Source organism: Miniopterus natalensis, chromosome 11 (genome assembly GCF_054644295.1).
Source record: "Miniopterus natalensis isolate mMinNat1 chromosome 11, mMinNat1.hap1, whole genome shotgun sequence".
Taxonomy (NCBI): domain Eukaryota; kingdom Metazoa; phylum Chordata; class Mammalia; order Chiroptera; family Miniopteridae; genus Miniopterus; species Miniopterus natalensis.
The window spans coordinates 77,379,366-77,514,875 of NC_142091.1; the positions used below are offsets into that span (position 1 = coordinate 77,379,366).

A 135,510-nucleotide genomic window follows, 5' to 3' on the forward strand; every position below is an offset into this window, starting at 1 on the left:
GAGACGCGTCGGTGTCTTTACTGAAGGAGTTTATTGTTCCAGAACTAAAGTTGCTCACAGTTATCTGACAGGGGTACACGGGCGGGGCTTGTCCGTTTCCGTGACGTCTGCGTGTGTCCAGGTACAAAAGAGGAAGGCTGACAGAGATATTGCTTTCGCGTCCCGCCTGGGCGGCCCCGCCTGTCCCTGTGGCTTTGCTGTAATAGGCGTTTAATTGTTCTTATGGGTGGAACCCCCAGCTGTGGTGGGGCCCGTGTAACAGGAGCGTTAAAATCTATCCTCGGCTGGAGGGCGGGCGGGAGGCGCGGGGGGACACCAGAAGCGACGGGGACCCGTTACAGCGAGGCATGCAATCAGACCTGCCCTCCGGCCCCGGGCCCGGCGCCGGCACCCTCGACACCTCGGGGCCCTGCCGCCCGGAGGGCCGCACCCACGGGGAGAAACACAAGCAGAAGCTGGGGACGGGCAGAGCGAGGCGGCCGCCCCGTCGACCTCTCCAAGGACAGAGAACACCGCAGAGGACGCCGCTGACGCTCTGTCCTTGGCTATGTTTTTTTTTCACTTTTTGTCATTTTAATAAAAAAACCCCGCGGTGCCCCTGCCGTCCTGTGAGGGGGTGGGGCCAGCTCTGGGCCTTCCTCCTACCCTGCTCTCAGACACGGAGCCGAGAGGGTCCCCATCCCGGGCCTGGCAGAGGGGCCCTGGGCGGCGGCACCCACGGGGCTGGAGCTGCCTCTGCCCAGGAGCGGACCGCGCCGTTCTTTAAATATATATATGTGTGTGTGTAGAAAGAACCAAGAGCAAGAACCAAACACAAAACCTAGCCCTGCCCAGCGGCTCCCCTCCCCCACACCCTTTTCCAAAAACAACCAAGAAAAAAAGTTTATAAAAATATCTTGCAGGAATTCTTTAAAGTTTACAGTAGCTTGCCCGGAGTGCACCCACCGGCCTGCCCCCCGCGCCCCAGCGGCTCCGTCCTCAGGGCACCTGGGCCCAGACCCACCCTGCCCGAGACACAGACAGACAGACAGACGGCAGGAAGATGCTGCTGCTGCCTCTTCCCTGAACAGAGAAGTAAAGAAACTCAATAAGTTAAAACAGCAAATAAATAATACTGATCTCTTCAGCCGGCTGCTGCCTCCGGGCCCAGTTCCACCGGGGCCGGGATGGACGCAGGCTGAGAGCACCTGCAGCCGGGGCCAGGAGACCGGGCGCCAGCCAGCAGCAGGGTGGGCGAGTGGAGGTGAGGGTGGGCGGGGGAGGGGCGCTGCAGGGGGAGGGGCCGAGGAGAGGCCAGAGCACCCCAGGTGGCTGCCCACCTCGGGGCCGCTTCGCCCAGCACGGGCCCGCCCTGGAGGCTGCACCTGCCGAGGGCTCTAGTCACTGCAAGTCTGGTTGGCGGGCTGGAGGCGGCTTCCCCTCGGAGCCAGGTCCTCCTCCCGTGGCCATGCGGAGCGGAAACCGGGCAGAGCGCCGCGCAGGCGGGTGGACGGAGGCAGGGCGGTGGGCAGGGCCTCCCGCCGGGCAGCCGCAGCAGCAGGAGAGGAGAGGGCAGGTCCACGCAGCTGCCTTCCGTGGCCCGGTGTCCGGCGCGGAGCCCAGAGGACGGCCTCGTGGAGGTGACATGTTAACTTTTCGGGATAATTCCTGGTATCAGAGCGGAAACAGTGACTTTGTCAGAGACGGGCAGAGAGAGAAACAGCGAGAGAAAGAGAGAGCAGGCACGGGCAGGCCGGCCACAGGCCCCGGCCCGGTGCCCCCTTTCCTTTCCTCCCCGGCTTCGCAACAGTCTAGGTGGACAGGTGGGCATGGCCCCGGGTCCACGCAGGGCAGGCGGCGGGCAGGTGGCGCAGGCGGCCTCGGTGGCCACTGTCAGGGCCGTGCTGTGGGGGGGGGGCTATGTGTCTAAGGCTGCTCGCGGCGGGCGGCGGGTGGCCCCGTCTTGGCCGTGTCCTTGCCCGTTGGGTGCTCGGCGTCCCCTCCAGGGCCAGGGCCAGCGGCCACCGAGTCACCGGGTGGACTGTGGGCACTCCGCTTGGCGGGCGTGCTGGGGGCCGGGGCCGCCTGCCCGGTCTTCTCGTCTGAAAAAAGTTGTTTAATTACGTCAAAGAAGTTACTCAATGGGCTGCCTGGGTACACAGAACAGAAGACAAGAGAAAAGAAGGGGCGAGAGAGAGGAGGGGAGGGAAGGAGAGAGAACAAACGCGTGAACACCAGGGCCTCGCGAGAGAAACCCAAGGAAAGGCAAGACGGGCATGGGGCGGGGACAGGCCACAGCAAGCGGGTGGGCAGGCGGCGGCCAAGGGCCCTCTGTGCCGGGTGGTGGGAAGGGCTGGGGGGTGGGGACCAGAGATGGGACCTCTCGGCCCCTGAGCTGCAGGGCGGGAACCCAGGGCAGGCGGGGAGACCCTGCCTCCCTCCCCAGGCCTGGCCCTGCGGCGCGGCCCTCCCCTCCCCGCGGCCGCACACTGAGCTCAGACCCGTCATGGGGCCTCCCCTCATCTGCCCGTGGCCTCGCTGGCTGGCCGGCCCACTGCATTCAGAGCCATAGAGATGGGCCTGCCGCAGCCCAGGGCTGAGCAGGACCCTGGGAGGGGCGCTGGCTCTCGGCATGAGGCCAGGGGCCTGCTCTGGGTGGGGAGGCTGGAGCCTGCCCCACTCCTCCCCTGGCCAGCCCAGGCCACCCAGTGTGGACACAGCAGACAGACAGATGGACGGATAGGTGGACAGGCATGGAGAGCTTGGGTGTGGGAGGGCGGGGAGCACGCAGCTAGAGTGGGGAGTGTCCTGAGGTCAGGAGGAAGGGGCGGGGACGGGATGACCACCCCGGTGTGGGCCCTGTGCTCACTGTCCAGGTGCACCTTTGCTCTAGTTCCTAAACCTGAGCCCTGCCTGTGCCCAGAGATGTGGCCCCTCCTCTCCCTGCCCAGTACAGTGGGGAGGGGCATGCCCGTGTGGCCGGGGAGCCCACAGGCCGGCACCTTGCCAGTGGACACACGGCCTGAGGCCAGCCTGCTTTGGATGAGAGTCCACTGGGACCCCAGGTCAGAGCCTGCATGTGCGACCCTCACTGGTCTCAGGCACGCTCTGAGCATGGGGTCCCTCTCTGGCCTGCCCTGACCCTAGGGCCTGGCCTGTGGCTGCCCTGGCGGGGGGGTGACCAGGCGCTTCTGGCAGAAGCAGGAGGCTTGGGCGTGCAGGGGCCTACACTGGGTCCCGTGTGTGTGTGTGTGTGTGTGTGTGTGTGTGTGTGTCCCGGCCCCAAGCTACACAGCGACCCCAGGACAGCCCCAGGGCGGCAGGGGCAGCACCCAGCCCAGAGCGAGTTGCAGGTGGGGTGACAGGCTGGAGCCCGGCGATGGGGAGGGGTTCTTACCACACTTGGAAAGTCTCCCCGTCATCATCTCCACACAGTTAGTGGTGTCTGGAGCACAGAACGGAGGGAGAGAGGGGGAGACGCGTGAACAAGCTTCCCACCAGGACCTCAGGGAGCGGAGCCCAGGCTCAGGCAGGGGGCGGAGCCTGGAGGGGTGGAGCTCGGAGGGGCGGAGCATGGAGGGGTGGAGCCTGGAGGGGTGGGGCTCAGGAGGGTGGAGCTCAAAGGGGCGGAGACTGGAGGGGTGGAGTTCAGGAGGGTGGAGCTCGGAGGGGCGGGGCATGGAGGGGTGGAGCCTGGAGGGTGGGGCTCAGGAGGGTGGAGCTCAAAGGGGCGGAGACTGGAGGGGTGGAGTTCAGGAGGGTGGAGCTTGGAGGGGCGGGGGCCTGGAGAGGTGGGGCTCAGGAGAGTGGACCTTGGAGGGGCGGGGCCTGGAGGAGGTGGGGCTCAGAGGGGTGGAGCTCAAAGGGGCGGGGCCTGGAGGGTGGGGCTCAGAGGGGGTGGAGCTCGATGGGGCGGGGCCTGAAGGGGTGGAGCTCAGGAGGGTGGGGCCTGAAGGGGCAGGGTCCGGGTGGGCATTAAGTCAATGCAGGCGTTAAGTGGGTGGGGGCCATCTCCTGGGCAGTAGAGGGTCCTGCAGCAACCAGAGCCTGAGGACAGGATATGGCCCTGGGCCCTGGGCCCCCTCCCTTCCCGCTGTCCTGCCCTGGGTCTGGGACACACACTCTGGAGCTGAGGGGCCCAGGATGCTGGCCATGGTCCACGCTGGCCACCCATGTGTCCTCACCCTGCGGGTCTGCAGTGCCGCTTCCCTGACACTCTCCCACCTGCTATGAGGCCTGGCAGCGTTGGTACTGGCATAAGGCCAGGGTGGGGAGGCAGCAGAGCCAGGGTAGGGGCTCCCTCAGGGCCCTCACTGGGGCCCGTGCTTGGCCTCCCCTCTATGGGCCAGGATGGGGGCCCTGTTGGGGTGGCCACCAGGTGTCTTGGCCTGGTGGGTGAAGGTCCTGCCTTCCAACCACCTCTTACGGTAGCTCTAGGACTGAATCAGCTGGACAAGAGCATCCAGTGTGGGAAGGAGGCTGGGGGATGGGGCCAGGGGATGGGCTAGGGTCCCAGGTTGGGTTCCCCAAGTACAGGACTTGCTGAAGGAGGGCGAGGGAGACAGATGAGGGTCCAGAGAGGGCACCAAGAGTCTCCCGGGACATGGGTTTGGGCAAGCAAGGCCCCTGCTTTGGGTGGCTGCAGGCACAAATGTCCTCTGGTCAGCATGCCAGGCCGTGGTCTTTGCTTCTCTCCCCGGACACACTCTGTCCTTCCCCCGCCTCAGTTTCCCTGTTAGCACTGCTCTGCTCTATATGGAGACCTTAAATCAGGGATGGGGAATGTCTGACCCAAGAAATTATTTGGTCTGGCCCTGCCAAGGCAACTGCAGGCAGGACTCAAAATTCACTAAATCTAGGAGCTTTCTTCATAGCTAATTTTTAAGTTGATAATTTTGTATGGCCCTCGAATGATGTTATAAATATCCAAATGGCCCTTGGCAGAAAAAAGGTTCCCCACCCCTGCCTTAAAGGCTCCAGGGCCAGAGGCACCTGGCCTGCCAGTTCCCTGCCCCCAGCAGCCAAGAGAGGGTCCCACACCTGGGCTAGGGCCAGGGCGCTGGGGGGTCTGCCAGGGGTGTGAGGAGGCACAAGTGAGGGAAGAGGGGAGGGCGGTGAAACACAGACGATGGAATGAGGATGGCAGGGCAGGTGGACACTGGGCCGGCCTGGCCTTTAGGACCCATACAGAGGCACAGAGGTGACCCAGCAAACTGGGAAAGGGCCCACTGAGGCCCCAGCTGGTGGCAGGGAGCTCAGAGAGGCAGGACATGGGCTGGATGCTGTGCTCCCTGGACACCAAGCCTCAGAACGTGCCTCACAGCAACCCCACACCTCACCACCATCCAGACACACACTGCACACCCTCAGAACAGATGGAGACTCCCACGGGTGCCGCCATGGGCTCACCCACACCCACACCGGTGCGGCCCACACCCCACCAGGTACCCTTGGTCTCCCGGGCTCCCAGCGCCTCCAGGCCTGGGAACCCCTTTCCCTGTGTGGCTTCTCTAGGCCCAGCGGGGAAGCCCCTGCTCTGACTGGGGCCTCAGGTGCTCTCTGTCCTGCTCAAGGCCTGACAGTCACAGGCCCAGCACGGGTGCCAGGGTGCTGTTGCGGGGGTCTGGGGGCCAGGGCTCCAGGCAAGACGGTAGTCACCTCTCTCCCACAGCCGTGGCCCGGGGCCAGCCTGCCCTGTGTCCAGCGACTCGACCTGGGCTCTGGGCCTGCACAGCTTGTCCAGGGCGGGGAGCTGGCCGCTGACCGTGTGAGTGGGCACAGGGTGCCCGTCTCAGCACCAGCCTGGCTCTCGCCAGAGGACGTAACTGCAGCCCCCTCCCTGCCCCAGTGGCGGGGCGGGACACCTTACCTGCCAGCGTCAGAGGCTACTCTCGTAGCTGGTGGCCACCTTCTGGCCTTTAAGCCCAGCACCCCAGCTTAGTCCTGGCGCTGGCGGGGAGGGTTCTAGGTGGACAAGAGGGGCCTTTCAGTGTGGTGTGCTGGGCCCTACCTCCCTGGGTGTGCGGGCTGCTGGCCCGCTAGCTGGGAGGCCCTGCTCCCTGGGGGGCGGCACACAGCCGGGGCGGGGCGGGGCGGGGCGGGGCACGGCGGAGGGGCCACGCCCACTCGGTGGCTCCCAGGGCGCCGAGCTGAGCCCCGCCTCACCTGACAAGTGCTGGGCGGAAGGCTGGTCGTGGGTGCTCAGCAGCTGCGTCTGGATGGTCTCCACGACCCTCTTGAATCTGCGGCTGGGGCCTGGGGGAGACAGCGGTTCAGCCCGGGGAGGGCAGGGCGGAGCCTGGCCGGGCGGGGCGGGGCCTGGCCGGGTGGGGTGGGGCCTGGCTGGGTGGAGCGGAGCCTGGCCGGGTGGGGCGGGGCTTGGTCGGGTGGGGCGGGGCCTGGCCGGGGGGCGGGGCCTGGCCAGGACAGGGCGGAGCCTGGCCGGGTGGGGCGGGACCTGGTCGGGTGGGGGCGGAGCCTGGGCAGGGCGGGGCCTGGCCAGGTGGGGCGGGGCCTGGCCGGGTGGGGCGGGGCCTGGCCGGGTGGGGCGGGGCCTGGCCGGGTCGGGAGGAGCCTGGCCAGGTGGGGCGGGGCCTGGCCGGATGGGGTGGGGCCTGGCTGGGTGGGGCGGGGCCTGGCTGGGTGGGGTGGGGCCTGGCTGGCTGGGGCGGGGCCTGGCCAGGGGGGGGGGCCTGGCCAGGACAGGGCGGAGCCTGGCCAGGTGGGGCGGGGCCTGGCCGGATGGGGCGGGGCCTGGCCGGGTCGGGAGGGGCCTGGCCGGGTGGGGTGGGGCCTGGCTGGGTGGGGCGGGGCCTGGCCGGGTGGGGCGGGGCTTGGTCGGGTGGGGCGGAGCCTGACCGGGAGGGGCGGGACCTGGTCGGGTGGGGGCGGAGCCTGGGCAGGGCGGGGCCTGGGCGGGTGGGGCGGGGCCTGGGCTGGGCGGAGCCTGGCCGGGTGGGGCGGGCCTGGCTGGCTGGGGCGGGGCCTGGCCGGGTGGGGCGGGGCCTGGCCGGGTGGGGCGGGCCTGGCTGGCTGGGGCGGGGCCTGGCCGGGTGGGGCGGGGCCTGGCCGGGTGGGGAGGGGCCTGGCCGGGTGGGGCGGGGCCCGGCCGGGTGGGGCGGGGCCGCGGCGGCCGGAGCCCAGCCGGCCCCACGGCTCACCTGACAGGAGCGTGAAGGTGACGGAGTAGATGCCGTGCTCCTTCTGCGCCGCGCCGCCCTCCGTGTAGGTGATGTCCACCTGGAACTTGACCGGCTTCTGGAACACGGCCGGGCCCCCCGTCGCCTTGTACTCGGCCCGGAAGCTGGTCTGGGAGATGACGCTGTGGCTGAGGCTGGGGATCTGCGGGGCAGGGCGGCAGGTGCGCGTGAGCGGGGACCGGCCCCCCTCGAGCCCGTGCCCCCGGGCCCGCGGGCCAGGCCTCCAGCGGCCTCAGTGAATCGGGCGCAGCCAGCCCGCAGCCTGGTGCCGCCGCAGCACCGGGGAGGCGGCCCCCGGGACCGTCCCGAGCCTCGGCACTGCCTCCGGGTCCCACCCAGAGCCCGTCGGCGCCCGGCCCGTCCTGCCCCCAGCGCCCCTTCCATTCCCTCCCGCCCCCACCTGCCAGCCCCCGCGCCCCTGCCCCGCCCACACCCCTGGCTCCTCGGGCCGGACCCCGCCAGGCCAGGGGCCGGGCGGTGTCTGTCCGTTGGTCCAGTGAGCGAGCGGCCGCTCCGTCGGGGGGCTCACCGACAGGAAGGCGTGGACGATGTCGGCTTTGATGGAGCTCAGGGGCTTGTCCTTGATGACCACGAAGATCTGCTCCTCCTTCTCCAGGCTGATGAAGTTCCCGAACCAGGACTTCTTGGCCAGCCTGCGGGTGGGGCAGGGGGCAGCTGTGCCTGAGGACAGGCTGCTCCCTGCAGCTGGGCCTGCCCTGACCCCCCAGCTCTGGGCCCTGACCCCTCGGACCCCCCTCCCCGCCCTCACCCCACCACCCCGCCCCCCGCCTGCCTGGTCCCTGTCTTGCCCCACACCCTGACTCTCCACCCGGCCCTGCCCAGGCCCTGGCTGTATAACCCTGCCACTAACGCCACAGCCCGGGCCTGACACCCTGTCCTCCCCGCTTCCTGGGCCCAGCAACACTCGCTGGAACCCCACCAGAAGGAAAGGAGAACCCACCAGCCCCAGGCTTGCCCACCTGGTCCATCACTGTGACCTGGGGTATTTGCTCTGTGGACATCCCACAGTCTCTTTGAAAAAAGTGGCCCCACCCAGGGCTGGGAGCGGAGCAGGGTGGGGGTGGGGCAAGTCAGGGACCCCCTGCCTAGCTGTGGATGGCTGAGACATGGCGCAGAGGAGGGGCAGCCTCGGCTCTCCCAGGCCACCCTCCGTGTCTCTGTCCTCAAGGCCCTGCTGCCTTGGCCCAAGTCACTCATAGGACTCAGAGATCACTTTAAACTCTAGCAGCCCAGCGGCCAGGCAGGGCTGCAGCCCAGAGCCCCAGGCTGGCAACACCTTCCTGCACGACCCCTGCCCCCACTGTGTCCAGGGCCACCTTGCTCTACTTGGTCATCACGCCAGCCCTGTCACCGTGTCCTGCGTCCAGGCTGCCCCTGAGGTGGAGCTGCGCCCCCGCCCCCCCCCGGACAATGCACACTAGTGTGGGACAGACCCCGCATCCTGCCTCCTGGGTTCACGCTGGTGTGGCCCTCCTTTGGGTGTGGGAGTGGGCTGGAGTTCTGCTTCTGACAGGACGACATGGGGAAGCAGAGGCCACCTCTGAGATCGCGTCAGAAAGGCTGTGACTCCCCCTTGCCAGCCGGCCTCCAGCCTTCTGTTGAAGCAGAATGACTTGTGGGGGGCCCACGTGGGCCAGGATCCTGCCCACAGTGGCTCCTGCTCCTGTGCAGCTGTGAGAGGCCACGGCTCTGTCATCCCTGAAGCCAAGGGCCGAGTAGGCATGACAGGTCCTGACCACGGAGACGAGAGAACGAGCGTGTGCCGTTTTACATGCTACATGTTGAAGCTGCTTGTCACGCAGCCATCGCTGACTGACACTCCCTGGCCGCCTTCTTGCTGCCTCTCTTGCAGCTACAGTGTAGACACATGAGCAGGGCTCTGCCCGTCTGACCGGAAGCCAGTGATGAGAAGCAGTGGCCAGGCCCAGCTTCTGGCCCGTGGTGTTGGCAGGTTGCTCCACAGTGCTCTACGCTGGCCTGAGGCACAGCTGACGGTTTTCCTGGTCGTGTGACATCTTCCCATTTCCTGTCCATTTCCAGAGCCGCTTTTCAGCCACCATGACAATGACCAACCCACCCACCAACAAAGCCCCATCCACCCGGTCAGCCTGGCCCAGGAATCCTGATCCCACGCTGTCACTCAGCACCTCAGCTTCCTTCCCTGCGTCCTGCAAGCTCCTGGCTGTCTGTCGTGTCAGGCGAGTGTGGGCTCCTGGCCCGAGCGCAGCTGGGGCTCTGCCTTCTGCTCCCCAGTGAGGGTAGAAGAATAGCAGTGAGAACTGGCCTTTTGTGCTTGGACATTGGAGGTTTGGCATCTGGTGAAAACAGTCTCATGTCTGAAGGAAGTCTGGGCAAGCCGGGGAGACTAGTGGGGGGGGGGTGGACTCTAGGGGTCCACTTGGCCTGTCTAGTCCATGCTGGGCATTGCTTCATTTTGTGGACGTGGCAGTCAGGAGAGTCTGTATAGAGCAGATCACCCATGGGTGGGCCTCATCCAGTCAGCTGATGGCCTTCAGAGCAAAGGTTTCAAGAGGAGGAATCTTCCAGCAACACAGACAGCTGCCTGAGGTCCCACCTGCCGGCCTGTGACATCTCCCAACCTTGACCTGCAGCCTGCCCACCCCAGTGTCAGGATCACCAGCACCCATGAGCACACACACCCGCAGCTGCACCCTCCCAGTGTCTCCAGGACCCCAACCAATGCAGGGCTCCTGGTGGCCACAAGAGGGACATCTGGGGGCCAGAAGCATGTCCTGTGCAGGAGGAGGCGCTGGGGGGCTAACTGACCCACTTCCTTCCAGGGACTCCTGCACCTGCTCAGTCCCACAGGCCCCAGCAGGGACGGCCCCCCGGGACTCGGTGGGAAGGAGGGGCTACAGGCCATAGGCCACAGTAGACGGCTGTGTGTGGTTTTCTAACTTCCCTGAAAAATCTAGCAGTTACCTGGAAAGCAGGTCTGGGAAAGTTTTTCATAACGGCAGAGACACAACTGAAGGGACATGGCCAGCAGGACTGCAGAGCCCCCAAACCAGCAGCTCAGGGCTTGCCCCCCCACACGTGCCCATGCTCCCACACGCCCACAGCAGGACCACAACTTCTGTCCCTTAGACTGCTGGCCTGACTGCCTTCGCTGCCTGCGTAGCCGAGCCCTACCCTGCATCCACACGGAGTTTCCCGTTCACACCACCACCCATGGACTAGGGAACTGAGGCCACAGGGAGGGTGGGCACTCGGAGGGGCGGGTCTCTCCTGGCCCTTCACCACAGACCCTGAGTGAGGGGCATCTCTGTGTCCAGACTTTTTGCAGGGTGGGGAGTGGCCCTACTTCCCCATCGCCCCCCAGGCCCCTGCATCTTCCTCTCACATCACAGTGATTTGAGGGCTCACTCTGCACCTGGCCTTGGCCAAGCTCCTCCCCCATGCTTGTTCCTGGGGGCTGTTCCTGGCTATCCCACCCTCCTTGGCCAGCACCTTGAGACCCTCCATCCCTACGACCCCGCATGTCTGGCCACCTTCTGGGCTCTGCTTTTCCCAGCTCACCCTCCCCGGTGGAGATCCCTGCTGCAGGCCCCACAGGCCAGTCCTGGAGGCCGCCCCACTCCCGGCACATCCAGGGCACAGGCTGTATCTGGAGAAGTGTGAGGGAGCTGGGCCCCTTGGGTTTCTGCATGTGGAGGTCAGGGCTCAGCGGGTGTGCAGCAGTCCCTCTGAGGGGCGGCTATGGTGGCCCTGTCTCTAGCCAGCACAGGCTCTTCTCCAGGCTGCGGCTTCTGAGCAGAATTGGACTGTCCCTCAAGCGGCTCCCCCACCACCCCAGGCCCTGCTCCCCGCCTGGTGTTCAAAATGCAAGAGGCTCGGTGACGCTCCAGCTGGAGAGGAGGCACCGAGGCAAGAACGAGGGGATGGACCAGCGGCAGCAGGGGCCACCGGGAAGAGAGGACTGGAGGGCCGGGGTGCTCGGCCTGAAGCCCTCCGTGGGCCCCTGGCCTGCCCTGTGGGAGGGTCCCCTTCGGCCTCCCCTGTGCTCCCAGCACCCCAGCACCAGGTGGAGGTTGCCAGCTCCCACCTGACCTCAGGCGGGGCCACTTACTCTGGGGAGGACTCTGGGGTCAGGTTGGACATCTCCTCCGGCGTCGGGACTGTGCGCACAGGAAGGACAGGGAGAGAAGGTGTGGTGACCGCTCTGCCCTCCCCACAGGCCCCTGCACTGTGGGTGCACCGCGGGTGGGTCCTATGGAGCACCCACAAGGGCACAGGTCGGCCCCACCCCCGCCCTGGCCACGGGGAGCTGTCCTGGCCTCTGGTGCTGAAACCAGGCTCCGCCTGCTCTGGCCTCCAGCCAGTCCTGCGGCCTCTCCACAGAGGATGCTGGGCCCCCAAGCTCCTCCCCTCCACACCCAGCACAGGGCAGGCTGCCCTCCACTACCCTGTGGGCTTCCTGACCATAGTGCCCACACCCACCCAGCGGACACCTCTCCTCCTTGGGCCTCAGGAAGCCCATCCTGAGGCGGCCACCGGGCTGAGAGGGGCAAGGGACCCAGGACGGCTCCCATGGCTGTGCCCACCAGGTGTCCAGGTCTGCACCATGTGGGCCCCGGGCACAGGTTGAGCAGGCTGGGGAACACCTAGACATCTGGGGGTGCTGCCCAGGCCTGTGCCAGCCTAGTAGACACGGGCACTGTCCAGCGCTTCTGGTAGGGGGAGCGCAGCCCAGCCCCACCCAGCCCTGCCCATCAAGATGAGCAGTGCCCCCTGGGCCCCGCCTCCTGTTCCTGCAGTCACCCAGCTCACCTTGCAGTTTCCGGCGGTGGAAGCGAGGTGACCCCAGGAAGCTATTCTTGATGGAGTTGAGCCTTGTCCTCCAGGGCACCCCTCCGACGCTGGGGCTGGACGGCGGTGTGGGGTTGGGTGTGCCTGCCGGACTCTCCTTGGGCGTGTGCACGGGCGTCCCCTTGGGGGTGGGGAGGGGACTGCCCCTTGGAGAGGGGTGAGGGGTCACCTGTATGGTGGGGACAGATTTGGTGTTCGGTTCAGTTCCTGTGGGTGGGAGCCGGGTGGGGGCAGGCAGGGGGGCCAGCCCCGGGGTCAGGGCCAGCTGGGGGCCAAGGCCGCCAGGGACAGGATGCCGGGCCTGGGTGCCAGCCGGGAGTGGGTTGGACTTGGTGCCCTGCAGAGGCTTGTCGGTCAGCTTGGCCTTGCTCGGCAAGGTCTGGGTCTTGGGGTTGGGCCGTGGGGCGGCCTGTGGAGGGAGGATGTGTCCGGGCCGAGAGGCGCTCTGACAAGCTTCGGGCTCCGTGGAGGTGGCCGGGGTGCAGGCCACAAAGGGGAGCTCAGGGGGTGGGGGGGGCAGGACAAACTTCCTAACAGGCTACAGGGCAGGCAGCAAGCAGGGAGCAGAGGGTGGGGGCCACCATGTGGGGGTCGCCATGCAGGGTGCATGCATTTGCACACCCCCCCCATGCACACACAGCACCAGGAGGACCCAGGACACAGGCAGGTGGGGGTGGAGCGTTTGCCACGAAAGAAAACAAGTAACACACGAGAAAACACACAAAACAAAACAAAAAACGTGCAGTTAGCGAGAGCAGCCAGAGCCTGCACAGCAGCAGCACCCACGGAGACCCCACAGCAGGTGGGAGCGGGCGAGGGGCCTCTCCCAGGGCTGCCGGCCCCCCTCCCGGGCACCTTCTGCTTGGGAGTCTGGGTAGAGGGGGGTCACTCACCCGAGGGCTGCTGAGTGGGCTGGTGGAGAGGCCTGAGGAGGCGCCGCTGATGGATCTGGACCTGGGGACACAGGTGCAGAGCGGGACTCAGCCGGGACAGGCCCCAGGCTCTGGGCTTCTCTTCCCACCGGTAGAGCGTCCGGGAGTCCTGGATGCCAAGGTCAGTCCTGCTGTCCCACCCCCTCTCCACAGGACCAGGAGAGGCCCGGCAGCCCCTTTGGGGCCCCCATCAGAACTCCAGTGGTGCAGCCTCAGGACTCCTCCCCACCACATGGGAGCCGCCCGCAGCTGAGGCCCAAGGCCCGAGGCCCGAGGCCCGAGGCCCGGGATAGCAGAGGAGCCCCTGCCACGGTCTGCTGAGGGCTCGGGCAGACGGAGGACAAGGGAGGCAGCGGCTTCCTGTGAAGTGAACTCAGCCCCATACCAGGCCCGCTCTCCACACTCAGCTGCCCTGAGCTCAACCTGACCCCCAAGGCTGAGCAGGCCCAGGCCAGGGGCACTAGCCAGCCCCTCGGCACCCACGGCCCACCCACCCGGCCCAGAGCTGCCCACAGCAGGCCAGCCCTCGGCCCTGTCCTCATGCACACCATGAGGACCTGGGCAGGATGAGGCTGAGGTGGGCACTGGCAGGGACCGTGGGCCTTTTCCACCACTGGCCGCACTGGGCTTGCAGGCCTGGCCTAGGCATGGCTGGAGGGGACCGCTGTCCCAATGTGCCTGGCTGAAACAGGCCCACAGCTGCGGCCCTCGGGGCAAACACGGCCTGCAGGGCCTCACCACACCTGCCACCCTTCGAGGAAGAAAACGGGACTGGGGTGCCGACACAGCCCAGGAGAGGACAGGATAACAGAGGACCGCCCTGACACCTGTCCACCCCGGCCGGCATGGCCTGGAGAGCGGTCTCACCTGCCACACCTCGGCCTGGCCCCTGGGCCTTGGGAAGGAGCAGAGCCCATGCTGGCCGGACTCTGGCTCCGGGCCGCTCCACCAGCACCTGTGGGCTGGGGCCCCACGGGCATGGCCGTCCAGCTCCCTCACCTGACACAGGCACAGAGCCGGGGGCTCTGACCCTGACCCAGCCCCCAGCACAGCCTGCCCAGAGTCAGGCCTGGCCCAGAGCTTTCCGATGTGAGAAGGGAGCTGGGGGTGGTCAGTCTACCACCAGCCACAGCAACCGCAGGCCTGCTGACAGCAGCCTTGAGTGAGGCCCAGCGCCCAGGGCCTCCCACGGAGCCAGCACAAGCTTGTCGCTGGGCACAAGGAAGCAGAGAGCAGCAAGGAGAGGGGGGTGGAGCTGTCTGCACCCCTCCTGCCTAGTCAGGTGGCCCCTGGAGACTGAACTGTGGCTGCTCAGACAGAGAACGATGCCCACACCCCAGGAGCCAGGAAGGCAGGGCAGGTGCCCAGAGACTGTGGGGGGACAACAGGGACAGGCCCGACCATACTGCCCTCAGGCAGCGGGCCCTACAGGTGCAGGACAGGTGGCTCAGGAAGGCCGGGCTTGCAGAGACCCCTGTGACTGGCACAACTCCTGCCACCAGCTTGGAATCCTGCAGTGGCCTTGGGACAGCTGAGCCGCCTCTAGCTGCCGCTTCCACTCAGGCCCTAGTGGGCAGCAGGACGGCCCCAGGATCCAGGAGGTAGGGATGGGGGAGGCTAACCAAGGCTACCACCAGCCACAGCAAGGGTGGGCCAGAAGGGGCCTCACGCCTGCAACCCCTCAGGAATCTAGGGCAGGGAGAGCGCAGAGGGTCTCCCAGCCCCTCTCAGGCTGGCCGTCGGCCTCGCCCAGCAGCCCACTCCTCCTGGGCCCCAGCCTGGCCTGACCCAGCCCTTCCCCCGGCTTCTGGAAGGTTCCCTTGCCGAAGGGGAGAGGGCCAGACCCGCCTCAAGCCAGGCCCTGCCACCAGTCGCCTGGGGGGCTGGGGGGCAGGGGCAGTGGGCAGGGTGTATACCTGTCTTCTTTGCTGAATTGGGGGTGGGCTTCAGCGATATCCAGGCTTTTACTGAACATTGCTTTACTACAGCGGGAACAAAGCGAGAAAACACAATTACTGCCACGGCCTGTCTGGCGGCCCGGAGGCCAGACCTCCACACAGCTTCGAGCTGGGCCCAGGGCACGGACCAGGGCCACAGCGTCCCCTGGTGGCCTGCAGGGCACTCACCACCAGCCCCACTGTCAGCACCTCGTGGCCAAAGGAGGAGGCACAGCCCCAGGAGCTGCAGGGCTGGGAGGTGCCAGGAGGAAGGGGCTTTTTGATGAGCATCAAGCTGGGTCACACTGACCCCACCCCAGCACCTTAGCACCCCAGTACCCCAGCACCCCCGTGGCAGCCAGGCCTGGGAAGCAGAGTAGAAGCCAGGGCAGGGTGGCCTCCCATGCCTGGCCCCTGCCCCAGACCCAGGTGGATGGGGTGGGAAGGTGCAGAGTGGCTGGTGCAAGGAGGGTCAGGTCGGCAGGAGGACAGGGGCCAGGCGTGGGGAGCTGGGCTGGGGAGCCGTGCACCCGAAACAAGCAGGGCAGGGTCGGGGCAAGAACACGACCAGCAGGGGACCTTCCCCCTGTTCCTCCCCCCACCCCACCCAGAGCCAGCGGGCAGTGGGCCACGGCTGTCTGGAGACCTGGATAGAGGCTCCAGAGGGCTGAGACCCCAGGCCAGAGGCTGAGCCAGCCTGGTTCCCTGGAGAGGACCCAGGACCACCAAGGGGCTGTGGCCACTGGCCCAGTTTACTCTTTTTTTTTTTTCCCCCAATTTACTCTTGATGGTGGCCCTGCTGTCCTGCAGTTCCCGTTTGCAAGCAAATTCCTTGGGAAGCTTGGTCAGCTGGGACCACCCACGGTGCCCTGGGGCCCCAGACTGCTGAAGCCTCCATCTGGGCAAGAACATTCGGCCTCAACCCAACAGGGCATGCTCAGCGCCAGGTGAGGATTGGCCAATGGCCTCGCCCGGCCAGCCCCAAAACAGCTGTGGCTGTGGGGCCAGGATGCCCCACCTTTCTCCAGTGGAGCTGTTGGGACAGCCCAGACCTGCTCATGGTCCCCCAGAATTCCACTTCCCTGACCATTGTGGGCATAACCATAGGTGACCCAAACACAGGGCCAGTGGTAAAATGGGGGCAGGCCTGCTAGGCTGCCAGCTCTGAACAGAGCTAGGCCATGATCTAGTTACTCCACCTCAGCTCACCATGTTCCAGCTCAGCCCAGCCCAGCCCAGTGCAGTCCAGCCCAGCCCAGCCCAGCTCAGCCCAGTCCAGTCCAGTCCAAATCATCTCAACTCAACTCAGCTCAGCTTAGCCCAGCCCAGCTCATCCAGTCCAGTCAAACACAAAACTCAACTCAACTCAACTCAGGTAAGCCCAGCCCAGCTTAGTCCATTCCAGTCCAACTCAGCTCAGCTCAGCTCAGCCCAGCCCAGCGCAGTCTAGTCCAGTCCAACACAACTCAGTTCAGCTCAGCCCAGACCAGTTCAGTCCAGTCCAGTCCAACCCAACTCAACTCAGTCCAGCTCAGTCCATTCCAGTCCTACTCAATTCAACTCAACTCAGCTCAGCTCACCCCAGCTCAGTCCAGTCCAACTCAACTCAGCTCAGTCCAACTCAGTCCTGTCCAGTCCAACTCAATTCAACTCAGTTCAGCTCAGCTCAGCTCAGCCCAGCTCAGTCCAGTCCAACTCAACTCAGCTCACCCCAGCTCAGTCCAGCTCAGTCCAGTCCAACTCAACTCAGCTCAGTCCAACTCAGTCCTGTCCAGTCCAGCTCAACTCAACTCAATTCAGCTCAGCTCAGCCCAGCTCAGTCCAGTCCAACTCAACTCAGCTCAGCTCAGCCCAACTCAGTCCAGCTCAGTCTGGTCCAACTCAACTCAGCTCAGTCCGACTCAGTCCTGTCCAGTCTAACTCAATTCAACTCAATTCAGCTCAGCTTAGCCCAGCTCAGGCCAGTTCAGTCCAACTCAATTCAACTCAACTCAGCTCAGCTCAGCTCAGCTCAGCCCAGTCCAGTCCAGTCCAGTCCAGTCCAACTCAACTCAGCTCAGCCCAGCTCAGTCCAGTTCAGTCCAACTCAATTCAACTCAACTCGGCTCAGCCCAGCCCAGCCCAGCCCAGCCCAGCTCAGTCCAGTCCAGTCAAACTCAACTCAACCCACCTCAGCTCAGTCCAGTCCAATTCAACTCAACTCAGCTCAGCTCAGCTCTGCCCAGTCCATCCTACCTCACCTAGTCCAGTCCAACTCAACTGAACTCAGCTCAGCCCAGCTCAGTACAGTCCAACTCAACTTAGCTCAACTCAGCCCAGCTCAGTCCAGTTCAACACAACTCAATTCAGCTCAGCCCAGCGCAGTGCAGTGCAGACCAGCTCAGCTTAGCTCAGTCTAGTCCAGCCAAGCTCAGCCCAGCTCAGCTCAGCTCAGCCCAGTCCAGCCCAGCTCAGCCCAGCTCAGCTCAGCTCAGCTCAGCTCAGCTCAGCCCAGCTCAGCTCAGCTCAGCTCAGCTCAGTCCAGCCCAGCTTGGCTCAGCCCAGTCCAGCCCAGCTCAGCTTAGGCCAGTCCAGCCCAATCCAGATCAGCTCAGCTCAGCCCAGTCCAGCCCAGCTCGGCTCAGCCCAGTCCAGCCCAGCTCAGGCCAGTCCTGTCCAGGATGGCCAAACACAGCCCAGGCCAACGAAGCAAAACCCTGCCCAGCTCAGCCCAGCTCAGCGCGTGCAGCACAGTGCGACTGACCCAGCCCCAGGGCCAGGGGGCAGAGATGACTTAGGCCCAGCACAGCCCAGGAGGAGTCAGCCCAACATTGACCAGCCAAGGCACCAGCAGGTAGGGCACTGGGTCCTTCCAGAAGACACATACCTCTGGCTGTGCTGGGCCATCTCAATGGCGCGCCGAGCGGGCACCGGAGAGCCACCATCCGTCACGCTGAGCACCTCCATGGACTTGCGTTCCGGCCGCCGTTTGCCATGCCGGTTCAGCATCGGGGAGTCCACACGCTTCCGGGGAGGGTCTGCGTGCAGACGGGGGTCAGGCCGGCAGCCCGCCGGGCCTGGCAGGGGTGGGGCGGGGCCAGGCCTCCTTGGGATCCTGTACCTATTTCGTTCCTGGGGGGCAGGTCCTCATCCTCGTGGCTGGGGTACCTTTCTTTCCGGTCCAGGAGGAGGAAGTAGATCATCTTCTCCTGGTTCTCCCTGCGGGGGGTGGGGAGCCCGGAGAAGGGTCAGCAAGCACAGGCCCGTCCACCGATGGACGGTGCTCCCGGGGCCACGGCATTCCCCACCCCGCCGCCTGCGGACCCCACGCGGGACGTACTCCTCCGACAGTAGGTCCTGCAGCAGCTTGTTTCGGTCTCGGAAGCAGCCCAGCGAGTGCATGCTGTCCAGCACGTCGGGGTCAATGTCCTCCAGGCTGGGCAGCGAGCGGATCTGCACCTTCCGGGGGATGGGCTGCTCCGGCTCCGGCTCGTTCTTGCCGCCTCTGTGGAGGACAGGGCACCACCAGTGGTCACTGACCTCGAGCCTGAGGGTCCTCCCCCCCAGCCCTTCCTGGGGACCCTGAGTCCTGCTCTCTCCCTGTCCCAGCCCCTGTACACCTCCTGCGTCCTGCTGTGCCCAGTGCAGGCCGGCCGGGAGGCCCTGAGCGCCGGCTGGGGCCGGGGGCAGGCCTGCGCTGGGCTGGGTGCTCCCCCCGCCTTCCCTAGCAGGCACTCCAGGCCGAGCGACAGGCAAAGCAGGCGATGAGTGGGAGGAGAAGCTACTTACATATACCATGTGTGTTTCTGAATGTGCTCTAGCTACAAGAGAGAGAAACAGGAGGTTAGTGTGGAGGGAGCGGGAGCCCGCGTTAGGAGGCCAGAGGGAGCAGGAGCTGGGAGCACCTGGGGAGGGAGGAGCACCGTGGAGGAAGACAGGAGCGCCAGAGAGCGGGAGGGGGCCGGGAAAGGGGGAGAGGGTATGGGAGGGAGGAAGGGGGAGGGTGCAGATGGAGGGAAGGGGGGAGGACATGGGGAGGGGGGGAGGAAAGTGGGGAGGGGCTGCGTTCCCAGAGGCCCCAGGCCAGCCCCCTGACCCTGCCTACCCCAGTGGAAGAGGAAATGCCAGTCTAGAGAAGGGTGATGGTGATGGTGGGGGCTGCAGGAAGGGGCAGGAGGCAGGGGGCCCTGGTGGCTCAGAGAAGGAGGCCTGAGGGAGGAGAGCAGAGGCAGCCCGAGGGCGGACCACCTGCGGGGAGGGGCTGGGGTGCAGGTGAGAGCAGGGGGCTCAGAGACCCACTCTCCACGCGCCTCTCCACCAGCCTGGGGACAGCTGGGTTGGGGAGGTTGGGAGAAGGTGGCCTCTTGGTCACTGGGCCACCCCTGTCCTGGAAAGGCCAGTCCAGGGAGGTCCTGCTGCCCTTGCCCTGGAGACCTAACATCCTGGTACCAGCTAAGCCCTTCATTCAGAAGTGGGACTTCCCTCAGAACCCCCAGACCCCAGTAGTCAGCGGGTCAGGACGAGCTCTGTTCACTGACAAGGCTGGCCCGGAAATTGGGGGGCAGGGACTAGAGTTGGTGGACACTGGCCTCCCAGGCACACCTGCAGGACACAGCCAGCAGGAGGCCCCCATGCACATACCCACCTATCTGTGCACACTTTCACACCTAGGCACATGCTCACACCTGTGCACACACCTGTGCATACACTCTCCTACATATGCACGCACATGCATACACAACTGCACCTGTGCATGGGCACGCACACATTAATAGTTCTCACATGCATGTGCACACATGTATGTGCACAGCTATGAATGCACTCATGCACGTGCACTCACACCTACGCACACATGCAAACACAACTGCATGCACTCTCATGCACACACACGCCTGTGCACACACACGCACGTGTACTCACACACAAACCTATACGTGCACACGTGCACATGCACACACCCAAGCATCCATACACATACCCAAGCGCCGGGCACACACACACACAGCTGTGCAGACACTCACGCACGTGTATCCGCACACCCAGGGCTCCCTGTACCACACTCGCAGGCGCAGGTCTTCCTTCCCAGGGAGGTGGCATGGAGATGGAACCCCTACCGGGGGCCCTGGAGTCTGGGCTGGAAGCGCAGGCCGCGCCCTCTGACCCTCTACCCGCACCTACGCCCGCACGCACCGTGAGGCGCCGCGCCGCGTCCACCTCGATCATGCCGCGCAGCAGGCTCTGGCAGTCGGGCGGGATGAAGTGCGGCATGTGGAACACGCCCCGCTTCACCTTCTCCAGCAGCTGCCGCAGGTTGTCGTCGTCGAAGGGCAGCGCCCCCTGCCGGCCGGGGAGGGGGTCACCGCGGGGCGGGGGACTGGGGGGAGGGGCGGGACAGAGCGGGCGGGACAGAGACGGGGGTGAGGGGCGGGCAGCGGGGCGGCGGGCGGGGCGCGGGCGGAGCGGGGCGCGGGGGGCGGCTCACCACCAGCAACGCGAAGAGGATCACCCCGCAGCTCCACACGTCGGCCTTGCGCCCGTCGTACTTCTCTCCCTGCGGAGGGCGCTGCGGTTGGCTTCGCGGGCAATGCGGGGCCCAGGCGGAGGGTCTGGGGCCCGCGAGGGCGCGGGTGGGAGGAGGCCCCTTGGACAGGGACTGGGGGCGCGTGGCGGTTACTTACCCGGATCACCTCGGGGCAGGCATAGTGGGGGGACCTGAAGGCAAAAGCAGCGTCAGGGCGCAGGACTCGCTGTCCGCCCAGCTGTGCCCTCGGGGCTGCCCCAGGACCCTGGCAGGTGGACGCCGGAAGAGAGGTGCCTCCCCACTGCCCCCCAGCCCGGAGCAGGAGGACGCCGGTACACCAGCCCGCTCCCCAAAAGGGCTGGACCCGCCCGCCTTCCAGGGCCCGGCCGGAATGCCCAGGGGAGCGCCGGACCAGACGGTCACCTGCGGCCCCCTCACTGCACCGCACGTCGGAGCCACCGCCAGGAGCGGGACCAGGGGTCCTGCCTGCAGCCCCGGCTGTGCGGTGCCGGACGGGGGCTTGGGGCTTGCGGCCACCTGGCGGCAGACCCCTCGCTCGGGCCTCCAGGGGCCACGGCGCTGAGCCACCTGCGGGCGTTGCGGAGCCCGCGGCGGCCGGGAGGGGGCGCCCACTCACCCGCAGCTGGTCTCCAGCAGGCTGTCCCCCACCTGCAGCGACGCCATGCCGAAGTCCGCGATGCGGATGTTGTTCTTCTCGTCCAGCAGGAGGTTCTCTGGTTTCAGGTCCCTGTGGCTGGAAGAAAGGCGGCGGCGGCTGCCCGGGTCCCGCCCCAAGCCCCGCCCACACAGCCCCGGCCAATGGCAGCCCGGCCCGGTGACATCGCAGGCAGCCAATCGGAAGTCGCCTGCCTAGGGGCCCGCAGCGTGTCTGCGACGCAGGGGTGGGGACCTTCAGGTCACACCACGTGCTCCCGCGGCCTGGGGGGCTTCCCCCACACCTGCTCTCCCCACGCCTGCTCCCCCACACCTGCTCTCCCCCACCTGCTCTCCCCACACCTGCTCTCCCACACCTGCTCTCCCCACACCTGCTCTCCCACACCTGCTCTCCCACACCTGCTCTCCCACACCTGCTCTCCCACGCCTGCTCTCCCCCACACCTGCTCTCCCACACTTGCTCTCCCCCACACCTGCTCTCCCCACACCTGCTCTCCCACGCCTGCTCTCCCACGCCTGCTCTCCCCCACACCTGCTCTCCCACGCCTGCTCTCCCACGCCTGCTCTCCCACGCCTGCTCTCCCACGCCTGCTCTCCCACACTTGCTCTCCCCCACACCTGCTCTCCCACGCCTGCTCTCCCACGCCTGCTCTCCCACGCCTGCTCTCCCCACGCCTGCTCTCCCACACTTGCTCTCCCCCACACCTGCTCTCCCACGCCTGCTCTCCCACGCCTGCTCTCCCCACACCTGCTCTCCCACACTTGCTCTCCCACGCCTGCTCTCCCCCACACCTGCTCTCCCACACTTGCTCTCCCCCACACCTGCTCTCCCCACGCCTGCTCCCCCACGCCTGCTCCCCCACGCCTGCTCCCCCACGCCTGCTCTCTCCCACACCTGCTCTCCCACACCTGCTCTCCCACACCTGCTCTCCCACACCTGCTCTCCCCCACACCTGCTCTCCCCCACACCTGCTCTCCCACACCTGCTCTCCCCACACCTGCTCTCCCACACCTGCTCTCCCACACTTGCTCTCCCCCACACCTGCTCTCCCACACCTGCTCTCCCCACACCTGCTCTCCCACACCTGCTCTCCCACACCTGCTCTCCCCCACACTTGCTCTCCCCCACACCTGCTCTCCCACACCTGCTCTCCCCACACCTGCTCTCCCACACCTGCTCTCCCACACCTGCTCTCCCACACTTGCTCTCCCCCACACCTGCTCTCCCCACACCTGCTCTCCCCACACCTGCTCTGGGCCGATGCCGACCAGCGCCCTCAGACTGAACGGCCCTGTCCCCAGAACCCCTGAAAAGCCAAGGGAGGAAGCTTCCTGGCGCAAAGGGGCAGGGGCTGTGCTGGGGGGCCCCGGGGTGGGGTCAGGGGGGGTCAGCGCACCAGATGGAGTGGCTGTGGCAGAAGTCCAGTGCAGAGATGATCTGCCGGAAGAACTTGCGGGCCTCCTTGGGGGTCAGCCTCCCCTTCTTGACCAGGTAGTCGAAGAGCTCCCCGCCAGACACATGTTCTAGCACCAGGTATCTGCAGGGACGGGCGGGCGTCAGGTGGCTGCACACGCACCCCTGGCCCACCTGGGGCCACCCTCGGTGTGAGGGGCCCTGCTCGCCGCCCTCCTAGCAGGCCCGCCTCTGGGGCAGCCACTGGGGGAGCCCCCTGGGGCTGGGGCCTGGGAGCAGGGCCACACTCGGCTTCCCGCTGAGGGATCCCTGGGCCCCAAGGCGAGAGGGGCTCCGCAGTTGCTGACCCTCCTGGCGCTGGGGCTTGGACCTCCCAGGCCTCGCCCTGGCCAGCCCAGGCTGGGCTCCCGAAGCCGGGGTACAAATCAGACACGGCCCTCGGGGAGCCCTGGCCGGCAGGGTGGTCTTTGAAACCGGGCAAGGGGCTGGCAGACCAGGGGTGGGGGGCAGGAAGACGTCCGGGTCGGTGGCTGGGGGGACCCTACCCCCCTCTGAAGGTGTTGACTGAGAAGCAGAGCATCGGAGCCAAGCCTCCCCTGTGGAGCCTGAGGGGCTGGTTTCTGGGTTGCGGGTGGGGGGTGGCCCCTGGACACTGAAGCCTGTGAGGCCTCAGGGGAGCTTGGGTGGGGCTGTGCAGACCCCCTGGGAGGTGCTGTGAGCGCTGAGGGTGGCGGGCCTGGGTGGGCTGCAGTGGCTTGGGGAGGGGAAGTGGACCAGAGAGGAGGCAGCAGGACTCGCAGGACGGGCTGGGGAGGGGGAGGGTGTGGGCCTCGGGGACGGGCTGCCTGCAGAGCTGGCCTTGGAGGACTCACGGGGTTAGTGGGGGGTACCCCAGGGCATCAAGGAGAGGAGAGGAGAGAAGGGAGGGGCGGGGGCTGGAGATGCAGGGCTGGGGCACCGGGTGGCGTCCAGGCAGGAGCGGGACAGCCCGAGCACAGCACAGGTCGAAGGGTGCCCTGCAGGCGCCCTAACCTTGGTGGCCCCCGCTTGCTCCTCTGCCTCCAGGCTTCCTTCCTGGGCTGCCTTGGGATTCGGACCCCCTGGGAGGGGGCTGTCCCCAGCACAACTGGACCAGCCGCCTGTCCACCTTCCTCCTAGCCACCGGGCCTTTGCCCGGGCTGTGCCTCCTCCTCGGGATGTTGTCCTGGGTCCTCCCCTGCTCCTGCCCCCCCCCCAAAGTGGCCTCCTCAGGCAAGTGCTCTGCCCCTCGCCCTCGGGAGCCCATCCTCAAAAGTATCTCGACAGAAGCGAGGAGGTGACCGGTGTCCTGCATGTTGTACGTAGAGGTGGACTGTGCCTGCCCCAGCACCTGCCTGCACCCCAAACTCATGGGACATCACCAAGGCCTTGCAAGGCGAGCCGCCGTCAGGCCTGTGGGTGGGTGTGTCCCGTCTGTGCCCTCATCCTGGTTCTGATGTGGCTGAGCTCCTGCGGCTCACCAGTGTCTGGGGCCCCAACACCATGACCAGCCTACTGGCCCCTCAGGCCTGTGGCGACAGTGTCTCCACTGCTCAGGGCCCCCACATGGTGCAGCTCCGCCCCCCCATCCTCAGTTAAACACGGGAGCTGGGCCATTCGTGCCGTGTTGGGACCCTGGCTGGCCCCTGCCCCTTGCCCCCCACCCCCTTCTCCAGGCCGCCCTGTCCCCCATGGTGGCTCAAGCTGATGGCTCTGCAAGTCCTGCGCCTGGTCAAGGTGCAGTGACACCACTGCCCGGGGCTTGTCCTGAGACAACCCCGCTTGGCCCCACTGCCCGACAGGCTGCCCGGCCCCTCCCCAGGCCTCACAGCCCCCACTCTGGCCACCCCAACTCTCCAGGCCCAGCAATACCTACAAATATTTTTTGTTTTCATAAACGTCGTGCAGCTTGAGAACATGAGGGTGTTCGATGAGCTTCAGGATGGCGATCTCTCGCTCCACCTGCCGGGGGGACATCATTGAATCACATGGGGCTCGGCCCCTGGAGACCCCCCACCCATCCACCACCCGAAACGTGCCTGCATGTGGGTAGGACTGAGGGGCACAGACCCCGACCTCACCCTGCCCACCAGGAGCCTCACTGTCGGGGACATAGAGGGTGGTGTCAGTCCAGCCCCTTGGGACACCTCAGTGGGCTCATGGGGCAGGGCCAGTCTAGCAGCAGAGTCTCCACCCTGTGGGACAGACAGGCCTACATGGCATAGCACACAGCCCCACTGGTGACAGGGCCACCTCCAGGTTCCTCACCCAACTGCACCGGGTCCCTGCCAGGCCTTTAGGGAGACGGGCCCCAGTTACACCCATGCCCCCTTGCCCCGGCTCCTGTCTCTCCACTTAGACATCTCAACACCCCAGCCAGAGCCCAGGGCCCAGCCAGGCGCCATCCAAGGCAGGGTCAGAATCCACCTGGTCCCCACCTGCACTGCCCCGCCCACCCAAGAAATGGCCACCTCCCCTCACAACCACCCACCTTGGGTCCTTTGGGGTCCTCAGGTGAACCCACCCAAATCCTCCCCCTTCCCTCAGCAGCCAGAGGGGACCCCACTGACATCACTGGCCTCGCCCACCTGGTTGGCTTCCCTGCAGCCCAGCCTCTGGTCTGCCCGTGGCACTGACCGCAGGGCCCCCTGCCCCGTCTACCCCGCCAGGGCCAGCTCCCACCCCGACTGCCCCGCCCCCCCACTCACCTTCATCAACACGGACTCGCTGAGCTTTTCCCGGTTGACGATTTTGATGGCCACCTTCTGGCATGTGACACAGTGAATCCCCAGCTTCACAAGGCCTGTGGGGAGAGCAGCCTGTCAGACCCACCCCGGGCCATGCCCAGGGCCACACCCAGGGCCTCGAGGACCCACAGTGGCATCCTACCCCCAGGCCAGCACCACCCCAGCCTGCCTCACACCCTTGGCCCTGGAACCCCCACTGAGGGGACACTCCCATAACCACGCTCCTGGCCACACTTCAAGGACCCACAGTCCTGGCCACCCCCTGCCTTGTCATGTGGGCACAGCTGGGTGCCTGCCTCCCCTCCCTGCCCTCCCCCAGGATGTGCCACCACAAGCCTCTCACACCCCCCAGCCCCCTGCCAGCTGCCTCGGGCCCCAGATACCCTGCTCCCCTTTCTGATCTGGGGGGCCTGGGCACTGCCACATGGGGGTGACCTGGTAACCACGGCTCTGCAGTCTGACCATAATTTCTGCTGTTTTAAGGGACAAAAACCACGTCAGGACCCCCTTTCTGTGAACACTGAGGGGACACCACCTTGTCCTTTCCAATTTCAAAAAGGGACCGATGGTACCCCTCCCGCCTTGTGGAGACCTTGACACCTCAGGTCCGCCCCTTTTCACACTGGGAGGCAGGGCTTTCTTACTGATTTGCAAGAGCCCTTTGTGATATGTCCCCTAATCAATCAATCAATCAATCACGTCACAACCGTATCTCTGCCTACACCAGGCACCCACGTCTCCTTCCCAGCACCCTTCAGGGAGGCCTCCTCCTCCAGCTGGCACAGCCTCTGCCTGTCACGGCCAAGAGATGAGACTGTGTCCCCCAGAGACACAGTACCGGGCTCCCACGGTGCGGGGACCAGGCCCTCGTGAACCCCATGCCTGACCCTGAAGCTCCAGCCTCAGGGAGGACAGACGCCCGCAGGGTGTGCCCGCTGAGCCCGGCTCCTGGGGCCTCTCCCTGGCTGCCTCTGATCAGCTCGGGAGCCCTGCGGTCCAGGGCGGGCGGGAGGCACAGCACCCGCGTCCATGCATCCACCGGTCAGAGCCCGCGGCCCAGGGACTCCACCAACTCCAGCACGGCAGGGCTGGCACTGCCCCCCCATCCTTGGCCTGGGCAGGGAAACAGGCAGGAGCAAGAGGCAGAACTGCCTGGCAAGTCCCCAAAACAAGGCCGAGAGGAACCAGGGAACAGTGGTGACAGGAGGCAAAGGCCACTGCCTGGAGAGGGACAAGCTCCTACAAGTCCCGAGCGCCCAGGACAGATGCCAGGTGAGGTGGGTTCCTGGGAAGAGATTCCACAAATACCTGAACGTGAGCCAGCGAGACCCCACAGGGCAGAGCCGGGGTGTGAGGCGGGCGGCGAGCCCCGGGCCAGCTCTGCGTTAGCAGAACATGGAGCCACGTCAGGCCCCGGAACAGTGCGTAAGTAGCTACGGCCGGTCAGAGCCGCCAGAGGGACATGAAAATGGCGAAACACACAGGCCAGGGTGGGGGGACGCCGGTAAGCGCCGGCCTGCGCAGGAATCACGAGCGCACTGGCCCACGCACGCACACGCCACGCGGGGCCGAGAGGGCAGATGTCATCGACGGGCCGGGGAGTTTCCTGCTTCCAGAGGAGGAAGCGCTGGGCCTCAGATGGGCAGGGAGACAGAGAGCGGCACCGGCCGCCCCTCCAGGAACGGGAAGCCAGACGACGCAGCCACCGCGACGATGACAACAGCTGTCTGCCGAGCAGAGCCGAGCACGGGGGTGCCGTGAACCGGGTCGCAGTGACCACCCCTTTTAGAGGAGGAAACGCCGCTGCTGCGTCACCAGCTGGTGCACGGCCACTCAGAAAGGCGGGAAGGAGAAAGGGCACAGCCTACGAGGTGCCCCGGGGAGCCCCAGGCTATGGGACACCGGCCAGCTGCACCCTCAGAGCTGCTCACGGGCCTGTGGGCTGGGGTCCAGGCGGCCAGGACACATGGCTGGGGTGTGTCCTGCGACTCTGGTGGCTCCCTGCCTACTTTCATTTTCATCCACCTGCTGCCGCACTGCCCCGCAGACTCCTATACACCCCTCAAAGCCCAGCATGGAGGTGCCCCTCCTTGGTGAATCTTCCCTACCACCAGGGCAGCAGCTCAGCCCTGGGTGTGCTGGTCCCCGCATCCTGGGATCTCTGGGGCGGGGTGTGTGGGTTCTGAGCGGTGCTGCCAGGCCCTGGGGGCAGGCAGCAGGGAGTCCTCGTCAGGAGCCACTGCAGCCTCAAGAGGCGGAGGCAGCTCCCGCTGGGGAAGCCCGCAGCTGCCCTAATCACCCAGCCCTCCAAGTGCTCAGGCTTATTACCCAATTGGTGTTTTATCTCTAATTATTGTCTTTACAGCAAACACAAGCACACACGGAGAGAAAGTATACACCATGTCACGCCGCGGGAGGCGAGAGGCGGGAGGCAGTCTGCGCCAGTGGGTGTGCTGGGGGGGTGCCCGAGGGTACTGGCTGCCTCCCTGGGAAGGAAGCCTCTCCCGAGGAGGACTGGGGTGCAGTTCCTACAGTTTTTGCCCCCAAAAGACACTCACAGTTGCTCCAAGCCCACGCCTGGGCCAGGCCCTTGCTGATGGCCCCATGTCCCCGGCACCCCGGGGCCCTCCCAGCGCATCCCAGCCACCCTTTAATGGGTCCGGGAGGAGGTCCCGAAGCTTGGAGGTCAGCCTGTCCAGTGAGAGCTTCATCCCCCTGCAGAACTGGCCTGGTCCCACCTGACCCCTCTCCACTCAGGCACTTAGGCTCTGGTGTCACCTCCCTAAAGGCTGACCTGTGTCCTGTCCTGCAGACTAGACCTGGGGCTGCCCTGTTTCTGACTCAGTTATTCTCAGGGCACTGCACCCCTGACCCTCCTGACCCTTGTCTCCCCACCCTGCTGTCTCCCCCACATCGGTCTCTGTGATTGCCCAGACAGAGATCCTGTCACCCACTGGCTGGCCCTGCCACAGCCCTTCCCCAATCCTCCCACCAACACAGACCAGGGCCCCGGGCCTTCAGTGGGGGCAGCTCTCCAGAGTCCTGAATTTTCTGTCCCAAAGTTCTTCTGGCCTGTGCCCCCACCCCAAGTCTCCTCCTGCCACAGATAACCCTGTCCCTCCTGCCCAGGGGAGGGTCGTACACTTCAGTGCCACAGGCCCCCTCGCTGTACAGTGCACTGGGCACCTGGCTGCGTGTCAGCTGGCCCTCGGGCACGGGTGGCCAGAGGGCAGCACCCCTGAGATGTGTGGAGGACAGGATGCGCCAGGGTCCCCGCTCTGAGTCCACAGGTCGAGGGGAGGGCACCCCTCTCGGCACCTCCCAGGTCCCACCACTAATGCTCACAGGACCACTCGAGCATCACGAACTCCTGGGACAGCAGACTGTCCTTCCCGCTGCTAACCGCTGTGCCTCTGGGGCCACGTGGCCATCTCCCCAGGGCCACGGGCACCGCTAACAGTGACCCACTTTCCACCACCTCATGGGCCTCACTGTGGGGGTGTTGGGGGGCAATTTCTGCGGCCAAGTGCAGAAGACACTCCCCCCCTGCCCAGACTCTCCTTGGAGGAACATGAGTCAGCAGAGCGGCCGCCCTGAGCCAGCACAGCCTCCTCCGTCCTGGCAGCGTGTGGGCAGCGGGGAGAAGCCTCCGAGGGCAGGCAGGAGCAGACGCAGTGCTGCTGCTGTGACGAGAGGGCCACGGGACTGCGGGCCACGGGACTGCGGGGAGGACTGCCGGTCCTCCACCCCCAACCGCCTCTTGCTGAGCGACCTGGATCCAAGCTCACAGCCTGCCCTTGACCATCCTGGAGGAGCCGCTGCTGAGGACACTGTCCCCACAGGGACCACAACCCCACGCCCAGGCCAGGACCCAGGTGCCAGCCCCCTGTGCCCTCATCATGGCCCTCACTAGAGGGGGGGCCTCCCTAAAGGGGGGCATGGCACTCCCCACCAGGCAAAGGCCCCGATGGGAGCTCGAAGCAGCAGATGTGCCTGGGACCAGCTGACCACCGGCTTTCCCGAGAAGCTGAGCCCGCTGCCAGCTCTCCAGGGCACCACCCTGGCCAGAAAGGAGAAAGGAGGCACAGGCCCCGCTTGCTTGGGGTGTCTGTGGTGTTCCCCCTGCACCTGGCCCTGCAGCCTCCACCCTCCCAATCCTGGCTCTTCCTGCCACCCTGTCACCCTGCTGCTCCAGGCTGCAGTAAAACACTTGGGGAGGACCCTGGGGACGCGCCCCCTGGGAGCCAGTCTCCTGCAGTGAGGTCCCTCCCACACTGCACCACGGCTGCTCCTGTGGTCAGCGGGAGGTGGCAGAAAGAATGGCCGGACCTCGCAAGGTCAGATGGTCACAGCAGCACAGCTCCCTCTCGGGGCCCGTGCCCTGGGCCCTGCTCTGAGGAGCCACTGCCGGCCTTGAGGCCACCCTGTGTAGATGCCCAGCAGCGGCCAATGCCCACGAGCGAGCCCTGGCCTCACATTGAACCTCGTGAGTTGCCTGAGCACGGCCACCCTGGGACGCCTGAGCCTCAAGCCACTGAGTTTGGGGTGACTTGTCATGGAACAAAAGACCAGGAATATGCCCAGTCCTCCAACTACAGGCTGCAGAAAAATGCTCAGCGCTGGAGCTGGCACGAGCTGAGCACACGTGGGGGACAGCCAGCCTCACCAGGGGGACACAAGGCCTCGGCAGCAGACTGGCCGGGGTGGGCCAGGCAGGCGGTCCGACAAGGTTCCCTGCCCACCCCGAGTTCCCTCACTTGCGTAAGTGGGGAGACTGCCCCCCTGCCCCCGGCCCAGCCCTGTCCAGACAGCACAGAGCTGGAGGAGGCCACACGGGGCAAGTCCGTCCTGCTCCTCTCCATGTCCCAACAGTGACCGGTCACCCAGGCAGCCTCCCTGCCGGAGTGGCAGGGCCACAGCCTCTGCCCAGGGTCTGCCCCCATCCCCTGCCTGCCGGCCAGCTCCCCACAGGTGAGAGTCTTTAGGGAGTCAGCTGCTGGTGGAAAACAAGGGCCGGCCGGTCTCCCAGGACTAGCTCCTGTGCCAGATGAGAGTGGGGGTGGGAAGGGCAGCCAGTCACTGGAGGTACAGGTGGTCCTGCAAGGGACCTCCAGGTGGCCATGCTCCAGGTGATGGCTGTGGGCAGCTGGCGGAGCCTCTCCTAAGCCCATGGGGATACTGTGGGACCTGCCTGGGCCCCCCATCACAAATGGAGTGTGTGGCCCCAAAAAGCTGTGTCCCAGTCCTAGCACTTGGGCCCCATGAATGTGACCTTGTTTGGAAAGAGGGCCTGTGCAGAGCTGGGTTACGAGAGCACCCTGCACAGGGAGGCAGTGACATGAGTCGCTGGGCGAACCCCGGGAGCTGGGCACGGGCCTGGACCAGCTGCTCCCTCGCAGCCCCAGGAGGCGCCAGCCCGCAGAACCCGGCCTCGGGAACAGAAAGAGCAAGGCCCTGTGTGTCAGCGGCCAGGAATGCGGCAGCTTGTGGCGCCCAGGGAACCGGTGTAGGCATTTTCCTCGAGCTTCCTTTCATCGGGAAACTCCCAGTACGTTCCGTTCATCCCACGAGGACGACGCGGTTGAAGCACCCATGTTCAGGTGCCTCACTGAGACTCGCGCTGCGCCCGGTGCCCACACACGCCCTGCAAGAGTGTCCGAGGCTCCAACAAGGAAGCACCCTCCGGGCTCTCCGCCCGGCGTCAGCCTGCAGGCACCCAGGGTGGGACTCAGGGGAGGGGTGCGGGCTCGGCCCCTGGGCAAGAGCCACCGTGCAGGCCCAGCTGGCGCTCTCCACTGTCTGGCCCCTGCGGGCTGCAGACCACCCAGCCTGGAGCCTTGGCTGACCCAGGGCACGAGGCGCTCCCAGCGCTTGGGCCTGGACGGGGCGGGGCCCCCTGCTCCGGAAACGTCTGGTCAGAACTAAGGCTCCCAAGTACCTCCGCTTGGACGCTGAGCTCACAACACCCCCGCTCTGGCTCAGGAAGGGAGGGAGGCTGGGCGAAGCCTCGGAGACACCAAGGCCACTGTCCCGCCGGGTCCGGCCCGAGGGGTCGGCTGAAGCCCGCCCAGCCCGGCGCGGGCGCTTCCCCAGCGGGAGCGGGCACGAGCCCCCCCTTCGCCCCCTCTGCACGGTATTAAGGCGTCAACGACGCGCTGGGCAAGGGCTTGGGGCGAAACCGGGAGCCGGGGACCCACTGAGTTCCTTTCCCAGGGTCGGCGAGGAGCGGGGCGCGCCTGCGGGAGCCCGGCCCCGAGCGGCGTTCAGCACCCTGGACAGGGCCTCCGGCGCGCCGCGGGGTCCCCCGCCCGGGCTCGGGGGCCGCGAGGGCCTTTCTCCGGCCCACGGCCTGCGCGCCGCCAGAGCCAGGGAGCCCCGGGGGGCCGGTTGTCAGCGCCCCCGGGCCGCCTCCTCTGGCCACACCCCAGCTGTTCCGGGGCTTCCTGGTCCTGGGGGTCAGCAGGGCGGTGACCTGCACACCCAGGACGCCCCTTCCTCCCAGAGCTGCTCGGACCAGTGACCGGGGCGCCCAGGCGCTGCACGAAGGGTCCGGGGGCCGCCCCCATCCAGCCCAAGCCCAGCTGCGACCCCTCCCCCCGTGCCCGCGTCCAGGGCCGGCGCGCGCTCCTCCGGCCTCCAAGTCCCTCCCCGACGGCAGAGGGCGGCCCGCGGGCTTGGTTCTGGGGCTCAGCGAGCGCCCTCACCCCGGGCTCCCCGCGACCCAGACCCGGGACGCCCGGGCCCCGCGGGCCCACAGCAAACCCCCCGCGGCGCGCGCGCCTCGGGCCTCCGCAGACGAACGCGCCGCCCGAGGCCGCCCCGCCCCGGCCCCACGGACGCCGCGGGGACCCGGGGGCTCGGCCGGCCGGCGGCGGGGAGGGGGCGCGCAGACATCAAAGCGCCGCTGGTTGCCCCGCATTAGCGGGTCCGGGCTGCGTGCTTCCCGCGCCCCCGCCCAGCCCACCTCCTTTCCAGGCGCGCGCCCCCAGCCCCGGCGCCCCAGTTCTCAGCCTCTGCTCCCCAAACCCCTTCTCCTTCCGTTGGGGGGAGGGAGTGCCCGCTCCCGTGCCCCGCCCCCCGCTTTGCGCGGCACCCCGCTCCACGGAATCGTCTTCGGGGCACCCACATTTCCCGTCTTGGGGAGGCCCTCCCACCGCAGCTGCAGTGACGCCCCCACGCCCCATGAGCGCCCTGCGGGGCTCGGGGTCCACACCCACGCGCGCCCCCGGCGTCGGGAGGGAGACCCCCACGGAGGGGCGCGGGGGGCGGGGGCGGGCACCCCCAGCGCGGCTCCCTCCCGATACAGAGTCTGCGCTTCCTTCGCCCACCCGCGCCAGGCAGGCCAGGGGATGGCGGCGCGTCTCTGGGGAGATGACTGTTCACGCTCGGAAAAGGAGCCTCTCAAATTAAATTAATTAAGCCCTGAAATATTTCACACACGCCTCTGCCGAGCCCCCTGACCAGAGGAGGGCCCTGCTGTCCCCTCTTCGGGACAGACTGGACCCCCGGCGGCCCCTGAGGGGAGGCAGGGTGTGGGGGACACTCTGGCACTCCTCACATAAGGCGGGCTATTCTAGTCCCCAAGGCCTGCCCTGGAGCCCCTGGATGGCATGGGAGCAGGGCTGCAGTCAGGGCTCAGGCTTTGAAGCTGGCTCCCCGTCCCTTCCTGGAATGGGGGTTCACGTGGCCCCTCCAGCCCCAGGGGTGACCTTATGCCCTCTCCTGCCTGTGGTGAAGACTGGACGAGAGCCCCCATATACACATCCACAGTCCTGAGCCCCTACAGTGCCCCCCCCCAGTCAGCTGGGCTTGCAGGTGAAGAGACCCAGCTGGGGGCCCAAAGGCAGTCGGCGGGGCCTTGGAACCAGGGCCCCTGAAAATCAGAAGACATCACCCATGCCCTCTCCCCCCAAAGCTCCTTCTCAGTCCTGCACCCAACTGGAAGGTGCTGAAAGGAACCACCAACTGGAGCCCCAGGGTTAAGAACTCGCTTTCCAGGACCCAGTGTGTGTGGAGTGTGGGCTTGATCCTCCTGGGAACACAGACCTTCCTCCCTGTGAGACTCAGGCCAGGCTCCCAAGGTCAAAGCTGAGAAGGGGCGAGATGCTGGGCACCCGCTGGACACCAAGGGACGCCAAGCACCAGGCCTGCGGGCTCAGTAACGGGCAGACCCTCCCCACCCCCCAGAGGCTGGTGTGGGCTCCACAGACCAGCTGGGAACAGGGGCATCCCCTGCCGCTGGGAGAGAGGGTGCCTGGAGGTGTTTCCCAAGCAGGTGGCCATGAGGTGCGTGTTCGGAGAGGAGGGCTGGTCCCAGAGGACTGTGCTGCTCAGGTCATGGAGGAGACAGAGCGTGGAGTTCCGGGGAGGGCAGGGCCGGGGCAGAGGTGTGGGGGCCCTGGGAGGAGTCGGGCTGGGGCCTGTGCCACCACCAGAAAGACCCAGGTCCCTTGTGCTTGCCTCCTATCGACCCCACACTCTGGGTTGGAAAGACAAGACCTCAGGACATTCTGGAAACCTCTGGAAGGAAGGGGGCAAGTCACAGGGAACAGGACAAGGGCCAGGGGACCCTAGAGAGGTGAAGTGTCACCGTCAGGCCTGAGGTGGTGCCGCAAACACGGTGAGGCACTTGCTGAGGGTGTGGGGGGACGTCCCGGGTAGGTATCCCCTCTCCACGCCAAGACCGAGAGAGGGCCAGAGACAGTCCAGTAGGGTGGGGCCGGGAGGCAGCCGGGAGCAAAGTCTCCTGGTTCTGTCGTAAGAAGGGCTGTTAAGACAGGGCCACTCTGGTGTCTGGGAAGAGAGGGGGCACCCAGCCCCCAGGGAGGCGCCCGTTCTCCAAGGGGGTCCTCCAGTGGGGGCTGGGCAGGCTCCTCGTGGCTCTAACATCAGCCAAGTTCGGCAAGGCCAGCGGAGCCTGTGGGCCGGGGCAGGAGCAGAGGCCGGAGCATAAGCTCTGGGCACTGTCTTGGGCGAGGGCAGGCAGCACCTGTCCCTGCCCCACCCCACCCCGGGATGTCAGCCTGCCCCCAGTGGCCGGGCAGTGGCCAGCAGCCTCTCACCCACGGGTGCCAGGCCCCCAGACTGAGCTCAGGTGCGAGCACCGCCACCTGGGAATCTCACAGCTGGGCCTCCCCTGGCGCAGGTGAGCGTGCGTAGGGCCCTTCCCGCGGGAAGAAGAATGTCTCACACGCTCTCGCACCCATGCACAGACATGACCTCACTTCTCACACACTCCCGCACACACGTGGACTCAGTCACACACCTGATAGGCATGAACACGCACAGGCGCACGCTCACACTGCGCGCACACAGGCTCTCACACACGGCTGCACACACACACACGCTTGTGCACAAAGACTCCTGCTTGCACACACACTCTCCACACACGCAGATTCACACAGTTGTGCACACGCTTTGCACACACTCACACGCTGGTACACATGTGCGTCTTCATAACTGGGGCAGAGCGTGGGGGGACAATGCCTCTGCAGGAAGAGCCAGCCTGGCCTGGAGGAGGGGGTGGTGCAGTGGGAGCAGGAGCCAGGGGTGCAGGGGGCTCAGGCTCCTGTGATCAGGTGACCATCCTGGAAAGGCTGAGCCCCGCCCCTCCCCACCTGCTGGGCCCTCCCTGGGCTGCAGAGGGTGTTGGAGGTCGGGCCCCAGGCTAGCTGGGACGTGATCTTCCAGGGCAGTGCTAGTTGTGGGCACCCCTGCAGTCAGTGGCTGCACAGGGGTGAGGCTGCTGTGCCCAAGCCACACCTTCTCCCCAACTCCAGGGCGGGGGGGGGGGGCAGAGCAACACCCACTGCCCAGCTGCAGCCCCCACTCTGCCCGCTAACCCAAGCTCGAGGGGTGTCCAGGTTGGGGTGATGGCCTCTTTCCCAACCTCTGGCCCTGGAGTAAGGAGAGGGAGGGGTGGGCGAGAGTGGGCCAGCCGGGCCACTGTGGGAGCCCCGATCAGTCTGAGTCTAAAACCCGCCCTGCAGGGAATGGGGGCTGCTCTGGGGGCCCCAGGGGAAGAGCCTGCTCAGCCGGGCGGCCAGCCTCCCACACCCCTATCCCTGAAGGATCCCCAGCTGGTCTCTAAACCCCGAGCCGCCTCATACAAAGCCCTCCCCCTCCTCTCTCCTGCCAAACCGCCATCTGTTGCCATGGCGACGGAGCAGAAAAGGCAGGCGGCCCTCGGCGCTCTCCCCACCCCCTCCTTCCCTGCTCCTTCAGCTGGCCTGGGCTCAGAGCAGGGGCTGGTGCAGCCCCACTGGCCCCGGAGTCCCCTGGGCCCAGCGAGGGGCCTGGCCACAGCCCCGCTAACACCTGCGTCCAGCACAGGAGGCCAGGCTGAGCCCTCTCGCGACTCCAGCCTCCAGAGTCCCCTCCTCTGGCCCTGCCACGGTGCCAACCCTGCCCCGGCAGGTCCTGTCTGGCACTGGGGAATAGCCGGTGGCCTATCCGCTCCCCAACCCACCTCCCCTGCTGTGCACCCACCAAGGAGCAGCCCCAGGGCCAGCCACCTGCCCTGCCCACCCTGAGGCCAGATCCAGGGGGGAGGTACAGTCCTGGCTGCTGAAGGGGTGGTGCCCAGCAGGTGGCCTCGCCTGCACCTGCTGCCCCAGGTGAACTCCCGACGGACTGGGAAGACGGGGAGAGGAGGAGAGACCACAGGCTCTAAAGTCAGGGTCGGCTACCACCCCAGAGGTCCCGGGGTGGACCACCCGCCTCCATGGCACCAGTGCCCCAGCTGAGCACATCACGGCCACGGTGCAGCTCTCACAACCCCGAGAGGCTGACACCACGGGTGCCCCTCCGGCCTCCAGGCCCCGGGCCCAGAGCGGTGCAGCCACTCGCCGGGAGGCGGCCAGTGCTGAGCAGCAGACCTGGTGACCGCACACAACCAGAGACAGGCCTGAGCTCGTGGCTTCTCGTTTTCTTCTGTGTCCCGAGCTCTGGTTTGCTCCCTGACACCCGCTTTTCCAGCGCCCCCATCCCAGCTGCTTCTCCACACGCCTCGAGGTGTGACTGCCGCTCAGATTTCAAAGGGCGGTTTCCGGTCTCTACGGGGCGACACACCCGGGAGACCAGCAGGATGATCAGGATGGGGCGGCCTCCTCTGGCCCCAGGGGTCCTACCGCCCCTCTGCCGCCCCTCTGCACCCTTTGCTCACTGTCACTACCGAGTCTGTCTTCTCTGGACCGTCACATAGACGCAGTGCCACCCAGCACACAGGCAGCCGCAGCGGTGACTCAGAGCGGCCCAGTTCCCCGAGAGCGACAGGCCGGTGAACGGAGAAATGGATCCTTGGCGCGGAAGGAGCTCTGACTTACACCCCCACGCTCGACCGTCCTCAAAGGAGCCGAGGAAGAGCCTGGCTTCTCTGACAAACACAAATGCCCCCCCCCCAGGAGCTCAATGGCCAGCGGCACAGGGCAGGCCTCGGACTGGCTGACGGAGGATGGTCCTGCAGAGTTTCAGGACGGTCCCCAGCAGGCCGGCCCTCCAGGCTCAGGCGCAGGGCCTGGGAGTGGGGAGGCAGGGGCACTTGAGGCAGAGATGTGGGGCCACGGGAGCAGGAGGGCGCCTGCCTGCTTCTCTTCCTGCCTGGAGGCCCCGGCGTCCAAGGGCCACCTGCCCTGTGGGCCCAGGAGGCGGGGGCCCGAGCCTGAGACCGTGCCATGAAGCCCCTACGAAACCACCCAGTTCCTTCCAAAGGCTGAGGTCCTGGGCCCAGCCCATGGGTTGTGTGGACACTGGACTCGGTCCCACAAAGGGGGGACACAAGGTTGCAGAAGAAGCGGGCCCAGGGCTGTCAGGATCGACCCCTTCTCCCAGGGCCACAGGGGGCCGTGTGGACAGATGGGGGCCGGGGGGGCGAAGGCCCTGACAAGAGGCCGCCCAGATCTCTACCCTCAGGTGTCGAGGGACGGCTCTGAGGGGGGGGAGGAGGGGTTCCCTCGCCTCAGCAGAGTAGGTGCCCAGCCTCAGCAGCTCCGTGGTTTCCATGACGACTGTAGAGGAAGTAGGAGACCCAGGGGGTGTATGATGCAAGAGGGTACCCCTCCTCTTCCTTCCCCACCCCCTGGCTTCCTCCCACCCCAGCACCAACTCCCCCAGGACCAGGAGCCCCCAAACAGGCCCACCCACCCCACTCACCCTGGAGCCAGGAAGGAGAATATGGTCCCCATGGTGTCCCCACCTCCAGGCAGGGGCTTCCCCGTGCACAGCAGGACCCACCCGAGCCTCCCTCAGCCATGGGAAGCCCACCCACCCACCCACCCCGCAGGGGCGTCCGCCTACTGTGCGCTCAGCACCACACCCAAGGGCACAAGCCCCAGATGCTGACCAACCAACCTCAGGACTGGGGTGGGGTCTGCAGGGGACAGGGAGGCAGGAGGCGGAGGGAGAGAACCAGCACCCAGCACCCAGATCCTCCACCCGGCCAGGCCACAACCTCTCCAGCCACACTCAGGCTCGGGCAGGTGCCCAAGGGGACCCGCCGCCTTATCTGGGACACAAGTGCCGTGCCATGAGCCCGGCTCCTCGGTGTGCCCCTCCCCTGCCATCCCTGCCCAGACGCCCCCACTCCTCCCTGGAGTAGGGGCCACACCTCTAGTCCCTCGGGGCACGTGAGATCTTTATTAACTGGCTTTTCAATTCAATACTGTAAAATTAGACCAATGAAATATTCTTATTGAGTCCAGTAACTACTCAGTGATTCAATCTGGTAAATTGTGTATTTTTAAGTTGGTGCCCTAGTTTTAGAAGCCTCGGGACTGGGGGCGGATGCTGGTGGCCGGCCACGCCCTGTAGGCTAGGGACAGGAAGGTGGGTGGCAGGCCCAAGGGGCCCCAGGAGAAGGGGAAGTCCGGAGGCGTGTAGGAAGCAGGCAGCAGAGGGCCGGCCTCGGGGGTTGCTGTGGAGGGAAGGCCGAGGCTGGACTGCAGGGAGGCAGGACTAGCAGCGGTGCCCTGGCCAGCAGCTGTCCAGCCCCCAGGGACCAGCAGGGGTGTGGGGTAGGGCAGGCAGTAGAGGGACAGATCCCTGGTGGTCAGCAGGAGCGACTCGGCATCAGTGGCCAAGGGTATGGCTGGGAGGACAGGGGTCACCGGCAGAGGTGGGCAACCTGTGGTCCAGGACCTGCCTGCCCAGCAGAGCTCCGACCCCACCAGGCCCCAGGGATGGTGGATGGTGCTGGGGCGGCCGCAGCGATGAGGTCAGACGTCTACCCTGAGAAGCCCGAGTGGGTCTCCGCCTGTCAGGACACAGACAGACACACCAACACAGAGACAGCTGCAACCCCAGCCAACTCCACACACTCTTGCTGGGAGTCGGGACCCTCAGGCATGAAGCCAGGCCAAGACGCTCACAATCTAAGCCGGGTGTAGATACGCTTCCCAGAAGCCTCCGGGACTCGCTGCAGCCCCTGCCCCATGGAGCAGGAGCTGCAGGTCAGCAGACCCCTTCCATCCCTGATACAGAACACAGGCTCCTGCGCCGGCCAGCCCGCCCGTGGTCAGAGATGGCACAGCCCACCTGCCCGGCTCCCAGAGCAGCATCGTCACCGGGACACCGGGACACTTGGCCCCTGTGGCCCAGTGGGTAGGCAAGGAAAGGGGTGGAGGGGGCAGGGCTGCGGAGCAGGCAGGCCTCTCTGGTCTGCACCGACACCTCCTGTCCCCCACTTGGGGTTTCCATGAGGATTTCACAAAAAACTGAGTGTCTCTGCAGGGTGTGGGGCTGAGGGGCCACTCTGCACTGTCAGATTTGTATTTAGCTTAAAAAAACACCGACCCACATTTCACAAACTCTCTGCTCACTTGGTTTCCCCAACCACGAGGATGGTCTGAGGTTCCACCCTCCTGGCCCTGCCAGTGAGTCTGTGCCCCCTCCCCACTCCTGGGGTGAGGGGAGGTGGGGACATGAGCCACAGTCTCTCCCAGCTCCTCCCCAGGAGACCAGCCCTTGGGTTCCTCCTCTGATCCAGGGTGCAGGCACCCCGATTATCACATGGGGAGCATCTGACCTGGGAGTGGGGGTGAGGTGGGTCCAGGGCAGGGTGGCAGGGCTCAGGGAACCCCACAGGGCTGGCATGAGCCTGACACCATGGCGCTGGGGCCAGATGAGCAGTATCCTGGGCATTCCTTGCTGGGCCTAGGCTGGCCCTGGAGCCCAGCAAGGGACTCAGTCCAGGCTGGCTGCTCCCCGGGGGTGAATCCAGACCCTGCTTGGGTCCCTCAGGGGATGTGCTCCCCAGACAGCCAGGCAGACACAGGCCCCGCCTGCCATGCCCTCAGGAAGTGGGAACAGGGCCCTGAGCCCCATCCCTGCCCGCAGGGTCTGGAGCTAGGAGAGCTGGCCCATCCCCAAAGTATATACTGGGGCCATAATCTCCCGCCTGGGGTAATAATAGAATCTGCTTAGTGGGCAGTGGGCAGCTTGTTCTAAGGACAGAGAGAGGAGAAAGGCGGACACCTGCATGTCCACACTGGCCCTGTCCTCCCAGACGGTCAGGCCCTGAGCGCCTCGGACTGCTCCCAGGAGGCCGCCTGCCTGGAGCTGTCCATGGTCACGGAGCCAGGGTGGGCTGTCCGCCTCTGCCAACTCTTCCCCTCTCGGGGCCGGCACTCAGGCTGGCAGCCAGGGGGACAGGGAGGTGGGACCAACAGAACAAGGAGCAGCCCCTCCCCCCATGTGCCGACTGCACAGCCACACACAGCCTCAGGCTGTGGCTCCTTGCTCTGCACCCCAAGTCCACTGCCTTGACCTCCTGACCCCCGGACCCCCGAGGTGCCCCTCCCCCCATCTCCTGCCCACCCCACAGCACCTGCTGCCCAGAGACCCAGCAGCAAGCTCTCAGTTCATGCACAGATTTCCTCTCCACCTGCAAACCTGCAGTCAGTCCCAGTGCCGGCCCGCTGGGCACAGGCTTAGTTTATGAGGTCCCGTGCCCAAACGCCACTGGGAGGCCACCCATCCTGAGGCCACACACACCAGAGACCCTGACATCATCCCAAAGCACAGGGGCCCCAGGTTGTGGCCCTGCTCACCTCATGACAGGGCTGACTGCCACCTGCCCTGGGCTCCTGAGCAGGGAGTGAAGCAGAGGCACAGAGCACCTGGCCCCCCCCCCCCCCAGCACCCAGCCGACACCTGCTCCAGGCCTACCCAGAGCTAACAGCAACACCCCATGTGCCCAACCCATTTCTGGGGCTGCAGGCCCCTCTAGGGTAGAGGCCACTTGGCGTCCAAGAAAAGAAGTGCCCCATTAGGGTAGGTGCTGGTCTGCAGGCCCCCAGGTATAGCCCCAATGGTGAACCCCTAAGGTCTAGCAAGGAACAGATTTGGGAACAGTGGGGACATGCCCACAGCCACTGGCCACTCTCAGAGGCCTGCTGCCCAATGGACTGCTGCCGAGCCTGCTGAAGGGCCAGTCACAGTCTCTGCAGACATCCCTCAGCAAAGAGACCTGCCACCCTGCAGTCCTGCCGCCGCCTCTCCTCCCTGAGGCTTGGGGAGGGGGCTCTTGCAGTGGGCGTGGGCAGCAACCAGAGCCCAGACCAGCCTAAACTAGCAGGGACAGGCCTGGCTGCTCCCCAGTCTCCCAGCCCAGGTAAGGACTATCTGCAGCACAGCCCAGCCAGCTTCCCAGAGGTGCCCCCCCCTCCCAGCAGCACCGAGAGAGAGAGATGCTGCTGACCAGGCCTGAATCAGCACAGAACCCTATGGGAGCCACCTGGGCCCAGCAGGACTGTCGCCCAGAGGCCACCTGACTGGGGTGACTTGGGACGCTGTGGGCCCTGGATAGAGGAGCAGGGAGTGAGACTGTGAAGTTGGGGGCATGGGCCCCTCAGCCCCTGCCAGGCCCAGAGCATCACTGGGTCCCACAGGGCTGACAGCCAAGCTGGGTCCCCAGGTCTTCACCAGAATGTGGCTTCAGTCTGACTCCCCTGCTGGTTATCTGCCCCCGGCCTGGTTCCCAATGGGGACAGCACCAGCATCACTCACAGTGACCCACGGGCTAGGGATGGCATGGGTTGGGGTGAGGGTCGGCCACCTTCCTGCTCTCTGGGTGTGGGGACAACCACTACTGACCCCCGAGTGACCCACCTGGGCTCCTCGTCCCCCTCACAGTCACCAGCACAGGGACGCCTGGAGGAGCATGTGCACTGTGGGGGGGGGGGGCTTGAGCAGGGCCCCGAGGTCAGAGGTCCCAGGGCTGGCTAATCCCAAAGGGCAGCAGTGGACATGGGTCTGAGCACCCCACAGGTGGAGGCACAGGGAGGGGTTGGTGCAAACATGGATCTGCCCTCGAATCTGGGGGCATCCCCAGGGGCACCCCCGCAACCCTGCCAAGCCCGAGGCACCCATCCTCCTGGGGCCCACAGCCCTCATCCCTGCACTGACACCCTTGCTGCCCCGTGGCATCTGCCAGAGGTGCCCGATCTGTGCCATGTCGTGGTGAGTTATAAATCCTTCGGGATTTGGGGTTTAGAGTCAGCAAGCCTCCAATCTGAGCCAGACCCTCTGCCTCAGAGATAAGCCAGCACCTAAACCCTCACCTCACACCCTCCCCCCACCCCCATGGCCTCAGGCCTTCAGTGGGAGACCTCGAGCCCAGCACTGAGCCCCAATGGTGCTTTGGGGTGGGAGGGATGGGTGGGGTTGGCTCCCTACATCCAGGACCAATTCCCTCCAATGCCCCAGAGCCTGGCCCACAGCTGGTGGCCCCTTGGCCACCCCCAGGCCATCCAGGGAGGTCCCAGTCTCCTACACAAATCCCTGCATTTCTTCCACCTCAGGCCACAAGACCCCATAACAAGGATTTCAGGAGTGAGCCATGGGACCTGACCGCACCGTGTGCCTGCCCCTCCCCAGGGAGCCCCCACAGCGCAGAGTGGGGCCCAGTGGTCAAGGCCTCCCAGGTTGCTCTGTGCCCTGAGGTACCCACACTGGGCGACACCTCGGGGACCTGGCGCTCACGTCCGCCCCCAGCGAGTCAGCAGCAGCCCCAAGAGAACTGGCCACCAGCTTCTCAGGTGGGGCCAGGGTCTCCCGTGGGAGCACACCAGCAGGGGCTGGGGGGCTGGGGCTGCCACTAACACATTCAGCACTGGGAAGCTTCCCTCTTGCCCCTCAGTCACCAGGGCAGGGACCAAATCCCATGCGGGAGACAGGTGTCTGCCAGCTGCTGGGAGGTTTGAGGACCCACTGTTTACCGCAGCCTCCCTCACGGGAGAGGGAGCCCCAGGCTTCAGCACAGCGGCGCTGGACAGCTCCCCACCTTCCCGAGGAGCCGTTCCCGCAGCCCAGAAGGCATCGGAGTCCAGCTGCCCCCAGCCCCAGCCCCACATGCCCCCCAGGAGGGTGCAGCAGGGATGAGGGCCACCATCTGAGGGCCTGCACTGCTCTCCCCGGAGACTGGGGGGATGGCGGGAGGCAGCTGGCTGCCAGTGGGACCAACGAGGGGCACTGCAGTGCAGAGAGCAGGGGCCCCAAGTATCCTAGGGGTTGGGGGTCAAGGGTCAGGAATGAGGAGCGGGAAAGGTCACAGTTCTCTCCATGTGGGGTCCCGCCAGCATCAGCATCACCTGACCTGCAAGGTGGACACCCAGGTGAGGACCCAGGGCCCAGTCCCCGCGGTCCGCCAGGTGTGGCAGCAGAGGGGCCGGTCATCGGAGACGCGGGCTCCAGGAAACCGCCAGAGTGAAAACCCACCATCTGCTGGGATTTCTGGGGGTTTGGGAATCGTGTCCACGTTTTGGGGCAACGATAACGGGTCTGGCCTTCTCAAGTTTCTCTTTCAGACCCAGGCACCAAAATATTCACAGCTAAGCGTGACTGGGGTTATCGGGGGCGGGGGGGGGGCGGTGAACTGGAATCGGCCGCGTGTCCTGGAGCTGGGGTGGGCTCTCCTCTCTCTGTGTCTGAAAATACCTGCACACAGGGAACATGAGACACTGTGCCCAGGACAGTCCCAACTGTGGTCCCAGGAACCAACCCAGGGTCCCCACCCTGGGGGGCCCCCAGGACAAAGGAAGCTACAGGCTGGGTGGCAGCAGTGGGAGAGGTGAGCCCAGCAGGGCCACGGGCAGAGCAGGGTCACGTCCCAGGGCACGGTGACATCCTGTGGCAGAGGGAAGAGGCAGGAGAGCCCCTTACCCACCCGGTGCCTTTGGGGTGGGGACATCACCTGTCCAAGGCCTCAGGACTGTGCCCCTCTCCCCCCGCGGCCCCTGGGCAGGCACAGCTGGACTGGCCCAGCTTCGCCACAATCCCCACCCACCCTGAAACAAGCTCCACACAATCCCACCTCCAAGGGGTGAGCACACACAGCACAGCTCCTGGTTTCTCCCCAAGGCCACCTGCCCAGAGGAGGGCCATTCCAGGTCCCTTGGCCCCCCCGAGACCCAAAGGTGACACAGGCTCCCCTGCTCAGCCCCAACCAAGCACGTTCCCACCCACCATCACACCCGAGCCGGAACGGGGAAACTGAGGCACGGAGACACGTGACTATCCGACAGCAGAGCCTGGGCTTCACCAAACACCAGGTGGGGCTGCCTCAGGGACCTCAGGATCACAGTGCTCCGTGCCTTTGGGTCTGGGATGGGACGGCCTGCCCAGCTCCCTGACTACGTGCAGGTGCCAGGGGGCTGCACACAGCTGAATGGTCCCAGGGACTCAGCTCCTTACCCACACCTGGAGAGCAGAGGCTTGCCTCACACAGGCGCCAAGCCACAGTCGCTCCCTGAATCCCCACGGGCACCCGCCAAGTGCCACCCAGGCTATCCCCAGGCTCTTCACCAGACAAGTGGGGGGGGGGGGTGCAGCAGGGCCTGTGGCTCCCAACCCAGGAAGGGGCTTCATCTGGCCCTGTCCACCTGGGCTCCAGCTTGGGGCAGTCACCGCCCAAGGAAGCTGGACACGTGAGCTCAACCTGCCCATGGACCAGTTTCAGACAGAATGAGACCGCGGCCACCTATGGCCAGTGCCTTTCCAATCTCAGCTCAGCCCAGGGGAGAGGTCTCCTGTCCAGGGACACAGCCAGCCAGAGCTCCAACCAGGCCAGCCCAGGCAGCGTCCCAGGGTCACCGACTCTGGCCTCGTGGCCCGTGCCCTAAGCTGAAGCTGGTCAGGCAGAGAGGGGGTCAGGCTCCGGGACAGCCCCCCCACCCAGCATGCAGGGCCCCCCAGGCACTGCCTCCTTGGCCCCTCCCATTCCAGCCCTGGGCCCAAGCCAGTGGCTGCCCAGCGGATCTGGAGTTAGCCGGGGACATGGGCCAACACCCCCCTCACAGATGCTTCATTCCTCTGGGCAGCCTTACTGCCTCCGCAAACCGCCCACGGCACTAAGATGGAGCAGCAGACTGACGTGTCCCCAGGCTCCAGCCACGTCACTCAGGCCACACAAGCCATTTAGGCTGCCTCCCACCCCTGCCCTGGGGCCAGGAGGGCCAGACCTGCCCCCAGGACTCTGGCCCAGCCTGAGCACAGAGTGGGCGACAATGGTACTGGAGCCCTGGGAGCCCCCATCACCATGCAGGCCACGAGCCCCTGCTCCCGGGGCTCTCCCTTACCCCAGCTCACAGCCCAGACGAGAGGCCTGGAATCTTCCATTCACCCTTGGCCAGGCCCGTGGGCAGGGCTCACAGGAGGTCCTGTGGGGGGACAGCCAGTCCCAGGCCCCTGTGCAGAGGAGGACTTGGTAGCCCTCTCGGGAAGCGGCTCTGTCCTCGAAGGCCAGCATCCCAGCCGGGGTGGATGTCCTCAGGATGCATGCCGGGGTCTACATGCATTGACCTGTGCAACCCTGGGAATCCACCCGAAGGCAGTCATCCCAGAGCACAGGGAGGAAACTGAGGCCCAGCGTGGCCTCCAAGGCTCCAGGGATGAAATGATCACCCGTGAAAAATCCCGCGGAAGAAAAGGGCCCTTCTCTTGAGCCACTGCAGCGGGGGTGGGGGCTCCCAGCTGCCTGCTCGGAACACTGGCCGCTCAGAGGCTGCAGACCGGGCCCCGGCCGCCTCTCAAGGCCCAGCCCACACAATCCCTGCTTTGTCCCGGGCCCCTGCCCAGCCCAGCCTCCATCTTGTCCAGAGTCCAGGCAGCTGGCCAACCTGCAGGCACCCCTGGGGCAAGGCCTCAGGCAGTTTGGCCATCCCCGGCCAGGACCCGGACCAGGCTCACGGAGGCCCACCCTGGGCCTGCCACCCAGTGCTAGGACACATCAGCCACCCGCGGATGACGGCGGGGCTGACCGGGCCCCAGGGAGCGTGATCGGAGCTGCAACCTGGGGACGGCAGATCTCCTGCATGCAAGAGGACTTCCTGCAGAGACCCAAGCAGCACAAGGGATCCCCACCCAGAGGAGCCAGAGGTCCCTCCCCTCCCACAAGACCCAGATGGGTCCTGACAGATGCCGGCTGCTGTCCTCCCGCCAGACCCCAGGCACAATGGATGAGCCCAACACTGTTCCCAGCCATCAGAGCCTCGCAGAAGCTGATGTGGGGCCCTCTGCTCCAAGCGCCTCAGCTGCTGACTGCAGAGCCCAGGGGGCAGTCCTCGAGCTGGGCCTCAAGGACCCAGACCCAGAACTGCCCATCAGGCTCTGAGGTGGCCACAAGGGGCCGGCCCTAGGCCTTGGCCAGGTGACTAGAGAAGTAAACCCATGTGAGGCACACACGAGCCATAGGCAGGAAGCAAGGTCTCTCTTCGGCCACAAGCTCCTACACTCCCCTCACTCACTGTGTGGCCACAGGCCGTGTGGCGTCCCCTATTCAAGGAGCCCCAGGCTGTGGGGACACTGTCTGCCTCAGGCTGGGGCAGGCAGAGGGCCCTGGAGCCCGGGGAACTCCAGGCACAGCCCCACAGCAGTGCACACGGGCCGGCCACCTCCTCTCGGCATCACCACCCAGCTGAGGTGCTGACTTCTGAGCAGCCTGACCTTCCCAGGTCCCCAAAGAAGCAGGTTCTGTGCCCAGTGGCCTTGAAGGCACAGGTGCTCTCCAAACGGGAGCACCAGGTAACCTCGAAGGTGCCCTAACTGCTCCTGACAGTCCTAGCCATGGACCCTACAACTGTCCCCCCAGACGCGGCCAGCACGGCCACCCTGAGCCACCTCAGCATCCAGCCTCTGACCTGAAAGGCCTGTGTGTCTGCTCCAGGCACCCTCGGGTGCCACGTGCCGAGCGGGCTGCTGCGCAGGCAGGGAGGGTGCGGATGGTGCGGGGACCTGGCCCACACCTGCCTCTTCTTCCTCCCCTCCTCTTACATTTTCAGGCCCAGAGGTCGCCCCGCAGACAAACACTGAGGGTGGCAAACAGGAAAAGAAACAGCCAGGGGAAGGTGCACACAGTGGGGAGGGCGCACGTGCTTGGGCCCGTGACCAGGAGCCGGCTCAGGCCAGTGCTGGGGAGACGCTGGTGTGGGCAGCAGGGGCCTGGCGTCCTGCAGCGCGGCCTTCACGTGCTCCACTAGTCCTTGAGGGGGCCGGTCAGGGAGTATCTGGGGGGTGGGCGTGGGGGGGCGCACAGGGAGCCAGCCCTGGAGGCCCCAGTCCACACATGCCCCCCACGCCAGGCCAGGCCCATCGGCCACCAGCAAGGATATAGAGGGACCTGGAGCCTCTCGGAAGCGCCCCCCACCCGTGCCCTCCAGCCCAGGACAGCCCGGGCGGCTGCCCATCCAGGGCATTCGCCCCGGGAGCCCCGGGACTTTGCTGGAAGCAGGCTGCCCTTGGTGGGAGCCTCGGGGCTAGGGCCAGGTCAGCGAGCTTCGTGTGGACAGTGAGGGCCGGGTCTGGCGCTGCCTATCGTGTGCGGTGGGAGCAGCCCGCCCTGGGCGGTTCTAGAGCCAACTCTGCGTGGGGCACTGGGGGGCTGGCAGGGCAGGGCAGAGGCTGAGGTGTACACGATCAGAAGGGACTCCGGGCTCTTCCTGCGTTACGCTGAGAGCCCTGGGGGTCGCCGGGTTTCAGGGAACCCACAGCTCAGACGAACCCACAGCCAGAGTCACGCCCGGCAGCACCCGGTCCTGCAAAGAGCAGTCCTCACCTCTACACTTTCGCCCGGGCTGTGCCCTCTGCCTGGCAGGCCCTTCCTGGTACACATGTCCCTGCAGAGCCTGTCCCCACTGCCAGTGGGGAGGCAGACAGGACCTGTGACAACTCACAGGTGCTCAGAGCCACTGTGGGCCACAGTGGTCAGGGGCCACTCTGGAAACAGGGTCCTAGGGCTCTGCCTGCACCAGGCCCTCCCACCCCTGCCTGCAGGAAACTGCCCATCCTTCCAGGCACAAGCCCCATCGCCCGGGATCCAGAGGGACGCCCACTCAGAGCTGGCCCCCCCCGGAAGGCAGGGGGTTCCTGGGGGAGGGCCTGCACCCCGGGAGGAGGGCTGGAGTGGTGTCTGTCACTCAAAGTCACTAATAGGGTGCTGAGAGACACTGCATCGGGGTGGGGGAGACAGGCAGGGGCTCCCCCGTGCCCCTCCCCTCAAGCCCTGCCTGCAACGATTTGAGGACAGGTCCTGTTTCCTGGGACTTTCACACCAAGCCCGTGAGCTGAGCGGACTGTGCTTTCCTCCCGGCCCCAAGGAGCCGCTGTCCTTGACCAAGGCTCTGCGTCTGAGCCAGTTTCCGTGCTCGTAAAGCAGGCTAGAGAGACCGAGGCCAGGCCAGGTGCAGGAGGGGCAGCCTCCGGACTCAAAGCGAGGCCGACGTGGCCTGGCTGTGGCAGTGGCCATCAGACACCATAATTGTCCACATGCAGTCGGCATTCTCGGACCCACTCACCCTGCTCTGTCCACCTTCACCCCATACCCCAAGACCAGCCCATGCAGCACCCCACGGCACCTCAGCCAGACCCCTCCCTCTGCTGCTCTGCCTCTGCTCACATCCTGCTCTGAGCTGAGCACCATCCAGCTCCCAGCCCTGGTCACCCCCGGGTCTGCCAGGCGCTCCCTCCAGCTCACCTTTCTCTCTCCCTCTCTCACCTGCCTCTCCCCCAGGTTGCCTGTCCCATCTTCACGGGCTCCCCCTACCCTAGGACTTCTCTCCAGCCTGCCTGCCACCAGCTCCCCACATTAATTCTCCTAAAGGTCTCCTGGGAACCTGGAGGAGGACACCCCAGGTCCCTTGGCCCGGGAGCCCAGGCTCTTCCCACTGGTCCACCCACCATCCTGAGAGCCCAGCCAGCTGAGCAACCTGGCTCCTCACTCCCACCTCCTCTCTTTAGCTCCACTGACCCCTGAGCCCTGCTCAGCCACCTCCTCTCATGTCCTGCCCACCAGAAGGATTTCCAAGGGCAGGCTGCCCAACTTACTGTGTACCCCGGCTCCCAGAGCAGCTCCCAGAGCCTTCTGCCCCCCGCTCCCCCCAGGGGCCCACACCTCCTCCCCAGGGGTCCTTCTGGCTTACACCCTATGGGAGCTGAGCCCACCGGGCTTGCTGCACTCTGGTGTGGGCAGGGCTGCGCCCTCCTCTGCTTCCTGGGACTGGAGGGATGAAGGCCTCACGGCCTATGCAACCCGCCCTCCTGGATCTGGCCATCCCTGCCTGGGCCCTCTGGGGGTGCCTCCCATCCCCCATCCCAGCTGAAGAAGCCTTTCCCCGATGAGGGAGAGGCCAGGCAGAGCCTCAGCAGTGGGCTCCTCCCTGCACAGTGTCGCCTGCCCCATCACCCCGAAGCCCATCTCGCCACCAGAAACCACGATGGCCCCTGGAGCCCCCTCAGGGCTGCCTGCTGAGGCCACTTCAGGCCGTCGAGGACAGCTGTGCAGAGGAGATGGGGGCAGAGGGGAGACAACCCTGTGACCATGGCCCAACCCCAACATGAGTGACAGGACCCCTCGCTGAGCCCACACTGCACAAGGCAGACGGCACTCCCCGCCACAGCCAACATACAGCAGGGCAGACCGGACCCTGCCGTCCAGCGGGCAGAGGCCAGCAGCTCTGCCCACACCTGCACTCCGCACTGGGCAGCGTCCCCCACCCCTCGTCCGATGCTCCAAAGGGAGCATTTTGTGGCAAAGCAGCCAGGCCCACCTTCCAACAGTCCCTGGCTTGGAACAGATGGCAGAGAGGCCCAGTTGCCCCAGGCCACTCCCAGTGCCCGACAGCCCCTCAGGGCCGCAGCTCCTGCTTTACAGGACTCAGGCAGAGAGCAAGGGGCCTGAGGTGACCCCGAGACAGGAGAGCCAGCCTGGTTGGAAGGTGCCCACCCGCGGCCCCCACTAAAGGCTCCTGGCCCCCAGCCTGGCCTCTGGCTAAAGTCAGCCATTTACCTCTGGATGAAAGGACAGGCCTGGGAAATCGCAGCTCTCTCGGCATGTGGTGCCGACCACCAGCCTGCAAGTCGAGTGGCCAGGCCAGGCACCCGCACACGTGGAGGCCCCAGGTCCACCAAACTCCGGGGGACCCTCCAGGAGACGAGCGGAGGGAAGCAGTCCGGCCAACCGTCAGCGAGGCCAGAAGGGACACGGGACTAACAGACCCCCGCCCCCCAGGAGGGCACCTCAGCGAGGCCAGCGAGGTTTTACTCCAGGGGAGGGGCTGCCGGCTCCGAGCGCCCCTGGAGCTTGTTTCCAAACCGCACACGGTGTCGGGCTGTTGACACACACGCAGCACACCCTTTTGTGTTCGTCATTGTTAATTACAGTGGGGACCTCCTGTAATTAACTGTGCAACAGTCTAACTCAGTGCGGAGAGCGGGGACCAGGCCTGCCCACGGCGAGGCCGACGCCACACCGGGTGCAATCGTCCCTGTCATCGCTTACGCGCCGATGTTTCCTTAGAGCACTTCATCGGTACAATAATCAGGTTATTCCACTGCCTCCCGCATTCTGCCGGCCCAGGCCCTTCCCCCACCGGGGATTCTCCGACCACAGCAGTTCCTCCCAGGAAACATGCGTAGTTTGAACTCTGTGGAGCCCCCGGCCTTGTGCCTCTCCCCCCTCCTGACCCGGGCCAGGCCATCCCCACTCCCGATGACACTGTCCTAACTGCCAGAGGCCCCTGGGGGCTTCAGCGGCTGTGTGCGGGCGTCTGTCCATCCAGGGTGGACACAGGGGCAGCCTCGGCCCCCAGCCCAGGCACCTCAGGCTCGCTGCTTGCATCACAGCCACTGCCCGCTGCTGAGAGAGCGGGACCTGGCCCACTTTCCTCCCAGACACCACCCTCGGGCTCTGCCTCTACGGCACCCGGGGGGGCTCTGGGAAGGCCTGCGGCACCGGCTAGAGCAGCTGCCACCCAGGCCCGGCTCTGCACGGGTGGTGGCCCTGCCGCACCCTCCTCCCCTCCTCTGCTCCCCGCACTGCCCTGGGTCTGACGACTTCCCAGGGAGGCAGGGAGATCACTGCCCATCGGACCCCTGGGCGCCAGGAGAGGCCCATCCTGGGAGAAGAAAGAAAATGGCTGAGCCCAGCCTCCCACAAAGCGACTGAACATCAGCCAGATGAGGGGCCCGGCGGCCTGGCTGGGACCGAACCGGGTCCCTGGGGGCCCCTGGGGCCTCCCGCAGGCCTGGGGCTGCTCCAGGCCCCGAGCGCCCGGCCCGGCCCGCGCCGGCCGCCTCCCTCCCCCGGGAGCGCGTGTCGCAGGCGCTCGGGGCGGGCGCGGGGCGGGGAGCGGCGCTGTCCAGCCTTCAGGCCCCAGCGCTCCCCGTCCCCGCCGCGGAAGGGGTCCCGGCCGGGCCAGCGCGGCCCCGCGGCCCGCAGAGCGCGCGGGGCGGGCGCCCGGCGCCGGGGTCGCGGCCGGGGGCGCGGGCCGGGCGCAGCTGCTGGGGGCACGCCTATTAGCGCGGCCGCGGCAGACGGCAGATGGGCGCCCGCCGGCCCCCTCCCCCGCCGCACAATGGGCCCGGCCGCTCGGGCGCACAATGCGCGGGGCCGCGCACCTGCAGCCGGGCGAGGGGCGCTGCCCGGGCCCGTGCGCCCCCGGCCGAGCCGCGTGTCCTTGGGCCGCGCCCGGCGCACCGCAGCCGCGCGGCCTGCGCGACTCCGAGGCGGGACCCGGCGCCCGGCCGCCCATTGTTCGCGGCCGCCGGCCGGAGCTGGGCCGGGCCTGCAGCGCCGCGCGCGGGGCGGCCTCCCGCCCGGGCCCCCTCGGCCGCCGCGGGTCTGTGCGCCCCTGCGCTCCGGGCCTCCCCGCGCCCCGGTCCCTCCGGATGCCCCGGCGCCCCGGCCTCCCCAGGCCCCCCCGGCGCCCCCGGGGGCCCGCGCCCGCCGGGCCCCGCCGCACGCACCTGTCTGCCCCTTGCCCAGCGTCTTCTCCAGCCGGTAGGGCCCCACATACTGCGCGTGCTGCGCCCCGCCGCCGTCCTTCCCCGTCGATGTCATCGCTCCCGGGCCCGGCGCCGGCGAGGTGGGCGCCCCGGGCGGGCGGCGGCGGCGGCGGCAGGGAGGGGCCGCGTCGGGCCGCGTCGGGCCGCGTCTGTCCGTCCGTGCGTCCGCTGAGCCGGGTTGGCGGCGCCCGGTGGGCCGCGCTCGCTCCGCGCCCCCCGCGCCCCCCGCGCCTTCCCGCGCCCCGCGCCCCGCACCGCTGCGGCCCGCGGCGCTGCCTCCGCCTCTGCGAGGGGACCGGGCGGGCGGGGATCGAGGCTGCCGCCGCCGCCGCCGAGGCCCGCGCCCCGCGCCCCCCGCGCACGCCCGTCAGTCGGTCCGCGGCCGAGCCGACGAGACCGGCCGAGCCGAGCCGAGCAGACCCGAGCCCGAGCGGCTGCCGCGGCGGCGCCCGCGAGTGGCTCGCGCGCCGGCCAATCAGCGGGCGCGGCCAATCAGCGGCGCCCGCGTCCGCCGCCCCGCCCCCGCCGCCCGGCCGCCGCGAGCGCTCGGGGAGCTGGGTCCCGGAGGCGCGTCCCGGGCGAGGTCCGGGCGGGTCCGCGGCGAGTCCGCTGCGGGGCGGGGTGCGGCCGTGTCCAGCCCCCGCCCGCCTGCGCCCCTGCTCTCAGAGCGCCCCGGGGCGCTGCGGGCTGCGGGCCGCGGGGCGGGGGCGCGCGGGGCTGCTGGGCCGGGTGCGGGCGGACGACCCGCGGCCCCGGCTCCCCGCGCGGTGCCTGCTGCCCGCGGCCGCCGGCGTCGGGGGGACTTTCTCGCCCCCTCCGCGGGGGCGCGGGGCCGAATCGTGACCCTGCGCCCCCCGAGGCCGTGCCCGGGACGCTGCCCCGTGCGCTCCGTTTCCTCGGGTGTAGCAACGTGACCAGCGCAGCGAGGTCAAAGGATTCACCCGAGATCACCCAGCAGGGGCCCCCCGGGTGCGGGTGCGGGTGGGGTGGGGGGCGGGTCCCAGGCGCTGGCGCGGACCCTTCTTGCGCCTGGTCGGGGGTGGGCCCGGGTGCGCGGGCACCCAGGGCTCCCGAGGGGCGTCTGCAGAGGCGGCCGGACCTCTCTTGTAGAAAAGCCCTCGCGCCTGCAAAGGGGGGGAGGGGAGGGGGCGGCGGCAGGGAGCCCAGAGCCCTTCCGACGTTGGGGTCCCGCAGCCCCTGGGTCCCCGGCCCACTGGGTTCCTGGCCGTGGCGCGGGGTGCGCGGCCAGGTCTCACCTGTACCTTCTCCGATGCCCTCACTCCCTGCAGGACCCCGCCCTGCTCCAGCTGTCCTGGGGGGAGGGCTGTGCGGACTCAGGAATCTACAGCCCCCACCCGGGAGGAGGCCCCCACCTGGCATCTTCCTTTTCAGCTCGGGAAGCGGGCCTGCCCTCTGGCCTCTCTGCCCCTGCGTGTCCCCTGGGGCTGAACTAGCCTTCAAGGCCTCCAGAGGTGTAGAAACGCCAGGACGGGAGCTCCCCGCCTTCAGGAGACCACCAGGGGCAGGGGCTCAGCTCCAGGCTCGGGCGGGGGTGTGGTTGGATTTAAGGAGCAGTTGGGACCTTGGACTAGAGAAGTTATCCAGGGCCGAGGTCTGGCTGGAGGCAGAGCTGGAGTCACCAGGGAGGGCCGTCGGGGCAGAGGAGGGCGCAGCTCAGGCACCTGCAGGAGGGGCACCTACCCGGGACATACGTCCGGGCCTCCGCGTCTCCCTCTGCTGGCCGGGTGCCCGCCGGGGTCACCTGGGCCTCCCCAGCCCTCAGGACTTATCTCTCTTGTGCCCTGGGCAGCATTTGGCCTTGGGGACCATTCTCTTCCCGACACCCCTGGGCTAAACGTCTTGGCCTTCAGGACTCCCACCCCGCGCCTGGGCTCCTGGGGTCTTTCTCTGGCCACCTCTCAGTCTCCTCTGTGTCTGTGCAGCCTGAACCCACTGGCATTTCTCGGGGATTCGTGGGAGCCCCGTCTGCTTGCCTCCGGATGTCCTCCATGCGACTGCGCCCACTCTCAGCCCAGTCCTGCATCCCCCCCACCACCCGCCCTTGCTCCAGGGCCTCGGGCCGGCTCCCTTCCGCACTTTTCCTTGTGTCTGTAGCATAAATTCCCAAACTGAGCACTTTCACGGCTGAGCACCTCATCTCCCCATCTTCATAGGGGTCAAGGGCACGACCCCACACGGCCGGGCTCCAGATCAGCCCTGTCCGGTGCTGGCCGTGGTGCAGAGAACATCCTGGTGGGAGGCCTGGCTGGAGGGTTGACACCGAACACTTAAGTACCAGGGCCCTGGCCGGCGTGGCTCAGTGGTTAGTGTCGGCCTGAGCACTGAGGGTTTCGGGTTCGATTCCCAGTCAAGGGCAGGTACCTGGGTTGCAGGTCCGATCCCCGCCCCCGTCAGGGTGTGTGGGGGGGGCACCCAATCGGCGTGACCAGAGACACATGGATGTTTCTCTCTCTTTCTCCACCTTTCCCCTCCCTCCCGCTCTTCCTAAAATCAATGGGAAAAAATATCCTCACTTCTTGCCTGAGGATTTAAATAAATCACAAATAAATGATTGAATAAATAGTGCTTAATTGTGACAGGCGTCTTTTAAAAATCTTACTAAAAATAAAAGTTACAGGGACACATTCAGGTGTTTCAGAACAGAGGAGGCGGGAACAATTCCTAATTGTTTCCATGAGCCCATCCTAACCCCTCACCAAGTGCAGATAAAGACATGGCAAGAAAAGAAAGGAAAGGTCCAATAAACTTCATGAGCCCAGACACAAAGGTCCCTAACGGAATATTAGCAAATCAGAGCGCCCGTGGCCAAGCGGGGCTCATTCCGGGGCGCGAAGCTGAAACATTCAGAATCAGTCCACGTAACTCACCATATGCAGCGACCTGAGGCAGGAAAACCGCACTATCATTTCAGTAGGTTCAAGGAAGAAGGCGTCTGAGCCCTGGCCAGTGTGGCTTGGTTGGTCAGAATCTCATCCCATTACACCAAAGGGTTATGGGTTCGACGCCCGGCTGGGGCCTGTAGGGTGGGCGGCCAACGGATGTTCTCTCTCGTATCAACATTTCTCTCTCCCTCTAAAACCAATGAGCATATCCTCAGGTGAGGGTTAAAAAATAAATTAATTTTTCCCTAGTGGTTAGAGCCTCGGTCCTTGGACTGCAGGGTCCCGGGTTCGAGTCCAGCCAATTGCACATACCTCAGTTGCAGGCTTGATCCCTGGCCCTGGTCGGGGCTCATGGGGGAGTCAGCCCATCGATGTCTGTCTGTCTGTCTCTCTCTCTCTCTCCCTCCCCCCTTCCACTCTCTGGAAACCAATGGAAAAAATATCCTCTGGTGAGAAGACAAAATTAAAATTAAAAATAAATTAATTCTTTTTAAAGAGCATTTGACAAAATGCCCATTCATGATTAAAAACAAAACCGAACCTCATTAGAACAGGACTAGAAGGTTGGTCCTTCAGCCTGTTGAAGGGGGTCTATAGAGACCCGCAGTGACAGTGAAGGACAGTGGCCAGGAGCCAGGCCCGTGCCCTGGGCCGGGCTGGCGGGGTGGAGAGGGAGGAGGTCATAGTTTCCGGATGGGCTCCCCGCACAGGCCAGGTATTTTTGGAGCACAATCCCATTTCTCTAGAGACAGCCCATCCCCAAGCCGCCCCCCCCCAGCCCTGGCTCTGGCTCCAGAACCTCACCAGAGCCCCGCGCGCCCTCGGGGACTAGGGGAAGCGGCCTAGCTGGAGATTACACTTACTAGGCAAACGCAGTCCATACGGGGGACCGCAGCTGCCCGGCGGTGTGCGTGTTTCCGCCTCCCTCGGTCCCTCGGGATGTAGAATTCATGTGGAAAGAAAAGGCGCCCAAACCTTGCGCAGAGAGCCCTCCACGTGGAGTTGCCCCTGCCTGATGACCACGGGCGCACCGACATGCAACGACGCTGGTGCTCCGGGGAGCTGTGGCCTCAAGTGGCGCGCGTCTCGGTGCCACTGTCTTGTCTAGCGGCACGTGGCTCTGGAGACCCTGGAGAGGCCCGGCCCTGGAAGAGCTGCAGGGACCACGAGGACCAGCTCAGCCTCCCTCCCTCCCCACCCCCTCCCGCCCTGTAATGAGACCATTTATTTATGTTTTCAATTTGGTTTTTCTAATTATTGTTTGTTTTCTGGAATTAGGGGAAGTATATCAAACACCCCCTCGCCCCCAGAATCGGTTGCGTGTCTCGCAGCCCAGGCTGAGGGCCCTCCTCACGTGAGCGGGAGGAAACGTCTGACTATGACGTTGAACGTGGGTAATCGAAGCGAATGTAACTCGGCCGCCTGAGCCTGCGTCTCCCGGAATCTGCCTGTTCGCGTCTCCGCGCGCGAGTAGCTGGTAGATCGGCATTTTTGCAATGCTTGTGTTTCCCTGCGAAATCTGGGTTTCATACGGGATTTCGTCTCTTGTTTCTTCGAGGGCCTTTTCAACACCGTGGCGGGTCACTTGGGCTGGACCTGAGGGGTTTCTGGAGTCCCGTGTGGCGGTGTGAGCCGTGCCTGGTGGTGTCGGCTGCCTGGTGTGCCCTGGGTTGGCTCCACCCCCGTGCCCTCACCTGCTCGCATACGTGCTCACACACACTCACACGCAGTCATGCTCACACACACATGCGTTCACACGGGCTCACACGCTCACACACGTGCTCACATGCACTCACACGGGCTTACACACATGCTCACATGCACTCACACGGGCTTACACACATGCTTACCAGGAACACTTTGGTCCCGTGCCACCATCCCCGAGAGCCATGACCCCTGGGTGCCCGGCCCCTTCTGGGATGAGCCACACGGCCGGGTCCTGCCTGCTGCCTGAGGCCCAGGAGGGGCCCCAGCTACCACACCAGGTGCTTTTGGAAGCAGCTCAGAAGTGAGAACCCCTGGGTCTGCGTCCCTCTGAACTCTCCACCCGCCCGGCTCGCGCCGCTGGGTGGCGCCAGCGTAGGGCTCCGGGCTCCAGCGCCGAGGGGTGCTCCCATGTCCCAGGAGTAGACCAGCTCCATCTCTGGGCCCAGATTTCATTTCCTGTCTCCGTTTCGTGCTGTGACCTGTGACCAACCTCACTGTCCCCAGCACGCATGGCGGAGCTTTCTAGCTGACAACCGCCTTTGTTCCTTAAAGTGTCGCCATAAATATTTTTGTCATAACAGCCGGAGTAGCTCGGCAACCCAGGGAAACATCAAAGCGGTGACAGTACTGGCTACAAGCAGCCCCCTGTCACAAGGCCACCTGAAGGTGTGGCCCCCCTGCTGTGTTCCCTGTGCCGTGGTCCTGTCGGTCGGCAGCACCCGAGGTGTACTGTAAGGAAGGAGTGGCCGGCCAGTGTGGCCCAGCGGTTGAGCGTCGGCCTATGAACCAGGAGCACATGCCCAGTTGCCGCTCGATCCCGAGTGGGGGGCGTGCAGGAGGCAGCCGGTGGATGGTGTTTCTCTCATCGATGCTTCTCTCTCTCTGCCTCTCCCTTCCTCTCTCTCCAAAACATTTTTAAAAACCATATTTAAAAAAAAAAAAGAGAGAGAGAGAAAGGACCGTCACAGGTCCATCTCGGAGACTATCTCGCAGACTGTGGGGGCCGTGGGTTCCGCCCCGACCTGAACTCTCAGAGGCCAGGGCCAAGCAAGGCGGCCACCTGGCAAGTTTTCCCTGTGCTGACGTTAGCGTCGCAAGTAGGGCGGCCGGATTCAGTGCGTAAAAACAGAGGACACGCAGGGAAATCTAAATTTCAGACAGACGAGGAACAGTGTTTTAGTGTAAGCGCGTCCCATGCCATGCGCAGGGCGTGCTAATGCCGAAAAGTTACCCATCGTTTATCTGAATTTCACACGTAAGGGGGTCCCCCACAATCTGCCTGGCAACTCTGAGCAAGTGGGGGAGCCCCAGGCTAAGAGGCCTGTGCGGGGAGCCAGGTGTGGGGACAGGGGCAGGCGGAGCAGACGGACGCCGGGCGGGCCTCCCTCAGATCCCGGGGCTGTGGCAGTGCCTTCAGAGCGTGTCCCGGGGGGCTGGTGCCTGGGGGGACAGTGGAGTGGGCAGGGAAAGGGGTCGGAGCCCCAGAGGTGCCTCACTCCCTTCCCTTGGGTCCAGCAGAGGGGTTAGGCCCCATCAGGTGCAAAGCCTCCGCGTAGACACGGAAACCATTTCCAGCTGGGGGGGGCGCGAGGGGGCGTGGCCTCCTTGGCACATAATTTGGAATCTGGGGTTAGGGTTCAAGGCAGAGCTGCAGGGTGCAGGAGGGCCTGCTGCGGAAGCTGGGGTTTGGGCCTGGACCTCGCCTGGCCTCGACACCCCCACCGCGAGCCGCTCACCCCGAGATGAGGCCGCACACACCCTGATCCGTGGTAACAAAGAGAAAACAAGCCCCTGGTGAGAATCACACAAAGTTACTTAGGATCCATAGACCTGGCCTTCCAAGCTCATTGAGCAGATCGGACAGCAGGAGAGGCCGGGGGCCGGTCAGCCCAGCAGAATGAAACCCGGCCGCAGGTGGTCTGCCCCCGGCTGGGTCATCTCCTCTTTGGATGAGGCTCTGAGTACCCCGGGAGGCCCCCAACACCGGGGCAGGCCCTGGGCTCCCTGGCTCTACCCAATACTCTCAGCCGAGGCTCCTGCATGATCCGGGCAGGTCAGGGGTCAGCCGGCTGAGTTCAAACCCCACCTCCTGCCAGGAGCCAGCAGGAGCCCTTCCCTCCCTGACCTCCTGTCCTGAGTGAGGGTGGTGGCCGGCAGTGGTCCCTGGGTGTAGAGTCACTAGGACAGCTCAAGGGTGTATTTAGTGAGGCCCAGGCAGGATTGCATGGGGGGCCTGGCGGTGCCCCCTTCCTAGGCCTGTTTCCATGGACGGCCCGGCGGTCAGGCGCACCTGAGGGGCAAGGAAACCCAGCTGTGGAGAATGAGGCCAGCACGGCTCGTCTGGGGTTCCTTGGGCTGCACCCCAGCTCCCCCCATGGCAAAGCCACCCAGCCTGGCACTGGGCAGACTCCGGTCCCCTCATGGGCAGAGGGCTTGGGGGGCAGGAATGGCTGCCCATCACAGCTTGAGGAGAGACCCATGGAGGTGAGGCTGCTAGGCTTACCTGAGGCTGGCCTGGAGGGAGGGGGAGGTCACTGGGTGGGCAGTGAGACAAGGAATGCAGACCTACCATGGACGGGTGCAGGGTGGGGGGGTCCCACAGGCAGGCGAGGGAGGACCCCATGCAGCTCGAAGGCAAGGCCAGGGGTGGGTAGGTGCTGACCTCACCCCAGGCCCCAGGACTGAGTACATTTCTGGAGCCTAAGCAGCCATTTCTAGGTCACCTTCTCGAGACAGGAGGGGGTGGGGGCAGGATCTCAGTCAGGCTCATCCCCAGGGGAGGGAGCAAACCTGACAGGGCCGGGCACCCCAGGATGGGTCATGGGTAGGAGGGGGCTAGGTGTCGGGACAGGTGGGGGTGTCAGCCAGGCGACCCAAGATGAGGGGCCGAGATGGTGGGAGGGGTCCAGTGGGACACGGGGAGACTTTTCCCAGGGGCACCAGTCCCAAAGCCCCACTGGACAGCAGGCCACAGGGCTCCAGGCAGCTGGTTCCTCACCTGAGAGGCCATCCAGTCAGTGCCCAGTCAGTTCCCATGGTGACCCCCAGGCCCCGGCTGCCCCACAGGCCTGCGGGGTAAGAGTCCACAGCCCAGGCCTCAGAGGAGGGACAAAAGCAGCAGGCAGGGCCCTGAGCCCGTCCCCGAGGTGCCGCCGGTCAGTCTCCCCAGAGCCAGGCCAGATGGAGCAGGTGGGGGCCTCAGGGACTCGGGGCCTTTGTGCCCTGGGCCCAGGGACAGTCACAAGTCATCCATCAAACTGAAGGCCGTGCATTTGAATTCTAATAGGATGGGGCGGGTGCAGGGGCTGCCCTGCAGGACGAGAGCTGTCCTACCAGGAGGGGCACACAGACGTGAGGGGCTCTTGAGGGACACCCAGGGCCCATGCTTCTGGTGGCTTTCCCAGGACCCACTCGAGTCATACCACCCTCCACAGGGAGACTCCGAGCTGTGAGCTGTGCCACGAGGCCCTGCCGGCGTGGCGAGGACGTGGGCTTTTATTCCAAAGGATCGCCCACCCAGTCACTAGCCAGGAATCCCTAACTCAGATTGGGTGGCCCTCCTGCTGGGCCCTGTCACTCACTGGAACCAGGAGTGAGGGGCACAGGAAACTCACAGCCAAGTCCCAGCTCCTTCTCTGCCCATTTAGAGATGGGGGTGGCTGTGCCCTGGGGAGAGGCGGGGCTGGGGACACCCACCCGGAAGTTCGTGACATGCGGTGCTAACTGTGACAGACCTGGTCACCGCTCACATCTGAGTGCAGCAACGCACGGGTCCCCTCAGCATCTCACGCCCAGGAGAGAGGCCTCGGGAGAGACAGGCCCAGTTTATGGGTCAGGAGACTGTGCGGTTAGGGTGTCAGTTCTCCCAGGCCTGCTGTCCGTCTCTTCGGGCAGGAATTTTAATGGAACGCGTTAGGTGGACAGGAGCGTGGCTGCAGGTCTCCGGCCTCCGAGTGAGGGCTGGTCTCTGCCCTCCTGGGTCACGGAGCTGGAGCGTCGGCACCCGTGGGCTCTCGCGTGCCGAGCTGCGTGAGGAGACACGCTCCACGCTGAGATAAGCCTGGCTCCTGACCGGCCGCCACGGGCTGTTGTGACCCCTCCTCGCCCTGGTCTGTTTGCTGGTGTTTCATTTAGGCCACCGCAGGAATGTCACTCTCTGCTCCCACAGGTATGTAGGTGACGTAATTCCTAACAACAGAAACACGTGCGACTCCGGGGAGGGGACACAGCAGTCTGGGCCACTTCAACATCACCTGCGTTGCAGGTGGTTTGTGTAACTAAAGTGAACTGTGAAACCAAGTGCATAGGCGTTCACAGCTCCATTCTGTGTGATGATGTCCTGTGGTTGTCTTTACATTTAATACAAGACATCTTTGTGTGTGTGTGTGATTGTGAGTGTGTGTGACTGTTAGTGTGTGACTGCGTGTGTGACTGTGTGACTGTGTGTGTGAGTGTGAGTATGTGTGACTGTGTGTGAGTATGTGTGACTGCGTGTGAGTATGTGTGACTGCGTGTGTGAGTGTGAGTATGTGTGACTGTGTGTGTGTGTGAGTATGTGTGACTGTGTGTATGAGTGTATGTGTGACTGTGTGTGTGAGTGGCTATTTGTGTGGCTGTGAGTGTGTAACTGTGGGTGTATGTGGCTGTGTCACCGAGTGTGTGGCTGTGAGTGTGTGTGGCTGTGAGTGTGTGGCTGTGGGTGGGTGTGGCTGTGAGTGTGTGTGACTGAGTGTGTGACTGTGAGTATGTGGCTGTGTGACTGAGTGTGTGGCTGTGGGTGGGCGTGGCTGTGAGTGTGTGTGACTGAGTGTGTGACTGTGAGTATGTGGCTGTGTGACTGAGTGTGTGGCTGTGGGTGTGTGTGGCTGTGAGTGTGTGTGAGTGTGTGGCTGTGAGTGTGTGTGACTGAGTGTGTGGCTGTGAGTATGTGGCTGTGTGACTGAGTGTGTGGCTGTGGGTGGGCGTGGCTGTGAGTGTGTGTGACTGAGTGTGTGACTGTGAGTATGTGGCTGTGTGACTGAGTGTGTGGCTGTGGGTGTGTGTGGCTGTGAGTGTGTGTGAGTGTGTGGCTGTGAGTGTGTGTGACTGAGTGTGTGGCTGTGAGTATGTGGCTGTGTGACTGAGTGTGTGGCTGTGGGTGGGCGTGGCTGTGGGTGGGTGTGACTGAGAGGGTTTAGCTGTGCGACCCACACTCTTAGGATGATGAATCCTTTAGTCAACGTAAAATATTCCTCTCTCTCTCTCATAGGCCTTTCAGCCTTAATTCTATTTTCCTTATGTGCATCTGCACGGATTTCTAAGAGCAGGGCGGATCTCTGCCTGTCTCCTAGCTGCTTTCAGCTCTGCCCTCGTCTTTACGTTGGAAGTTTTGATCGTGTCGGTCGCATCTCCTCCCCACCCCACCTGGAAGGTGCCCGGTGGGAACTGGAGCCCCCGGCTCCTCTCTGGGGTTGTGGTCGCTGCATCCACCCTGGCGTCGGGTCTTCATTCCCTGTTTCCAGAGGGCGTTTGGTCCCTGTGCCCCCCCCCCCCAGCCTCTCCCTGTGGTGCCTGCATTTTCTTTGTTCTGTTTCTGTCTCAGTGATGGTTTGGGAGTCCTGACGCTGAGTGTTGGGGACACCCGACGACACCCGAGGCATGAAGGCGGGGGAGCAGCTTTGAACGCGCAGCGACACAGCCTCGCCTTTTCAGGAATGCCGTGTGAGTTTCCACAGATGCACACGCACTGAGGAGAGGAAACAGCTTCCTGTTGGCGGCAGAGCAGCTGGTAACAGCCGCCTTCCAGATGGTCACCCTCTGCTGGCCCAGAGCCCAGCGGGCCGCACGGCCAGTGTCACTGAGGGAGTCTCAGTGCTGTGCCGGTTCTGGCCACATGGACGACCGCCAGCCTGGGACACGCCGTGATCATGGGCCGAGGGACAGAAAGGAGGTGGCAGGAGAACCAGGGCAGGGCGAGGACAGGGCGGGTGCCGCAGGGCAGAGCCTGCGGCTGTGGGCAAGCTCGGGAGAGGGAGACCCGGGCACGGGACACAGAGCTACAGGGAGACCAACCACAGCACGCGGGGGAAGAGACACGTGGGCACGAACTCCAGAAAGAACCGGGGGGGGGGAGAGACACAGAGAGCTAGACTGGGGGACAGAGAAAGACAGAGAGACAGAGACAGAAGAGACTGACACTGGAGGCGACCGTGGAGGGGAGCCTTCCGGAGCCGGACAGCGCAATCGAGGGGCAGCTGTGGTGAGGGGGGGTGTGTGGGGAAACCCTGACCGCCCAGTAAACTTACCCGACTGACAAGTGGGCTCCTCACCTTCCAGGTTTTGAAATTTGACTCCCGTGTTAAGACCAGGAGCAGGGGAGACAGGATTTGGGAATCTCTCCCCACCCCGCCTTCCTTTCTTTTACACAACATTTCTAGAATGAGGGTGAAATGGAATTAAAAACATGATTGGAATGGAGTGGGTCCCATCGCTGGGGACGAAAGGAAACATCCTGACAACGGGAAAGAGTTGAAATGACAGGAGCAGAGAGCACAGCGGGGGCCCCAGCTTAGGGAACTCAACACCTGCCGACAGGTAACACAGCCCTGGGAGGCTGGCTTCCCCTCCAAAAGCACGGAGCAGGAGAGCTGGTGCTCACCAGCCCGGCTCGGGATGGCCTAACAATAACAATAATGCAGGTAACGCCACCCGGCCTGGGCCCGGAGGTCTGGAGTCCCCGCTTATTGAGAGTAAGACAGAAGGTCCCAGTGAGCCACCCACGCACAGCCTGCAGGTGGTGCCACCGCTCCGTCTACCTGGGGCCCGCCCGTGGGGAGGTCCAGGTGTTGCTGGGTGGCACACTGGTTCCCCACCTTGCCCGCTTCGGTGGGGCTCTCCTCTGCTGGAGGAAGGAACTTTCTGGAAATGAAGACATTTCCTCAAAACAATGGCCACAGTCAGGGCACAATTTTAAGTTTAATCTGCATTATTAACATTTATCTAGTTCTAAAGTCTGCACAACCGATGGAACAGTAAACGCAGGCCTGGCGTGTTTTCCAGCCTGGAATCCAGTCCGTCCTGGTGAGTGTCCGGCGTGCACACAAACACCAGGTCCTCCTGTCCGGATGGAGCTCTCTGCCAGTGTCAGTCGGACCGAGCTGTGTAGAGTCCTGTTCAAGCGTTTTACACCCTGGGGTTTCTGTCTGTCCCACGGATGTCGAGAGAAGGGAGTTGGAAGCTCCAGCCACAATTGTGGCCCCATCAGCTTCTGCTCCAAGTATTCTGAGCCTCGGTCACCTGCTATGTAAACTCCTAGGGTCCTTCCATCCCCTTTATCACTTTCAAATGCCCCCCTTTATCCCTGGCAGTATTAAGATGATGCTGGGTACCTGCTGTCCTGACGGTGATGTGAGGTTTCACTCTGGCATTGGGAATGGGGACCACTCCTGGCTGCCGGGGCTGTAGCCCACTTGTTTCTGGAGCTCTTTCAAGACCCAGGTGCTCACGGGTCTGCACTCACCTGAGACTCCAGGGGGAGCCAGTGCTCTTCTGCCCAGTTCTGTCCTCTCCGGGCGGGCGCCTGCCTCAGTAGCCTGGAGGCCTCTGCGCTCCGCCTGGGTTATGTTCCCTGCACGCAGCCTGGGAACTGCCAGGCGTGGGCAGAGGAGCACTCGGGCTCGCTCGCGTCCCATCTTGCAGGGACCGCTGGCCTTTGTGCCTGATGTTCGGTAATGCGAAAACGGCTGGTGCGCATTTTTTGAGTGGGTTTAAAACTGTATACAAGCTGTTCTGTAAACACCTACAGAGTATACCCATTGGGTCTTGTTAGTTACACTTCCACAGATGAGTAATTGGGCTCCCAACTCCGCTACACAAACAACTGGGCAGCCGGCAGCCAAGTGCGCTCCCCTGTGGGTGGGTGGGGACCGTCTGGGCTCCCCAGGAGCCGGCTGGGCCTCCCCTGCCGCAGAGAACTCCTGCCCCCTCAGGTCTCACCTGCACCTGGGGTCCCTCCCTGCTGATGTAAAGCGGCGTCTCCTTGTCGTTTTGCTTGTCTTGTTACCGGCGAGTTCGAGTGCCCTTCAGGTACCTGCCGAGCTTTGGGCTGCCCCTCTTTGACTCGCTGGTTTACAACATCTGTTCACTCCTCCAGCAGGTTTCCCCCTCTCCTTGGGAGTTCCCGGAGGTGTTGATACATTGTAGCCACTTGGTGTCAGACACTGTAAACATCCCTCCCTTCGCCTGCCTGTTACTGTTACCTTCATCTCTAAAGCAGCAGCAAAAGCGTGTACGCCACCAGGTTGCTGTGAATTCAATGAGATGATCCAGCCCAGCCCGTGTGGCTTCGTGGTTGAGCGTCAACCCATGTACCAGGAGGCTGCTGGTTCAGTTCCCCGGTCAGGGCACAGGCCTGGGTTACCGCTCGATCCCCACCAGGGGGCGTGCAGGAGGCAGCCGGTAGATTTTGATGTTTCTCATTGACGTTTCTCTCTCCCTCTCCCTCTCCCTTCCTCTCTCTCTCTCTCTCTCTAAAATCAATAAAAACATTTTAAAAAATGAGATGATCCCTACAAAGCATGCAGAACAGTCCTCGGCACAGACCAAGCTCTCAATATGTTTTTATTGATTTTTAGAGAGAGAGAGAGAGAGAGAGAGAGGAAGGGAGAGGGAGAGAGAGAAACATTCATTGGTTGCCTACTGTATGCATCCCAACCGGGGATTGAACCCACAACCTGGGGATGTGCCCTGACCGGGAATCAAAGCAGCGATCTTTTGGTGTAGGGGACGGACGATTTCAACCAAGCCGCGCCGGCCAGGGCTTTTGCTGAAATTTAGACGCACATGTAGGACAGTCTCCGTCTGCCCTTCTGGCTCTCCTCTCCACCTTTCTCTGTGCCCCAGGGTGCTGACGTCCACAGACTGCACCCCTGGCTGGGTTCGTGGAGACACTGTTGGAGGTCAAGGGTGGGAGGGGAAAGGTTAGTTACTTCCCTAGGCCCCTCTCCACAGGCCTGTGTTTGGCAGTAACCTCAGGCCTCTGGAGGGGCCGCAGGTCCCCGGTTCCTGCTGCTTCTCTGTCCTTTCAAGGAGTGGTAGCAGCTTCCTGAAGGTAAAATTCCCCCTGTGCTTCACCGTGCTTTGTTCCATCACCTAACTCTGCCCTTCCTTTGTACATAGTCTGTGTATTGAAATCCCCCCAGTTATCTTCCTGAGCCTGCCATCTGTTTCTTGCTGGGACCCTGACTGATACAGTAATTGCCGCCAGAAGTGTCCCCAGAAAACACTCTCCAAATGGGAGTCTGGAATTGGGTTGCTCTACACTTGATGAGCACGTGAGTAAAATCCTTGCTGGGGGGACGCCGAGCCTGCGGATCTGTGTCATGCAGTGCCGTCTCCGGCGGTGGCCCGGGGTGTGGTGCACTTGGAGGGCGGGGAGATGGAAGGTTGAGTGGCCGAGACACGCGGCTGCTTTGGCAAAAGGACAATTACACAGGTTATGCACTGGGTCGTCTACTTTGGAAGGCTCTGGAAAGCGTACACGAAGGGAAAGGACAATTCGAGCCTCGGGTGTGTCCATGGCCTCCCCGACAGACGCCAGGAACAGACCTGTAACTCAGCAGGGTGGGATTATTGCTCATTGCAGCTCTGAGGACACGCTGTGGGGAAGCCCAGGGTGATTTAGTCAGAGGGCGTTAGAAAGGACCCCTGATAGGATTGGGGCTTTTGTCGGTGATTATGGGGTAGGTTTAAGGAAGCGGGGTCCTGCTCTGGACTGGATGTTGTCAGAAGCAGGGCTAAATCTATGATTAGGCTTTGTAAATTCTATTTTATTGTTTTAATCCTCAGCTGAGGAGTGAGGATATTTTTTTCCATTGATTTTAGAGAGAGTGGAAGGGAGCGGAGGAGAGAAACATCAGTGTGAGAGAGACACGTCTATTGGTTGCACCCCGCCCTGGGGAGGGGATCACACCTGCAACCCAGGAATGCACCCTTGACTGGGAATCCAACCTGAGCCCCTCCAGTGGACAGGCCGACGCTTTAACCACTGAGTCGCTGCTGGTCAGGGCTGATTAGCCTTCTTAATAATTCTTATCTGGAAGGAGGGAAGACTAGGGGCAGGCTCGAGCTGTAATTAAATTGATAAGCAGCAGCAGTCACTCCAGCCAGGGAGGGAGACGTGTGCCATTCGGCGTGGATGGTGTCAAGTTCCGCCTGTGTTCACACATGATGACAGAATGGTTGTGGTTCTGTCCCGCGGCACCGTGGCCAGAGCGCCCTGGTCCAATCTTGATGTTCTGTGAAACTGCTTACGTTCAACAGGAGAATGGCAGGCCCGGCTGAGAGCAGGCCTTTTCCCGGTCCTCTGATGGAGACCTGGGAGGAATCCCTTGCCCGGGGCAGCTCCGGGGCAGGCTCGGCTGAGGTGCGTGGCGGAGATTAAGGGGAACTCGGGACGAGTCGTGGAAGCAGAGCTGTGAGGATCAACTTGGGCCTCGTCGCAGATACGGGCAGATCCGGACATGGAGACGTCGCAGCCACAATTTCTGTTCATGTTGGTGATTTCCCCCGACGAGGGGCTGTTGGCAGGCAATGCCTCCATTCCTGCTGCTAAGCCTGGGGCAGTAGGCTTAGGGGAGGTCACCCGTGGAGGTGAGGCGGGGCACGGTGCTGTTCCTGCTACGCTGGAGCACCCATCGTCCCCCCTGGACCCCAGCCCACACTCATCTCTCCTTTAGCTTGACTCCCGATTTAAAAAATTTAAATATAAGTGCTCCTCCTGCCAGGTGATTTCGGGGCAAATCAAGGGTCTGAGGAAACATCTGCCTACTGCTGTCTGTTTTGTTCTCCCGCCCCCCACGCCACCCCCTCCTCCAGGAGCTGGCTCCCCTGCAGGAGGCTGACCGGTGACGTGGCCGGAGCAGGACCCTCGCTCTGCTGTGGGCGGCTCCAAGGTGGGGCGTTTCCTTCCTCAGACACTGGTGCTGCCCTCGGCCCAGCTTAGTGGCCTCGTGTCCCCTGACCAGTGGTCCTCGGTGGGGCCGGGGCTCCAGTGTCCCCAGCCTGGCAGTTCCTGGCCCCAGACCCAGCCAGGGGGCCCCCCTTCCTGGGGGCTTCCGGGCGAGGCACCCTCGGTCTGAGGGCTGTTCTTACCTAACAGGGTTTGCTGCCCAAAGGGCAAAGAAGCATTTTGGGCTTTTTTTTTTTTTTTTTTAAAGGGCTGTTTATCTAATGCTGAGGGGGCTGGCGGGAGACAGGATCTGTCAGGTCTGTCTCCCCATCTAGGGCTCGGGGCAGGCGGCCACGTCCTAACAGGGGGGCCTTGGCCCTTGGCCATTTACCGTGGACCCTCCGGGATAGGGGACCCCGCTCTCCCCACGGGGTTTCGGAGTTCAAGCCCCCCCCTCCCCCCGCGCGTGTCCGGCCTTCTGGCTCCCTGGGAGGGATGGGGCGGACTTTGGCCCTGGGTGCACCGGGAGGTCAAAGGCCCCTCGTCCGCTGGCTCAGCGGCTGAGCGTGGACCCAGGACCAGGAGGTGACAGTGCGACCCCGGCCGGGGCGCAGCGGGGCGCCGCTGGATGCCCCGCGGGGGGCGCAGGAGGCAGCCTGCACGACCCTCATCGCTGAGGCTGCCATCGCTCTCCCTCTCCCTTCCTCTCTCTGAGACCAATAAAAACATTTTTAAAAAAGAAGAAGCAGGTCTGCCCTGCGCGCTGCCCCGCAGCCGGGCTCGGGGCGCAGGCTCCTGGAGGAGCAGCTCAGTCTGCAAGCGGCACAGGGCTCGCGCGTCGGTCCTGCGGCTACGCCGTCCCGGCCTGGGCTCTAGCGGAGGCCGGGCGATGCGGCGCCGCGGGCCCCACCTTCCGAGCGGCTGGGGCTCCCCCGCCCAGGGGACCCGCCTGGGAGACCCCAGCAGCGAGCCACCGGCTGGGGAGCGCGGGCGGCGGCGCGGCGGCGGCGGGGAGAGACTGCGCAGGCGCCCGCCGGGAGCGCGCGGACGTGCGTGCGCCTGTGCGCGCGGCGCCGGAAGGGGCGGGGCCGGGCGGCGCCTGCGCGGTGCGCGGCGCGCGGCGCGGGGGCGGGGTGGCCGTCAGCTGACTGTGGCGGCGGCGGCGGCCTCGCTGCGACGACCGTTGGCGGCGTCGCAGGCTCCGGAGGGCGGGCGGCCGGCGTGTCCGTTCTCGGCGGGCGAGGCGCGGCCGGCGGACACCATGGCGACCACCGTCAGCACGCAGCGCGGGCCGGTAAGGCTCGGGGGCGGCGGGCTCTCCTCAGGCGCGGGCGGCGGGGCGCGCTCCGGGCGAGCGGGCCGCGGACGCGGGGGACCGGGGGGCCGGGTGGTCCGGCTGGAGGAGGCCCCCGCGCCCCGGCGGGGCCCCGGCGGAGCGGCGTCCGGAAGCCGGAGTCGGCCCCCCGGACGCGAGAGGCCCCGGGTCTGGGCCCCGGTGGGAAGGACCCCAGCGGGCTGGCGCCTCCCTGCCGGGCCGAGCGGGCTCGCAGCCCGGGCGCAGGCGGCCGCGGGAGCCGGCGTGGCCCCGGGGGCGGCGGGCGCGAGCGGCTCCGAGTGCGCAGCCGCGGGGGGCGGCCCCGGGCCTGGCGACCTGGGCGGCGGGGACCCCTCGCCGGTCCCTCCCGACCGGGGAGCGGCCCTTTCCGCGGGCGCGTTTCCGAGCGGGAGCGGAGCCCCGAGGGCCCGGGCGCCGCCGGAGGGCGCTGCGTGGCCCCGACGCGCCTTCCGGTTCCCGTGTCCGGACCCTCGGCTCCCGCGCGGCGGCCCCCGGGCTGTGCCTGCGGCAGCGGCGGTGGCCCCGTCCCCCCCCCCCCCCACCGAGCTGGCGCAGCCGACACCCGCCGGGCCCTGTGTTCAGGCCGGGCACCGGCGTGTCGCCCGCCTTCGCGTGGCCGCGTGCAGGTCGCGGACGGGCGGGTCCCGGGTCCTGACTCAGAGCCGGGCTGCGGGCGCCCAGGGGCCGCCTGCCCTGGGCTGGGGGCTGGGGGCTGGGTGGGCCGCGCCCCGGGGAGCCGGCACTCGAGGGGTGAGCAGAAGCAGCTGGGCGAGTGGGGTGCGGCCGGCCGCGGGCGGGAGGGGCCGGAGCCTGCTGGGGAGCGGCGGGCGTGGCGGGCGCCTTCCCGGTGGGCGGCAAGTGGACGGGGCCCTGGAGTTTTATCAGGCGACCGCAGCGTCCGTTTCTTAAAGACCATTTTCCTGGCACCCCCCCTGTCCTTTCCCCCTCTCCCAGCCGCCCCGCTCTCCTCTGGGTTAACCAGTGCTCGTAAGGACCTTGGCCAGTTAGCGGAGCCCCGCGGAGACCTCCGGCAGCCAGGGGGCAGCCAGGGGGCAGCGACTTGTGCGCCGGGTGCCGGCAGGCGAGGTGCAGGGGTCGCCGGGGTGCTTGGCCCGTCCGAGCGGCAGAGAGAAGCTGCAACCCCAGCCCGGCTGGTCCAGGCGGGGCTTGGCAAGCGCTCATGCGAGGTCCTGGCTGGGAAGCAGCCCCGCGGTGAGCCCCGTGCCCGAGGGCCCGCCCCTGTCCACAGGAGGTTCAGCTGGCCCGGGCCCCGAGCCTGGACTCACGCTCCCTCGGGGCTCACCGCGCAGCCCCGCTGCCTCCCGCTCCCGCAGTGAAGGAGTGAGGCGGGTCCCGGGGGTGTGGAGGGGGGAGCGGGCAGGTCCGGGGTCTCCTTTGTGGTTTCTCGGGTGCTGGGGGCTGGAGGAGGTGGGTGTGTGTCAGAGCAGCTAACCTGGCACCTCTCCTTCGGTTCTGCTTTGTCCCTGCAGCAGAGCTAATGTGGCTTTTCCCTTAAATTTCAGGAGACATGCTGTTTGTATCTTGAAGACTTTTTCCTCTGAATAGCACAGAGGGTGCCCCAGCCCTCTGCTGCTTGCCCCAGTTTTAACAATGCTAGTATTTTTGTAATGACAGCCCTTTTTCTGTTTAGTTCCCAAACTGTCAAAAAGCACTCGATGAGCCCCTACTGGGAGTAAAACTGTGGAGGCCCCTGCCTTCCCTGCTAGGACTTTGGGGGAGGTGTGCAGGCCACGCTGCTTTAATCCACAGTGGTGCCCGTCAGCTTGAGGGGACGGCTGTCGAGGCTCAGTCGAAGGCAGCTTCAGCTCCTGGCAAGCCTCCCATCCAGTCCAGGCTGAGGGGGGCCCAGGGTCAACTGTATCGTTAGATATACACACACATTTTAAACATATACTTTTATTTGTCCTATTTTTTGGTTTTTTTTCTCTCCTTGTTGTATTTTGAATTGAGTAAGTATAATTTGGAAAATACATTATTGTATTTCTGTTGTCTTCGTGGTTACCCTAGAAATTTAACATGCAGATGTATCAGGATCTAGGGTAACTGTTGTGTTTCCCTCCTGATCTGTACACTGCCTCAGGTGGTCTCATCCCAAGGGCATTGCTGGTCTGTCGTGTGTGATTAGCCCTCCTACATGGGTGCTTGTCCAGTGGATGCTTGTCTTTCTGCCTCCCTTTCCGACTCCCCTGCCTCACGTGGTCCTCATGTGGGACCATGTGCTCTTGCTTCCAGCTCACCCTTTAGAATTTCCTTGGGAGGCAGACTCTGTTTTGTTTGAAGTTGTCAGCACAGGCTCCTGAAAGGCATTTTTCTGTTTGGCATTCTGGGTCTACAGTTGTCTTCTCCCAGTGCCTGAAGACCTTAACTCTGCTCTTCTGGGCCACCTCCCATCTCCACCACATCTGAACACCCTCTTCCCGTCGCCACTGCTCCACTGTGCTAGTGTCTGTGACACCATATGTGGGTTCAGTGTGAACTAGCTGCTGGCAGTCAGCTCTGGCTGGGGACCCGTTGCTTAGCGTCTCTATGCCTGTGTCCTCTTGTGTCCCCCTTTCCCTCGGCGACAGACACCAGCGCTTGCCCGGGGCCCGGCCTGTGGGGAGAACCTGAGCCTCTCAGCTGCTGGGTCCCTATGAACTATTTTTTATTTCTCAGAAAACTTGACTCTTCTTCATGGCCATCCTGCCTCACCGTCCACCATCCTCCATGCCTCCTACCATTTCCTTTTGTTTCCACACCAGCCGGACAATGGGAGCTGGGGTAGTAGGCTGTGCAGGACTGTGGGCTGCATCCACTGGGGGCCACCAGGCCTCTGGAGGCCTGGAAGCCACCTGTGCTTTGAGGGACTGAGGAGGTGACTGGAGGTGGCGGGTCAGTGCTCTAGGCAGGGGGCACAGCAGCAGCTTGTCTTAGGTGTTTAGGAACTCCCTGGGTTGAGTTCTTGGCACTGCCAAGACAGGCACTGCCTGTGGGCACGGGGACAGCAGCTTCCTTGCTCTGAGTCACTGTCTGCACTTGGCTTCCTTCCACAGTTCCTGCTGTTTGTCTCTGTCCTCACTCTCAGGATCTCTTGGCTTCAGCACCCCCTCCCCCCCATTCCCCATCCCAGCTCCTTCCTGAACTCCACTTCCATGTGTTCTGCTGCGCCTGCCATCATCTGGAATGTTCCAGGTGCCTCAGGCAGAACAGCCCCTCCTTCTCTCAGACCCCCCACTGTGTGTGTGCCCCCCCCCTCCCCCCAGTTTGGTGGCAGCTCCATCCTTTACATTCTCAAGCCAAAAACCTTGGGATGACCTTGCCTTCTCTGCACCCCTCAGGAAGTCCTGCTGCTTTGCCTCCAGAGCAAGTCTGGACTCTGATTCTGTTCCAGCCTCTGCACCACCCACAGTGCCACACTTGCATAGCTGGTCCACCTGCTGTCACACCCTGCACTCAGGTGCCAGGCATGCCCCTGGCTGCTCACCTGTCTCAGCGCCAGTGGCCTTTGAGGGCCACCACTCCTGGCTGTACATCCTCCCCCTCTGGCCTCCTGCTCTCCCTTTCTCTGTTTCAGCCAGCTCCCTGCTGTCCCTCGACCTGGCAGACATGCTCCTGTTAGGCCCTGTGCACAGGGATTTCCTGTACCTGAATTGTCCTTCCCCAGGTTCTGCATGACTGATGCCCTCACGTCACTTGGGTCTTTGCTCAGGTGGCACCTTGTGCCCAGGGCCTGCCTCTGCTGCCCTCTTTAAACGTCAGCTTGCCTCACATTTCACCTCGCTGTGTTTTACCTACAGTACTTAGGACCCTCAGCGTACAACTGTCTTCTTTCCTTAAAGTACAGGTACCAGGAGAGCAGTGATTTTCCCTAGCATTTCATTCTGACCGTATTACACACTCAGGTGGAAAGGCCTTAGCAGCCTGTGTGCCTACTGCCTGAGCGCACCCCTCAGCCCTCTGGTCCCCAGTTTTGTTTCATTCGAATGAGGGCGGGACTTCCATCTCAGGCTCATTCAGGTTCCCAGCACTTGGATGAGAGGCCATGCTGTGGGGTTCCTGGCAGAGGCCCCTTTTAAAGTCACTCATGTTCTTGTCAATGTTTACCTGCTGATCCTTGTTTGGGCAGCTGTGGTTATTGTCACTCTCATGTCTCCTCTCCTCCCTCTTCAGCGCCTGCCTGTCCATGTGAACACTGCAGCCTCCATTCTCTTGACGGTTCTTGTGTGTGTTGTGGACTCGAGCAGAGTTGGCACAGCCAAGCCATTTGGCCTTGAAGCACTTGTCCTGTCTTGAGTGGTTAAAAAAAGCTGGAGGAGGTGTAGGTGGGAGGAATGCCCCCAAGTCTCACATGTCTGTCCTGGTCCACTCACTGTTTTCAGTCTGAGCCTACATGTCCATTCCCAGCCCCTTGTGTGGTCATTGGGTGTACAAGGCCACGTCTTCTGGGCCAGACTCTGGGACATACTGAGCTCTGGTTCTGGGTGATTCTAGTGGCCAGTGTCCCCTCATAGGGCCTTCAAACAGGGCAGGCTTCTCCGATGCAAAGTGGCTCCAGGGGTTCAGCTTCTTCCAGACGCAGCAGGCGTGGTTGCTAGTATTGGGGTTCCTCCCCTCCAGGGAGCTGCTGACTTCTCCTTGAGGCCTGCAGGCTGCTACTTACCTGTGGGAGCTTTTGTTTGGTTTGGTTGTATCCCTCGGTCCCTTTAGGCCTCAGCTGGCCAATTCTCCCTCCTGTGGTTCCACCTGTGAAGGTCATGTTGACCTAGAGCCATGTGATTAACTTTGGACGTGGTGAGGGCGCAGGGGTGCCTCCTTGGACCAGGTTGTGGGGTCTCCAGAGCCCTGAGCACGCGCTTTCTCAGCATGGGGGTGATGTTGGTCCCAGAGAATGAACATTGGTTCTTGGAGGAGACAGCGCAAATGTAGGTTCCACAGTGGTCTGTGGTCCCTAAGCTCTGGTCCGCTGGACTCTTGTTCCTTAGGGCGCCCTTGCTCCCGCAGGTTTCCTTGGGCATCACATTGCCATGGAGTTCATGGTAGGTGCAGACAAGGCATGGAAGCTCAGGTGCAGACAAGTCAGAGGTGGACACCGCCAACTGGGGCTGCCGCCCAGCGCACTTGTGTGTGATCCTCACACTTGGAGAGTTGAATAAAAACATTTACATTTTATTTTTTAATTTCACAGGAGTTATTCAGCCCATCACTAACCACTTGCTGAAAAGGACATCTAGCGGTTAAAAAGTACTTTCTCATAGCAAACAAGCTAAAAGTTAAGCTCACTAAAGATGTTTAAGAAACTTTTTCAGATATGTTACTTTTGTTGGAAACGAACGAGTCTCTAAATTTTTTATTACGCTGCTATTTATATAAATTGCTAACGTGTGTGTAATTTGCCATACTATATACGTAACTAAATTACATTGAAGTTTGTTCAACAAATAAAGTTAAGAGTTAGTTTTTCAGTTTTTAATCTAATTTGCAACTTAAGTTTTTAATTAGTTATTCCTAACGCTGCATTAGAGAGTTAAGTGTCCCCCTTGCTCTTTTCATGGAGAAAGTGCAGGTGGATGAGGGACGTGAACAGACACAGCATGCCTGCAGTGTTAAAATTCCACAGTGGGTGGGCGATGAGGAGAAATAGTTTACAGAGGCCTCTTGGAGGGACAGTAATGCGAGGGGCTTCACTGTGGGAGAAACTGTTCTGGGCCGAGCCTCGTGGGTGCCTGGGTGCCCTGGGGGGTACCTGTGGGCAGCCTTGTGTGGTGGAAAGAGAGGCCTCAGTGGCGTGGTTCTTTCCATTAGTGACTAATGGAAAAGCTCTGGTTCGCTGGTTCTTTCCATTATGTGACTAATTCCCAGTGCTGCTGGTTTAACTAGTTTAGGTAGGGAGGACACACATTACGTGACAAAAACAATAGTTATACTCTGGATATTCTGGCTCAGGCACACAGCCATCCGTTCCTTGCTCCTCTCTGCTGTCCTGGTGCCTTCCCCAGGGTGGCTGCCGTGAGTCTCCACTGGCTCTTGCTTCGTCTCCTCCACTGCTTCTGGAACACTCTTCTCTGGGAGCCTTTTGGGTCTCCCTTGGGCTTCATGCCCCATGGCATGTCCCCTGGAAAGTGTCTCCCAGCCCGGGAGCCAGGCCCTTCCGGGCTCCTTCCTCCTGCCCAGTCAGGAGTCTGGTGGACAGAGGCTGCAGTGAGAGGCCAAGGACGAGATCATTGCGGCTTCTTGTTAATCTGCTTCCTCCTCTCTCACATGGGCAGTTTTGTGTTTGAGCTGTTAGATGAGGCGTGGGGAGTGTGTCAGTGCAGGCGGTTTTCCCAGTCACCTCCTCTCCTGCTCAGGTCCCGTCCCGTCGTCCGTCGTCCGTGTGAACCACTGCCTTGTCATTGCCACGCCTTGCTTGTAGTCGGAATGGCCCAGCGAGAATGGGTCCCGGACAGGTAGACAGAGAGCTTGTGATGCCCAAAAGTGACCCGTGACACCACCCAGCAAACCCGTTTGACCTGCACCTCTTTTTGGGGTCAGCAACATGACCTTCATAGAGCTGGTGTGTCCCATTGCCCGCTGAGTGACAGGGCTCCCTCCCCAGAGTGGCAGGTGGCCTGGTGGTCAGGGACAGGTGGTCGTCAGGGTCCCCTCTCATTGTACAGATGAAGAAACCGGCCCAGGGCAGCTCGGGCAGTGTCTGGGTCCTGGAAATGCCAGGGTCCGGTCCTGTCTTGCCTGGCCCTTCCTTACTAGCATGTCTTCTCTGGCTGCAGGTGTACATCGGTGAGCTCCCTCACGACTTCCTCCGCATAGCGCCCACGCAGCAGCAGCAACAGGTCCAGCTGGATGCGCAGACGGCCCAGCAGCTGCAGTATGGAGGGGCACTGGGCACGGTGGACCGCCTCAACATCACCGTAGTGCAGGTGGGTGTCTGCGGGCCCCAGCGATGGGGGGGGAGGCAACCTAGGTTCTGTGTCAGCAAATGGAACTTTCTGTAATTCCGGTTTTTCCTAGAACACATACCTGATGAAAAAGGGTGTATGTGAGAAGTATCGATGGATGCCCAGAGTCCTACTCCAAATACGTGAACCAGTAACAGGCGTTCATTGGCACCTGCTTAGGCAGAGGTGTCTCCTGACCTCGGGGCAGTGGGGAGGTGGAGACATGCACTGTCCAGATGAGGGACCAGGGGCAGACGGCCAAGGAGGGCAGCTCTGGAGTCTGTGTGCCAGGAGCCCCCGCTGACACTCTAGGTGTGCCTGTAAGACCCAGACTCACAGGCAGAAGGTAAACTGTCTGTAAAGCATGAAGAAGGGGTCACTGCGAGTTGCACGGCTTGTAGACTGGCCCAGAGGAGGTCTCTGCTAGACTTGGGGGTGAAGGAGTTCAGGTGCCAGCAGCACCAGGTATGCGGCACTCCTCAGTGCTGATGGGGGCGCAGCCACGCTGTACCTCGCACGCCCACCCGGGTATGAGCTTCTGTAGTAGCACCGTACCTCCTCTCCCAGCACCCTCCTGTTGCACAGGTTCACACCCTGCTGGAGCAGAGTACTGCCTCCTGCAGGCACCAGGGGGACTGCAGGACATGGCAACCTCTCTGCTCCTTCCACTCACCCTCAGCTCACCAGGCCCTCTGAGGGCAGGTCCTATGGTCAGAAACATTCCGGCTCAATACTTGGCCTTTTGGTAGTGTCCCCCATGGCTTTCTCCTTCCTTCTGATAAGCCGCCTTCCCTGGCTCACAGAGGCCATGCACTGGTCCAGGGCTGGTGGTGGAACACAGGGTCCAGTCCCAGCCAGCGCCTTTCCTTCCTGCTCACACGTCCCAGGGGAGCAGCTCCTGGCCCAGGCCCTCCCTGGATGTCTGGTGGGCTTTTCAAATGTGCCATGCCTGCAGGGGAGCTCTTCCCTCTAGCCCCTATAGCCTGCTGCTCCCCACGTCAGAAGTGGCAGCACCATCCTTCTAGGACCTCAGACCTCTAGTCCTGGGCTTCCCCTGTTCTGTGTCTCACACTTAAAGGTTCACGGCTCCACCCTCTGTGGTCCAGGTCTGAAGTACTCTGCCCACCTCACCACCAGCCTCTTCGGTGGCCAGAGTGCGGCACAGGGGGTCTCACTGCTGTCTTGTTTCCCGTTCTTCCCTTGGCTGCTCTATGGGCTTCCTGCTAGGTGACCCAGGCTGGCCAGCACCTGCTCTGCTCAGGTGGGTCTCTCCTGGGGTGTCTGCCGCCCTCTCTGGGGATTGATGGTGGAAGCGTCTCCCCACATGCATTTCTGCCATCAGGTGTCCTCTGCAGACCTTTGCCCAGATTTTCACGGGGTCGTGTTCTTGTTGCTGAGATTTGGGAGTTGTGCATCCCATTCTGGATTCGTTTTTACTGGACATGTGGTGTCTACAGTTCCTTCCTCCCATGGGGCAAGTCTCCTCAGTCTTACAGAGAGCAGCATCCTTAGTGTCGCAGGTCCAGGGCAGTGTCTTTTCTTCCATGGACTATGTGTCTAGAACAAAGTCACAATAGGAGTTTTATAGTTGCACTCAATGTGGGGACTTCTCACCCTGGTGCCCAGGAGTACACTTCTAACCATGTTCCGAGGATTTAAATGGCTGGATGCAGACCCGGAAAACATGGGGAATGATGAGTTGAAGGAACAGACAACTCGGGTGCACCTGAGTGCTCACTGGTAGTGGCTGCCTCATTTTTCTGACGTTGGCTTTATTTCAGGCCAAGTTGGCAAAGAATTACGGCATGACCCGCATGGACCCATACTGCCGGCTGCGCCTGGGCTATGCCGTGTATGAGACACCCACAGCCCACAACGGCGCCAAGAACCCGCGCTGGAATAAAGTCATTCACTGCACAGTGCCCCCGGGTGTGGACTCCTTCTACCTGGAGATCTTTGATGAGGTGAGAGGGCAGCTTCTCTCCTGGAGCCACACCAGGGTCAGGCCGAGCACGGCTGAGTGAGGAGAGGAGGACCCTGTGTTGTTCTGGCTGTTGGGGCTGCTCCAGGGACTTTGGGCATTTTAGTGCTTTGTGACAAGTGTCCTAGTGTTTCAGGCAGCAGTGGGAAGTATGTGCTGTGCAGGGTCTTTCACAGCTACATTCAGAAACGTCATCACCAGGGACTCACACACACAGCAGAGTGTTCGTGTGTACTCCCTTCCCGGACCAGGCACCTGGAGCCCTGGCTGTGACAAATAGGTTGGATGTAATGTGGTCATCCCTGTGGTTGGGGGGGCAAGGGTTCTTGTTGGTGCGAGTTGCAGGTAGTCCACCTGAGTGAGTGTCCCGGGGGAGTGATGAGTGCAATGGGCTCTTTCTCAGGCTGGTCCTCTGGTCACCTGTCTGGTTGCCCCCTATCCCTCTGAGGCTGGGCTAGGGGGTGCCTCAGCAGGTGAGAGCTCAGAGGGGTAAGGGTGGGTGGCAAGGCAGGGAGGTGGCCCCTCAGTCCCCATGCCCTCTGCCCCGACCTCCCTCTCACCCTCTGCTCCCTTTGGAAGAGTGTGGTTAGCTAGGAAGGCACTTCCTTTCCTGCGTTTGTGACCCCCGGGCTCCTGAGCTTGGGGGGCCTATGAGGCTGAGGGAGTGGCCTTGAATCTCCAGGCAGCTGGAATCTGTTGACATACTGCCTGGGGTCTGAGGACACCCCCATGTGCAAAGGAGCCCGATCCCAGGGAATTGGGCTCTTCGATGGGGGTGGAGCTTCAGGAGGGGGTCTGAGGGGCAGGAGCGGGGATAGCACTCGGTGGGGTTGCAAGTTCTCAGTGCTGGTTTTCCCTGTGGTCCCCTCAGCGAGCTTTCTCCATGGATGACCGCATCGCCTGGACACACATCACGATCTCCGAGGCCCTAAAGCAGGGCGAGGTGGAGGACAAGTGGTACTGCCTGAGCGGGCGGCAGGGCGACGACAAGGAAGGCATGATCAACCTGGTGATGTCTTACTCGGTGAGCGCGCCCGCGACGGTGTCGGGCCAGGGCTTGCTCCTCACGAGCCCCAGATGGCCAGTGGCAGATCACCTTCTAGTTCAGCAGAGCCTGTATCCCGGAGGAGCTGAGCCTCAGCCGGAGCCTGCACGTCTCCGGCATGGTCACAGGAAGAGCCATCCTGCCCTGTCCCTCCCCAGCGTTCTGTTGGGAGCAGTGTTGTGTGGTGACCCAGTCATGGGGTCACGGCCCGTCTGAGGCGTGGCTTCCTTTACGGCCTTGAGGGCCCTCCTGTGCAGTAGTGCGGTGTCTCAGGGCTGCACGGGGACTAAGGGAGATGGCCTGGCCCTCTGGACTGGACAGCAGAGCCTGTGCCGGCCAGCACCTCAGGGCCCGGCTCCTCCTCAGCACCCAGCCGCTCTTGGGATTCTTGGGGACAACAGAGGCAGTTGATGGGTCAAGGCAGGGTTAGAGGGCCCAGGGCCCTGGGTTCCTGCCTTCTCCTTTGTGTCACCAGGGAGGTTTATTATAATCATTCCAACATTTTCCGTAGAAACTCTCCTACATGCGAAGCAGTATAGAGGGCAGGGTCTAGGTCTTGGGTAGGCTGGTAGCTGGCTCAGCATTGGTCACGTGTGCGAGTTCTGTTGCAGCCCCTCCCTTTTGTTAAAGCCAGCAACAATGTCAGCGTGACCTCACTCGCAGGTGTTTTCTTCTGCACTTTTTTTTTTTTTTTTTTTTTACCCATCACCCGAGGACATGCTGGGGTGGTGGGAGAGCATCAGTCAGTTCCTTTCTGTACACTCCCCCACTAGGGATCAAGCCCACAGCCTGGGCATGTGCCCTGACCAGGAATCGAGCTGGTGACCTTTTGGTGTATGGATGACACACAACTGCTGAGCACCAGGCAGGCTCCTTACGTGTCTTTAACAGACATCTGTACAGAAACACAAAACCACTCTACACTGACTGAGAGAATAGACGTCCTAGAGAGACCCTTGTGAGTGGCCATGGGTGCTGACCCAGCAGTCTGCACCTACATTTGCTCTGGAACTGTGCTCTCCCATGGTGGCATCTCGGTCGGCCATGGTCCTGCAGGTCTGGTGACAATTTTAGCACAGATCACTCACCTCCTGATGTTCAGCAGAGGAGCTCTGTTGGGTGCTGGTGAGAGTGGGTATCGGAAGATGGTGGATGCTCTGTGCTCCTGGGTTTCAAGACCGGGCTCCAGGCCCTGTGCCATCACTCCCGGGACATGTTTGGAGTGGCTGGAGGTAGACAAGTTTCATGTGTGCTGTGTTCTTCTGTGACCCCGTGACCATCTCTGGTGTGTTGCAGTCACTGCCAGCTACCATGATGATGCCGCCTCAGCCTGTGGTCCTGATGCCCACCGTGTACCAGCAGGGTGTCGGCTACGTGCCCATCACAGGTGAGTGCCACTCCCCCCTGGGTGGCTCCTGGGGTGGTGGTAAAACATGGGGGACGTTTGGGGATTGGAAGCGCTGCCTAGAGGCTCAGCCTGCTCAAGTGAGGTATGAGGAGCCTCCCAGAAATGGGCCAGATGTTACATGTGGACTTTTTATGCATATGTAGGAAATAGGATTTGCTTTTCCCCTGAGGATTGGCACAAATAGAGTAAGTTGAAGTTTACGGAGATGTAAAAATGTAACCTTTAAACGTTTTAGTATCCGAGTCTCCACAACAGAAGACCATGTTCCTGTTGGTGGAGTGAACCGTGTGCTCTAATGAGACTATTTTGTCATTTGTTTATCTTTATAAGTTATCTTTATAAGGAGCAGTTCATGGCGGCACAGCCAAGTCAGGTTGCACTGTAGCTTTTATGTCTTTGAATTTTCAAAGCTGTTGGTTAGCTTTCACTTCGGGCTCTGACAATACCTGGACTCATCCAGACTCCACCACAGACAGCCATAAAACATGGCAAACTAGTTGAGGCAGCCACTCTTTTCAGGTACCAGGCAAGTAGTGCGAGACAGGGACCCTGAGAGAAGGGAAATGGGTGAGCCCCAGTGTCTTTACCACGGTGCAGGGAGCTGGGGTCCAAGCAGAACGTGGCCAGCCTACTGCTCCAAGGAGGCAAGGCCAGCGTCCAGCCAACGGCAGTGGCCAGCATCTGTGGGGCGGGGGGCGCTAGAGAGGAGGGAGATGTGTGAGGTTGAACGCCCCAGGCTGCTCATGCTTGGGGTGCTGCTTCAGGATTGGGGGCAGCATGGGTGCTAGGCTGCTAGGATCACCCTCACCCTAACCCAGCCTGAGCCAGCCCTGGCGAGGGAGAGGCAGGGAGATGGAGCTGGGAGGCTGCTAGAGGTTCCCACAGGTCAGGGCATTCTGCTGGGATCCCACTGCGCTGGAACAAGGACCAGCACTTTCCCACAAAGGAGCTGGACAGTGTGGCCATAGGACAAAGCCGGTCCATAGAAGGTGACCACGTGACCAGAATCTTGAGAACAGCTGTAATGTTGCAGGAAACGGAGGGGGATGTCTTAGGGACAAAGAGCAGTGGGTGCTCTTAGAGAGTCAAGCAGGAGTTGTTGGCCTGAAACGCACAGGGGCTGGGGGAGCACTGACCTGTGTGGGTCGCCCTGAGGTGCTGTCCCCAGGAGGCAGCCAGCCAGAGTTGGACCCTTGGGGGTTTCTGACTGTGAAGAGGTTGGCGAGGACCTCCATGCTGGGTCTCAATGCCCGCCCTAGAGCACAGGTCAGCATCTGATGAGATTTGTCCTTGACTGGCTTGAGTTGGAGTTCCGAGGAGGCATAGCTGGCCTGGAGGGGACGTGAAAGGTGTCAGTGTCTTGCGGCAGCTGTAATAAAGTCCCACAGACCAGGGCTTAAAACAACAGGAGTTCTGTCCATTCTGGAGGCCAGAGTCCAAAGTCAGGGTGTCGTAGGACTGTTTGGGGAGGGTACTTCTGCCTCGGCCAGCTTCTGGGGTCCAGGCATTGCTGGGCTGGTGGCTGCATCCCCCATGTCTGCTTCGTTTCCATATGGCTCCTTCAAGTGTCTGTATCTGCTGATCTGTGAGGACATCAGTAGTTGGGTAAGAGCTCATCCTGCCCCAGGGCGAGTTCATCTTCCCCGGTCACAGCTGCAAAGACCCCATTTCCCAGTGAGTTCATGGGTACCCAGGTTAGAACCCCACACGTCTGGGAAAGTTTCACCCACACAGTTTCCCACACCAGCGTGTGCTTGGTTAATGGGAGTCAGTCAGCTTTCTAGGAAGGACAGAAAGTTTATAGTGTCTTTGTGGTTTTCATTCTTGGTTCTCTTTAAAGTTTGTTCTAAAGTCTTTATTTTAGGAAAGGGTAGATTTCTTTATAAATGGAGACTGTCCTTTGATAGCCTTTGTAAATTTTGAAACAATCATATAGTAACAGAAAAGCTACAAAGGAGAAGAAAGAAGTTTTGCTTGAGCCTTTTGAGACCTAGTCGCCCACTCGATGCCCAGTGCCCCACTCCCACTTTGGTTGCATTTCCTACCTGTCCACACAGCCATCACGGAGGGAACCAGGGCTGAGCACTGGCACCGCCCTGCACTCTGAGTCACCACGCGGGTCTCTGTGGTTTGTCTGTCATTGCCATGTGTGGTGTGAGTTCCGAACACAAGTGTGCAGCCCCTCTGGGCACCTGGGCCGTGCTCTGTCAGTACACGGCGTGCCACACGGGCCAGGCTGGGGAAATCACTCAGGTGGGAGACCCGGGTGGACGAGCGGGACGGTTTTGTTTGCTCTTGCGGTCTCAGATGAAGGGACTTGTTTTGTGACCTTTGGGCAGTGAAAATTGAGCCCTGTGGTTTAAGTCTAAGAGCTCTTAGGGGTCAGGAAGTGTGAGTGCCCCCCTCCACCCCTCGTGAAAGAAGCTGATGTGAGGTTGGTTTTGGAGAGTGACCTAGCATTCTGTTGTGTGAGGGTGAGTGGGTGAGGAGGGGCTGCACACGAGGGCTGCCCCCTTCACTCTTCTCCTGTGTGTCCTGGGGGTTCAGGGTTACGTTGCCCAGGTGCTCTTGCTGGTCGGTGCCTAGGAGACCTGAGGGCCAGCCCTGAGGGAGCCAGCAGATTGCCCAGTTGCTTTCTTCAGCCAGCGGTAACCTGGCGCCCTGTTGACATGCCTGCCTCCCTAACCTGTCTTGTGCTTGCAGGAGTGCCGGCTGTGTGCGGCCCCAGCATGGTGCCCGTGGCCCTGCCCCCGGCGGCCGTGAGCGCCCCACCCCGCTGTAACGAGGAGGACCTGAGGGCCATCCAGGACATGTTCCCCAACATGGACCGGGAGGTGATCCGCTCCGTGCTGGAAGCCCAGAGGGGGAATAAGGATGCGGCCGTCAACTCCCTGCTCCAGATGGGTGAGGGGTCCTAGACTGCGCCCTCGCTGCCTATCGCCTCCAGCCCTTCCGACCTGCCTGCCCAGGGTTCCCCAAGGGCCCTGCCCAACAAGATTCCTGTGAAAGAGCCCCGTTACCCCCTTCCTCGTGTCTGTGCCATCCCGTCCACCCTGTTGGGATGCCTATGGGCTGGTTCCCGGCAGCTGTTCTGGACTCTGAGCGGGGGGGTGGAGGGGGGCTTCCCTCCTCCCTCTGTAGGGAGGTGAGCAGACACGGGCGCTGTGTCCCATGTACACACTCACCTTCCCTGGCTGGGGACGTGTGTGATCAGGTGCCACAAGCTTCTCCCCCACCCGCTGCCCCCAGAGTGCTCTTGTCGGAGCAGCCGCCTTGGCCAGGAGCTGGGGAAGGGCCGAGCGCCCTCTGGTTTGGTTACTGGCACGTAGTCCTGTGGCTTATGGGGTTAGACCTATTCACTGAGGTTCCTGTTCCATCAACAGCTGCTCTGGGGTGGTTTTAGAACTTGCCAACTGAGAACTCACGTCCCTCCATTGATGTGCTCTGTGGACCTGGTTGCTCCCTGGTGTCCTGGGCCCATGTGGCTTGGCCAGGCCTCAGCCACAGGTGTCAGCCTGACTGCGGACAGCTCGCCATCCAGCACCGGGCACAGTCCTTGGGGTGGCTGGAGCAGGGCCGTCCTTAGGTCAGGGGGTCCCTTTTGTCTCTCCTGCTGTTCATGCAGCTTTGTGGGATGTTATTCCGAGGGGTGGCTTCTCTTCTCCTTGACTGACTTGCACCAGAACCTAAAGTTGGGGTAAAAAGTAATAGATGTAGGATTTTGTTAAAGTGTGTGGGGACTGCGGGGCTCACCGCTGACGTTGATTCCAGGAAACAGCTCAGCGTGGAGGGTGGAGACAGGTGGCAGTCTCCCTGGGAGGCTGGAGGTGCACATGAACCTTAGGCACCCTGGCCCGGCTCTGGCCGAGGACACAGCACGGGGACAGGCTGGGTGACACCTAGTGAAATGTGAGCTATTCTCAGAGGCGACGCACTTTATACCACGCGCTGATTCAAGTTCTCTGCATCCTCGTGGTCGTGGGTTCAGTTTGCATTAAGCCACAGTCACCATCCTTTCTTAGGAGTTGTGGCCCCAGCCTTGGGCACAAGACATTCCCCATACAGCGTCGGGACAGTCCTGACAGCCTGGACGTCTGGCGGGTTAGCAGGAGGACGTTACAGCTTGTTCGTGCTCCTTCCTCCACACGCGCAGGCTGTTGGCACCAGAGGGCTGTTCTCTGCCACCTTCGGGCTGTGTTTGGTCAGGTGCACTGCTCCTGGCCTGCATTCTCTGAGCCTGGAGGGTATGGCAGCTGGTGGTGAGGGGTTTCTCAGCGCAGGCTGACCCTGCTGAGGGGCTCGGCGCCCCTGCTGGAGCTCGATAAGCACCGACTTCTGTGACCCTGTGGTTATATGTCAGCAGCTGGTCTCATGCCTGTGAGGAGGACGTCTCAGTGGATGAAGTGTCAGGCAGGCTGTAGCTCCCTGGTGTTTGAGGGGTGACAGCAAGCTAGGAACAGGACGAGACAGGTGCCAGGGGGCCCCTGCACCATCCTCTGAGGTGCCAGGGAGGCGCTCGTGGGACTCTGCGGAGTCCTAGGTCCAGCCCCCAGAGCAGACTCCCGGCTCAGCACGTGGGAGCCCCAGAATGTGGAGCACAGTAGTTTTTAGGGTGATCTGCACTTGCCACATCTCTGCGTTCCTCTTTCACAAGCACTATTTTTTTAATTGATGAAAGGCCCCGTTTCACAAGCCTTAGTTACAGCAGGTCCCATCCTCCTCATGCTGTTCCCAGGTCTGAGCTCGTGTGGCCTGCGCCCCACAGGGAAGTGGGTCCCTCGGCAGGGCTCAGTCAGCTGCACAGAGGAGGTTCCCCCGCCTCCTGCAGATGGCAGCCTTGGGGCCCTGCTCTGGGGGAAGAGAAGCAGGCAGTTGGGTTCTTCCCCCTTCTCTGCCATCCCCCGTCGCCCGAAGGCCCCTCCCCCCTGTGGGCACAGAGTCTCAGAGCCTGTGCTTCTGGTTCTTCTCATGGGGTCCAGTGTCAATTTTTCTTTGACTGTAAGATATATTTTTACTTTCCAGCCTTCTAATTTAACAAATGATCTATATAAAAATAGAGAATTAAAGTCCTTCAGGGAAAGTTTACCATTTGTGTCGGAGTGTTTTTTAACTTAGCTCACAGCCGGGCTGGTGCAGGAATCTGAACAGACTCCCTGTAGTGAACTAGTTATGGGATCCTCTGGACAGGTCGGACCCAGTGGCTCAGAACATGACCCTAAATATTCTCTCCAAGCGTGGGCTTTTGCTTTCAGATGAGAGTTATGCAGGAGCCCCCAGCACTGCACTGGGTGGGGACGGCCTGGGGTCAGGTTTGCTTTGTAGTCCTGCCTCTAAATGTGAGTCTCCTTTGCTGTCCTGTCTGGGTGGGTTGGAGATGGGGATGGCCCAGGAAGACCCTCCCGCCAGCACTGCCTTTGCCTCCAGGTGGTGGCCTCCCATAACTGTCCAGCCCACTTGGAGGTCATCTCTTGTCCTTCCTGCCAAGGTCAAGCCCACAGCCAGGGCGCCCTCTGCACCCTGGGCACACACATGGCCTGATGGTGCTTTCACCGCCTGCCACCCCCACATGTGCAGGTCATGCTCTGGGTAAGGGGCCGGAGGGAAAGACAGGAACCCCTCCCTGCTTCCAGAGAAGGAAACTGACACACGAGTTGATGTGGGACTGGTGCCCTGAAGAAAAGGTGCCACAGGAGGCAGGTGTGGATAGGTCAGGGCGGGGACGGCGTAGGCAGCGGCTCTCCCCATCCCTGTGCAGCCCCAGCCTGGGGGGCAGCTGAGTCCTGCACGTGTTCGCTGGTCCAGTTTTTCTCCATCTGACCACTTGCCTAATTAACCTTGTGCCTTCGAAACAATAGTGAGGGTGTTTCTGAGCCCTTGGCCGACCCCTGGCTCCTGCCCCACAGCCCACCCCAGGCTGACCCGGGCCTCCATGTCCCCACCCCGTCCTGTCCTTCCCAGCGGGTCCAGCACAAGCCCCGTGGTGCGTTCAGCCTGTGGGGCCCCTGGCAGCCCAGCCCACAGATGGGTGAAGTGCCCAGGGGGCACAGGTGGCGGGAAGAGAAGCCAGGACCAGGATGTTTGCATGATGCTCAGCATTTATTTTTGCAAGGTTGGGGCTGGGTGATCAGGGCGGGGCTTCAGGGCACTGACACCCCTCTGCCCCCCCCCCTTGGCCATCAGAGCCTTAGCACCAGGTCCAGACATTGGCAGGCAGCACCCTGCCTGACACGGCTCCCTGGAGGCAACACGCCTAGCCTGGACCACTGTCGGTGCGCGTTTGCTGCAGAGGTGGCTGGCGGGAATCCGCTCCACGGGGTTCCCGGGTGGTGGGGGTCTCAGGCCCCCAGAGAAGGCAGCACAGCCTGTCCCTCTGACGCCAGGAAGGGGGTTAGGGGGTGGAGTAGGTGCTTGTTTCAGATGAGGGTGGCCGTGAGGACAGGGCAGCTGGCCAGACGGGCCAGAGAGACTCCCTGCCTTGTGCCCTCTTCCAGTGGACCTTCACCCCTGTCTTCCGCCAGGGTGTGGGTGTCACCCAAGGCAGATGGGAGGTGGGCAGAGCAGAAGGGCATCAGACGGGGATGCTGTCCTCCTGAGTGGCTGGTGCGGGGACACAGGCCAGGGCACATTTGCACTCATCTATGTGGGTGTAGGTGTGGCGGACGGCCGTCCCATCGGGACACTGCAGGGTCACCTCCTCCTCATGGGCCCTGCTCTCCTGGCAGCAGGTGCACCGCCGCTGCATGGCCTGGGCCTCCGGGGAGTACCTGCGGACAACACGTATCCTGAGCCGGTGCGGCCCTGTGCTGGTCTGAGGATGTGGGCTTTGCAGGCCTGGCCTGGGACAGCTCTGCAGGCATTCAGGTCACTCTGAACCCCTCCCCTCCCACCAGGCACCCTTTCTTCCCCGAACCAGCTCCTCAAACTTGGGACCCCGCAGACCCCTCCCAAGAACCTGCCCTGGCCCCTGCTCCCCGCCTCTCTGTCCGAAGGCTCACAGCTGTTTGCAGCCCAGGCCAGCTTGGTTCAGGGGGCCAGCTCTGCCAGCAGCTCTGCCTTGAGAGTCTGGTCCATGGGAGGCCCTGAGTCTGCCCACCCCCCAAGTGGACCCTGCCCCAGGCCCCTGGACGCAATGTCTGCCTGTGCCCAACTGGTCCAGGCCTGGCTCTGAGCGTCAGGGGAGGTCCCGGGTGTTCTTCAGGTAGACGTGGAGAGAGGGAGCTCCTCTGGACCACCCCTTTCCTCCTCCCTGGACCCTCCGGACCCAGCAGAGGGCATTGGCCCAGGACAGGGCCATGTGGGCACTAGGTGCTGATCTGTGGCCTGGGGCTGGCTCTCTGCTTGCCCGTAGGAGGCCTCCAGTGGTGGGCGGAGGTGGGCTCTGGGGAGGGCGCAGGGCCCACTCACTTGGACACTCCTGGGCAGGAGCCCTTGCAGAAGGTGAGGTTGACAGGGGCCTTGCAGCCCCGGTGCCCCAGGACTGTCCTGTTGATGTGGACCTGGCAGGAGTCTGGACAGAGGAAAGAAAGGCGATGAGGGTGGGGGCCCTGGGCACCCCACCTGGGCGCGGCTTCCACATTCCCTCCAGAGCTGGCCATTCAATGTGGGGTTCTAGAGGCCGGGACAGAGCCAATGGGTGGAGGCTGGACCAAGCTGGAGGGCGGGAAGGCGGCTCCACTTACCCACTTCCTCACAGGAGTAGCAGCAACCGGTCTTCCTGAGGATGCCCTGCAGTGGGGGACAGAGGGCAGGCTGGGGGCGGGGCCAGGGCTCCAGGGGCGGGGCCTCCTGGGAGGGGTGTGGGTGGGGTTTCCAGGGAGTGGCATGGGCGGGGTCTCCTGGGCAAGGCAACTAGGCCACCAGGCTGGCGGGGTCCCCCAGGCACACACCCTGCAGCTGGACACGTCTGGGCAGGACGGAGGTCTCGGGATCAGCACGTGGACCCCATTCTCCACCTGGCAGTGGTACTCCGTGCAGTTGTCCACCAGGCTGTTGACCCAAGTCTGGTTGGGCTGAAATGCAGGGGGAAGAGCGGAGGCAGAGTGGGGATCATCCCGAGGTCTGAGAAGGGCTGAGGGGAGGGTCTGCCGGGTGGAGGGCTACACCGACCCCCCTTACCTGCACCAGCCAGCCGTCGGGCGTGAGGCAGGCCGTCTGCACACACTCCCCACAGCACTGCCCGGCCACTGTCGAGTACTCGGAACCCTGGGGACCAGAGTGGTGGTCATGTCTGCACCCCTAGCCTGGCTTCCCAGCCCTCTGGTCCCCTCCTTCACGCCCCAGGGGCCTGGCAGCCTCCTCGGCAGCCCCCACACTCTGCCAGGAGGGCGGAAGCTTGTCCAGGTCTGGCTTGGAGGGTTAGGGATGCCCACTGTCCTGCCTTAGCCTTACCCTTGCTTCCTGCCCCCTCCCTGCCTACTTCTGCCTTCCTGGAACTGGCCCCTGCCCCAGCAGCTGCAGACCCCATCCACCCCCCATCCAAAACCCCAACCATCTCCCTGCTTTGTGACCTTCCTTTGAGAAAAACACCCCAGCAAAGGCTGAGCTAGAGAGCTGGCCCTGGGGTCTGGGTACCAGTGACGTGAAGATGCAGTCAGGTGGGCACCCGGGGGTCTGGGTCTGCCCACGTGGGCGGGCTAACCTGGGGACAGGTGGTATTGCAGGTGTCCTCCTCACACTGCACCGTGGGGTCCTGGGTGTCCGCAGACAGGCAGGTGCATGTGTGGCAGGGAATGGCCCCTGGGAAGGTTGCGCCAATCTGCAGTGGATGGGAGGGTGGGTGGGGGAGTGTCATTGAGGGCACCAGGTGGGGCCCAGGGCCAGGACCTGTGCCTGGGGTGCGCTCAGAGAAGACGAGGCCCACAGAGGTGGTTTCTTTCTTCTAATGGAATTATGGACGTGTCCCTGGCTGGGCACAGACCAGGAGAGAAGCAGGACCCCTGGCAGAGGCGGGGCCCGGAGTAGGCAGGGATCCTGGGTAGGCAGGAGGGGACCGGGAGGGTGTGGTCCTGCCCCGATGATCTTCCCTGGAGGAAGCTGCTGGGAAACCCTGAAGCTAAACTCCCTACCAGGCTCTGAACAGAAGGCACCCCTCCCCATGTTCCCTTGTGTCCCCACCAAGCTCTAAAGGGTCCCCAAGCCCCTCTATTCATCTGCTCTCCTGGCAGAAGGGGGCACACAGGGCTGGGCATGTTGAGATAAGGAGTGGAGGTCTAGGGGGACCCGGGCACCCCACAGTGGATGTGCCACCAGGCCACCTTACCCCATAGATGATGCCATTGTAGGTACACAGCTTAGGCCCTGGAAGGAAAGGGAGGGCTGAGGGCCTGCCTGGGTGGTGGGAGGAGGTGCTCCCACACCTCGTGCCCCAAACACCACCCCGAGAATCCCCAGGCCCCCACCCCACTCACGGCAGATGAAGGTGGGGCAGCAGCTGCCCTCCTCCTGGATTTGGGCCAGCTCCTCTCCTGGCCCACATTCTGGGGGGTTCTTGGGGCAGGTGGTCGTGTTGCAGACTGTGGGAGAGGCGGGGTGCTGTCGGGGTGACCCCTGCCCTCCCCGCCGTACTAGCTCTCCCAGCGTAACGCTTTCCCCACGTTGGAGCCAGCGACGTACTTTCCCCATGGGGACCGACCACCTCCAGGTCCCCTCACTATCACCTCCCTGGTCCTCCTCAGGCCTCTGGGCAGACCGGGGGTCACCGGCCCGTTCTTTAGGTGGAAAAATGAAGCCCCCAGAGGCCTCTCCCCGTCAGTGGTCCAGCCAGGATGCTGCGGCCTTCTCTCCTCCTGGCAGGCCCTGCTGGCTGGGCGGCTGTGCCCTCTGCCCTCCCCTGCTGGCCCCCGCCCACCTAGTCCCCCAGGGAGCAGGGCTCACCGCACAGTGTCTCCTGGCAGCAAGGGTTGTTGGCCAGGGGCCTGGTCAAGGTTACGAAGCCAGCCTGGCTGCACTCCGGGGGCGGGCCCTGGGCCTCGCACTGCACAGGGACACACTGCACCGTCACAGAGCCCTCGTTGCACACGCAGGCCTGGCAGTTGCTGATCCACCGCTCTCCAGGCTGGAACAGACCAGGTCAGGGTCCCCGAGGGCCCCTGGACGGTGCCCGGCCTCCCAGCTGTACCCAGCAGCACCAGGCCAGCCCTCCACCCTGGAGCAGCCCCGTGACGGATGCATGGCACACCGAGGCGCCCCACACCAGCCCCTCCACAGCTGCCCAGCCACGGCTGCCGCCCAAGACCAGGGCACTCCCCACTCCCTCCCGCCTTCTGCTGGAGCAGGGTGGGGCCAGCTGAGGGCAGAACCACTCACGAATTTGGGAAACCCATCTGGTCCCACGCAGGCTGGAAGAAAAAGAGAAAGGGGGTCACTGGGAGTCCTGGGGTTCACAGCCCAGTGGCAGAGGCCACGGGCTGAAGGAACATGTCCTCTCGGGCCCGGCCCCTCCCCAGTCAGGGCCACTGTCTTCCCCTCTCTTCCCACTGGGACCAGAAGGCCCCGCAGAACTCAGGGCTTCTCGGAGGAGGGGGCTCGGCAGGGCTCCAGGCCATGCTGCTGGCAGAAGGAGTTAGCGCCGCTGGGCTGGGGCTGCAGGTGGTCTGACATTAAGGCCGACGGCCCAGGACGGGCCCTAGACAGGGATGTCCCACCCTGTGCCTCCCCCCAGCCCCATGGGTCAGGGGCCCAGGCCATGGCTGGCGCTTACGGCACTCGGGCACACAGACATCCGTGTGTGCGTTGAAGAGGGTGAGGCCGTCCGGGCAGAAGCAGCCCTCCGCCAGCCCCTTGCTCTCCGGGCTCTGGGTCCTGCGAGGCAAGAGAGGCAGTCCTGGGGGCCTGCACCCATGTGGACAGCCAGTCCGAGGGAGGAGGGCAGCGGGCAGGAACAGAGTGTTGGGGTTGGTCGGCTGCCCTGGGCGTCCCATGGGGCCAAGGATGTAGGTCGGGGTGGGGAAAGGGCACCCCAGAGTTCCTGACCCTTCCTTCTGCCCCCTCTTGGCTCCTCCCAGACCCTTTAGACGCTGGCTGGCTGGCACTCACCTGGAGTCACAGGTCATGGGCTGCACAGGGCCACATGGCTTGTACACCTTTTCAGGTGGGCAGGTGAAGTCTGGGGGCACAGAGACAGGTGTCAGGTAGCCCTCCTTGCTGCTCTCGGGGACTAGCCAGAGCTCCCAATGACTGCCCCTAACTCACCACACTGCCCGCCGGTGGCATTCCGCCAGTCGCTGCACACGCCCCGGGCACGGCAAAGCCCTGCGTAGGCCTCTAGGCTCTGGCAGGGCACCTCGGGGTGGCCGGCCTGGCAGGCATCCTTGACGCAGATGCTGAAGAACAGGCTGGGCGGGATGAGTTTGTGGCACTCGGCGAAGATGCTGTGGGCCGGGGCAGAGGTTGGAGCAGAGAGCTGGGTCCTGGGCCCAGACAGGGGTCACTGCCCCAGGGTGGCCACACCCCCAGAGAGGGACTCACTGGCTTAGCATCAGCTGGCAGAGGGGTGCTGGGGGGCACGAGGTAGAAATGGGTGTGGTGGGCTCCGAGGAAGGGGGGCTGGTGGTTGTGGGCAGGCCTGTGGGTGGCAGGCAGCCCTCCTTGCTGCTCTCGGGGACTAGCCAGGAGCCGGCCATGTCCTGGCAGGTGGGGGCCATGGTGCCATCTGGCCGGCGGCAGTCGTCCGTCTTGCTATTGGTGCAGGTGCCTGGAGAGTGGGGGTCCGGTAGGGTCACCGTGGGGGCCTGGCTGGGCACCCAGGCTCCCCATTCTCCGGCCTCTCGTTCCCACCACCTCCCTGCGGTTACTCGGTGATGCAGCACTTGTTGCTGAGATGAGAGGCAGCTCTGGCCTGACGCAGGTGGCGGGAGGGCGGTAGTGGGCACCTCTAGGGGGTGGGGATGCCACCCTGGGGGGCCACGGGCAGGACGTGGAGGGAGGAGTGGTTATAGGACTCACAGCAGCCCCCCACCGGTCCCCACTCACCGCACTGGCCCTCGGTGTTGTGGTTGAAGTTGCTGTAGGACAGCTGGATCTGGAAGACTTGCCCGTCTAGGGTGACGCTGACGCCGATGGCAGGAATGTCCACCTGCATCCTGGTGCTTGTTGTCACGGACACGCTCACGCCGTCCTTGCTGAAGCCTTGGCTCACCCGCGTGCCGTCAAACAGGACCTGGGGGCGTGTCGGAGGACCCGTCAGTAGGGTTGGGTCCATCCTCGGCAGGCAGCCCCCCCCCCAAGTGCAGCAGCTCCGCTCGCTCGGGGCCGGGGTCTCCCCCACGCTGTGCTTGGCACCGCGCTCACCAGGCCCTCCTCCTGCCCGCCAGCAGCCGTCGTGGTGGTGAGGATGACCTCCGTGGACTTGTAGTGGACGCTGAGGGCGATGGGGCAGCTGGTGGAGGCCACGGCTGCCGGGCAGTACTGCTTGTAGAGGAGAATGGTGAGGTTTCCGTGGAGCGGCCTTATCTCCCGCATGAGCACATACGTGCAGTTGCCCCGGAAGGAGTAGGAGGTGCCGTCGAAGGTGATGTAGTTGGAGCCCCCCCAGCTGCTGCAGGTGCCTGTGGACAGAGACAGTGACCTCACCCAGCGCCACCCAGCAGGGCCACCTCGGGGAGTCACGCCCCCGGGCCTCGGCTGCTTCGTGTATGCAGTGGGCGAGTGGGTTGGTGATGAAGGTGGAGGCGGGGTGAGAAGCCTCGGCCTGGGAGCGCCAGGAGGGGGCAGGAACGACCGTCCTCTGCAGCTTTGGGGAGGAGTGGCCCTGTGACATCTTCGCCTGGGGCTCTGGCCTCCAGGACCAGGGAGAATTGTGCCTGCTGTTGGGAGGCACCTAGTCTGTGGTCCCTCCTGGGGCAGCTCTGGGGAAGGGGGCTCAGGACCCCAGGACACGTGCCCCGGTGAACCCCGTTTCTGCCCCTACTGGCCCTTGCAACCTGCCCTGCACGCCCAGGCCGGCCCCTGTGGGGGGCTGGTCAGCACTGGCTCCCACACCCGCCCGGGCCCCGCCGTCTCTCACATTCACACTCGTAGTGGTACTGGCAGGGCTCCTGCTCGCTCTGCACTTTCACTGGCAGATGCCCATTCACACAGGTGACCTGTGCCACAGGCTTTGGCTCCAGCAGGACGATGTGATTGTCGCCCTCGCACCGGGCCACTGTGCAGTTCTCCAGCGTCCAGGACTCGTTCACCTGGCAGACAACAGGCATAGAGCTCACTGGGAGAGCTCCAGAGACCCGGCCTCAGTCCCGCATGGCCCAGGGCAGGACTGTCCAGGAGTGTGGCCCGGCCCCAGGGGCTCACCCAGCCCCAAACTCCATGCTTCCCTCCCACCAGAGCTCCCCACGGAGGGGTCCCCAAGGGGCTGGGGGCTCGCCCCAAGTGGAAACAGCAGCACATGATAAGGGCAGGCAATGCAGGGAGGAGGGTGTGCACCTGTCGGGGAGGGTCCACAAGGTCACAGCCCGGAGCCGGGGAGGTCAGGGGCAGCGAGGTCGGGGGCTCCGGGGGTGAGGAGGTGGGGCAGGCACCCTGGAAGCGATCCAGCTCACAGTGCTGGTTGCAGACGGCGTAGAAGTGGCAGCCCGCACTGTCTGTCCTGTTGTAGACAACGTCCCCTGTGGGGAGAACATGGCCAAGACAAGACACCCCAGTCAGCGAGGAGTGGTCTGTACAAGCACCTGCCAAAGGGTTGGGCTTGGGGCAGAGCAGGGTGGGCACCGGTGAGAGGGATTGAGTGACCTGGGTGGACTGTCCTCCGGGAGGGACATGGTCCTGCACACACCTGGTAAGAAGAGCTGTCCAAACGCCTGGCAGAAGCAGGGTACTGTGGAGACGAGTGAGCCGGGAGAGGCGCTTGGCCTGAGGGTGCTGAGGATGGAGGGGGACGTGGTGGTCTCCGGGGACAAAGACGGGGCACACGGGCGATCACAGCACAGCAGGCGCACGTGGTAGTTGTGGCAATACTGCATGGGCCCCGGCTGGTCCCGGTTCCTGCACACCAGCCCGAACCTCACGTCGCACTGGACCACCTGGCCCACGTGCTCCAGGCTCATATCCGGCGCCACTTCTGCTCGGCACTCGATGTCCTGCGGCTGTTGGCAGAAGTCGTGGCCGGCCCTGCGGAGGGCCGAGAGGGTCTCAAAGTCCCCGCCATCAGGAACTGGGGTGGGGTAATCCTCATCAAACCAGTCTGTCCACGTGCACTGCGGCGTGCAGATCCCAGAGGTCAGGGAAGTCGTGGAGGTCATGGAGGTCAGGGAAGTCAGGGTGGGCTTCAGGGTGCTAGAGGGAAGGACGGTCCCAATGGAGGGATGGGTGGACAGGATTGCAGGCGTGGTCTTAATGGGGGAGGTCACAAAGGTTTCCCTGCTGGAGACCCCAGTAGTGGCCGTGCTTGGGCAGTGGCTGTAGTCATCACAGCAGAGCACCCGGATTTGGTAGTTGAGGCACATCTTGAAGCGGCCGCCCTGGTCCTGGTTGCGGCACACCAGGCCCACCTCCAGGTCGCAGAGCACCACCTGGTCCAGCTCCTGCAGGGGGACGTCCGGCAGCCTCTCGGCCCGGCACTGGAGGCTCACCGGCCTCTCGCAGACGAACCCGCCAGCTGCGCGGATGTTGGCGTAGGTCTCAAAGTCCCCACCAGAGGCCCCGGACATGGGGTAGCTCTGGTCCAGCCAGCCTGTCCAGGTGCAGCGAGGCTGACAGCCAGTGGCCGTGGCCGCTGAGGTCGTGGGGCTCGAGGTCAGGATGGGCGTGGTCTGAGCCGTGGCTGAGGGCCCCGTGGCCGTGGAGGTGGATGTGTAAGGGCCAGGAGTGGTGCCCTGGAGGGCACTGGTGATCTCGGGAATGGGGGATGCTGGAGAGGCAGAGGGAATGGGGACAGAGAGCCTCTCGGTGGTCCTTGGAGAGGAGGGACCCATCTCAGTGCGGGCTGTGGAAACCGTCTCAGTGGTCCCGGGGGCTGAGGGGAGTGGCGGGGTGGTAGTCTTGGTCCAGGCGCCTGTGGTTCCCACTGTCTCCGAGCCCGTGCTGCTGAGGGTGGCTGTGGTCCCGGGCTTGGGCGTGCTGGGGCAGTGGCTGTAGTCATCACAGCAGAGCACCCGGATTTGGTAGTTGAGGCACATCTTGAAGCGGCCGCCCTGGTCCTGGTTGCGGCACACAAGGCCCACCTCCAGGTCGCAGAGCACCACCTGGTCCAGCTCCTGCAGGGGGACGTCTGGCAGCCTCTCAGCCCGGCACTGCAGGCTCACCGGCCTCTCGCAGACGAACCCGCCAGCTGCGCGGATGTTGGCGTAGGTCTCAAAGTCCCCACCAAGGGCCCCAGACATGGGGTAGCTCTGGTCCAGCCAGCCTGTCCAGATGCAGCGAGGCTGACAGCCAGTGGCCGTGGCCGCTGAGGTCGTGGGGCCGGAGGTCAGGATGGGCGTGGTCTGAGCCGTGGCTGAGGGCCCCGTGGCCGTGGAGGTGGCTGTGTAAGAACCTGGAGTGGTGCCCAACAGGGCGCTGGTGGTCTCGGGAGTGGGGGATGTTGCAGAGGGAGAGGAACTGGGGACAGAGAGCCTCTCGGTGGTGCTGAGGGTGGCTGTGGTCCCGGGCGTGGGCGTGCTGGGGCAGTGGCTGTAGTCATCACAGCAGAGCACCCGTATTTGGTAGTTGAGGCACATCTTGAAGCGGCCGCCCTGGTCCTGGTTGCGGCACACCAGACCCACCTCCAGGTCGCAGAGCACCACCTGGTCCAGCTCCTGCAGGGGGACGTCCGGCAGTCTCTCGGCCCGGCACTGCAGGCTCACCGGCCTCTCGCAGACGAACCCGCCAGCTGCGCGGATGTTGGCGTAGGTCTCAAAGTCCCCACCAAGGGCCCCAGACATCGGGTAGCTCTGGTCCAGCCAGTCTGTCCAGGTACAGCGAGGCTGACAGCCAGTGGCCGTGGCCACTGAGTTTGTGGGGCCGGAGGTCAGGATGGGCGTGGTCTGAGTCGTGGCTGAAGGCCCCGTGGCCGTGGAGGTGGCTGTGTAAGGGCCCGGAGTGGTGCCCAGCAGGGTGCTGGTGGTCTCGGGAGTGGGGGATGTTGCAGAGGGAGAGGAACTGGGGACAGAGAGCCTCTCGGTGGTGCTGAGGGAGGTGCGAGGAGTCTGGGTGCCGGGGACGCTCTGTGTGGTCCTGGAAGTAGAGGGTCCTGTTTCAGCTGTGGGGATGGTGACCCTCTCGGTTTTTGCAGAGGAGAGACCCGTCTCAGTGGTGGCCTTGGAAACCGTCTCAGTGGTCCCGGGGGCTGAGGGGAGTGGCGGGGTGGTAGTCGTGGTCCAGAAGCCTGTGGTGCCCGCTGTCTCCGAGCCCGTGCTGCTGAGGGTGGCTGTGGTCCCGGGCTTGGGCGTGCTGGGGCAGTGGCTGTAGTCATCACAGCAGAGCACCCGGATTTGGTAGTTGAGGCACATCTTGAAGCGGCCGCCCTGGTCCTGGTTGCGGCACACAAGGCCCACCTCCAGGTCGCAGAGCACCACCTGGTCCAGCTCCTGCAGGGGGACGTCTGGCAGCCTCTCAGCCCGGCACTGCAGGCTCACCGGCCTCTCGCAGACGAACCCGCCAGCTGCGCGGATGTTGGCGTAGGTCTCAAAGTCCCCACCAAGGGCCCCAGACATGGGGTAGCTCTGGTCCAGCCAGCCTGTCCAGATGCAGCGAGGCTGACAGCCAGTGGCCGTGGCCGCTGAGGTCGTGGGGCCGGAGGTCAGGATGGGCGTGGTCTGAGCCGTGGCTGAGGGCCCCGTGGCCGTGGAGGTGGCTGTGTAAGAACCTGGAGTGGTGCCCAACAGGGCGCTGGTGGTCTCGGGAGTGGGGGATGTTGCAGAGGGAGAGGAACTGGGGACAGAGAGCCTCTCGGTGGTGCTGAGGGTGGCTGTGGTCCCGGGCGTGGGCGTGCTGGGGCAGTGGCTGTAGTCATCACAGCAGAGCACCCGTATTTGGTAGTTGAGGCACATCTTGAAGCGGCCGCCCTGGTCCTGGTTGCGGCACACCAGACCCACCTCCAGGTCGCAGAGCACCACCTGGTCCAGCTCCTGCAGGGGGACGTCCGGCAGTCTCTCGGCCCGGCACTGCAGGCTCACCGGCCTCTCGCAGACGAACCCGCCAGCTGCGCGGATGTTGGCGTAGGTCTCAAAGTCCCCACCAAGGGCCCCAGACATCGGGTAGCTCTGGTCCAGCCAGTCTGTCCAGGTACAGCGAGGCTGACAGCCAGTGGCCGTGGCCACTGAGTTTGTGGGGCCGGAGGTCAGGATGGGCGTGGTCTGAGTCGTGGCTGAAGGCCCCGTGGCCGTGGAGGTGGCTGTGTAAGGGCCCGGAGTGGTGCCCAGCAGGGTGCTGGTGGTCTCGGGAGTGGGGGATGTTGCAGAGGGAGAGGAACTGGGGACAGAGAGCCTCTCGGTGGTGCTGAGGGAGGTGCGAGGAGTCTGGGTGCCGGGGACGCTCTGTGTGGTCCTGGAAGTAGAGGGTCCTGTTTCAGCTGTGGGGATGGTGACCCTCTCGGTTTTTGCAGAGGAGAGACCCGTCTCAGTGGTGGCCTTGGAAACCGTCTCAGTGGTCCCGGGGGCTGAGGGGAGTGGCGGGGTGGTAGTCGTGGTCCAGAAGCCTGTGGTGCCCGCTGTCTCTGAGCCCGTGCTGCTGAGGGTGGCTGTGGTCCCGGGCCTGGGCGTGCTGGGGCAGTGGCTGTAGTCATCACAGCAGAGCACCCGGATTTGGTAGTTGAGGCACATCTTGAAGCGGCCGCCCTGGTCCTGGTTGCGGCACACAAGGCCCACCTCCAGGTCGCAGAGCACCACCTGGTCCAGCTCCTGCAGGGGGACGTCTGGCAGCCTCTCAGCCCGGCACTGCAGGCTCACCGGCCTCTCACAGACGGACCCGCCAGCTGCGCGGATGTTGGTGTAGGTCTCAAAGTCCCCACCAAGGGCCCCAGACATGGGGTAGCTCTGGTCCAGCCAGCCTGTCCAGGTGCAGCGAGGCTGACAGCCAGTGGCCGTGGCCGCTGAGGTCGTGGGGCCGGAGGTCAGGATGGGCGTGGTCTGAGCCGTGGCTGAGGGCCCCGTGGCCGTGGAGGTGGCTGTGTAAGAACCTGGAGTGGTGCCCAACAGGGCACTGGTGGTCTCGGGAGTGGGGGATGTTGCAGAGGGAGAGGAACTGGGGACAGAGAGCCTCTTGGTGGTGCTGAGGGTGGCTGTGGTCCCGGGCGTGGGCGTGCTGGGGCAGTGGCTGTAGTCATCACAGCAGAGCACCCGGATTTGGTAGTTGAGGCACATCTTGAAGCGGCCGCCCTGGTCCTGGTTGCGGCACACCAGGCCCACCTCCAGGTCGCAGAGCACCACCTGGTCCAGCTCCTGCAGGGGGACGTCCGGCAGTCTCTCGGCCCGGCACTGCAGGCTCACCGGCCTCTCGCAGACGAACCCGCCAGCTGCGCGGATGTTGGCGTAGGTCTCAAAGTCCCCACCAAGGGCCCCAGACATGGGGTAGCTCTGGTCCAGCCAGTCGGTCCAGGTACAGCGAGGCTGACAGCCAGTGGCCGTGGCCGCTGAGGTTGTGGGGCCGGAGGTCAGGATGGGCGTGGTCTGAGCCGTGGCTGAGGGCCCCGTGGCCGTGGAGGTGGCTGTGTAAGGGCCCGGAGTGGTGCCCAGCAGGGCGCTGGTGGTCTCGGGAGTGGGGGATGTTGCAGAGGGAGAGGAACTGGGGACAGAGAGCCTCTCGGTGGTGCTGAGGGAGGTGCGAGGAGTCTGGGTGCCGGGGACGCTCTGTGTGGTCCTGGAAGTAGAGGGTCCTGTTTCAGCTGTGGGGATGGTGACCCTCTCGGTTTTTGCAGAGGAGGGACCCGTCTCAGTGGTGGCCTTGGAAACCGTCTCAGTGGTCCCGGGGGCTGAGGGGAGTGGCGGGGTGGTAGTCGTGGTCCAGAAGCCTGTGGTGCGCGCTGTCTCCGAGCCCGTGCTGCTGAGGGTGGCTGTGGTCCCGGGCCTAGGCGTGCTGGGGCAGTGGCTGTAGTCATCACAGCAGAGCACCCGGATTTGGTAGTTGAGGCACATCTTGAAGCGGCCGCCCTGGTCCTGGTTGCGGCACACCAGGCCCACGTCCAGGTCGCACTGCACCACCTGGTCCAGCTCCTGCAGGGGGACGTCCGGCAGCCTCTCGGCCCGGCACTGCAGGGCCACCGGCCTCTCGCAGACGGACCCGCCAGCTGCGCGGATGTTGGCGTAGGTCTCAAAGTCCCCACCAGAGGCCCCGGACATGGGGTAGCTCTGGTCCAGCCAGTCTGTCCAGGTGCAGCGAGGCTGACAGCCAGTGGCCGTGGCCGCTGAGGTCGTGGGGCCGGAGGTCAGGATGGGCGTGGTCTGAGCCGTGGCTGAGGGCCCCGTGGCCGTGGAGGTGGCTGTGTAAGGGCCCGGAGTGGTGCCCAGCAGGGCGCTGGTGGTCTCGGGAGTGGGGGATGTTGCAGAGGGAGAGGAACTGGGGACAGAGAGCCTCTCGGTGGTGCTGAGGGAGGTGCGAGGAGTCTGGGTGCCGGGGACGCTCTGTGTGGTCCTGGAAGTAGAGGGTCCTGTTTCAGCTGTGGGGATGGTGACCCTCTCGGTTTTTGCAGAGGAGGGACCCGTCTCAGTGGTGGCCTTGGAAACCGTCTCAGTGGTCCCGGGGGCTGAGGGGAGTGGCGGGGTGGTAGTCGTGGTCCAGAAGCCTGTGGTGCGCGCTGTCTCCGAGCCCGTGCTGCTGAGGGTGGCTGTGGTCCCGGGCCTGGGCGTGCTGGGGCAGTGGCTGTAGTCATCACAGCAGAGCACCCGGATTTGGTAGTTGAGGCACATCTTGAAGCGGCCGCCCTGGTCCTGGTTGCGGCACACCAGGCCCACGTCCAGGTCGCACTGCACCACCTGGTCCAGCTCCTGCAGGGGGACGTCCGGCAGCCTCTCGGCCCGGCACTGCAGGGCCACCGGCCTCTCGCAGACGGACCCGCCAGCTGCGCGGATGTTGGCGTAGGTCTCAAAGTCCCCACCAGAGGCCCCGGACATGGGGTAGCTCTGGTCCAGCCAGTCTGTCCAGGTGCAGCGAGGCTGACAGCCAGTGGCCGTGGCCGCTGAGGTCGTGGGGCCGGAGGTCAGGATGGGCGTGGTCTGAGCCGTGGCTGAGGGCCCCGTGGCCGTGGGGGTGGCTGTGTAAGGGCCCGGAGTGGTGCCCAGCAGGGGGCTGGTGGTCTCGGGAGTGGGGGATGTTGCAGAGGGAGAGGAACTGGGGACAGAGAGCCTCTCGGTGGTGCTGAGGGAGGTGCGAGGAGTCTGGGTGCCGGGGACGCTCTGTGTGGTCCTGGAAGTAGAGGGTCCTGTTTCAGCTGTGGGGATGGTGACCCTCTCGGTTTTTGCAGAGGAGGGACCCGTCTCGGTGGTGGCCTTGGAAACCGTCTCAGTGGTCCCGGGGGCTGAGGGGAGTGGCGGGGTGGTAGTCGTGGTCCAGAAGCCTGTGGTGCGCGCTGTCTCCGAGCCCGTGCTGCTGAGGGTGGCTGTGGTCCCGGGCCTGGGCGTGCTGGGGCAGTGGCTGTAGTCATCACAGCAGAGCACCCGGATTTGGTAGTTGAGGCACATCTTGAAGCGGCCGCCCTGGTCCTGGTTGCGGCACACCAGGCCCACGTCCAGGTCGCACTGCACCACCTGGTCCAGCTCCTGCAGGGGGACGTCCGGCAGCCTCTCGGCCCGGCACTGCAGGGCCACCGGCCTCTCGCAGACGGACCCGCCAGCTGCGCGGATGTTGGCGTAGGTCTCAAAGTCCCCACCAGAGGCCTCAGACATCGGGTAGCTCTGGTCCAGCCAGCCTGTCCAAGTGCAGCGAGGCTGACAGCCAGTGGCCGTGGCCGCTGAGGTCGTGGGGCCGGAGGTCAGGATGGGCGTGGTCTGAGCCGTGGCTGAGGGCCCCGTGGCCGTGGAGGTGGCTGTGTAAGGGCCCGGAGTGGTGCCCAGCAGGGCGCTGGTGGTCTCGGGAGTGGGGGATGTTGCAGAGGGAGAGGAACTGGGGACAGAGAGCCTCTCGGTGGTGCTGAGGGAGGTGCGAGGAGTCTGGGTGCCGGGGACGCTCTGTGTGGTCCTGGAAGTAGAGGGTCCTGTTTCAGCTGTGGGGATGGTGACCCTCTCGGTTTTTGCAGAGGAGGGACCCGTCTCGGTGGTGGCCTTGGAAACCGTCTCAGTGGTCCCGGGGGCTGAGGGGAGTGGCGGGGTGGTAGTCGTGGTCCAGAAGCCTGTGGTGCGCGCTGTCTCCGAGCCCGTGCTGCTGAGGGTGGCTGTGGTCCCGGGCCTGGGTGTGCTGGGGCAGTGGCTGTAGTCATCACAGCAGAGCACCCGGATTTGGTAGTTGAGGCACATCTTGAAGCGGCCGCCCTGGTCCTGGTTGCGGCACACCAGGCCCACGTCCAGGTCGCACTGCACCACCTGGTCCAGCTCCTGCAGGGGGACGTCCGGCAGCCTCTCGGCCCGGCACTGCAGGGCCACCGGCCTCTCGCAGACGGACCCGCCAGCTGCGCGGATGTTGGCGTAGGTCTCAAAGTCCCCACCAGAGGCCCCGGACATGGGGTAGCTCTGGTCCAGCCAGTCTGTCCAGGTGCAGCGAGGCTGACAGCCAGTGGCCGTGGCCGCTGAGGTCGTGGGGCCGGAGGTCAGGATGGGCGTGGTCTGAGCCGTGGCTGAGGGCCCCGTGGCCGTGGAGGTGGCTGTGTAAGGGCCCGGAGTGGTGCCCAGCAGGGGGCTGGTGGTCTCGGGAGTGGGGGATGTTGCAGAGGGAGAGGAACTGGGGACAGAGAGCCTCTCGGTGGTGCTGAGGGAGGTGCGAGGAGTCTGGGTGCCGGGGACGCTCTGTGTGGTCCTGGAAGTAGAGGGTCCTGTTTCAGCTGTGGGGATGGTGACCCTCTCGGTTTTTGCAGAGGAGGGACCCGTCTCGGTGGTGGCCTTGGAAACCGTCTCAGTGGTCCCGGGGGCTGAGGGGAGTGGCGGGGTGGTAGTCGTGGTCCAGAAGCCTGTGGTGCGCGCTGTCTCCGAGCCCGTGCTGCTGAGGGTGGCTGTGGTCCCGGGCCTGGGCGTGCTGGGGCAGTGGCTGTAGTCATCACAGCAGAGCACCCGGATTTGGTAGTTGAGGCACATCTTGAAGCGGCCGCCCTGGTCCTGGTTGCGGCACACCAGGCCCACGTCCAGGTCGCACTGCACCACCTGGTCCAGCTCCTGCAGGGGGACGTCCGGCAGCCTCTCGGCCCGGCACTGCAGGGCCACCGGCCTCTCGCAGACGGACCCGCCAGCTGCGCGGATGTTGGCGTAGGTCTCAAAGTCCCCACCAGAGGCCTCAGACATCGGGTAGCTCTGGTCCAGCCAGCCTGTCCAAGTGCAGCGAGGCTGACAGCCAGTGGCCGTGGCCGCTGAGGTCGTGGGGCCGGAGGTCAGGATGGGCGTGGTCTGAGCCGTGGCTGAGGGCCCCGTGGCCGTGGAGGTGGCTGTGTAAGGGCCCGGAGTGGTGCCCAGCAGGGCGCTGGTGGTCTCGGGAGTGGGGGATGTTGCAGAGGGAGAGGAACTGGGGACAGAGAGCCTCTCGGTGGTGCTGAGGGAGGTGCGAGGAGTCTGGGTGCCGGGGACGCTCTGTGTGGTCCTGGAAGTAGAGGGTCCTGTTTCAGCTGTGGGGATGGTGACCCTCTCGGTTTTTGCAGAGGAGGGACCCGTCTCGGTGGTGGCCTTGGAAACCGTCTCAGTGGTCCCGGGGGCTGAGGGGAGTGGCGGGGTGGTAGTCGTGGTCCAGAAGCCTGTGGTGCGCGCTGTCTCCGAGCCCGTGCTGCTGAGGGTGGCTGTGGTCCCGGGCCTGGGTGTGCTGGGGCAGTGGCTGTAGTCATCACAGCAGAGCACCCGGATTTGGTAGTTGAGGCACATCTTGAAGCGGCCGCCCTGGTCCTGGTTGCGGCACACCAGGCCCACGTCCAGGTCGCACTGCACCACCTGGTCCAGCTCCTGCAGGGGGACGTCCGGCAGCCTCTCGGCCCGGCACTGCAGGGCCACCGGCCTCTCGCAGACGGACCCGCCAGCTGCGCGGATGTTGGCGTAGGTCTCAAAGTCCCCACCAGAGGCCCCGGACATGGGGTAGCTCTGGTCCAGCCAGTCTGTCCAGGTGCAGCGAGGCTGACAGCCAGTGGCCGTGGCCGCTGAGGTCGTGGGGCCGGAGGTCAGGATGGGCGTGGTCTGAGCCGTGGCTGAGGGCCCCGTGGCCGTGGAGGTGGCTGTGTAAGGGCCCGGAGTGGTGCCCAGCAGGGCGCTGGTGGTCTCGGGAGTGGGGGATGTTGCAGAGGGAGAGGAACTGGGGACAGAGAGCCTCTCGGTGGTGCTGAGGGAGGTGCGAGGAGTCTGGGTGCCGGGGACGCTCTGTGTGGTCCTGGAAGTAGAGGGTCCTGTTTCAGCTGTGGGGATGGTGACCCTCTCGGTTTTTGCAGAGGAGGGACCCGTCTCAGTGGTGGCCTTGGAAACCGTCTCAGTGGTCCCGGGGGCTGAGGGGAGTGGCGGGGTGGTAGTCGTGGTCCAGAAGCCTGTGGTGCGCGCTGTCTCCGAGCCCGTGCTGCTGAGGGTGGCTGTGGTCCCGGGCCTGGGCGTGCTGGGGCAGTGGCTGTAGTCATCACAGCAGAGCACCCGGATTTGGTAGTTGAGGCACATCTTGAAGCGGCCGCCCTGGTCCTGGTTGCGGCACACCAGGCCCACGTCCAGGTCACACTGCACCACCTGGTCCAGCTCCTGCAGGGGGACGTCTGGCAGCCTCTCGGCCCGGCACTGCAGGGCCACCGGCCTCTCGCAGACGGACCCGCCAGCTGCGCGGATGTTGGCGTAGGTCTCAAAGTCCCCACCAGAGGCCCCGGACATGGGGTAGCTCTGGTCCAGCCAGCCTGTCCAGGTGCAGCGAGGCTGACAGCCAGTGGCCGTGGCCGCTGAGGTCGTGGGGCCGGAGGTCAGGATGGGCGTGGTCTGAGCCGTGGCTGAGGGTCCCGTGGCCGTGGAGGTGGCTGTGTAAGGGCCCGGAGTGGTGCCCAGCAGGGGTCTGGTGGTCTCGGGAATGGGGGATGTTCCAGAGGGAGATGAACTGGGGACAGAGAGCCTCTTGGTGGTGCTGAGGATGGCTGTGGTCCCGGGCTTGGGCGTGCTGGGGCAGTGGCTGTAGTCATCACAGCAGAGCACCCGGATTTGGTAGTTGAGGCACATCTTGAAGCGGCCGCCCTGGTCCTGGTTGCGGCACACCAGGCCCACGTCCAGGTCGCACTGCACCACCTGGTCCAGCTCCTGCAGGGGGACGTCCGGCAGCCTCTCGGCCTGGCACTGCAGGGCCACCGGCCTCTCGCAGACGGACCCGCCAGCTGCGCGGATGTTGGCGTAGGTCTCAAAGTCCCCACCAGAGGCCCCTGACATGGGGTAGCTCTGGTCCAGCCAGCCTGTCCAAGTGCAGCGAGGCTGACAGCCAGTGGCCGTGGCCGCTGAGGTCGTGGGGCCGGAGGTCAGGATGGGCGTGGTCTGAGCCGTGGCTGAGGGCCCCGTGGCCGTGGAGGCGGCTGTGTAAGGGCCCGGAGTGGTGCCCAGCAGGGGGCTGGTGGTCTCGGAAATGGGGGATGTTCCAGAGGGAGATGAACTGGGGACAGAGAGCCTCTTGGTGGTGCTGAGGGTGGCTGTGGTCCCGGGCCTGGGCGTGCTGGGGCAGTGGCTGTAGTCATCACAGCAGAGCACCCGGATTTGGTAGTTGAGGCACATCTTGAAGCGGCCGCCCTGGTCCTGGTTGCGGCACACCAGGCCCACGTCCAGGTCGCACTGCACCACCTGGTCCAGCTCCTGCAGGGGGACGTCCGGCAGCCTCTCGGCCCGGCACTGCAGGGCCACCGGCCTCTCGCAGACGGACCCGCCAGCTGCGCGGATGTTGGCGTAGGTCTCAAAGTCCCCACCAGAGGCCTCAGACATCGGGTAGCTCTGGTCCAGCCAGTCTGTCCAGGTGCAGCGAGGCTGACAGCCAGTGGCCGTGGCCGCTGAGGTCGTGGGGCCGGAGGTCAGGATGGGCGTGGTCTGAGCCGTGGCTGAGGGCCCCGTGGCCGTGGAGGTGGCTGTGTAAGGGCCCGGAGTGGTGCCCAGCAGGGTGCTGGTGGTCTCGGCAATGGGGGATGCTGGAGAGGCAGAGGGACTGGGAACAGAGAGCCTCTCGGTGGTCCTTGAAGTAGAGAGTCCTGTTTCAGTCGTGGGGATGGTGATCCTGTCGGTTATCCTCGGGGAGGAGCGTTGTGTCTTGGTGGTGGCCATTGTGGGCAGCGTCTGTGTGGACGTCACTGGCAGCGGTGTGGAGGAGGTGGGGCAGTGGCTGGCATGGTCACAGCAGAGCACACGGATGTTGTAATTGAAGCACATGCTGAACGGTCCCTTCTGGTCCTGGTTCCTGCAGACCAGTCCGGCCCGTAGGCTGCAGGTGACCACCTGCCCGATCTGGTCGAGGCTCACTTCGGGGTAGCTCTCTGCCCGGCACTCAATCTTCTGTGGCTCCTGGCACATCTTGCTGCCAGCAGCCCTGATGTTGTCGTAGGTCTCCATGTCTCCGCCTGTGACTCCCGAAGTGGGGAAGTCCACATCAAACCATTCTGTCCACTCACACTTGGGCTCACAGCCGGTAGTGCCCTGGCTGGTGGTGGCCTCAGTGGTGGCCATCGGCTTCTGGGTTCCCTGTGACGTTTCCACCCTTGGTGTGCTTGTCCTGGTGTGTGACGGGGATGGTGGGCTCATGGAGACTGTGCCAAGAGTGCCCGCCGATGCTTTAGTACTTGGGTGAGCTGTGGAGGTTTGTGTCGTCTGTGACCATGGGGTGGGTTCCTGCGAGGTTCCCCCCAGGGTCCCCTGCAGGGTTGTGGACTTTGTGGAGCCTGGAGGAGATGTGGGGTTCCTTGTGGCAGACGTCATGAGTGTGTCCGTATGGCTGGGGTTGGAGGATGTTGCTGGGAGCACTGGTCCTGTTGAGAGGAAAGGCGCTGCTGTGGTGCTGCTCAGGGGGCCCTGTGTCACCCCGGGGCTACTCCCTGGCTGGGTCCATGTGCTCGTGGCTGGTGATTTTATGGTGGTGGCTGTGGCCATGGAGATGGTGGTGGAAGCGTTGGCTGTGGCGACAGTGGTGGCAGTGACAGTGGTGGTGGCGGCTGTGGCGGTGGCTGTGGAGGTGGCAGGGGTGGCCGTGGCAGTGGCGTGCTCCCCGCAGTGGTCCTGGCTGCAGCACAGCAGGCGGATTCTGTAGTTGTAGCACATCTTGAACAGGCCTATCTGTTCGTCATTCCTGCACACCAGGCCGAAGCCGGGGTCGCAGTGCACCAGCTGCCCCAGCTCCTCGGGCCTCCTGTCCGGGAAGTGTTCTGCCCGGCACTCTATGTCCCGAGGCTGCTCACACACGGAGCCCCCGGCGCTCCTGATCTTGTCGTATGACTCGATGTCCCCCCCAGCCTCCTCGGACTTGGGGTAATCCTCATCGAACCACTCGGTCCACTGACATCGGGGCTGGCAGGTGGCCGCCTGGGTCTCTGTTGTCTGTGAGGTAAAGGCCGTTGTTGCCTGGATGGTGGAGGGGGGCAGGGGCCTGGGGGTTGGCTGCTGGCTGGTGCCTGGGCTTGGGGGGGTGCTGCAGGGCACATAGTCACAGCAGAGGACCCGCAGCTCGTAGTTGTGGCAGAAGGGGGGGTTCTGCTCGCTGTTGAGGCACAGGAGCCCCCGCTGGGGGTCGCACTCCACCTTCTGGCCCAGCTGCTCCAGCGGCGTGTCTGGAAGCAGCCGCGCCCGGCACTGGATGCGGGCTGGAGCGGGGCAGACCTGGTGACCCCTCTGCCGCAGGTTTGCAAACGTCTCGAAGTCCCCACCTCCCATGCCGGGCTCTGGACGGCCGCTGTCGTACCAGTCAGACCAGCGGCACAGCTCGCGCACGCACACGGTGGACAGCGTGGGGACCGGACCTGCGGGGCGGGGCGGGACCGGTCAGCCTCCTTCGGGTCCTTATCCGCCACGCCCGGGAGGTAGGCGGACACACGGCCCCTTCCCCCAGGGTTGGTGCCCGGGTCTCTGCGGGATCCCGGTCCACCCCTTGCGCCCAGGACCGCCGCGCCGAGCGCCCGCTGGGCCTTCTCTCGCACCCAGCCCGCGGCTCCCCCCAGGGCGGCCTACCCGTCGTGGCGGGCGGGGCCGCGGTGGAGGTGGAGGTGGAGGTGAAGGCGAAGGGCGTGGTGGACGGGGTTCCCGGACAGTCCACGGCCTTCCGGATGATCGTCCCGTTGTCCCCGCAGACGGCTATCAAGCAGGCCCCGAGCCCGTCGGTAGTGTTGTAGATGACGTCCCCGTAGCCGTAGGTCCTGCCCTCGTAGGTGCACGTGCAGGCTGGGAGGGGCGGCAGGCACAGCGGTCAGCCGAGCCCCAGGCCACCCCACCCCACCCCCGACCCCTGGCCAACCAGACCCCGCCTTACCCGGCAGGCTGTGTGCGCACCGGATGCCCTCGGGGGTGCAGGCACTGGGAGGAGAGAGCGGAGCTGAGCGCCTGCTGGGCCCCGCCCCGCCCCATCCACCCAGGCCCCGCCCATTCCAGCTCTGACCCCGCCCCATCCACCCAGGCCACGCCCATCCCAGCTCTGACCCCCATCCAGGCCACGCCCATTCCAGCTCTGACCCCGCCCCATCCACCCAGGCCACGCCCATCCCAGCTCTGACCCCGCCCCACCCACCCAGGCCCCGCCCATTCCAGCTCTGACCCTGCCCCACCCACCCAGGCCACGCCCGTTCCAGCTCTGACCCCGCCCCATCCGCCCAGGCCACGCCCATCCCGGCTCTGGCCCCGCCCAAGCCACGCCCCTGTCAGCTCTGGCCCCGCCCCATTCCTCCAGGCCCCGCCCCTCACCAGCTCTGGCAGTTCTCCTCCGTGGGGACCGGGGCACCGACGTCGTAGTAGTTCCCGTCGTCATCGTAGCAGCCACACTGGGCCACACACCTCATCTGGTCCTCACTGAAGAACGGCTTGCTGGGTGGACACTTTGGGTAGCAGCCTGGGGCGGGCACAGGGGAGAAGACTCACCCTCTGCTGCCAGGGGGTTCGTGCCACCCTGTGCCGGGGGTGCGGGGTGCCGGTGGCAGGAGCCCACACGCCCCCTGGCACCCACCCCTCCCCTGACACCTGTGCAATGTCCTGGGATGACAAGGTGTGCCACCCCCCCACCTCCCCCCAGCCCAGGGACAGCCTGCCCCTCACCTTCCTGGCCTGGCAGGTCCATCAGGCAGCGTCCACTGGGGTTCCGGCAGGTTTTCAGGCAGGGGCTCCCACACGGCTGGTAGTGCCACTCGCACTCTCCTTGGGGGTTGTAGTAGTCGCAGAACAGGGCTGAGCATGGAAGACAGAAGCTAAGGGCGATGCCGGCCATGTGCCCTGGATGCCAGGGCAGCGCTGGCCAGCCCAGCTTGCCCAGGAATGGAGGGTCTCAGGGGCCTGCCCTGGCATTCATTCCGGTCTCATTTCTCAGCCCTGGACTGGGCACGCCTGTCCCTCAGGGACTCGCCCGTTTGGGGGCGACCTGTCTGTCTGGTTTTTACGGACACGTGTGTGCGCACGCATGGAGTGTGAGTTGGGTGTCCGGGGTGCACGCGCGGCCGCCCAGCCCCGCAGCCCAGGCTAGCCCGCCTCCTGCCTCCGTCGCCCGCCCGCCCTTCGGCACCACGGGCAGAGCCCCACTCACGGCAGACTTCCGGGGTGCGCCAGGACACGCACACGCCCACGTCGCGGCAGGCCTGGGCGTAGGCGGCCACGGCCGTGCAGAAGCACTCGCAGTCGCCCCCGGAGTCGCAGGCACACGCGTCGCTCACGCAGGCCTCGTAGTACTTGGTGGAGTCCACCTGGGGGCGGAGGGTGGGGGGGCTGCTGAGCAAGAAGGGCGGATGTCCCACGGGGTCGGGGACAGCAGCACCCCTCCCATCTGAGACCCATGACTGCTGCAGCAGGGAGGCTGCCGCCCAGGGCACCTGCACTCGTGCCCTCCCTCTCTGACCTCACCCTGACCCTCGTTTCTTGCCTCTGACGGCCTCTCAACCCAGCACAGGCCAGCCCTCTTGTGAGCGTGTGGGGAGCCTGTCCTGACAAATGGGGGGCTGCCCCCAACCACACTGCTCCCTCCCAGGCAGCAGAGCCCAGTGGACCCCAGTCTGGGCTGGGGCTGCTGTCGGGCTCAGAGGACTTTCTGAGCCAAGGCAGGGATTCGGCACAGGCGGACCTGCCCAGCTCAGACCACTCCTGCGACACCCCCTCCTTGTCACCGTGCAGGTCCTGGATCAGGACACTGTGGGTGAGTGAGCACTGGAGCCCTTATCACCAGGAAGGACCACTGGGCAGTCTCCACGGCTGATCCCCAGCCCTCTGAGCCACGTGGCCCGGCTGGGGGCTGACGGGTCAGGGAATGTGGGGAGGACCGGCATGGGGTGGGGTGACACCAAGGCCTGTATGACTGGCAGCCCCGTTTCTGGAGTAGGAGGCTGAGTGGTCGAGGGAAGCAGTGAGGATGCTCTGTGCTGGGACTGGGTACTCCTCGGTGCCTGCCCAGTGGGAGGTCCACACGGTGCTCCGTGGTCAGGATGGTCAGGGTAAAGAAGACCATCCTCCCAAGCCCAGCCCAGGCCAGATTCTGCTCCCACAGGAGGAAAGGAGGTAGGCCCACCCCCGCCAGCCCTCAGCCCCTGCCCCCCAAACCCAGCCTCCGGCCGTCAGCCCACCTGAGAATGGCAGGCCTCGAAGGTGGGGCTGTTGATGATGCTGCACTGCTTCTGCGCCCAGGACTTGCGGTAGGGGTTGGCGATGCAGGGGTCCTTGGGGGCCGGGGCATCAGGGCAGGTTGGGGAGAATTTCCAGCTGTTTCCAAACTCCAGAGCGTCGCCCACCACGGACTGGCTCCGCGTGGTGAAGTCATTGACGGCATTGTCGTCGAAGTTCCCGCACAGCCCGCAGACCTTCCCCTGCAGACACAGAGGCACACAGCATGTGGAGCCGGGGCTGGAGGGGCACCTGGCCTGGGAGGGGCCAGCACAGGGCACCCAGTTCCCTCAGGCAGCACCAGTGAACTTGCAGGAGGGCAGGGTGCACAGTGGGTCCTGCGGTGAACAGGTGGATAGGAAGGTGGGCAGGAGGCCAGGCAGGCAAGTGGGCAGGTGAGCAGGTGGACAAATAAGCCAGTGGACAAGTAAGCAGGTGGGAAGAGCAGGCAGGTAAGTGAACAGGCGACCAGGTAGGCAGGCGGGCAGGTGGGGGCAGTCAGATGGGCAGGTGGGCAGGTGGGCAGGTGAGCAAGTGGACAGAGCAGGCAGAGGGGCAGGTGGACAAGTGAGCAGGCACCTGCTTCCCCGTAAGCCCTCAGCCCAGTGGTTGGGAACTGCTGAGCAGAGAGACCCGGGAGCAGAGCTCTTTCCAACACCTGCTGGTCGGTTTGGCCTCAACACATTCTCTTCAGAACCCAAGCCCTCAGCAGACGGTCAGCTGCCAGAGGGTCCCGCAGGGCCAGGGCTGGGAGCGGGGCTCTGTCCCAGCCCGAAGACCCTGCAGCCCGCCTGCCCTCACCTTGTAATCCTGGTGCAGCCGGATGAACACGCTGGTCCTCCGGTCCCAGGACACGACCAGGCCCCTGCGGGTCTCGATGGCCAGGTGGGTGCCCATGTACCGGATCCTGTAGGGCAGGTCTGTGCCCGGCCCCCTCTGCACCACCTTGTAGTTGCCCTCGTGGAGGATCAGCTCATAGTTCTGTGAGGGACACAGGGAGCTGAGGGCCAGCACCCACCCCGTGGCCCAGGGCGGAGGCCCCACAGGTGCTCAGGGGCCCGCAGCACTGGGCTGGCATTAAGGATGAGCTGGGCTCCTGACAGCAGTGGACTCGAGGTGAGAGGCTGGGCCGGGAGCCCAGATGTGGCGTAGAAAGTCGGGGGCCTCGGGCAAACAGAGGAGACTACAGCCCAGCGGGAGGCTGCAGGCAGCATTTGGGGCTCCAGCTGAGGGCCCGCTCCTCCGTCCAGCACCCCACCCCACCCCACCCCCGCTCACCCCCACCCAGGGCTGCCGCCTTCCTTGTGCTCCTCCCTGCTGCCCTTCGGGGAAACAGCCCCAGCTGCCAGCACCTCTGCTCTCTGCCCTGTGAACTCTGACCTCCCTCTGCTGGAAGTGGGCATCCTGGGTTCAGTGGGCTAAACAGAGGCCCCCAAAAGACATGTCCTGTCCCAACCCCCAAAACCCGGGCATGTGAGTTTATTTAGAGAAAGGGCCTTTGCAGATGTGATTAGGTAAAGGACCTGGAGGTGTCCTGGATTTGGGACGGGCCTAAGCCCAATGACGAGTGTGGCTCAGTGGCTAGAGCGTTGGCCTGCCCACCGGAGGGTCGCGGGTTCGACTCCCGGACAAGGGCACATACCTGGTTGCAGCTCTGATCCCCACCCCTGGTCAGGGTGCATGCGAGAGGCACCAATCACTGTGTCTCTGTCCCATTAATATTTCTCTCTCCCCCTCCACCCTCCCTTCCACTTTTTCTAAAAATCAATGGAAAAAACACCCTCACTCCTTGGTGAGGATTCAAAGAGAGAGAGAGGAGTAGGACACACAGAGGAGAAGCCACATGACGACAGAAGCAGAGACCGGAGGGGGGCAGCCGCGGGCCCAGGAATCAACACCTGGAGCCCTGAGAGGCGGGAGGGGCAGGCGGGACCCTCCCCTGGAGCCTCCGGGGAGCACGGCCCTGCCCCACCTGGAGTCGGAGTTCTGGCCTCAAAACTGAGGGAAAATAAGTTTCTCCAGTTTTAAGTGGCTGTGGCCCTTTGTCGTGGCAACACCAGGGCACAATACAGGTGGAGGGCAGGGGTGCCAGGGCTGGGGACCCCGACAGGGTGAGCCAGTCAGCTACAGAGGAAGGGAGAGGTTCCTGGCCCCGCTCCCTCACCTCCAGGAAGAGCTTGATGGCCTTGGAACAGGTGACCCCCGTGGTCCCGCAGGGGATGTTCTCGGTGACGATGCGGAAGGTCCCGCTGGTGCTGCCGTTGCCTCCGCAGTAGTCCTGGGGCGGGGAGAGGCCGTGCGCGGGTCAGGCCGGAGCCCGGCAGCCTGCGGGGCGGGGCGGGGCCTGGGGGCCGCATCCGTACCTGGGCCAGCGTGTACTCGCAGCTGCCCGCGAAGCTGTACCGCTCGGCGTCGAACGTGATGAAGTGGCCGTCCCCGTAGGTCACACAGGTGCCCAGGCAGGGCCGCTGGCTGCACTCCCACCTGCGGTTCCTGCAAGTGCTGCGGGGGACAGGGAGGGACGTCCTGCTCGCGGGGCCACGGCGGGCACCGGGACAGGGACCCGGCCCCCGCCCGTCCCTTCACGAGGGGTCCAAGGAAGGAGCGCTTGCCGCCCTGCTGCCTGCTGGGCGGGTGAGGCCGGGCCCGGGGCGCCTCCCAGAGCACGGGTGGGACCGAGTGGGGCCTTCCACGGGGAGGGCAGCCTCCGGCCTCAGCTCCCCTCTGCCTCCTGCCAAGGACGCCCCGGCCAGGGCCAACTCAGGCTGCTGTCCCCGGGGTCTCCCTCTGCCCCCCCAGCCCCTCCCCTAGGAGACCTGAGACCCACCAGGTGTTGCAGTCGACCCTGATGGTGTCCCCGGGCCTGTAGGCGGCATCGTTGTGCAGACAGGGGCAGTCTTCCTCGGCCACGCAGCCTCCGCTCCCGTCGGACACCAGCCCCGGGGGGCAGACACAGCCCGACACACAGTGAGTGCTGAACTGTGGACGGGGTGGGGAAGGGGGTGCCCGTCAGCGCCCCGTCCCCTGCTGGGGCCCAGGGACACCCAGGCCAGGGCAGGCGCACCCTCGGGGCGGCAGTGTGGCTGTGCCCTCCCCGCTGGCCGACTCACACAGTCCACGTCCAGGGTGTGGCAGCTCCGGAGGCACTCGGCCCCGGGGGCGCCCGCCGAGGCGTTGGCGCAGTCCAGGTACACCATGGGGGCCGCGCAGCCTGTGGGAGGAGGGCGCGCTAGGGGCTGGCCACGCAGCCAGGGCCCCCCCAGGCCCACAGAAGCCCCTCCCGCTCCCCCCCCCAGCTGGTGCCCGTCGGGCGGTGGCGGGAGGGGCGGTACCTGTCGTGGTCTGCTCCAGGGCTCCCAGGCAGCTCAGCTTCCCGCCCTCACACGAGCTAGGAGAGACGGGCGGCTGACCCCGGCTGCTGCCCGCCGCCCCACGGACCCGCCCCGATCGCGGCTGGGGGGGCGCGTGGGTCCCCAGGCCTGGCCACAAGGCGAGGACGGTTCCTACTCCCGGGGTTGCTGTGAAGGCCCCAAACCCCACAGAGGTGCTCGGGGGGGGACCAGAGCAGAGGTGCAGGTGGGGGGCTGACAGGCCTCGGGGCGCTGAGGACATGGTCCAGCTGGTGACAAAGCTGCCTCCGGCTGGGAGGGTGTGGGGGGCCGGCCCCAGAGTGAGCACTACACACCCAGCACCCCCGGTGGGCCCTGGGCACTCAGAACACCCTCCCGGGCCCGGGGAGAGGTCCCTCTTTACAGAGGGGCTGAGGGGTGGGCCGGGACCTTCCCGCCTGGGGCGCCCCGCCCTTACCACACCACGCCATTGTCATGCACCACCTCCCCGGGCGCCACCACGGAGCCTCGGAAGTAGCAGGGACAGGCCTTGGCGGGCACACAGCTGCCGGCGTCGTCCAGGAAGGTGCCGCGGGGGCAGGTGCAGCCGTCCACGGGCACGAAGGGGACGCCGCAGGTGACATCGGCCTGGCTCAGGGCTTGGCAGGTGGGCTGGCAGCTTTCCACCACGTAGGCGTAGATCTGGGACTTGGGGCAGGTGCTCATGTACTTGGCTGAGAGAGGGGTTGGGGACGACACTCAGGTCGGTGGCCCGGATGGGGTCTAAGTGGCCCGAGACGCAGTTTCCCCTCTGGGAGTGGGAACGGTAGGAGCGCCAGCCTCTTGGTTGGGCCAGAGGAGGAAGCACCAAGCTCCTGCTGAGGACACCAGGTGGGGGTCGCCGCCCTGGGGTCCCTAGCACCCTACCCTGTCCAGGGAAGCCGGAACAGGCCACCCCGTCCCCCCACCCCCCTCCCACCCGGCACACTCACTGCAGACGCCGGCCCTCCAGCCGCTGAGCAGCACGCCCTTGGTGGCGCAGGCGCGGACGTAGGCGGACAGGGCCGCACACAGGCAGTCCTCGCTCTTCTCACAGTTGCACGTGTCGAACAGGCAGTTCTGGGGACAGGGCGTCGGGCGTCAGGGGCCAGGGAGACATGAACAGGGCGGGAGGGGTGGTCAGGGTGGAGTCCACTCCCCCAGGGGGCAGAGGGAGGCCTGTCTTCCTCGGGCAGACACACGCCCGGGGGTGGCGTCACGGGTATTTTGGGGCTTTGAGCTTCCGGAAATGAGGCCTAGGAGCCAATGGTTATGGATTGAATTGTGTCCCCCCAAAGATAACCCCTGGGGCGTGTAAAGGGGACCCTACTGCAAATAGGGCCTTTGCAGGTGTGATTAGCGAAGATGAGGTCATTGGGGGGCCCCCGATCTAGTACGACTGGTGTCCTGAGAAGAAACTCCCACACAGGAGGGGCCGCGTGAGGGTGGACGGAGGCCGGGACTGGGGTGATGAGGCCGGGACTGGGGTGATGTGGCCACAAGCCCAAGAAGGCCTGGAGCCCTGGGAGCTGGGAGGGGCAAGAAGGAGCTCGGCCCTTGACGGAGGGAACCTGGAAAGGGAGGCTTGGTGGGGGTGGGGGTCAGCTCCAGGTGGGCAGGCCCTGCTCCAGCACCTGCCCCACCCTGAGACCTGGGGGTCCCGGGCTGGCCCGGGCTCTCACCGAGTGGAAGGGAGCAGGGTTGACGATGGAGTGGCAGGGGGAGAAGGCTCCAGTAGGGTCGGTCAGCAGGGAGCACCAGTGCTGGGCATACTTCTCTGGGGAAGGGACACGAGGGGGCTGTCACCAGGAACCGCTCCCCACCTCCTCCCCTGCACCTGTACCCCCGGCCTCTGGCCCCCACACACAGGCCCTGAACTGGGCTTGGGGCTCACCCACCTGCCACGTGGGCACGGCTCCCAGGGCAGCAAGACCCTCTTCCTGGAGGTGGGGCCCCAGCACCCCACCCTGCTCACCCCAGACCCTGCTGCCTGCATGCGCACCTCGATATTGGAGGTCCCCCCGGCCCCACCGCCCTGGAGTGGGGGTGAAACTCCAGGCTTCCCGTGCAGACGGGCAGCAACCCGAGGGCCCCGGGGGCAGGGGTACCGTTCTCGACGCTGAGGGAGCAGGGGTCCTCGAAGCTGTTCTTGACGTTGGGGCAGGCGGCCTGGGTCTTCCAGGTGTTGGCGAAGGCGGCGGCCGTGCCCTCCACCACGCCGCTGAGCGTCAGGAAGTCGTCCGCCTGGTTCTGGTTGAAGTTCCCGCAGAGACCTGGGCACGGGGAGGGTCATCAGCCAGCCATCCAGCCCGGCCCCTGCTCCCTGGCCCCGTGGTTTCTCCTACACCATGATTTCGGTTCCGGAACCATCAGCAGAGAAGCTCTGGAGGGGGGGGTCAGTGCCGTGCACAGCCCCGTCCTCCCAGAACCCCCTCCCTGCCACTGGTCAGCCACTGCCTCCCCCGTCCCCATCTCCCGCAGCCTTCTGCATCACCTGCGGAGTCCTGCTCCGCCCCACCGCCCCGCCCCTCCGGGCTCATGCCCAGCCTCACCGCACATCTGGCCTCGGTAGGCGGGGTCCAGCCTGAGGAACACCTGCATGAGGGGCACCAGCTGCACCTCCAGCTGCAGCCCGAGGCCCGTCTGCACCAGGATGAAGAAGGTCGAGGGCCTGAACACCGTGATGTTGGCTGTGGGAGGGGGGAGGTCAGAGGCTGCCCAGGAGCCACTCCCGGCCACCAGTGCCTGAGCCTCGTGCTCCTGGGATGGCCCAGGAGGCAGAGACGGGCTCAGACAGACGTCTGGTGGACTCCGGACACCCCACTGTAACCCAGGAGCTGGGCAGGAGCTCACATGCCTGCACGGGTTGTGACCCCAAGAGGCCGGGGCCCCCGCAGCAGCCACAGGTGGGGCCATGGACACCCCACTCTGTCCATGACCGCCAACCCTGGGGTGTTCTGGAACTGCCCGGGGCCATGGAGAGCCGGCGAGGGCCCAGCAGGCTTGGTGCAGGCTCTCCGGACATGGCCCCACTCCCCCGGGGCCGCGTACCTGCTGACACGGGCAACTGGGTAAAGATGGAGTTCATGAACACCCCGCCGTTGGCCTGGATCCGGATGACCTAGGAGGGAGGTGGGGCCGTGGTCAGGGTGGGAAGGAGCCCCTGGGAGCCGGGTGGTCCTGGGACAGCCCGGGAGGGAGGCCGCCCCTGGGACGGCAGGTTCGGGGAGGGAGCTGGCGCCTGCTTCCTCCCCACCTCGTCCTCAGGACCCTCACCGTGGCCCCGCCGCTCATGCTCAGTGTCACCGTTTTGAGGCAGTTCTCATTGTCCGTCAGGCCGCACTTCCGCAGCTCGGCCAGCACGGTGAAGCCGTTGTCTTCACATTTCTAAGGGCAAAGCAGGGAGGGGGCTGAGTGTGTGTGTGTGTGCGCATGTCTGTGCGTGTATCTGCATGTGCATGCATGAGTGTGTATGCACGTGTACAAACATGTATGTGTGTGCATATGCATGCATGTGCTGTGTGTGCGTGCGTGCATGCCTTGCATGTATCTGCATGTGCACATGTGTGTGTGTGTGCGTGTGCGTGTGTGTGTGCATGTGCCTGTGTGCATGTGTGGTGCCCCTGTGGCTGGGGTGCCATTCAGGCTGGAGGTGGACAGTGGCTCTCAGTGGCCTCTAGTCACCTCTCGGTACCTTGTCTCAGGGTCGGGAGCCCTTCGGCCCCCTGCGAGTGTGAGTCTGTGGACTTCCTCTTGAGATGGGACCCAGGAGGGGGCCGTGGGGGCTTCACCCACTCTGATGACCACCACAGACCCTTCCCGGGGGCAGAGGAGGGGTGGGGGCCCTGGGACCCGTCTGCACCTTAGACAGGACGTAGCTGCAGTCCCCGTGCATGTCGTAGAGCCTCTCATCGTAGGTGGAGATGTGGGACCCGCCCTGGACGGAGCAGGTCCCCGGGCACGGGTGGTCCTGGCACTGCCACAGTCCCCCGGAACAGGTGCTAGGAGGCCATGAGCAGAGCAGCTAAGTGAGGGGGGGTGGACCCACCCCATGCCCTCCACCCCAGGCGGACAGGGTGGGGGGCACCTACCAAGAGCTGCAGCTGGTGGAGAAGGAGGCCCCCGGGGCGTAGACGCGGCCACTGTGGGTGCAGGGGCAGTGCTCCAGCGGCAGGCAGCCCGAGTTGGTGACGTCGTCCAGCACCGTGCCTGCGAGGGGCGGGGCAGCCGGTCAGCGGGCCGCGGCTGGGCGCTGGGGGCATGGTGACCAGAGGCAGCCACGGGGGTGGGCGAGGAGTCGGGGGGGCAGTCCCCGAGGGCCCGGAGCACTTGCCTGGGGGGCAGAAGCAGCCGTCCACGCAGTGGTCCTCGCAGAGCTGGGAGCGCTCGGGGTTGGAGCAGGTGTCCGCGCAGGGCGAGCCGCACTCCTGGTGCTGCGTGTTTAGGGGGCAGGTCCGGGCTGCAGGGAGGGGACACAGCTTGGCCTCCAGGAAACCCTGGGGGCCAGATGGGCAGACGGGCCACCTCCACCCCCACTTTCCATGTGCCACCAAGGGTACCCCAAAGCCACAGCTGTGCCTGGGAACCCCCGTCTCAGGAGCCTTGGCCCTGCTTGTCCCAGCCCCCAGCCGTCTCCTGGGTTCTGCTGAGCTGAGCTCACTGTATCTGGGCCAAGTCTTCACTCCGGGTCCCCCGGCCCCCCTGGGCCTGAAATATTCCCCTCTGCTCTCCTGCCCATCCTCTCTCTGTGGGCCCCCAAGTGGATCCACCTGCCCTATGTCCCCAGATGCCAGGTGGCCCCCCGGGAGTCTCCTCCATCACCCCCTCCCCAGAGACTCCGCATGGGGGAGGCCCTGGTGACGGGCACTCACGGCAGAAGTCGGGGCGCCTCCAGTTCTGCGGCTGGCCCCCCGCGTGGGCACACTGGCGGGAGTACTCGGCGAAGGTGGCGCAAGGGCAGGTGGGGCAGCGACACAGGTCCTGGGTGCAGGCGGCCACGTACGGGTCGGCGTCCACCAGCCAGTTGCACTGAGTGAAGGCGGGGCCCAGCAGGGTGCCGTGGCAGATGCCCTCCTGGGGAGCACAGAGGCCGGGCGCACTCTGCATGGGCTTGTGTGGGGACCCCGGCCCCGCAGCCTTACCCCGGCCAGGGATTCCCCTCTTCCTGGTGGTTCCTTCCATCCAGCCATCTGTCTGTCCGTCTCCCCATCCCCCAGCCATCCGCTCAACCCCTGAACCTGCCCCCTCTGGGGCGGAGCTCTGCTGGGCGCTGGGAGTGATACACACCCTGTGCACCCCAACCCCGGGGCTCGGGGACACTCGGTGCACCCGGGAAAGGAGCAGACCCTGCCCCCGGCGGCCACTCAAATGAGGGGGAGGGTGGTGCCGTCCACCCGCAAGCCGCCCCCTGAGGAATTTCCTCCTTTCCCAGCCACACCCTGACCAGCGAGTGGGGGATGGCCCGGGACTCCGAGTCCTGATTTAAGGCTTGGGGTTTCTGCTGGTTTTGGGGATCCCGGAGCTTCCAGGCCACTTCCAAAGGCGGGGCCCTCCCAGCTCATCGGAAGGGCTCCCTGAGTGCCCCGCTCTTGGCGGGACTGTGGGGGGGGGTGCGTGTACACACACAGATGAGCTCACACACTGACACGGGGCCACACGCACACTTAGATGTCTGCAGTGCGGGGAAGCGTGTGGGTGCAGAGGGTGCACCTCAAAAGCGGAGGCCAAGTCTTCAGCTGCCCCGGGTCTAGGAGACCCTCTCTCATCGGGACACCCAAAGTCCCAGCCCCAGGAAACCTGAGCCCACCCTCTGGCTGTCCGCGCGCCCGGGAGCAGGGGCTCACCCTGTCCGTGCAGTTGTCAGCTGGGGAGGGCTGGGGATCCTGGCACTGCTCCGTGGGCCCGTCCAGTTTCTGCAGGTTCCCGAACTGTAGAGGGGTCAGCCTGGCGTCTGGGGAGAAGGGGTGCTCCGTGTGGGTAACAAGGGAGGGCTCCGGGGGCCGGGCAAGGAGGCTGTCCATGCCCCGGACCCCCAACGATCTACTTCCTGTCCAGGAGAGCCTCCCAGCCCCCCAGACTGTCCAGCCCTCCCTGGGCCACCTGCGTGCCCTCACCCGGGGCAGCACTCACTGTGGGCATAGAACTCGTTGACGGCCGGGAGCCCATTGAAGTCCCCACAGAGGCCGCACGTCTGGTTGGCGTACTTGGGGTCCAGCTCCAGCTGGGGACAGGGGAGAAGCAGTTCCAGCCTCTGTAGGCCTGGCAGGGCCCCCTACTCACCCAGCCCACTCTCGGGGACTCCCACAGCCTGGGTGGGGGGGATGTGAGCTGGCGTCTCACCAGGGCGCTGTCCTCTCCGTTCCACATGAAGGTCAGCATCAGCCGGACGTTGACCTTGATGTAGTCACTGCTCTGCTCGACCAGGAGGCCAGCCTGGCTGTAGGGCAGCTCCTCCCTGGGGCGGAAAGTTCTGGTTGTCCCAGGGCCCTGGGTTTGGGGCAAGGACCAGGGCCCTCCCTGTCCTCCGACCCCTGAGCCCACCGGAGCCGGACCCCTCCCGCCCACGCGGGGCTCACCGCCGCCCGTTGATGAGGACGGAGCTGTTGGAGACCTCCAGCACCAGCCCCTGGGCCTTGAGGACCACGTGGGTGATGGTGGGCCTGGAGCCCGCCAGGCCGCGGCGCAGCTGGACGTTGAAGTCCTCGTAGGCGGCCCCGCAGTGCGCGGAGAAGACGTAGTTGCAGCGGCCGGGGAAGCGGAAGATGTCGCCGTCGAAGGTCTTGTAGTGGAAGTCGCCCCACGTGCTGCAGACCCGCCCGTTGTGCGCGGGGTTCAGGGCTGTGGGGAGAGTGTGGGGAGCCCCTGCTGGATGCCGCCACCTGCTCCCGGCACCCACAGGAGGAGGCACGCGACTCGGGGGAGTGGGGGGCCAAGAGGGGGGCCACCCTCTGGCCGCTGCACCAGCCTCGCTCCCCTCAGCACCTCTGATTGTCCCGACCCCGGACCCCTGCCCAGCACCACGGGGCAGCCCCAGGAGGGTTGTTCACAGGGAAGGCTCCCAGCTGTGCCCAAGGCTGTGCAGCTGCCCAGCTGCCCCTGACTGTCCCAGCTTTGCCCCAGATCTGTGACCCCCCCAGGGCTGGCAAACACCCCAGCCCCCATCAGCAGTGGGCGGCATCCACTTACCGCTCATGGTGGGTAAAGCGGTGATGGACTGGATGAAGATCGTTTGCTGGGCTGCAGAGCGAGGGCCAGTCATACAGGGAATGTAGCCAGGTGGTCATACCGCTTCCTGAGATCCCCCCCCACCCTCCTCACTGCCACCCTGGGGTAGTAGGAGCCTCAGGCCAACTCTGACCCACCCCAGGGAGCCCAGGACTAATGGCTGTACCCTGCTGCCCAAGACATGCTCTTGCTCTGGACATTTTTGTGTGAGCATTGCCCTGAGTGTGTGTGTGAGTGCATGTGAATGTGTGCACCTGCGTGTGAGTACACGTGTGGATGCATGCATGTGAGTGTGTGCACCTGTGTGCGAGTGCACATGTGTGAGTGCATGTGAATGTGTGCACCTGTGTGAGCATGTGTGTGTGAGCATGTGTGTGTGCACCTGTGTGTGAGTACACGTGTGAATGTGTGCATGTGAGTGTGTGCACCTGTGTGTGCATGTGCACCTGTGTGAGCATGTGTGTGTGTGTGCGTGTGTGTGTGCACCTGTGTTTGAGTGCACACACACCGGTGCGTGAGCATGTGCATGTGCATGTGAGCGTGTGCACACTGTGTGTGCATGTGAGTGCGTGTGCCCCTGTGTGGAAGTGCGTGTGACCATGTGAGAGCCTGTTTTGCACCTTTGTGCTCTTGCTTCTAGCTTAGCCCCTCCACTGCCTCCTCCCCTGGGCAGACGGGGCCCGGGAAGGGTCTGTGTATCAGGCAGGGGCTGTGGAAAGGGATCTGTCCCCACCCGACCCAGCCCCTCCACCTGCCCAGCCGCTCACCAGTGTCCATCCTCCGACTGCCCTTGGCAGCCCCTGTGTCCACCCAGCTTGACTCCATGCCCTGGGTCTCTGTGGGAACAGGGGACGGAGTTTGAGAGCAGCCGGACATGTCACCACCACCCCTTGGCGGCCTGTTTGGGGCCCCAGTGGCAGGTGTCTGAGGGCTGCAGGGTGGTGGCCACATGAGCGGGCTCTGGCCTCCCGGTCACTTGGGGACAGAAAGTGAGGCCTCCACCAGGGTGGAAGGTTCTGGCAGGGGCTGTCTCTCTTTGGTGGCCTGACCCCCACCCTCCCCAGCTACGAATTCAGGCGTCGCCTCATCCCTCATCCAGCTGTGACAGGGCAGGAAAATGGAATCAGGAAAAGGCGTTGGCCCCTTTGACCCCGGCCACCTCAGGGAGAGGGTTCGGCCCCATCCCACGTCCCTCAGACAAGCACAAAGACAGGCTTTGTTGGGGAGAACACAGTAGTTGGGGAGGCTCCCGGGCGGGACTTAGCAGAAACCCAAGACCAGAGTGCCAGTGCCGGAGCCACCAGGCGTGGCAGGTGGGAGCCCTGAGCCCTGGTGCTGGGCGGCCGAGGCCGCCTGTGCCCGCTGCCTCCAGGCAGGGTGCCCCTGCCAGCCTGACCAGGGCCGAGCTCCACAGCCTCTCGCTGCCTTGGTGGACAGGACCGAGACCCCAGGCCCCTCCTGCGGGGCTCGGGCGGGGACACCCTGCACGTGGCCCAGAATTCCTTCCTCGTGTCTGCCAGGAGTCCCACCCTGGGCCCCAGAATGTGCTTTGTGGGGACTGCGGGGTGGGGCCTCCACGTCCCTGGTGGGGCCTGAGCTCGGCCAGGGGCACTGCGGCAGCTGTCACACCCTGGCTGCTTCCTGTTGGACCTTCTCGGCCAGATCACCGACCCTCGGGAACCCAGGGACTGGCCCTGCCTTCACCTTCCCTCCCAGGGGCTGGCTGCTCCCTCTCTCTGCCTGTCTACCCCTGTCCCCAGACCTGCAGCCCCTCCTGCCTGCCCCTGACGCCACCCCCACCGTGGAGAGAACGCAGGTCACATGGCACCCCCACTGGGTCCCCAGACAGGTTTCCAGGAGAACGGGCTCCATGCAGGGGCCTTCTTGGGTAGAAGGCTCAGCCCAGTGAGCCTGGGTCTCCATCGCTCACCTCGGACCCCATCACACGGGAGTCTGGGTGCACAACTCCCTGGCGTGAAGACCCTCCTCTCAGCCGCACCCTCCACCTCTAACAGGGGAATCAGCTCAGGGGGACCCCACCCACCACAGTGCATCCCCCACCCCAGGATTTGCCCCAAGAAGAGGGAATGGGCAGAGAATGGGGTAGGTTCACCACAGGCCCCACTCAGGCTCAGGCCCAGGGAGCCCAGAGGAGCCCTCTGAGCGGGGACCTGGCTGTGCAAACCGCACCCCAAACGGACCCTGGGCCAAGCGTGTGCTGCAACCTGGGGGCTGTCCCAGGACAACCACCAGGAGCTACTATAGGAAAGCCCCTCTTGCCTCCAGCCAGCTCCTCCAAGAAAGGGAACTGGGGCAGGAGCTGGGGCAGGGACTGGGGCAGGGGCTGGGGCAGGGGCCTGGGGAGACAACTGCTCCCCTTCACTGCCTCCCTGCCACTGGCCGGTGCCCACCTCCTCAGACCCGAGCTCCAGGTGAGACGCTGTGGGGACAGCTTGCAGGAGCTGAGTGCAAGTGCGGATGGGTGGGGACAGGCGTCACCAGACAGCCCCTGGGGCTGCATCTTTTTTGTTGACCGTAAGTATTAGGGCTCAAGGTGCTCCCAAGACGCCGAGGGCCATGGGCCTCTGGGCGGAGGGACAAGAGGCAGGGAGAGGCGGCTGGGAAAGGCCTAGCAGCTGGTGTGGTACAGGCGTGTGTAGGGCCAGGGATTCGGACGTGGCTCCCTGTAGCTGGGCCCCTGTCCACCCCTTTGCAGTCCTGTTTCGAGCAAAGCCGCTGTGGGGGCTGCCAGGATGGCTGTCACCCGGGCTGGCTGTGAGGGTGGAATGAAGGTGCTCCCCTCTGGGCAGGGACCAGTGCTGGTGGCAGTCCCGGGGGCCACACGGGAACCAGAGAGACCCCCAGACTCGGCCCCCTCACCGACGCCCACCCCTTCCAACCCTGGAGGCCAGACCCTCTTGGCTGTTGCCCCAGGGGGACCTGGCATCTCCTGCCCATCCATTCTCAGCGGGAGAAACCCAGGTGAGTGGCCCGTGGGGGTCGCCAGGCCGTGAGGATGGCTGAGGGTCCACTTACCTGCCTTCTGCACCCAGAGCAGGGCCAGGAGGGCCCACGCCAGCACCCGGCACCCGCTCAGGTCGCCCATCCTGGGGACAGGTGAGCAGGCAGGTGGTGAAGAGGGAGTGGGGCAAGGTGCTCGCTCCTCTGGGGGCCCCGGAGCTTATGTAGCAGGAAGCCTTGGCCCCGCGCCCAGCTCCCGGGCCACGGGGGCACTGCCCTCTCCCCCGCACCAGCCACGTGTGTTTGCTCTTGGGGAGGGGCCGGAGCAGGAAGGTGGCATGGAGGAGGAAGGATTCTTGGCTCTGGGGCCTGGAGACACAGGACCCCCGCCCCCAGCAGCTTCTGAGAATTAGCAGGGAGAGGGGTGCCCATCCACCGGACGCCAGGAGAGGGGTGCTGACGGCCCCCCTAGATGGTGAAGCCCCCGCAGGCAGGGCCACCTCGGGGGTGCCCAGCCTTGCCTCAGCCCCCACCTCACTCGAAAGGGACAATGGTCAGCACAAGGCTCATGTTCAGCTCCACGTCGAGCCTCTCGGGAGCCTGGCGGGGCTGAGAGGTGGGACTGAGGGGAGGGGGCCTCGGGTCACCACCTGCGAGGCCGTGAGGTCATTGCTCGCTCGGCCTGGCCAGCAGCCCTGGGTTCTCCTGCTCAGCTGGACGAGGGGCTTGGTCAGGTGTGGAGGGCGGGGTAACTAGTCTGCACGGCTTGTGGGGGTCCCAGGAGGAGGCTCTGTGTCTAGGACCCCCAGCCGTGCTGACCAGGGCCCCTTGCGAGTCTCTGGGCTCCTCTTTGCCTTCATGTTCAAGGGGAAACCAGGCCTTGAGCGTGGACACCTGGTTCAGACGCACCCATCTGATGCCCCCTTGTCAAGGCAGGGCAGAGGCTCCCACCCGGGGTCCTGAGTGGCCCCACCTCATTCCCAAGGCCAACTTGTTAACCCAGGGGTCCGGGACCTGCCTGGGGTCCTAGGTCCCAAGCAGGCCTCTCAGGGACCACTGTGTACCTGGTGACGTGCCCCTTGAGGCCCCCAGTGGGGCTGATGGGGTCACCTCAGGGGGGACCAGGGGTATCTCCACCAGCACCTGCCCCAAGTCAGAGCCACAATAGCCCAGTTCCCCCACTGGCGGGTCAGGTTTCAGGGTCACATGGTCACCAGCACCCCAGCCTTCTCACTCTCTGCCTCTTCCAGTGTCCTTGCCCCAAACCCGAGGACGTCCCAGGTCCCTTCCAGGCCTCTAGGTTGGCTGGTGTGACTAACAGACGAACCTCTTACTCCCACCCCAACCCGCTGTTTGTCTCACTGAGGCTAAATTGGCAGCCATGCGATTGCTGGGCCCGCTTGGGTCCATGACCCTGCCTGCTTGGCCCTGGGCTGGGGCAGGAGGTTCTTGGACCCCAGAACGACCTGAGACCCGGCTCCCAGGCACCCCAGGGACCCCAGGGGTGGTGCTGTGGCCCCTGCTGCTCCTGCCCCCATTTCCGCTGTCACATCCAGGGTTGAAGGTTCAGGGCTGGGTGTGTGGGGGTCTCCAAAGCCTTTCCACATGCAGCCCAGCTGTCCTCACCGTAGGACGCGCAGCTGGAAGGTCCCCCGAGGGCGGGCAGGGGGCACCTCTCAGGACCAGCTTGGAGGCTGGGCTGGCGCCCCTGCTCCGCCCTCCTTGGATCTCCAGCTGAGGCTGTGCCCACCCTGCCCGCCTCGCCTTCCTGCCCTTCCTCCAGGCAAACAGCTGGTGCTCAGTAGTGCCGAGGCCCCCAGTCCCTGGAGAAGGTGGGGGTGCGCACCGCCTGGGCTACTGGCTGCGAGGCCGCTCACCTGCACCAGCAGGGGCGGGCTGGGGTCTCTGAACCCGCTGAGGCCTCGGGGAAAGGGGGGTCCTCAAGCCTGAAGCCTCACAGCCAGGCCTCCCACCTCCTCCAGGCCTCCAGTTCTCAATCCGGTCCCCTGGGGCCTGCGAGCAGCACCCGCCCTGGTGCCACAGGTCTCCTCCACACTGAGGCAGCCAGCGTGGGACCCGCCAGCCCCAGCCCCCCAGCATGGGGGCGGCCCGGGCACCTGGGTCTGGGGCCTCGAGTGTTCTAGAGGTTTCACGTTTATCTCGGTCCCCCCCCTCCCCTCCCGGCAGGTGGGCAGCAGCTGGCGCACAGGGGCGCGCAGGGGCACACAGACCCAGCTGGGCCTCCCCACGAGCCCCATCCCGGCAGAGACTTGCAGGCCTCAGGGTCCCAGCTATTGAGACATCCCGGATGCACCCCGGGCCAGCCTGTTTGCTCAGCGAGTTTACCCCTTCACAGTTGAGGGAGCCGAGAACAGAGGCGAGAGGAACCGCTGGCTGCCGGGAAGGAGGCCTGGGCCAGCGGCCTCCTGCAGCTCAGGGAGGCTCCGCCAGGGACGTGCCAGGAACCGGCCTGCCTTGGGCACGCCCTGCCCCTCCTTCAGTCCAGGGGGCGGCTGGGAAGGGGAACCTCACTGGGCCACATGGAACCCAGAGGTGTTGTGCCCCAGCCCCCCAGCTGTGAATAAAGGACCCCCCCCCCCCCAAGCCCTGAGGCAGACTGCCCCAGCCTGGCCCTCAGCCCTGGTGGACAGGGCCTCTCAGTTGACCCCACCCCACCGCCCGCCTCCCGCCTCCCACCTCCCACCTCCCACCGTGGAGAACAGACTCCAGGACCAGGGTCCCTGGATGCACCACGCCTCAGGCATTTATCGAGTGCTGGCTGTTTGCCCAGCTCTCCCCTTGGGCACCATGGAGGGGCTGGGAAGATGGGCACAGCCCTAGGAGCCAGGTGTGGCTGGCTGCAGGTCCGCTCCAGCCCACCCTGTGCTGTCCTGGGGGTGGGCGTTTTACTCCTGTTGCCTCTTGCTCCCCAGAGGGCTGTGCGGACAGTGGGGGTCCCAGCAGCCCTAGTCTATATCCCGAGGGGCCGGTTCTCCCGGTGAGCTGAGGGGCCCAGTGGGCCCTGAGCCAGGTAGGAGGGTGGTCCAGGCGGGGAGGGTGGCAACCCCATCCCCAATGCCTTCTGCGTTTTCTGGTCTTCACCCAGATCCCTTCCCTGGCCTGTTGCCCTTCCTGCCAGCAAATGGTGGTGAGCCCTGGGGGGTACTGCCCTGGCCGCTGGGGACAGCAGGTGCCAAGATCCTGGGGCAGGAACAACTGTGACCCACTGGGGCCTGGGGAGGGTGGGGAGCCCCAGATGAGGGTGGGCTCGGTCCGATGCGGGGAGGAGTTTGGGTTGGCTCTGAATTTGTGGGTATTGGAGCACTTAACGCAAGGAAACCATAGGGGATGACTTTTTGTAGTCAAACGTACATTAAAAATTCAGCACTTTAACCATTTTTGAGCGTACATTTAGTGGCACTAAGCACATTCGTGGTGTTGTACAACCTCCAGTACCATCCATCGCTAGAGCATTTTAATCTTCCAAACAGGGAGAGTCCATTAAACCCTGACCCCCTCCGCTCCCCCAGCCAACGTCTTACAAACCCAGCTGGGGCTAGGGACCAGCCCCGAGCCTCTTCTATGGGGCGTCACTCCCATGCGTGAGGGCCCCGCTCTCACGACGTGAGCTCCACCCGAAGACCCACCCTTTATATCTTCACCGTCCGGGTTGGGATTTTAACATATGGATTTTGGGGGAACGCAATTCAGACTATAGCAGGCTGGAATAGTTTTTTTTGGTGGGACTTTTAGAGTTTTTTTAGGTATATGATCACGTCTTCCGTGACGAGAGAGAGTTTTATTTCCTTTTTGTTGTTGTTAATCCTTACCTGGGGATATTTTTTCCCCCATTGCTTTTTAGAGAGACTGGAAGGGAGGGAGAGAGAGAGAGAACCATCGATATGAGAGAGACACATCGATTGGTTGCCTCCTGCCCACTCCCCAACCAGGGTCTGGGATCAAATCTGCAACCCAGATATGTGCCCTTGACCAGGAATTGAACCCGTGACCCTTCAGCATGCAGGCCGGCGCTCTAACCCCCGAGCATCGCCAGCCGGGGCTAGTTTTACGGCTTCATTTCCAGCCTGGATGTCTCTCATTTCTCTTTCCTGCCTGATTGCTCCGGCTAGAACTTCCAGGGCTATGTTGACGAGAAGCAGCGAGAGTGGGCCGCCCCGCCCCGTTCCCGACCCGGGAGGGAAAGCTTTCCTCCTTCGCCCCTGATGTGGGTTTTCTTGTATGGCTTTCATTATGTTGAGGTGGTTTCTTCTATTCCTGCTCTGTTAAATGGTTTGTCCGATTTTTAATCGTGAAAGGGTGTTGAATTTGGGCAAATCATTTTTCTGCATCAATTAAGACAATCATGTGGGGTTCCCCCCCCCCGATCTGCACACACTTCGTTTTATTAATGTGGTGATGGGTTGATTTTTGTACATTGAACCATCCTTGCATTCCGGGAACACAACCCACTGGGCTATGGTGCATCTGAATCGTTTTGCTAGTATTTCATTAAGGATTTTTGCATCAGTGTTCCCAAAGGACACTGGCCCATCGTTTTCTCAAGTGTCTCCGTCTCCCTCGGTGTCGGGAATGATGGCCTCGTAGAATGAGTGCGTAAGTGTTCCCCCCTTTATGGTTTTTCGGAGGAGTTTGAGAAGGGTCCCTATCAATTCTTCTATGAACGTTTGATAGATTTCAGCGCTGAAGCCCCCTTCATGGCCCTTCATTTCTGGGGAGGGTTTTGGTTCCTGATTCGATCTCATTACTAGTTATAGGTCTACTCAACTTGTCTATTTCCTCACCAGTCAGTTTTGTCAGATTGTGTGTTTTTGTGAATTTGTCCATTTCTTCTAGGTTATCAAATTTCTTTATTCTTTTATAATGATAGCTTTTTTCTGTGAATCGATAGTAACTCCCCTTTCATTTCTGATTTTAGAAACTTGAGTCCTCTCTTTTTTCTTAGACTAGTAAAAGGTTTGTCAATTTTGCTGATCTTTCAAAGAGCTGACTTTTGTGTTCTCCACTGTTTTCTCCTCTTATATTTATTAACTCTATTCTTTCTTTTCTTCTTCTACCTTTAGGTTTAGTTTTCTCTTCTTTTCTAGTTCCTTAAGGTGTACAGTTAGTTTATTCCTTTACAAAGGTTCTTCTTTTCTAAGGTAGGTATTTACAGTTATAAATTTTCCTCTTAGCATTTCCTTTGGTGATGGCATGCTGTGTTTTTCATCCATCTCTAAGTATTTCCTAATTTCTTCTTTGACTCATTGGTTGTGTGAGAATGTGTTGTTTAATTTCTACATATTTGTGAATTTGATAGTTTTACCTCTATTATCAATTTGTAGCTTCATTCCTTTGTGGTTGGAAAGGATACTTTGCATGATTTTAATCTTTTAAAATTTGTTAAAATATGTTTTGGGACATAACATACAGTTTATCATGCAGAACGTGTCATGTGCCCTTGAGAAAAATGTGTAGTCTGCTGTTGTTAGGTGGATTTCTGTATATATAGGTTAGGTACAGTGGGTTTATAATACTGTTCACATCTTCTATTTCCTTATTAATCTCTCTGGTTGTTCTGCTCATTATTGAAAGTGAAGTATTGAAATCTCCAACTATTATTTTAGAACAATCTGACTCTCAATTTAATTCTGTCAGTGTTTCTTCATGTAATTAGGGGCTATATTTTTTGGTGCATATATGTTTAAAATTTCTTTTCCTATTGAATTGACTCTATCAATAAATAATATCCTTCTTTGTCTCTTGTAACCTTTTTAAATGTAGAGTTTGTTTTGTCTGGTATTTTAGCTACTGTTTGTAGAAATGTCTTTTTCCAAAATTTTACTTTCAATCTATACATCTTCAGTTCTAAAGTGAGTCTCTCGCAGACAGCATACAGTTGGATTATGTTTTTAGATCAATTATGCCCATCTCTGCCTTTGAATGGAGAGTTTTTACTTACATTTTAAGTAGCTGCTGGTAAGGACGGACTTACTTCTGCCATTATTCCACTTGGTTCTATGTGTTACCTGGCTTCTTTGTTCCTCATTTACTCCACCACTGCCTTTTTTGTTTAGTTGATTTCTGGAAGCAACAAATTTTTATTTTCCTCTCACTTCTTTATGTGTTTATTTTATAGATATTTTCTTTGTGGTTATCATGAGATTACATACAATACCCCAAAGTTATAACAGGCTAATTTGAATTGACTCCAACTCAGCTTCAGTTGCATACAAAAACTCTAATCCTATATAGCTCCATTCCCTTCTTATGTTCCTGTAAAAAGTGACACATATACCTGCGTTCCCAATAACATAGATTTACAATTATTTTTATGCATTTATTTTTAAATCATGTAGAAAATAAAAAGTGGGGTTAGAACTAAAAATTACAGTGATAGTGGCTTTTATATTTGCCCACATATTTAGCTTTACTGGAAATTTATTTCTCCATACAGCTTTAATTTGCTGCCTAATGTTCTTTTATTTCAACTCAAAGGATTTTTTTTAAGCATTTCTTGTAGAGTGGGTCTAGTGGTAATAAACTCCCTCAATCTTTGCTTACCTGGAAATATCTTCATTTCTTTCTCATTTTTGAAGGAAAGTTTTGCTAGATATCGAATTCTTTGTTGCCTGTCTTTCTCTTTCAGTACTTCAAATATGTCATCCACTGCCTTTCTGGATTCCAGGGATCATGATGATAAATCAGCTAATAATCTCATTGAGGATGTCTTGTAAGTGACAAGTAGCTTCTTTCTTGGTGTTAAATATTTTCTCTTTGTCTTTCAACAGTTTGGTCACAATGTATGTCAAAAGGGATCTTTCACTTTATTCTACGTGGAGTTTGTTGAGCTTCTTGGAAGTTTTCAGCATTATTTCTTCAAATAATATTTCTGTCCCTTTCTCTTCTCTGCTGGGACTGTCATCATGCATATGTTGACCTGCCTGATGGTGTCCCACAAGTTCCTTAAGCTCTATTAGCTTTTCTTCATTTTTTTTTTTTCCTGCTCCTCAAACTTGATCATTTAACTGTCCTGTCTTCAAGTTCATTAAATCGTTCTTCAGCCTGCTCAAGTCGGTTGTTGAACCCCTCGAGTGAACTTTCCATTTCAGTTGTACTTTTCAGCTCCAGAATTTCTGTTTGTCTTTTTAAAAACAATTTTCATCTCTCTGTTAATATCTCATTTGGTACATGCATATTTTTCCTGATTTCCTTTGTTTTTTTGTCCATGTTTCCCTTACCTCTTTGAGCATAGTTAAGACAGTTGTTTTAAAGTCTTTGTCTAGTAAGGCTGATATCTGGACTTCCTCAGAGATGATTTTTGTAAATTTATTTTGCTCCTTTGAATGGGCCATATATTTTTGCTTAGTTGTAAGTCTTGTGATGTTTTTTGTTGAAAACTGGGGAGTTCGTTGTTATAATAGGGTAATTCTTTCCTTTCCTTTCCTTTCCTTTCCTTTCCTTTCCTTTCCTTTCCTTTCCTTTCCTTTCCTTTCCTTTCCTTTCCTTTCCTTTCCTTTCCTTTCCTTTCCTTTCCTTTCCTTTCCTTTCCTTTCCTTTCCTTTCCTTTCCTTTCTTTTCTTTTCTTCTTTTCTCTTTGTTGTTGCTATTGCTGAAGGCTGTAGTGGTCCCTTTGTTTTGAGACTTTTCCAAACAATTTTTACAAAGACTATTCCTTACTGTGTGTGATCCCTGAAGTCTCTGTTCCTTGAGTTCATGTTTAGCTAATGTTTTGCCAGTTTACATGAATATCAGAAGCTTTCAGTCTTACTAGAGATATCAGTAAGAGATATCAGCCTTACTAGACAAAAACTTTAAAACAACTGTCTTTACAGCCTGGCTCTGTGCTGAGGCAGTCCTTCAACACTTAGGGAGGCCTGCTCTGAGCCTGGGGACCGGCCCGAGATGGTTGGGCATGAGTATAACTTTCTAAATTCCCTTATCTACACGGCTGCTTTAGAATGTTCTGATTGTCCAAAGAGTCTGACTTCAACATATTCAGGCATTAGGTGGTCTATTGTATCATCTGTGACCTCTTGCCCCAGGAGTCTGTGGGTCTCTAGTCACCTAGCAGCTTTTATGAACAGTGCTACCTGCTGCTTTTGCCACCTGAGTTCCAAGTTACCCAAGACAGAGGTGAGTACCTTGCATAATTCCTTCAGACTTCCGCCACATAGTTTAGAACAGGTGCACATGATTGCAAGGATGGTCTTCTCTGCTCCTTCAGGGTTGTGTGGTGGGGAGTGGAATGGGAACTGGGCTGGCAATTCAAGACCAAAACTGCTGCTGCAGGGGGCAGGGGATGGGGGGGGGGTGCAAAGATGAGCAAAAATGAAAAAATGCCACCAAACTTTCCTACCATTTTAAGACAGTTTTTCTTGATTGGACATTAGCTTGGTGGCTGTGGACCCTTGATTGTCTTCTATAGTTCTGAAAAAGTTGGTTCAGACAGTTTCTTTCTCTCTTTTTAATGTTTCTGAGGGAAACGAGAGCTTAGAACTTCCCAGTCCACCCTGTTGCTCATGGACTTATATTTTTTAAAAGACTTATTCTGAAAAGAAGTTCGTGAGACTGTGCTGATATAAATAAATAAGTAAAAATAGATAAACGGGGATAGAAGTGACTAGAAGAGCCTCGGTGGATCCTAACACCAGTGGGACCATGTAAGGGACCAAGTATCTCCCCCAAGACCCTTATTAATCCCAAGGGAGAAATGGTTACTTCCCAGTGGAGAAATCTGGCAGACGACTGACGGAGGTGAACATCCCAGGGACAGGTCCACTAGAATCACATCCCTCAGGATAAGATGCCTGAGAAGGACACAGGTTCGTGGTGTCATTCCTGCGAAACACCGGCTCCCACCTGAGCCTGAGGAAACCGCCCACAGACCCAGGCTTGAGGGCACTGCCCAGCTTAACCACCTGCACCCCCCACAAAGGTCGCAGTCAAGAAACACAGAGAAAGCCTGAGGACAGATTCTGGATTGGAGACTAAAGATACAGCGCGCGTGCGACGTGGCGTCCTGAGTCAGAGCCCAGGCTGGGAGAGACGAGCGTGGTCAGGACAGCGGAGGACTGTGGCTGGTGGTGGTGCAGCGTTTCTTTTTTGTTTTAATCCCCACCTGAGGATATTTTCTCCATTGCTTTTCAGGGAGAGGGGGTGGGGGAGAGATCGACGGGTTGTCCCCCACACGAGTCCCAGCTGCCCAGGGTGATTCTTCATTCCTGAGTCAGCTCATGGGGCCCCTGCCCTGTTTCTGGGAGACACCCACCCCCCTACCTGGGGGTGAAGGGGTGAGCTTCTCAAGTTCCAGAGGTTCAGAAAAACAGGTAGAAACGAGGAGAAAAGGAGGGTGGGAGGGTGCGCAGGAGCCTGAGCAAACAGGGAACGAGAGAGAGCAGAAAGCAAACACGAGTGGATCTGGCGACGGGCAGGCAGGACCCCTCTGCACCATTCCTGCAACTTAGCCTTAAACTTGAAGTCACAGCAAAGCAAACGGCCTCCCAAATGGACAAGAGGGAGGCTCAGTGCACCCACCCCGGCTGGACCTGGACATGGACATGGGGGTGCGTAACGGGGGAGGGGACAGGGAGGAAAGTGGGAAAGGGGGGGTCCAGGGAGGAGGGAGAGAGGAAGCCTTGGGGGGAGGGAGGAGATAGGGAGGGCGGGGGAGGGGCGCCCACTCCGTCTTCTAGGCAGAGCCAGCGGGAGTGGTCAGCAGGTGTGTGCGAGGTGGCAGGTCCCAGGGCAGGTGTGCATCCCACCTCCCTCTCCCTTCCCCCCTCTCTTTCCCCCAGCCCTGGTGAGTCCCCTGGAGAAGCAGCACCCCCCAAAAGGGTCAGGTTAGTGCAGTCTCCCAGGGGTCCCCTCCACGGGGAGCTGAGCCAGGTCGGTGGGGACAAGCATGGCCTCAGGGTGGGCAGGGTGGGCGTGGACAGTGAGGAGGTCAGGCAGGCCCCGGGCCCTCGTTTGCTCAGGATTAAACCAGCACACGACAGAGCAAACAGCAGCAGGGGCCTCTCCCCTGGGTCAGCGGCAGAGATTAACCAAGTGTCCACGGGCAAACAGGCCCTCCCTTCCCTCCAGGAACCCCGGTATTGACTCAGCACCACAGAGCTGGCAGAGGGGCCCCAACGTGGCCCCTCACAGCCCCAGGCCGCCTCCCTCCCCTCTGGTGCTGACAGGCACCTGGTACCAAGGCCAAGGTGCCCGGGCACTCACACCCAGCCCCTCAGGCTGCCCAGGCCCATCCCACCAGCCTCAGGGACCAGGGGCTAGGGGAGGGAGGCCAGGGGACACACCACCATCCTGGGCCACACCAACCTTGTCCTGGCTTGGGCCCAGGTGGGAGAGGTGGAGCCGCAGGGCACGACCCCCCCCCGATCTGCAGCATCCCAAGCTCACCCTGCTTTGTGTTCTTGGGGAGGCCAGCGGATGTCTGTGGTTTGTGATGGCCCCGTCCATGCCCCGCGGCTGGGACGGGGTCCATGCTCCGTAAGTGTGGAGAGCAAACAAACCAGGGGGGACCGGAGCGAACACCCCAGGCCTGGGCCATGAAACCGCAGGCCAGCTTCAAGCGGCCCCAGGTCAGTGGTTGGTGAGCTCACGGAAGGGGCAGCCTCTCGTGTGGGGCAGGGTGGTCAGGAAGGGCCTGAGGAGCACACAGTGGGCTGGACTTTGTGTGTGTGGGGGGGTGAGAGCAAAGCCCCTCTGCCCGGCACAGGTTGCCGAGTCTCTGGAGGAGAGGCTTCTGCCACCCTCCGACCCCGGACTTTGGTTCCTTGTGTTCCCACATGCACACCACCGATTTTTTAGAGTGGAAGGGAAGGAGGGGGAGAGAGAGAGAAACATCCATGTGAGAGAGACGCACATGGACTGGTTGCCTCCTGCATGTGCCCAGATCCGGGCCACGGAATAGACCTGCAGCCCAGATACGTGCCCTTGATGGGGAATCAATCCCTCCACCCCTTGGTGCGCGCGTCGATGCTCTAACCACAGAGACGAACTGGCCGGGGCTAGGTCTTATTTTCATTCTATTTTGTAAAGAAATAAAAAACGGACGTGATCCTCTGAGTGGATGGAGGCGCATGGAGAGGGTGATGGAGAAGGGAGAGGTCGGCAGGAGGTTCCTCTCTGCAGCGATGGGGTCACCCACCTGGGCATTAAAGTTGAAGAAGGTGCTCCCTACAGCTGCTATTAAATCTGCCGGAGGGACCCCTGCCCATGTCCACGTCATAGAAACACTGTGGCCTCCAGTTCTCCTGTCCCAGGACCTGGGTCGTCCGATGCCCAGAGCTCCGCTCACCCTCCCCTGGTGGTCTCCCCTGTGGAAAGCTGTGAGCTCCACGTAGCTCCGTCCCTGGTGTCTGACCCACACCCCCCTGCCTACCTGGCCCCAGCACATGCGTCTGCTGGTCACACAGCCGCACGACCTGTCCCCGAGCCTCTCCCGCAGCAGCCCCATCTCCTTCCCGGGTGGAGGGGTCCTGCCCCTCCTGGGCTTTCGTCCCCGGTCCCCTTCATCTCCAAGCCCCGCTCACCCTCCTGCCTCTCCCCAGCCCACCTCCAGCTGGTCTCCTGCTTCGCTTGGCCCGGCCCTTTCCATCCATCCCCCAGTCGAGGCACCGAAGATCCCGACCTCCCACCCTGCTCCCTGCAGCGCCCCCGCCAGGACGCCCTACTCAGGGCATCCACTGAGTGCAGACTCCCACCCCACCCAGCTCCCCGTGGTCCCCTTTCCGCTCCTTCCTGGGGCAGTAACACATCTGCTCCTGACCACCTGCCCCCTTGGCGCGAGCAGTGAGCACCCGGCATCCAGAGCCCCGGGGCTTGGAGCAGGGGCTCAGCACCTTGCACCCCGAGCCCCGCCCCAAGGTGGCCGTCCCCCCTGACCCCGGCTGGCAGGGCAGCGCCTCCTGTCCTTCCTCCTCACAGTTCACCGGATATTTGAGGATCTTTGACGTGCAGATTCTACAGGGAGTTTGCCAACTTCCTTGGGAGCCTGCACCCAGCTGCTCGCTTGGAGCCACGCTGACTCACGGAGGTGCGTCCCTGCTCCGTCAGCGGGTCCTGTTCCATGTCCCTGATCCCCTCCCAGGTGTGGCCACTCCCGCTGGGTCACAGGGTGGCTCGGATGCAGCCGGAGGGGTGCTTGCATTCCAGCGATGTTGCTGGGGATGCGCTGATTTGGGGGGCTGCTCTGGGGTCCGGCCGCCTGCTGGACTGTTGCCGGTGCCTCTGTCCCCTGCCCTGGGCTTTGTCTGAAGGTGGTCACTTCTCCTGCGGTTTCCTGCCCACAAGATGTGTCACTGCCAGTAAGGTCCCTCATTTTCTATTCTGCCCACCGGGCGCACCCCCAGGGCAGGGGCTATATGTCTGGCGTCCAGTGGGAGCTGTGCCC

The 135,510-nt window shown here is 63.5% G+C and overlaps 3 protein-coding genes across 13 annotated transcripts; 1 reads left to right on the forward strand and 2 right to left on the reverse strand.

The window, feature by feature from the left end:
- Positions 1 to 1,627: 1,627 nt before the first annotated feature.
- BRSK2 (BR serine/threonine kinase 2) lies at positions 1,628 to 51,578 on the reverse strand. 10 transcript variants are annotated; one of them, XM_087822477.1, is made up of 21 exons: positions 51,485 to 51,578; positions 25,214 to 25,308; positions 24,382 to 24,467; positions 22,471 to 22,611; positions 21,036 to 21,152; positions 20,556 to 20,589; positions 20,360 to 20,428; positions 20,068 to 20,214; positions 18,667 to 18,698; positions 18,218 to 18,382; positions 17,999 to 18,096; positions 17,765 to 17,915; positions 14,878 to 14,943; positions 12,923 to 12,983; positions 11,991 to 12,198; positions 11,290 to 11,338; positions 7,708 to 7,831; positions 7,140 to 7,320; positions 6,145 to 6,234; positions 3,377 to 3,424; positions 1,628 to 1,647 (listed from the first exon to the last, which is right to left on the reverse strand). In XM_087822477.1, the coding sequence occupies exons 1-21, from the start codon at positions 51,576 to 51,578 to the stop codon at positions 1,628 to 1,630; spliced, it is 2,076 nt and encodes a 691-aa protein (XP_087678603.1). The 10 variants fall into 10 exon arrangements, with proteins under 10 accessions (XP_087678603.1, XP_087678598.1, XP_087678605.1 ...); XM_087822472.1 differs by having other exon boundaries at positions 11,991 to 12,567; XM_087822474.1 differs by lacking the exon at positions 1,628 to 1,647 and adding an exon at positions 1,906 to 2,129.
- Positions 51,579 to 68,284: 16,706 nt separating this feature from the next.
- Positions 68,285 to 84,850, forward strand: TOLLIP (toll interacting protein). 2 transcript variants are annotated; one of them, XM_087822089.1, is made up of 6 exons: positions 68,285 to 68,354; positions 75,164 to 75,313; positions 77,113 to 77,295; positions 78,184 to 78,336; positions 79,654 to 79,744; positions 82,469 to 84,850. In XM_087822089.1, exons 1-6 carry the CDS (start codon positions 68,322 to 68,324, stop codon positions 82,681 to 82,683), a joined length of 825 nt encoding a protein of 274 aa, XP_087678215.1. In that variant the 5' UTR covers positions 68,285 to 68,321; the 3' UTR covers positions 82,684 to 84,850. The 2 variants fall into 2 exon arrangements, with proteins under 2 accessions (XP_087678215.1, XP_087678217.1); XM_087822091.1 differs by lacking the exons at positions 77,113 to 77,295; positions 78,184 to 78,336; positions 79,654 to 79,744 and having other exon boundaries at positions 82,469 to 82,612.
- A 1,483-nt stretch (positions 84,851 to 86,333) lies between these two features.
- Positions 86,334 to 123,258, reverse strand: MUC5B (mucin 5B, oligomeric mucus/gel-forming). The gene is made up of 55 exons (XM_087822316.1): positions 123,189 to 123,258; positions 120,920 to 120,988; positions 120,114 to 120,164; positions 119,504 to 119,765; positions 119,268 to 119,382; positions 119,058 to 119,148; positions 118,772 to 118,878; positions 117,800 to 118,001; positions 117,262 to 117,387; positions 117,020 to 117,137; positions 116,791 to 116,929; positions 116,205 to 116,315; positions 115,980 to 116,049; positions 115,481 to 115,618; positions 115,037 to 115,201; positions 114,611 to 114,705; positions 113,882 to 114,008; positions 113,368 to 113,623; positions 112,893 to 112,948; positions 112,671 to 112,771; positions 112,388 to 112,539; positions 111,924 to 112,062; positions 111,725 to 111,838; positions 110,362 to 110,541; positions 109,524 to 109,763; positions 108,497 to 108,653; positions 108,016 to 108,144; positions 107,668 to 107,812; positions 107,240 to 107,283; positions 106,942 to 107,151; positions 105,934 to 106,733; positions 105,079 to 105,792; positions 103,201 to 103,242; positions 101,007 to 101,559; positions 98,685 to 99,896; positions 96,623 to 97,415; positions 93,534 to 95,794; positions 93,185 to 93,366; positions 92,769 to 92,940; positions 92,054 to 92,310; positions 91,736 to 91,922; positions 91,232 to 91,457; positions 90,956 to 91,134; positions 90,800 to 90,869; positions 90,465 to 90,565; positions 90,071 to 90,102; positions 89,639 to 89,819; positions 89,173 to 89,277; positions 89,025 to 89,062; positions 88,404 to 88,520; positions 87,881 to 87,967; positions 87,652 to 87,774; positions 87,445 to 87,490; positions 87,170 to 87,272; positions 86,334 to 86,529 (listed from the first exon to the last, which is right to left on the reverse strand). The coding sequence occupies exons 1-55, from the start codon at positions 123,256 to 123,258 to the stop codon at positions 86,334 to 86,336; spliced, it is 12,756 nt and encodes a 4,251-aa protein (XP_087678442.1).
- Positions 123,259 to 135,510: the final 12,252 nt, after the last annotated feature.

Coding starts and splice junctions, on each gene's coding strand:
- BRSK2 (XM_087822471.1), bottom strand. CDS start 51,578: ATGACATCGACGGGGAAGGACGGCGGCGGGGCGCAGCACGCGCAGTAT. Junction 20,429..20,555: donor CCTGCCCCGAGGTGATCCGG/GTAAGTAACCGC, acceptor CGCCCTCCGCAG/GGAGAGAAGTACGACGGGCG. Junction 6,235..7,139: donor CACCTTCACGCTCCTGTCAG/GTGAGCCGTGGG, acceptor TGTCTCCCCCAG/GCCCCAGCCGCAGATTCAAG.
- MUC5B (XM_087822316.1), bottom strand. CDS start 123,258: ATGGGCGACCTGAGCGGGTGCCGGGTGCTGGCGTGGGCCCTCCTGGCC. Junction 117,388..117,799: donor GAGGCGCCCCGACTTCTGCC/GTGAGTGCCCGT, acceptor CCCTCCCTGCAG/CCCGGACCTGCCCCCTAAAC. Junction 90,870..90,955: donor TGCCACCGGCGGGCAGTGTG/GTGAGTTAGGGG, acceptor CTGTGCCCCCAG/ACTTCACCTGCCCACCTGAA.
- TOLLIP (XM_087822089.1), top strand. CDS start 68,322: ATGGCGACCACCGTCAGCACGCAGCGCGGGCCG. Junction 75,314..77,112: donor TCAACATCACCGTAGTGCAG/GTGGGTGTCTGC, acceptor GCTTTATTTCAG/GCCAAGTTGGCAAAGAATTA. Junction 79,745..82,468: donor CGGCTACGTGCCCATCACAG/GTGAGTGCCACT, acceptor TTGTGCTTGCAG/GAGTGCCGGCTGTGTGCGGC.